Source organism: Panthera leo, chromosome B3, assembly GCF_018350215.1.
Source record: "Panthera leo isolate Ple1 chromosome B3, P.leo_Ple1_pat1.1, whole genome shotgun sequence".
NCBI classification, from domain to species: Eukaryota; Metazoa; Chordata; class Mammalia; order Carnivora; family Felidae; genus Panthera; species Panthera leo.
Genome location: NC_056684.1, coordinates 67,828,492 through 67,940,395, shown reverse-complemented (window position 1 = coordinate 67,940,395; position 111,904 = coordinate 67,828,492). Strand labels below are relative to the sequence as shown.

At 42.8% G+C, this 111,904-nt stretch overlaps 2 protein-coding genes and 1 long non-coding RNA gene across 11 annotated transcripts; 1 reads left to right on the top strand and 2 right to left on the bottom strand.

Annotated features, from left to right (window-relative positions):
- The first annotated feature begins 1,333 nt into the window (after positions 1 to 1,333).
- LOC122222224 lies at positions 1,334 to 55,625 on the top strand. 8 transcript variants are annotated; one of them, XR_006203663.1, is made up of 13 exons: positions 1,334 to 1,411; positions 2,152 to 2,496; positions 14,108 to 14,222; positions 15,912 to 16,079; positions 27,300 to 27,383; positions 28,635 to 28,763; positions 28,860 to 28,946; positions 33,241 to 33,571; positions 34,764 to 34,814; positions 35,123 to 35,275; positions 38,114 to 38,338; positions 42,258 to 42,397; positions 43,235 to 43,303. It is a non-coding gene; the product is annotated as an uncharacterized LOC122222224 (long non-coding RNA). The 8 variants fall into 8 exon arrangements; XR_006203658.1 differs by lacking the exons at positions 28,635 to 28,763; positions 28,860 to 28,946; positions 42,258 to 42,397; positions 43,235 to 43,303 and adding exons at positions 54,533 to 54,691; positions 55,542 to 55,625; XR_006203659.1 differs by lacking the exons at positions 28,635 to 28,763; positions 28,860 to 28,946 and having other exon boundaries at positions 43,290 to 43,436.
- On the bottom strand, positions 7,443 to 19,442 carry GREM1 (gremlin 1, DAN family BMP antagonist). Its single transcript, XM_042942495.1, has 2 exons — positions 19,306 to 19,442; positions 7,443 to 10,941 (listed from the first exon to the last, which is right to left on the bottom strand). Exon 2 carries the CDS (start codon positions 10,938 to 10,940, stop codon positions 10,386 to 10,388), a length of 555 nt encoding a protein of 184 aa, XP_042798429.1. The 5' UTR covers position 10,941; positions 19,306 to 19,442; the 3' UTR covers positions 7,443 to 10,385.
- LOC122222221 (neuroendocrine protein 7B2) lies at positions 44,140 to 109,270 on the bottom strand. Of its 2 annotated transcripts, none has more exons than XM_042942494.1 (6): positions 109,162 to 109,270; positions 107,449 to 107,681; positions 59,971 to 60,120; positions 55,584 to 55,693; positions 48,404 to 48,457; positions 44,140 to 44,717 (listed from the first exon to the last, which is right to left on the bottom strand). In XM_042942494.1, exons 2-6 carry the CDS (start codon positions 107,672 to 107,674, stop codon positions 44,622 to 44,624), a joined length of 636 nt encoding a protein of 211 aa, XP_042798428.1. In that variant the 5' UTR covers positions 107,675 to 107,681; positions 109,162 to 109,270; the 3' UTR covers positions 44,140 to 44,621. The 2 variants fall into 2 exon arrangements, with proteins under 2 accessions (XP_042798428.1, XP_042798427.1); XM_042942493.1 differs by having other exon boundaries at positions 55,584 to 55,696; positions 109,162 to 109,268.
- Between the last annotated feature and the right edge of the window lie 2,634 nt (positions 109,271 to 111,904).

Below are 111,904 nucleotides of genomic sequence, written 5' to 3'. Positions count from 1 at the left end.
CACACACACCTAGAGAGCCAGAGTTAGAGACAGTAAAGAGAATAGGAAGTGGGAAAACTGACAAGAAAAAAAGTTACATCCATGAAACAAAACAACATTATTTTATTTTTTTAAGTAGGCTCTACACCAGATGTGGGGCTCAAACTCATGACCCCAAAATCAAGAGTCATATGCTCTACCAACTGAGCCAACTAGGCACCCCAGAATATTATTTTAAAACAGAGGGAAGGACAACAAGCAGAGACTCTTTAGAAACAACAACAGACATGACTGACCAAATTTAAAATTCATGAAAAGATATATTATTTTACTATGCTGTAAAACAGACTACCATAAACTTAGTGGCTTAAAACAACACATATTTATTATCTCACACTTTCTGTGGATCAGGAGTCTGAGCACAGCTTAGCTGGGTCCCCTGTTCACGGTCTCACAAGGCAATAATCCATGTATCAGCCAGGACTGGGTTCTCACCAGAAGCTAGAGTGGGGAAAGATCCACTTCTAAACTCCTTCAAGTTGTCACAAAATTCATGTCCTTGCAGCTGTAGATTCTTGGCAGCTTGCTTCTACAGAGCTAGCAATGGAGAAAGGGTCCCTAGCAAGATGGGAGCTACACTTTTATGCAATCACATTCACATGATGATCACATGCATCCTAGCCCCTGTGTCACATTCATTTCATTTATTAGAAATTTTTCCAGGTCCCAGCCACACTAAAGAGAAGGGTATCATGCAAAGAATACCAGGAAGTGGTATCCTTGGGAGAATCACTTAACACATCATGGAGACCACTTACAAATCTTCTACAGAAGCGTTGTGATATTGCATTCAAGAAATCATTAAAAAATGAGAATCTATGGAAATATCAATGTGTTGTGAACCTGAACAGACAAATATAACATTGTATGACAATTATGCTTCAGTAATTTTTTAAAGCTATGGAAATAGAAGTGAAAACATAAAAAACTAAGAAGAATGGACTAGGAGGTCTAATATCTGACTAATAAGATCTCTAAAAGGAGAGATTAGAATAAAACTGTGGAGAAAAAAAATTTTGAAAGAAATAATATAAGATGAGGTCCCAGAACTAAAGGGCATGATTCTATAGATTAAAGGGTCCATTGAGTGCCTATCAAACTTAATAAGAAATCCAACATCATTGTGAGTTTTAAGAACACAAGAGATGAAGGTCCTAACGGTTTCCAGAGAGAAAAATTAGAATTCCATTGAACTTCTTAACAGCAATCAGAACATAGAACATAATGGAAGAATACCTTAAAAATTCTGAGTGCTTTACAATTCTATGCTTATCTACTCTATAAGTGAGGAGAACCTAGAGACATTCTAAGATGTATAAGGACTCAAACAGAGAGGTTTCAAATGAAGAACAACCAGTTCATACTGAAGCAGGTAAGTAGAAAGTCCTGAAAGGGAGGTCTTCAGTGAACAAAATGGAAGGGGACTATTTGAACACCTAAAAATCAATATATAGATATATTTTTTAAAAATGGCATATATAAAAATAAGGCTGTGTGTGTGCATATATATATTTGAATATATATATATATACACATATATACATACATATATATGTATATATATTTAAAGCTAAATAAATGGGGAAAAATGTCAAACAGCTGACTCCAGGATCAGTTGAACAAGAAAGGAAACATAAATTCAGCAGTAAATAGTAATTGATGATCATAATAGTGGAAACTCTGATTATGGATGAAAGCTAAATTTGTGGGGCAATTATATTAGTGGTGTAGAGTGAGTGAAATGGAGAAGGAACAAGCTGTCTTCTTTATCATAACACAATGTTGGCAGACAATATGTAAAATTAAAAGTAAGTGGAAAGATGGATGCAATGGCAGAAGAAATAGACATTTTCAACAGTTGACTGAGAAATGAGACTGAAGGGAGTCAAGTAGAAGAGCTGGGATAAGAGACTGATACTCTTCATGATAAGCCTTTGAGTACCGTTTCCTTTCACCCCTGTATTCATGAATTAATTTGATGTGGCATCTTGCCCTCTTGGCACCTGTTCCAGTATCCTTCTGGGTTGTCTCCTATACTATAGAGCACAGAAAGCTAAACCCTTGCTCTTCTCAAACACTCATGAAGTTAATTAATTTTTATAATTTGCCCAGGTTCCAATGAGCAGATATACCACACTGGATCTGCAGGCTTAAGCAACCAACCTTAGCCAGCAACCATTCATAGGAACTCATAACTCCTGTGGAGCATGGAGAGGGTGTCATCTGGTTCTCAGGCAGCTGGGTTGCAGTTTCCTCTGGAATGTGGACAAACTCAGTGACTTGCTTTTGACCAATAGGAAAAGTGAAAGTAAAGGTCTGTGGCTTTGGAGGCTAAGTCATAAAAGGTACCGTGGCTTCTTCCTTGCTCTCTCTTGGATTGCTCACTCTGGAGGAAGTTACCATGTTTTGAAGACAGGTCCACCTTGTGAGGAGCTGAGGACTCCAGCCAACAGCCAGGTGAGTGAACTGTGTTGGAAGTAGGTTCTCTAGCCTGTCAAGTCTTTAGAGGACTGAAACCCCTGTGACATCTTGCCTGCATACTCCTGAGACATTTAGAGCCAGAACCACCCAGTTTCATCATTCCCAGATCCCTATCAGAAAATACGTGAGATAATAAATGTTCTTTTAAGCCACTGAGTTTTGGCATAATTTGTTACAGAGCCATCTTTGACAAATACAAGTTGATTCATAGGTTGGCCTAACTTCCAGCATAGCTCGATTCAGTAAGAAAAATTCTTTCATTAAGATACTTGGTCCATCTTTTGACTCTGCTTTACTGTGTTCAGATGCTTAACTCTTCAAACAGTTTCATCCATATACCCAAGACTGTCAGGCCAATGACTGTCAGGAGATTTTGGTCTACCAGCTTATGATTCCAGAGGAGGGGAAAAAAAATCCTTTCTCCCAGCCTCTGTATTCATATCTGAAGGAAGATTCTTATGGGCTCAGTTTGACTTTCAAGCCCATTTTTAAAACCCACCATGGTGGCCAAATGAAATGAATATTCTGATTTTCCAGTATGGTCTTATGTCACCCCTATGCCTGCAGAGGGAATAGGAATAAAACACACAATGATAAGCCTCAATGGCACCACAAGGAATGAGGGAAGGGTAGCTCCAAACAAAAAATTTTAAGGAGAAAAAATGCAAGAAGTAAAAAATAATAGATATCATCCCAAATTTAACCTCTGCTGTCATTGTGGTGTCATAATAAACTTCTACCTTCCAAGTGTCAGCATTGGCACTTGTGGAATGGATTGTCCTGAAAGGAAGTGAAGCTCATTTCTAATGGACTCTTGATGCATTGTTTAATGAGAAATACACAGGATAGAGAAAGTGGTTTCAGCCATACACATAGAAGACAGTAGGATTGTTTTGTGAGTTTCAGTATCAAAACCTTGTTTTTATTATAATGGGGAACAGGGAAAATGAGAATAGTTACCTCAAATACCTTGAAATATCCAATGATTTTAACCGCCTTCCCAGTGAATTTGTTGGTGCACTAGGAGGAAATGGATACTGGTAATCCTCTACTTGCTGATCACCATCAAGATCATAGGAAGATGGTTAGACCTGCCTTACCTCAGGTCTTTAATCTTTTACCACTTGAACTGTCTGGAACCAGTATAGAGTTAGGGATGTACACTTTGGTGATAAAACTATAGAGATATGCAAAGAATAATTTACTATAAAAGTTGAAGGCGTGATTATTATTGTCATGTGGGAAAGGGTTAAAATTGAGGTGGGACATAAGGAGAGCCTCTGGAGAGGCTGGGAAAGAAATCTATTTCTTAATCTAATGGTAGTTTATAAGGATGTTTGCCTGACAACAGTTCTTTGCTGTAGGTTTTGAAATCAGGATGTGTCAGGCCTGCAACTTTGGTTTTCTTTTCCAAGATGGTTTTGGCTATTTTGGGTCCCTTGCGTTTTCATATAAATTTTAGGATTAGCTCATCCATTTCTGCAAAGAAACCAGTTCGGATTTTGATAGGGATTGTATTCAATTTGCATTAGAATTCTAATCCATGAACACAGGATGTCTTTCCATTTATTTTGGTTTTCTTTAATTGCTTTAAACAATGTCTTATAATTTTCAATGTACAAGTCTTGCACTTCGTTAGTTGAGTTTATTCGTTTGTTAAATTTATTCCTATTTTCCTCTTTTTGATGCTATAGCAAAGGAATTATTTTCTTAATTTCATTTTCAGTTTTTCTCATTACTGGTATATAGAATACAATTAATTTTTTGTATATTGATCCTGTGTCCAGCAATCTTGATAAACTCATTTATTAAGTTCTTGCTGTGGTCTGAATGGTTGTATCCACCCCAAAACTCATATTTTTAAGTCCTACCCCCTAACGTGATGATATTTGGAGGTGGGACCTTTGGGGTGTCCTTAAGTCATGAGGGTGAAATCCTCACGAATAGGATCAGTGTCTTACAAAAGAGGCTTCAGAGAGATCTCTAGCCCTTTCACCATGTAAAGTTATGAAAAGATGTTTGGGACCCAGAAGTATTGACTTTACCTGACAATGCTGGCACTCTGATCTCAGACTTTTGGCCTACAAACTGTGAAAAATAACTGTGTTTTCATAAGCCACCCAGTCGGTGATATTTTGTTACAGTAGCCTGAATGGACTAAGATAGCTCTAATATTTCTTTTGCGGATTCCTTTGGGTTTCTACATATAAGATCTTGTCATCTGAACATACAAGTAGTTTTAAGTAATAATATAATGGGGTAACTCTTCAAATCGGTCTCTCTCCTGCTCCCCAGGATTTGCTGTTGTCAGTGTTTGATGTTTCTTTGTTTAGTGACTTTTATGAATTAATTCAGTAAAGTCTGTATTTTTTGTTGTGTCTTGCCACTGGAGTCTCTGCTTGGTTAGTTTCGTGGTCAGTGAATGGTTGAACAGTGATTTCCTTAAACACTTGGAACCGATAAATCTATCAGTCTTTGCCAATGGGTTCTGTATAAATGTTGGGGCACAGCATCAATATTCAGACAGACAGTAGGCAACTGACTTCCTGCTTATGCAGAGCCTCATGATCATCCTGAGATAAGAGTCTACAGTCTCTTCGCATTCTTCCTGAGCATGTAGAAAGCCCTGGGCTTGTACACAACTCCACACCTGCATTTGGCCTTCTAGACTCCCAGTACTGTGTTGAAGCTTTTCAAAGACCGAAGGAAATCTCATTCCCTCCATTAAGCTTTTTGTTCAGCCTTCTGTTTGCCCCAAGTGCTATCCTCTACCTCAAGCAGCCACAAAAATAATCAATTGCCTCTAATTGTTTTCAACAAAGCCTTTCACACTGGGCAGCTTCCAGTCAGGTCAAATAAAGATAGCCTTGCAAGTGGGGTCTCCAGGACCTGACAGACAAGTCAAATAATGACAGTTCTCTGGGGATTCAGCTTTGAAAGAACTCCAATCCCATTCTACCCCCTCCAGTGTCTGCTCGACTGCTGGTTTTCACAATAATTGCAGACTCTTGGTTTTTAAGTCTTCTATGAAACTGGAGAGGAAGGATGAGAACAGGGCAAATTACAATATCATAGTGTTCACTGCTCTTACAGAGATTCATTCTTCTTTCTCAAATAAATGTCCCCCAGACTGCCGCAGGCCTGAAGTTAATTTTCAAAGTTCTAAAAAGTTGATTCTGGTTATTTTTCCCAGTTTTTCATTGGTTTTATGGAGGAGAGAATTTTCAGAGCTCCTCACTACATTTTTGCTGATATCCTACCATGTACTTTTTTTTAAATCTAGAATGCATTTCTGTATCCAGTCCATTACCCTGTTCAGATGTTGCCTCTTAGAGGTGGGTGTGGCTTTTCTGAGGACACTGTCTCCTTGGTAATTGCTGCCATCTTTCCCCTCCAAGTCCAAGGAGCCCATAACAAAAAGAGAACTGGCAAAGAGCCTTTAAGTGCTTTGGAGCTAGGGGTCCTGATGATGCCAACTGCAACCTCAGGGTAATCATAGTCATTAAATGTGAATAATTAAGAGTTGGATCTATTTGCAGAGTGCTGTGTTCCATCCTTAAAAGAATAAACTGATATAAGTTGAGCATATCACAATTTTGCACAGTGTTTAAGGGCACACGTGTTGCAGTGAAACCCTACGAGTTCACTGCCTCCTAGCAGTGTATGTAATGGTATACGTACAATATATGAAGATTGTGGGGAACAATTCAAAAAGAATTCTTAGCACAGTGTCTGGCCTAAGCACTCCATACGTAGTTTCCGGGGTTTTCATCACCATTGTCAGGGCACCAATACCTAGTAGAAATCCTGTACTGTATGTCCAAGTAGGAAGGGACCTCAGAAATCTACTTCAATTGCATACCCAGGACAAGAACTCACTTTACCTCACATCCCTACTAAGTGACATCTAGCATGTGTTTTCATACTTCCAAGCACAGGGAGTTCACCATCTTAAAGGCAGCTCATTGCATTGATGAATTACTCTCATTATTATCTTCCTTCTAGTGAGCCCCAAATCTTTTTTTCCATTTTTCCCTTGAACACCTCAAAATAAAACCATTATCATTTCTGCATGGCAACTCTTCCATTACTGAAAACAAAGCCCTTTCCAGCTCTTGTTTCTAGCTCTGGGGAAGAGGCTGGTATTTTCCATTGCATACCAACTTTCCCCCCACCTCTAACTGCCATGGCCTGAGGTGTCCTACTGAAATTATAAAAGTCTAGGTGGAAGAACTAAATTTCCTTTGGGATCACAAGAGATCCAATGATCTCCTTTCTACCTTTCTTCCTATGACAAGTGAGCCCCTGTTCACCCTACCCTGTAAACACTACCAGTTAAACACACACACACACACACAGACACACACAGACACACACACACACACACACACACACAGAAGAGTTTCAATTTATTGGTTGCTCTTTGGGAAAGGTTATATAGAACATAATTGGGATCGAAATCAAAATCTAGTTTCAAATTCATAAAACTTTGCTTTAAACCAAATTAGTTTTTATGAGACCATCCAATCCCCTCTCCTCCTCAAACATAGCAAAGTAATTCAGTCATAGTCCATATAATCCTCTGTTGTTTTTAAAAGATTGAAGCACACACTATACATAATGCAGTTGATATTAAATATCTTGAGAATGACAGATCAATAGAACTACCTCCACTCTTAAGCACTGACTGGTCATTTATACATGTTCTGCACATACATTTTTCATTTTAGATCTTCTCCCTTAAAAGGACGTCTGAACTATTCATTATTATCAGCTATTTGCATACACACATCATAAGTCTTCCAAAATAACATTTAAAATCTTTCTTAATATTGCTTTAGAAATGTTAACCTTTAAGGAACATTCAATTAAAAAACAAAAACAAAAACACAAAAGCTCAGGTCCTGACTCTGTTGCACATGTTCAGATGTGTCAAGATTTTATTGTTTCCCTCTGACCTGATAAAAAAACCTCTAACAACATACAACTGACAAACATGTCAGTTTCATCTTTGCTTAACTCAGAGAAAAGTCAAATAAAGGAGAAAAAAAATGCTTGAAATCACAGTGACCAAAGGATTTGAATTAATAATTACATTAAATAACCATAACTTTTTGTTTAAGTATTCACATTCCACACAGTGGAAATTATCTTTTCCTCCAGATTTTTCACTTGCATTTGTAACTTTGAAGAATTACAATAACAAAAAAAAAAAAAACAAAAAACAACTTACAGACTTGCAGGACGTGTGTTTCTCTCTTTTAATGCCAAGCACAAAGCGTACATCATAAAATTCATATTTGGTGTTTGGCATTATTTGAATAGGAAAGATTGAGATCACAAATATCTTGCCATAAAAAAATATTCTACTATAGTAATGAAAAAAACATATTTCTTCATCGGTGACTCCAATACAATATGTAACAGATATGGCACTTTCAATAAATGTTGGAAGACATACCATACTTTGCTAGTCTTAATATAGGCACAGTCAGAAAAGCAGACATCTCCCTCTTTGGCCAGCACTGTTTTTTTTCAGGGTAGTTATGCTGCTGATTATCCCAGTGAAGTTAATTTTGAGGAAATTCTCTTTACTTAAGCCAAATCCGACTTACATGCAAGACCATGGTACAAGCTACTAAAAGAAAATTGCTGCTGCCAACTTAAGTCATCTCTTTTTAACAAAATTGGATGCTTGTGGCAGAGTTAAAACAACCAGAGAAATTCAGTGTCTGCCGATTCTGAATGTCATTTTTCCTCTGTCGTGTGGTTTTTACATGTTCAGCTCCTTCCCCTTTCTTTTCCTCTCCCCCGCCCTCAAAATTCTGGCTTAGTATTTGTGTGCTTAATTAAATCCATTCTGTGCTTTATTGTTGGAGGATGTGGAAGATAGAAGGATTCAGGGCAGGGGCATACAGTGTATACGAAATGCACAGCCCGTGTGTTCGAACAAATTTGCCTGGTGTGGAATCATCAGTAGTGAGTTTAAAAGTTTCAAAATCAGACCCAATATTTTGAGCGTTCAAGATTAACTTCTGCCTCAAAGTATGGTTCCCGCTTAGTTGTCAGATGGGAGAGTGCTGCACCAAAAAAATAAAATAAAATACAAGAAGCCTCTTTAGTGCAATGCTGGAGCTTCGCTGGGCAAATAAAATGCTGGTCAATGGTTCCCAAATTACACATGACTTGGCTAATGGGGATGAGATGGTACAAGGCAAAACAAGTGTTTGGGGGGTGGGGATGGGTTTACATAGAAAACCTCAGGCTTGAAGAGAACAGGTTAGCCAAATCCAAACCGTAGTTAAGGTCTACCCACCCTGTACTTCGGCCATTAGATAATCCCTACCCAGGTTTAATCAGAGGAGGGGTCTACTAGTATGTTCTGAATGGTTCCAATGTTAGACGAATCCCACCACCAGTAGAGACATGGCTAACGCACCACCCAAATGCTCTTTCTTAATTGGGGTTTCGCATTAGACCCCGAGAAAGCAAAGGAAGAAGAGGAGGACACATCCCTTCTATCTCCTCCCCGGCATTAAATTACTCCTTAGCCAGAGGCAGTCTCCTTTATTTCCTTCTTTTCCTCTGCTCTCCAGCTCAATCTCCTACCAATGGCTAAAACATAAAGACCCAAAATCTACCTCTAGCTAAAATGGAGCAGGCCCTAAACTCTCCCCTCTTAGCTTGGTTCTTCACTGCCAGGTACACTTAGCAGAAGCAGAATCTTTAGAATACAGGGTTGTGGCTCTCAGAAGCATTATACAGAAATAATGGACTGGGAAAGAGGTGATTACCACCAAGCAAAAGGAAAGATACTAGGACCTTCTGCTTATGAGGCGTTTGTTTTCTTCCTATCCCTGCACTGGCAGGGGATGGCGGCGGGGGGAGGGGGGGGGCTGGTCTGAGCTCCATCTGCCGTCCACCTGAGAGGGGCGAAGGGGGAGATTTGTCTTGGTTCAGCTCACTCACTTGGTTCTGAAAATAGGAGTGGTCAATATTTATGTTTTAAGTTTGGTGTTGGGTTACAGCCAATTTCAGCAGATCATGGTGATGGCCACAGTCAATGAGGATTTGGCAATTCCATTTCTCCTCCGTTCACTTGGTTTCAGTTAAATAGCAGGGAAAGACTTGCTGAAGCCTGGGGTTGCACTGTGTTCAGGGAGTGGCCTTTCAAGACCCTGCACATCTCCCTGAACTTTACTGTGCCCAACTGGTCCTCCCCCTCAATCCCTCCCTTCTCTCACTCCTATGTCCTTCTTGCCCATGTACACACCAGCCTCTCCGAGTCCGAAGAGTCTTCCCCAAATGAGAAACATTTGCATCTATGGTCAAGTGAGCTCATTTAGAGCCCTTAGCAGATAGGGGATTAGATTGAAACGGTCACTGAGAGCCTAAGAAGGGATGGGCTGTGGCAGGGAAGCATGCACAGGTGGAAACACCTTTGCCGAGTATAATGCAGCACTACAACAGGTCTCTTGCAGTCAGAGTAGCCTCTCCTGTTAACATTCATTCGGGAGGGAGATTCTGGCCCCCAGGGAGGGAGGGCACATGTAATACACAGGCAGAACCAGACCACAGCCCTGCCCCTCTTCATGTGCCTTCCCTGGTGTGGGCTTTCTGGGCCATCCCCATGGAAACGGAAAGGCTTACACACTAGGAAGTGCCCTCCTCTGGTGTCTGCAAACACCCACAGACACCCATGCACACTCACGCACACTAACTACGCACTAGCAGGCTCCTGTCAGAAGGCAGCTGGTGGTTCTTCTTGCCTGTAGGTTTAAAGCCAAGTAAGAATCAGGTGGTTTTAGGTCTCGCTCTGGCCCCGCCTGGGGCTGCATCCCGAGGACAGGCTGGGTGTGCCCAGCTTAATCCAGATCGATGGATATGCATCGACACTGCTTGACTCGAGTGACCCTCTTCTTCTTGGTGGGCGGCTGCAGTTCGGGGCAGTTGAGGGTGACCATCATGGTGGTGAATTTCTTGGGCTTGCAGAAAGAGCAGGACTGAAAGGAGCCCTCCTCCTTCCGGATGTGCCTGGGGATATAGAAGGAGTTGCACTGGCCATAGCAGAAGCGGTTGATGATGGTGCGGCTGTTGCAGCCCTCCTCGTGGATGGTCTGCTTCAGCGGCTGGGTTTTGCACCAGTCCCGCTTCAGGTATTTGCGCTCAGTCACATGCAGGGCCTCCTGGCTGGACTCCAGCACCTCCTCGCCGGGCATGGCGGTGCCTCGCCCTTGGCCGCGCCCCCGGTTCCTGGAGCCGGGCTGCTGGGGAGACTGAGTCTGCTCTGAGTCATTGTGCTGGGCCTTGTCTGGCGGGGGGATGGCACCCTGGGACCCCTTCTTTTTCCCTTCAGCGGTGGGCAGCAGGGTCCCCAACAGGAGAAGCAGGGCTCCCACAGTGTAGGCCGTGCGGCTCATGCTAGAGGAGGGAGGCACAGAGAGGGGAGACACAACAAACAGACAAGTCAGTTAGAAAATTATTAGCAGCTAACATTTTATCAGGCACTGGTTTTGTTTGTTTTTTGTTTTTTGTTTTGTTTTGTTTTGCTTTTGAGAGAGAGAGAGAGAGAAGAGAGCAGGGGAGGGGCAGAGAGAGAGGGAGACACAGAATCCGAAGCAGGCTCCAGGCTCTGAGCTGTTGGCACAGAGCCCGACGCAGGGCTCGAACCCACGAACTGTGAGATGGTGACCCGAGCCAAAGTCGGACACTGAACCGACTGAGCCACCCAGGCGCCCCTTTCAGGCACTTGTTAAACACTTTATGTAAAATACTTCATTTCCTTTTCACAGTATCTCTGTGAATCAGGTACTGTTATTCTCATCACCCACCAGGCCACCAAGCCATGAAGTAGCTTGCCCCAGGTCACCAGTGAATATGCCAAGGTTTGAGCTCAGTCAGGGCCTGCCTCTTCATGGCATGTACTGCCACTGGAATTCCTTCCTGGTTACTGACACCAGTCACATCTGACTTTGTATTATGGTCACTTAATTGTATTCGTTCTTGTACGATACCGAGTGAACTTTGCATCTCTTTGGGCAAACCAATTTTCTATTTTGTTTTATGGCAAGACCAATCAACCTCATTGCCCAGGTTTCCTCTGTCAGGAAAGGCTTCTAGTCTCTTCTCTTGGCCTAGCCTGAGCGCTTCCTGAGTTGCACCTTGTTCAATTGGTTAGATACTTAGGAGATGTTCACTGATACCAGGCATTGCAAGGAGACCCATGAAGGAGACTGGAAAGCACCTGACAGAGAGAGAATAATTAACAGGAAGAACGCTGGATGAAAAGTCAAGACTGAGTTTCAGGTCAAAGTGCTAGGGCAACAACTTGGTGTCTAACCTTGAGAAAAATCACTTTACTTCTCCATAAATGACTTAATTTAAGCACAGGTACAAACACCTCATCTCCCCAGACAGGGTGGCTCACACCAAATTTGATATACAAGTAAAAGCAATTTGAGAACCAACCAAAGATATGGCAGTATTGCAGACAGAACAAATTACCTTATCAGAAAGGTCACATAACTCATAAGACCCCTTGAGCTCTCATTTATTCTCATTTTTAATCTGGCACAGATATTTATTATATCATTCTCTATATCATTATATACACTTTTCTACTTTTAAATGGTGAAATAGGTCATTTATGTGTGTGTTTGTGTAAAATTTAGAATATAGAAAATGGGCACAAGGCAATAGGTCTGTGCAAATATTTACATTAATAAATGCCATACACATGTAGAATAAATGAATGATAGTGAATTTTTTGTGGATGGGCCTTAGACATGGGTCATAAAGGGTAATGAACAATGACAAAAAAAATTAAGTAAGTTGGGGAGGCAGAGGGAAAACAGACCAAAAAAAAAAAAAAAAAAACCACAAAAAACAAAAAACAGGACAGGAAAGCAAGGATGGGGAGAGGAAAAAATGGAATGAGGAATGTAAACCAGAGAAAGGAGGGCTGTTCTAGAGGCAGAGTATTGAGAGCAGGTAGAACGAGGAGGAAGGGGAGGAGCTGAAGCATATTTTTAAAGACAGTGCAAGCATCAGACTATTAAGATTCTCCTGATACGGTGCCTCTCAGAAACCTCAATGTGTAGACACTCATCCAGGGTGCTGTTAAATGCAGATTCTAATTCAGTAAGTCTGCCTTTCTAACAAGCTTTGAGTAGTAAGGCCTATAGCACTCGTAGCTTTGGAACACAGGGTTATTAAAATGTGGAAGGATTTTCTTTTCAAAAAGTACAATTTCAAATTCACAGCCTCTCTCTCAGGTCATCATACCAAATCAGACCTGAATCTTGAGGCTTCCCCTTCCCCCTGCCCCTACGCCCACCATGATTCTGAACCTAAGGGCATAGCTGTGAAGTACCCATCTCCTTGCTCTATTCTGTATACTGGTGTTAACACATAATAACGCTAAGTGCAATTTAATAGTAACCTTACACTCCCCAAGTAACCTTACAGTTACCCTAAGGAACTATACAAGTTGTATGATTAACTAAAGCAATTACCTTTCAAAGACAAAGACAGTGTGGAATCTACATTCTCTAAGCAATAGTCCCAAGACCATGCATCCCCAAGGATAATGTCAAATTAACATAATTAAACATGAAATTTAAAATATCCTTAAATGGCATCATTTTCCTAACATTAACCTAATACTTTTGGGCAAGTTCAAATTTGGAACAGATAATGTGACATTTAGCTCCTGTTCTTCTGACTGTTGACTCCCTGGCTTTTGTCAGTTTATGTTACAACATCCCTGTTCTTTAAACAGAGCCTTTTTTTTTTTTTTTTTTTTTTTTGCCTCAACAACAACAAAAAATTAATTTCCTTGTTTTGTCTTTAAAAAAAATCACTCATGAGAAAAGTCCAGTTATAAAACAGTGTTGATTTTCTCCAGAGACCAGGATAACTTGAGCCATGGCAAATATATTATGAATTTCAGAAGCTTTTACAAGTTTCTGCTATTTATTCAACTGGGGGTCAGGATCTAAACTAAAATTCAGTCTCTGCCCATTTCAAAGAGGAGCACATGAGACAGTCCTCGGCCTACACCCATAGTCTCCCCTCATCCCTACTAAAAATGGCCCCCAGGACAATTCAGCCCTCCTAGGGCAAGACCCTCAGAGCCCAACATCACAGAGGCCAATCCAAACCTGGGAATGTACATTGTCTGCATATGACAGTTCATGTCATAAGGCTACCCCCCGCCCCCTGCCACACACACACACACATCTGTCCAAAAAATGCAATTTTCTTTCTCCAGACCAACATAGCACTCTTTTTATACTCAACTTTTCCTTCCTGGCATTTTCACGTCTGTCATTAAATGAATACTTAGTCCAAGAGTCATGAGGCCTTATTCATCACCTTATTCTCAGTGCCTGGCACAGAGTAGGTGCTCTTTTGTTAAATGAATGCTTGTTATAGACCACACTGACTTACACAGTCTCTGTTCTTTTCATTTTAAAATGCCTTCACATGTGCCAGTGAGCAGCTGAGCCAAATACGACCTTCTTTATTTCTGACTTGCCGTATAGCAAACTCCCTCTAGCCTTAATATTTGTCTTCCTTTTTCTAGGAAAACTCCAGATACCCACTACTTTTTACCTGGTCCCGTGCAGAATGCTGTGGGTTTTATATTCTAACTGAAGCCACTGTACTCGCTATGGCAGAAACTGACAATGAAGTAAGAGGTAAATTCAAAATCAGTCAACTGTGGCTTTCGGTTTTAATTTGGACAGTCTTCCTGTTCCTTTGGGAGCGTGTGAACCCCATAAGCCAAAGTGGTCTAGAGTGGCAGGCCGTTTTTCTTGGTTTGGGGTTTTTTTTAAGAAAAGTAAATTTTTCTTAAAATAAGATTTATTACGTGTGGAAAATGTTATAGAATGGCTTTTCTTTCTTTTTTTAAAATCCTACTTTTTAAAAGATCTTTAGCACTTACTGTGAGGCTTTAGACTCTTTAAATCTGATAACTAGTTATTTGGAGAAAAGTAAAATCCAACTTCAGGAATTTCAATCAACACAGACCTCAGCTTCAGGAACAGCAGTGCCCTGAAGGACTCTGCATATTCCACATGAGTAAGAGTTAGAAGGATGAGAACTCTAATAGTACTAGGACCAGGGTTCTATCAAGTCATTGTGGCCAATCACCCCACGTCCCCCACACACACACCCCAGACTGGTCATGATTATGCAGTGAAGGAAAAGGAACTGCTTTGTCTTGCAATCCCAATCATATTACCACCAAATAATTTGCACTTTGTAAATATCACAGACATGGAGGAAATCAAGAAGATGTAAATTTCTTGAGGACAATTCTTTTCCACATCAATACCTAGCAGAGTGCCCCATTATCAAAAATCAATCCAAATGCTAATCAAGATTCAGTTTCCTAGGATCTACCACTCATGCCCAACTGTGAGCTGCAAACATTTTTGGTAATTTGCATTCACAAAATGACCCACTCACATCATTACAGTAAAGCTGCATCTCGTGGTACACAGTGCATCCCGACACCCACAAAGACCTCCCTTTTTTCTCACTGCAGGCAGCATTCTTCTTTATAACCCTGCCTCCACTTCGCCTTAATGCATTTCTGCTTCTCCAACTAGTATTTTCATGATGAGCTTTCTCCTACAACTGTTCTCCATCAGCAAGACCCACCCACCCTTACCTTTTTTTTTTTCCATTACTACTGTCCTCCCCTCCAATCCATCTGTCCCAGAGCACATGATACTCTCAGAGCAGGTCTTCTCTAGCTGATGCTTTCCTTCAGGTTTCCCTTAGAGATCAAGGGAAAACATCTGCACGCAGGATAAGCCATATCAACCACCTCTGTCCTGTGTAGGTCACGGTGATTTATTCCAATCTTCACAAGGCTCTAAGAACACAATCATCTAACTCTAGGGAATCAGAAATAAAAATGCTCTGTGTGACCTGTTTCCAATGGTCTGTGTCTTTAGGAAAGTTTAGGCCAACTTTTCGGCACTCTCCTTGCTGTGTTTCTCATTTTCACTAACCTACCTGCTTATAATCCATTAAATGGAGTCCTGAGTGGGAATTACACTGAGTTCACAATAGTCAGCAATCCAGATGTCTATGCCTGGACATCCGATCAATTCCTCCTGATGAATTCAGTTTTAGAAAAACATTCAACAGGCATGACATCAAATTATTCTCCCAGTAGGAGAAAATAATGAAAGTGACAGCAAATGCAGGCCAGATTTTAGAATAATGTCTTCCTTCTTCTCAGCACTAAATCTTTGAGAAGGGCAAAGGTTATTTTTAATTTGACCTTTAATTTTTAAAAAGACAGCTTTTAGAAGTTAAGTAGAGAATTTTGTAAGCATGCACTGGGTTGATTTTTTTTTTTTTTTTTTCAGACAAGTGAAACCAAGAAGATAGGAGCTACTTGCTGGCGAATTAGTAGAACATAAAGGCTCATGTTGTATGTGTTGCAAGACCCTAACCACAACCTCTGTATTCAGAAGACCAGCCAAGCTAAGTCAGACTGTGGCCCACATTTCAGGGGACATGAGGGACACCACCAGGTAGTTAAGTATCTCAGGAACTCTCTGCTCATTGGAGGAATTTTTGTTGAAGTGAATGATTATATATAATTTTTGAGGTCAACATGAAACAAGTTAGAAAGTAATCAATGTTCACTGAGGAGCATTACTGAGAGACAGCCGGTTTATAGGTTTTTGATTGTGGTGCAAGATGTGCACTCGTTCCCGTGTGAGTGGGATTTGGGATTTAATTTCAGAACCACCTTGTAATATATCTGGTGCCATATAATGTTACTAACTTCCCCCGATATCATCATTACTAATAAGAGCTATCTATATTTTGAACCCTTAGTACACACGGCCTTGTGCTAAATTCTGACCGTATTTTAGAATTTCTTCTACATAGAAGATGCTCATAGTAGAGCATGAGGTGGATAATATTGTCTTCGTTTCATCAGTTAGGGAATCCAGAAGAGTTAGGAGTCTGTTCAGGGTCACACAGCTACTCAGTTGGAGAGCCAGGGTTTGGCACCAGTCCTACCTAGCCCCCAAACATGTCTTTAACCACTGTTCTATGGGCACTCTGCACAGTATTTAACAAGGGACAGATGGACTTGTTTCTAACACAAGTCAGTTTGAAGAATATTGTAAGTCAAATGATTATCTAGTTTGTATCTGCATGTTCACATGCGAAGGAAAAAACTTCTGTTGTCCCAGGAATTACTGTTGTGCTTTGCATTTCTAAGAGCATATGTTAAAACTGAAGAAAATTCCTTGCAGATGTAAGACATGTCTGGTAACACTTGCCTGATCGGTCCTTTCAGTTGGATGCCATAGCGACTTGCCCTACCCACCCCACCCCCACTTCTCTTTACATAAAAGGGCTGGGTTTTCCTATCTGTCCTTCTACTCTAGGACATGCTGCACAGCTTTGCTGTTGACAAGCATTTCTTGGTAAAGGGTTCTGTGGCGTAAAATTTCTTAGCCTTCTACCACTTGTAATACATAAACATTAAGATGGAGGGCTTCAGTTTAGAAGACAAGCAGGCAGCGCTCATTCAAAGATGTGGGGACATAGTAGGTTCCTATCTTCTCTGTGTAACCATTCAGATAAAGACTGTGTTAGCCAAGTAGGATTTCCTATGGATCGTGGGTTACCAAAACATTTTCGTTCAAAATGGACTTTTAAGAAAATAGGAAACCTGTGAAATTACAAAGGTTACAAAAGACTTTAATTCCTACAATGACCTGAGGGTTAAACACACACACACACACACACACACACACACACACACACACACACACACACACCCCGTAACTACGTTCTAAAGAATGCTTCAATAATTCGTTAATACTAACAATCGAAGGGTGCAATTTATTCAGTGATAGCCATCAAATCACCTACTGTTGCAGACATGGGTGTACCAGGGAGGAGATGAGACTAGTTTCTTAAGATCTTTCCCTAGTTGCTTTGAAATGTTCATCTCTTCAAGTCTCTCAGCGCCCCCCACCCACATCCAAAAAAAAAAAAAAAAAAAAAAAAAAAGAAAGAAAGAAAAAGAAAAAATTAGAGAAGAAAAGGAAGGGGTGTGGGGCTGGAAAGCCCAGGGGTGAAAGAAGACTCCTCACCCTGTGATTGGGGTTATCTTAACCTCTTCTCTGCTATTTATTTAACTTGTGTGTACAGCCAGAAGGAAGCCACTCCTCTGGGGTCCCTGGACAGCTTAAATCCCGTGACCCACTTAACACAATAGATTGTTTTAATCAACTCGTGTCCTGGCACCATCTCGAAGGGGAACATAAACAGACGCGCGCACCGCTCGGATCTGCTTTTTCCAGCAGGAGATCCAATTACCTGCCAGTGGTCGTCTCTCTGCCCTTGTAGCCTTTAAAGAGAGATTTTAACCCCTAACGTCTAAAAGAGCTGGGATTCAAAGTCGACAGAGGAGGAGAAGGCGACAGCCGGATTCTACCCTGGGACCCATTCAGACCAGCTCTGGGAGCGCGGGAAAGGCTTCACTGCAAAAAATTGGTCACCTCCTGTCTGCCCCCTGCCTCGCCCAGGGACCGTGGCCAGGGCCCGCCGCGGGGAAACACCAGGCTGGGGCGCTCCCAAGGTGCAGCCGGGACCCGAAGACAATGCCAAGCCAGAGCGGTGGCGCTTCCCGTTCTCCAAACCTTAAGTCTACAAACAGCACTGGCCGGCGAGGTGACAGTACCTCTGCCCCTCCGCCCCGGGTCTTGCAAGGGAGTCAGCAAGACGGCGACAGGGAACGGGGAGCACCTGGACATCTGAGCCGCCAGTCCCGCATCGTCCGTGGCTAACGAGACGCAGCGGGGCGAGGCGGGGCACTCTAGAACACAAATTAAGGGGAACGGGACCCTGCGGGTTAGCTCTGCCCGGCTCCTGGACATTCGCGGTTCAGCCAAGGGGCGCGCAAGGCGCGGAGAAGCCTAGAAGAGGGCACCGAGCGCCCACGCGTGCGTGGCCAGCAAGTGGATGTGTGTGGTGTGTGCGGTGTGAGCACCGCGGGCTCTCTGTACTCCGCGTCCCGGATCGCGCACGGCACTGAAGCTGACCCGTTACCCAACGCTCGGGTTTCCGCCGCGGCGGAACTTGGCGGAACTCTACCCTTGCCTGAGTCTCCATCTCACCTTGAGGATGCGCCCATGGACGCACGGCTGGATTCTTCGGATCCTCCAGCCCACCGCAGGCTCACTCCCGGCACTCGGACGGGAGCCCCCAAACGTCCCGAGCCCCAGCGCCCGCCTCAGACACAGGGCACCCTCTTAGTGCGGCTCGCCCCTTCGTCTGTGGCCAAGCAGCAGGTCCCCATCGCTCCCCACCACTCCCGCCCACTACCCCTCCGCTCCCGCGATGCGCCCACCCGGACTCCGCGCCTTCGAGGTGCGGGCACGGCTGGCAGGCGCACCAGGAGCGCGTTAGCGGGGCTCGGGGAGGTGGAAATGGGATGCGGGGCCGTAGCTCTCGCTGTTGTCGTCCTCCTTCCCAGCCTCACCCTGAGGACCTTGCAAGGTGAGGTCACGGCAGCCACGACTTTGGCAGGAAGGACCCCAGTTTTTCGGCATTATTCACCCTAGGTACCGGGGCCTCGGTCTGCGCGCACGGAGGGCTACCGCGCGTCTGCACCGAGCTGGACGTGGGAGTCTCTTGCAGGGGACCCCTCTGCACGCCTCCCCCCATACACACACACATCTCACATACACAAACTCACACTCACACCCTGACGGGCACCTTCGCACTCACCTGTCAGTGCGGCGGGTCTTTCGGGCCTGCGCTCTCGACGCGGGGCGCGGTGTGCGGCCGCGGCCCGAGCCGCCCCGGCTTGGCGCGGGGTCAGCCGGACAGAGAGTAGGACTCTCGCTGCACACTTAGTCGCCCGGTCCGCGGAAGGCGCACCGAGTGCGGGGCATCGCGCCGTCTCCCGTTTAAATGCCGGCGGCCGTGCGCGGCGCCCAGGGCCGCGCCTCTCCATTGGCCAGGCGCCGCCGCCACCGCCGGACCCGCTATCCGCCCCCTTTCCCGGTACTGCCCCCGCCCCCCGCACCCCTCCTGCTTCCCCGCGGGGTCCCCTCTCCGCCTGCCTCGCCTCTTTGTCTGCTCCCCCCGCCCGGGCCGGCTGGGAGAGGTCACCCCAGGGAACCGCGCCTGGAATGCACAGCAAATCACATTTTCCGCTCCCGTTGGAGGGGGAAGCGCGGGAGGAAATCCCCCCGGCTCCCGGCCCCTCAGTCCTCCTCCGACCCAGGCCTGGGCTTTTCCTCTCTCCAGTCCCGCTTCGCCTGCATCCGCCCCGCAACGCGCTCGGTCGCAGAGGCTGCCCCGGGAAGAGCAAGATCTCCGTGGGACCTCGACAGATTAGGCGATTCTTTCCCCGTGGCGGGAGCGGGACCGCAGGATGCTCTGGTTGAGCGGTCGCAGCGGCTCCGGCGCGGCTCGGCCCGAGGCCCCCAACTTCGAGGGCGCTGACCCCCGCGCCCCCGTTAACCCCGGCGGGCTCGCCGGCCGCCGGCAGGAGCCTGTGTCTCCAAACGACACCCTCCTCTCCTCACCCGCCGCGGGTTCTTTCAGCTCAGATGCTGCCGGCCTCGGCCGAGAGTGTACAGAAGGGAGTAACGGAGGGGAGAATAAACCGAAAAGGACCCTCAGAAGTCAAGGTTTCCATTTCCAAGCCATCTTTAAAAGGGAGAGAACAATAGCTACGAGAGAGGAGGTTTTCTGTGGCCCGTTCAAGATGAATAAATCAGGAAAATAAAACATCAGACGAGGAAATAAACTTCCCGGAGATTTAAGACAAAAACCTACGTTTGTGAAAAACCGATGTCACATTCTGTATTTATTACTGAGAACCCAAATGGATAGTGGCGAACACACTAAGCGCGTAAATATTTTTCGAAAGATGAGCGAACACTTTCATTTTTTCTTTTAGCTTGAAAATTGGTTCCTCAAAGAAGCCGTAAATTCTGTATGTCGAAGTTGCAGCCCGTGCAAAAATCAACCCGTCTGCAAGTTCTGCAGACCGGCTCCATCAGCCAGGTCAGATGATGACTTTGGGAAAAAAAAAAGAAAATAGTTACAGAAGAAAATTTGAAGGTGCCTGTAGACACTAAAACAAAATAAACAAAACAGTGAAACCCAGCAAAAGGTACTTATGAAACATGTGTGATTTAAGCCCTTGGCTAAGAAAACAAAACAAAACCCTAGAATAGCATGATTTTTATCTCTTTAGGCAGTCCCTTGTGGGGAGGGGGCAAGAAACACTGAACACCTACTAGATACTCTTACGAACTGGAAATTAGTTTTTCCAAGTACATGAAACAAGAAGGTGGTCTGCATTAAATCAATACCTGGAGAATCTTTACAGTCCCAAAGTTTTGTTTGTACAATTGCAGTTTCTACCCACACACTCAGTGCTGCACTTTAAATGTTGCCAATAATTTTTTGTTAAATCATCCCATGAGCCTTAGTTTGTAGCTGCTTGCTGAATGAGAACATTCAGCGGGGCTTGAAGATTTATCCTGGTGGGGTGGGCTGTAGGAGATATAGGTGGTCAGGAATACACAAAATGCTCAGGCAATTAACAGTCTGGCCAAAGGCCACCACCAGTCTGTAGAGGCCAATTGTTCCCTCTGGGTGTAAACTATTCCCCCAAGGAAAAGGGAGCATATTTTACAAATGCATTAGCTCCTTCTAATTTAAAATCAATGTTTCAGTCATTTTTTTTTTTTTCAGTACTCCTATAAACTGCCCCAAATCAAAATACATAGGCAGAACTTACCTTCTGAATTGGAAGTCATTGTTCTGGAGCCCTGACACTGGTTTTATACATCTCAATGTATCTCTGTGACTGTTTCTATCTCTGTCTAGTAAATGCTGTTGATATCACTATGCCCCCTTCTCCAGAGGCTTCTCAGACCACAGTCTCTACAACAGAAACACTGCCGCCCTACCCCACTATTCCACGTTAACTCCTCTCTCCCTGCCACTACAATGGAGGCTTCATGAGAGTGGGGACTTTTGTCTAGAGTGGTCACTCTGATTACACCGAGCTCACAGAACACAAAGTGTCTAAGACAGACTTGGGATTTAACAAATAGTTGTGAGCTGGGGATGTTCAGCGCATGCCCACTAACTAGGATTAGCAACTGAGCAGAATGCTGAGGATATATAACCATCATGAATATAGTAAACATGGGCCTTCACCTCACAGAGTTTATAGTCAAGCGTATTTGTAAATATTTATACAGATATCCAAGCCTTTGGCCTCATATTTGTGTTTCCACAGCTCTCAACCAGTCATTGCAAACCATTATCCAATCAGGGGGCAGGCATAAGAGTAAAAACTCTTCAGACCTCTTTAACCATAATTACATAATTGAAACCTGTTCTTAGTAAGAGGGGGAAAAATTAGAAGGACTCCATTAGTCAAAGTTAAAATTTTAAATCTGAGCTAAAAATAGTGTTCACCAAATGATAAATGTCACTTACAGAAACTGCTTTCAAATTACCGTGAGGCTGTTTTGAGAAGTCTAGATCCTGCTCAGGTACTGGTTTATTAAAGGAGAATCTATTACTCTTGTTTTCTCTTGTTGGATGTATAGCATGTGTTTGTCTCCATCTAACTCCCAAGATGTTAAGAGGGGGTTACTCTTCAGATTTGGGGAAGAACCTCGAAGGCCTTTGTAGGAGAGCTTTTGCTCAAATCTCGATTTTCAACTAATTGCAGACACTGTGTATGGCATCTTGCATTGGATTAAAGAAAACAAAAATCCCTCACCCATTTGGAACTGACCTTGTATGCCCTTCCTACAGAAAAAAAAAAATATGATGATTAACTTGACAATGGTTAAAGAAAAGATGTTTGCAATGGTCACATAACAGCTAGATGATTCATATCCAGAATGGATTTCTCTTATAAGTTAATAAGAAAAAACTCTACAAATAACCCAGTAGGAGTTGGCAAAGCACATGACTGGGCACTTCACAAAAGAAGAAACTTAATGGCCCATAAACATGAAAAAGCACTAGATTATACTAGTAAATTGGGGAAATGCAAACAATAAGATGACCTTGCTTAGCTAGCAGATTGGCAAAGATTTAAGTCTGCCAATAGCCAGTGTTGAAAAAGGTATGGAGGGGTGCTTGGGTGGCTCAGTCCGTTAAGCGCTGCTCAGGTCATGATCTCAGGGTTCCTGGGTTGGAGCCCCGCATGGGGCTCTGTGCTGACAGCTCAGAGCCCAGAGCCTGCTTGGGTTTCTGTATCTCCCTTTCTCGCCGCCCCTCCCCACCCCCTGCTCATACTCTTGTCTCTCTCTCTCAAAAGCAAATAAACATAAAAAAAGAATAAGGTATGGAGAAGCAGCCACTTAAATGCACTGGCAGTGAGAGTATAAATTGGTACAACCATCTCAGAGAGTAATTTGTCAACATGTGGTAAAGTGAAGCATGCCTCTAGCATACCACTCAGCCACTCTGTTTCTAGGTAAACACCTTACAAGAACTTGAATGCATTTATGAGGACTAGAATTGTGTGAGCACTTCTATCGCAGTATCATCTGTAACAATCTTCGCATCCATCAACAGAAGTAGGAGAAGGCATAATAAACTATTTTATTCATATAAAAAAATACTATACAGCCACTTAAAAGAATGGACTAGATTTCTATATTCCAACACAGAGCTCAAAAACATAGTGATGTCTCAGGAGGAGGAAAGCAAGTTTCAAAATGCTATAAGCAGTTTGACACCCTATGTATATTTTATAATAAACACAAGACAATAGTATGAATTGTTCATGAAAACACATGTATTCATGGAACTGAACGAAGAGTGGATTGGAAACCAGACTTTGATGGTGCCTACCAGAGTGGAGTCAGAGAGGAGGTTGAATTGGCGATGGAAGGCACAGGAGATTCCAACTTTAAAATGTTTATAAATTTCATTCTAAAAAATCTTGAAACTAATATAACAAAATGTGTACAGTTTTCATTTCCGGGTGATGAGTACACGGATATTTGTCAGATTACTTTTTTTGCATTTTAGACATTTTTAAAATTTCCCCAAATTAAAAAGAATCCGCCTCTCTATTATGATTTCAAGAGTAATTTTTATCCTTATTTGGACACTGAAGATTTTTCCCTCCTTTGTGTCCTCTGTAACCAGCTCCAATCAAGGGAAGCGTGCTTTCAGAACCCATACAAGCCCTTACTGGTTTTTATATGTCTGCTGATCTGTCTCAGCTCAGGATGGGTCCCAGGTTATTCACCTTGCTCTCTGAACATAAGTGGTAAAACCTTGACCAGTTTCCTGTATCTGAACAATGCACATACATGTGAAAATTCTGAACAGCGCTGCCAAGTATAAGCACATGAAAGAATAAATAAATCATGCAGACCATTTTAATACAATCGAGACCTACTTCCATACAAGTATTTGTTATCCACACTGCATGTGCAGTGCAGTATAAAAAACACAAAAACATAAAAGTATGTTTTGGTCCTTCACATCAATATGGAGGCCGAACAGAAAACTCACTGAACTTGGAAGCAGAAAAATCAGAATGAATTTCCGACTCCTCCTCCTAAGAACTGAGTGCCCCTGGGTTAGATATTTAAACCCTCTGAGCCTAATTAAATTCAATCATCTGTGTTATAGGAATGGTAATACCTAACTCTGGGTGGATGATGGAATTAAGTAAAATAAGATCCATGAAAGTGCCAGACACGTAACAGACGCTTAATAAAAAGGAGTGACTGCGTGGATACTAGAATGTAATTGGGGGCCAAAACAGACAATGAAAATGTAATATCAGCACGGGCCATGCCTTACAGTATCTTTATATTCACGGTGCAATGGATGCCACACAATAGGTGGTTGATAAAGTTACTAAATGAGTATCTGCATAGGGGGAAGGAAGGAAGTAACAAAGGCAGGAGAGGGAGAGGGAGAGAGAGGAAGAAGGACTGTGGGAAAGAAAGGAAAGGAGGGAGGGAGGAAGAAAAGAGAGGGTAGGAGAAAAGAGGAGAGGGAAGGGGAGGAGAGGGAGAGAGGAGGGAAGGGGAGGAGTAAGAGGGGAGGGAGAGGGGAGGGGAGGAGAGGGTGAAGGAGGGGAAAGGCAGGGGAGGGGAGGGGAGGGAAGGAAGGAAGGGAAGGGAAGGAGTGATACCCTTCCAGTAAATGGCAGAACAACTTCTATTTTTGGTAAAACCGGCAAATGATATAAATACCCCAGAGAGGGGTACAGGCAGAACAGCAAGCCCTTCTGGCTCTCTTTTGACTTCATCATGAGAATCACTTTAACCAAAAGCTAGAGTTCTCAGAATGTTTTGACTGCAATGGCAGAACCTCAGAAAGAGACCAGAAGATGCCTGAACGCATAGCAAGAGAGGCTGAAACTCCCTTGCTGAAGGCTACTGCAGAGACTTGGGAATGCAACAAGATATACAGGCAGACAGAAATGGATTTCTCACCAACAATTCACATACCCTGTGCCCAAATATAACGGAAACTGCTGGGAATGAGGTTCCCACCTTCATCTATTTGTTTTGAGCTCTTTGATGCGACTTCACTCTTAGAAAAAAAAAATTGGATGGGACTTTAATCAGTTGTTGATTCTCTGTTTTTCCTTAGTGCTTGTACGCCTGTGGTTCTTCATTTTCTGAATCTTTTTAGGTACACTTTCCAAGAAAAGCCTATTCTGGGGCAATTTTAAAATTTCCCGTGCCTTGGAGAGGATCTGTTGGAAGTGCTTATTGAACTGAGGTTCTTTGGGTCTTACCCCCCACTGTCTTTGGCAGCCCTGCTCCTGCTTTTATTTTGGGGCTGCTTCTACTCATTTCCAGCTTTTAATCCCTTGAGATCTCTGCTGTTTAGTAACAGCTGTGTTGAAGATTTACCTTTTCACTTTTTGTCCTTTTTTAAGGCATGGAAGCTTACGTGTGGTTTTGCTCTTGCCATAACTGTCCTAATAAATCACTTGTCCTGCATTATATCCTTTAAAAGGTGTTATAACATTGTAAATATCTTATTAACTCATCCTAGAAAACTTGGAAAACAAAGAAAATTAAAATCTCCTGTAATCCCACAACCCCTAAATAACCGCTGCTTACCATATACAATATACATGTGTATGGTACATAAATAGATTTTCTTCCAGCTATGTACAGTATGTGTGTGTGTGTGTGTGTGTCTTAAAGTTGGCTTTTATTAACTACTTAAAATGTACTAAACACTAAGCTTTACATACTCTAATTTATTTCTTTCCTTAAATTTTTTTTAATGTTTATTTATTTTTGAGAGAGCGAGAGGGAGAGACATAGTGTAAGCGGGGCAGGGGCAGAGAGAGAGGGAGACACAGAATCCAAAGCAGGCTCCAGGCTCCGAGCTGTCAGCAGAGCAAGATGAGGGGCTTGAACTCATGAACTGTGAGATCATGACCTGAGCCGGAATCTGACACTCAACCCACTGAGCTACCCAGACACCCCATACATACTCTGATTTAATCCTCATACCAGACCTATGAGATTGCTATTACTATTTGCTCTTTTTAAAGGTGAGGAAACTGATGTCCGGAGAAGTTGTGTAGCCGTTTGAAGGGCACACAACAGTACAAGGCAGAAGAGGAATTCATGGCCAGCGGATATCTATGCCGCCTTCACTTACCTTCTACATTGAACATGACGTAGAGTCTTCATTGCACACTGTGTTAGAACTGATATTCAAACACCATGATTACTCCACAAAAAAGCACACAAAATGCCAAGTGTTTTTGAGTAATTCAATAGCTGATGTTGTCAAGATATTTGATCGTGTAAATTACAAACATACATATACAAAATATGAGTTTGGACTCTACATGACTTTATTTGTAAAGAATTCTGAACACGTGGCCATGGGAAACTCAGACATGGCCTGTCTTCTTGGGTTTTTGTACAAACACTTATTTCCATTTTTATTGTTATTAGTGGCACTATAAGTATATTTTTAAAAATTAGGAGCTCGGGGCGCCTGGGTGGCTCAGTCGGTTAAGCGTCCGACTTCGGCTCAGGTCACGATCTCACAGTCTGTGAGTTCGAGCCCCGCGTCGGGCTCTGGGCTGATGGCTCAGAGCCTGGAGCCTGCTTCTGATCCTGTGTCTCCCTCTCTCTCTGCCCCTCCCCCATTCATGCTCTGTCTCTCTCTGTCTCAAAAATAAATAAAAATGTTAAAAAAATTTAAAAAAAAAAATTAGGAGCTCATAAATAAGTTCAGTATTTTGGAGTCTGCTCAGGGCAGAGAAGCAGGAAACTCAAGGTAAAAAGTAAACTCGAGGCCTGTCTTCCCTTCTAAAGATTGACATGAGCTCATATGCCCATTTGCACTTACTTACCTCACAAAGGGTCCAAATGTAAATCTTTTTAAAATCTTGGTTTCTTCCTTACTCCTTCATTTTCTGGCATAAAAAGTTTGGATCATCTGCTATATAATTCCTCATTCCTTTTTTTTTTTCCAGTTTATTTTTTTTCTTTTTTTTTTCAATATATGAAATTTATTGTCAAATTTGTTTCCATACAACACCCAGTACTCATCCCAGTACATCCTCCTCTGTACCCATCACCCACCCTCCCCTCACTCCCACCCCTCCTCATTCCTTTTTAAAAGAAAGACAAAAAATGTAAACCGTGGGCTCTTCACTGCTCACGTCAGAGCAATACAGGAGTGCTTAATATAAACTAACCATTTGTCTATTAATGTTTGTAAAGAACTTCACAGACGTATGGCATTTGGGACACACTCTCTAGAGAAATGTGCCTTTGAAAGAGGAACAGAGAAGGAAGAATCCAATGGTAAGAGAAATTCCCTTATACTCATATCCAGAATGTGAACGGAAATCTCCAGGGTGAGCCCTGAGATGCATTTCCCCCTATGTTGAAGGCCCTTTCCAGAGACTGGGTAGCCTTGTCTGTAATGTTTGTTTCTATACTGTATGTTACTTGCCTATGTGGTAAGAAGGAACAATAAAAAGGACAAACTTTGGACTGGTCAAAAAAGCAGTGTGTCCCCAGATACTGGCTTCCAGATGATCTCCCAGAAGTCACTCACACGCAGTGCGGCGTTCCTGATGAGTGGTCACCCCACCAGTCTGAGTGGTGAGAGGATCTGAGGATCTCTCAGGGGCATACATACATCTTTCTGCCCACAAGCCCACCATGTTGTAAGGAAGTGCAGGGCTGAGCACAGGACAGGCTGTTAAAAACTGTAAAGCATGATGGTTCTTAGTCACAGTGTCAAAGAGCCAAAGAAAAAAATCTGCCTGAAAATAAATCATAACCATTCTTACAGCAGCTACTTGGCTCACCAAAGCAATCCGTGAACGTCTGTGGACGGATTAGGATGTACTTTCCCTAGACAAATCTCTGTGGCCACATCTCAGCACCAGCAACCTCAAAAAGCCCGTCTAGCCAAAATTTCAGGATGTTAGCCTGAGCTCCTTGATATGTCTCCAGTATTCCTTGAAGGGAAGAAAGGGAGGAGAGAAGGAAGGCAGGGGAGGGAAGGAAGAAGGGAAGGGAAGGGAAGGAAGCAAATCCTTTCAAATAAGAAAGACAAATCATTTCAGAAATCAGCAGCTTCTCTCAATAGGTACCTAAGCTTTAGCTCTGTCATCCTAAGCATCTATTTTGATAGCACTTATTACTATGTGAGCTCTGTGCTATCAACCTAGGGGAAAGAATTTTGCCACCAGGGAGAATTTCTTTTTTTTTTTTTTATGAAGAAGAATTTCCGAGTGAGAGTTTGCTTTTGATGTAAATATTTGATACAGGTACAAAGTTGCACAAATACAGCAAAAGATGTCGAAGGAACTGGAGGCTGAGCGATCAGTATCCTCTCAGCCTCACTCTCTGCAAATCCAACACTTGAGCCAAACAGACTATTCCCTGAGCACAGACCCCAGATTCCCACCCCCCACGCCTTTGCTCTGCCTGCTCTCTCCACTTGGGATATCCTGTCCCCTCTCTTCCTGTTGAATCCCTCCTCTTACTTCAAGACCCTTCGGGATTTTCTCTGATTCTTGTCTTATTTTTGCTTTATTTTAGTTACATGTGTAGTTGACATTTCTTCTTCACTGAAGGTGGACTGTGTGAGCTCTGGTACCATTTTTTTCCTCATCCTTGAGCTCACAGTAGGTCTAGTGCAGCGTCCTGCACAGACAAGATGCTCACTTGGTAGGTGTTTGTGAAACTGGAAGCGGGGATTTTAAAGTAAAGGAGGCTGAGTTGAATCATAATGAAAGCGCTCCAAATCTCCTATTTCCCCTTCAGGCTTCTGTTTATCCTATCACCTATGGGAGCTGCCTCCGAAGGACCAAGTGCTAGAGCCCATCCACGACGTGGCTGCTGGTGTTGGCAGTTCAGTTACTTCCGTCTGTCTCCTCCCTTCACTGCTGCCCTCCCAGGCTGGGTCACTGTCATTTATCATCTGGATGGCTGCAGTGGCCTCTTCGCTGCTCTCTTCAGTCCCACTGATGCTGGCACACAGCTGCTGGACTAAACTTTTTTCTTTATTTACTTTGAGAGAGAGAGAGAGAGAGAGAGAGAGAGTGCATGAGCAGGGGTGGGGCAGAGAGAGGGAGAGATAGAGAATCCCAAGCAGGCTCATAGTTCGTGGGGCTCAGACTCAGGAACTGAGAGATCACAACCTGAACCAACACCAAGAGTCGGACCTCTGAGCTGACTGAGCCCCCCAGGCGCCCCTGGTCTAAACTTATTAAATCACTTACGAGATGATGCCCTTCCCTTGCCAAAAACCCTTTCTCCCTAGCTCTTACAAAACTTTGAAATGATTCGGTTTTTTAGTTGGCTTTGTGTTCGTCTGTATACCCCACATGCCTGCGAGTTCTGTGGGGCCAGAGCCATGTCTGTCTGGGGTACTGTCCCCCTGGCCTCTAGCACTGGACTTGGAATATAGCAGATGTTCACAGACATTTGTTGGGTGAATAGATAAACATGCAGAATTGTTATTCTCCTTCATGTTATCAGCCTTGCTCTATCTCCCACTTTCCTTGTCCCTGCTTCTTATGTCCACACTTGGGCTAGAACTCACTCGGAAAATGACCAGGATGGGGCCCTGGATCTGAGTCTTCCAGCAGAACTGCTGTCTTTAGTTCTGTTGTGGAATCAGAGAACACATCCCTGTGCTCTGTGTGTGCCCCACCCAGTAAGGAACAGCCAGCAGTAAGGATATAGACTCGCTCTTGGAAATTCCACCATATCCCTAGCAACTTCTCTTGTAAAACCAATCATGAGACCACATTCTGAAGACCCCAGAGAGGTGAGGAAGCTTCACGGCCAAATAAGATAATATCCACTCTGCTAAAAAACGCCATGGTAACTTTTGGTGAAAATTTGATAATGCACTATTCCCCTTGTGCTTCTGAGAGATCTTAAAGACTTGTGGACAGATATTTTCGCTCAGCATGGTGACGTAGAGCACAAAAGATAAAGGCGATATTGAATGAAAGAAAGAACATTTATGTATGTGGCCAGGATTGATACACATTTGTGCCACTGATTTGATTGCATACTTTTTTTTTTTTTTGAAAAAGTGTCACATAACTAGCCAAGTCCACATTTAGGGCACTCATAGCTCCAAATGCCTCTTTGTTGTTGTTATTATTATTATTATTATTATTATTATTATTATTTATTGATGGAGACCTAAATATCTCATCATAATTCATCTTGGGGGATACACGGTGTGGCAGCGGCATTTTACCATGGTTGTTGTGACTTCTGAAAGCACAGCTTCAAACCACAGGAGTATCTCATGGCCATCTAGGAGGGGGTGGGCTGGTTAGGAAGGCCTGGGGTCTCAGAAATAAATGCAGGTGACACCAAAGCATTTTTTCAGATCTGGGAGGATTTTCAGAGACTTGTTGTGGCTGGTGTAGTTTTGCAGCAGTTTCTTCTGTTCCTCTGTTCCACCCCCTTCTCTCCTGGCCCGTTATCTTCACCCGTTCTCATGCTACCTGCTTGCAGCTGTGGCCATTGTTTCCCGCCAGAGGACCATGTATCTGAACCACTTAAAAAATACTTGATTCTCAGGGCTTGCTCTAGACTACTGAACCAGAATTTCCTGGGCTTGGGCCCAAGAATCTGTATTTTTGCAAAGCCCTTGAGATGATTCTGACAAGTAGCCAGGATTGGGAATCACTGGTGTTGTGGAAAGAATTCTTTTTGCACCTAAACTCAACCACCAATAACTACCTAAGCAGCTTTAGACAAATCAATTGTTGGGCCATCAAGAAAACAGAAGAAATGACACATTATTATTAATAGAGTTGTTTACTCTCTCCCACGTGTATTTAATAGGCTGAGTTAGTTAATACTCTGCTGTTGACCTAGAAGCTTCCCAGAGTCATTTTCTGAAATAGTGTTTAGCTTCCTCTTCTGTGTTTAATTCCTTATGAAACTTGGTTTCTCCCTTTGTCAGTCACCAAGCATAAGGCCATATGTAGACGAATCACGAGACCATCATGCCATGTGTTCTAAGAGCCTTCCAAGTTCACTGCTACAAGAAACACTCAACATTTAATGCATATTGTTTCTTGATATCTCTTTCCAAATTGCCAGTACAGTTTCCATTTCTGGGAAATTACATAGACATGTCTGGATCCAACTCTTTTATCTTTGCATTTCCAACTGCTCTGTTTTCCTTCTTTCTTCCCATCAAATTCTCATATTTTGACAGTTTTAAGACCAGCTCTTCCTTGATCTTTTCCTTCCTATAATATATTGAATTGAAATGAGCCCATTCTCCTTGGTGTGCCTTCTCTCCAAACACAAAATACTCTGAAGTTCAGATTCTCTTTTTGTGAGCGGGTTAACATCACAAAAAGTTTGTGGTTTCATCCATCATAAACAAGAGTGTTTTAAATGAACTCTGCTTCTTTTCTCCAAGCATCACAGAAAGGTTGGGACACAGTGAAATGAATTTTGAGTAAGAAAGAAAAGTTACTTATTAAAAAACAGTGGTGATAAAAGTATGTAAATTGATTCAGTAGAAAGAATTTGTAAAATGCTTTAACTTAAAAGGGAAGTACTCTTGTAGGCATCCACAATGAATCAGAAGGAAAACACTCCAGTCTCTTGAAAAAGCTGTTTACTCTGTCAGTGTTGACAAAATGTATCCAAAAAAGCTCTTTCTGCTAAGAAGTGGAGGAAGAAGGCAAACTGCATGTGAAAGCATTTGATCACATTTCATTTGGGAATGTTACCGTTTCACTTGTGTAACCAGTTGATCTGAGCATATTAACATAGTATTAGCTGCTGACAGTGTTTTGTATTGAGCGCATTCATTTGTAAAAATAGAAGAAATACTATATTTACATTTTCAATCCTTTTCTTTATTAGAAAAAAAAAACCACTGCAATGTGGTTTGAGTTGTGAATCCATTGAAGACATCTTTGATGAATCAATAGTCAAGGCATATGTAAAAAGTGATTTGGAAAAATTTCTTGTGTGTTGTTGGGAGGGGGTGAGGAGGAATAGGCTGTTGGGGCATCTGTCCATTGTCTTTCTGGCTCTTCCACTGGCCCCTTTCACTTTCTAAGTTCATCTGCTGTTACAATAAAAATAACCCCATCTTTCTTATGCAACCTCATTCCGAGTTCTCTAGGATACGATTGACTAGTTGCAAAGTAACATGACCTTACTGAATAACTGGAACCATCTAAATATGATGCATTAGTCCCCATCAAACCCTGGAAAACAGCATCATTCAATCTGAAAGCTTCCAAAAGCTGTACAGGACAAATCAGCTAAAAGTCCAATTCAAAAACCAACAAAAATAGAAAACCAAAGTATAGTGAAAAACTGGAAAAGGAAAAAAAAAACTAAACTAAAAACTGACTCCACCTTCATCTTTTTGTTCATGCCACTGTATGCGAGATGGAAAATGGTCCCATGTCAACACTCTGGACAAAGCTTGAGTTTCATTTACATCCCTGCTATAATTACTCATTTTCTTCAGAACCTACTTTATCACATCAAGTAAGAGGGTTTGTTTCTTTTTTTGAAAAGAGAGTAATCTCTGAAATTTCATCATCTACCATCTTACCACACTTTCTCCTTTGAAGTTGTTATCAAATGGTGCATTAGAGGGACGCCTGGGCTGCTCAGTCAGTTAAGTGTCCGACTTCTGCTCAGGTCATGATCTCGCGGTATGTGAGTTCGAGCCCTGCATCGGGCTCTCTGCTGTCCGTGCAGAGCCCGCTTCGGATCCTGTTTCCCCTTGCTGCCCCTCTCCCGCTCGCGCGCAGGCTCTCTCTCTCTCTCTCAAAAATAAATAAACATTAAAAAATAAAAAACAAAATGCTGCATTGGTGAACTGAGATCAGAACAACTAGGCTAGACCTTTGACAGAGCATTCAATTTACCTGTGCTTCAGTTATGGAAAATCTAATTTCCCTGGTTATATGCTTTAGACAAAGTGGAGAAGGAAAATATGATATGGACTACCTTCACTTCTTAGAATAGTAGTTTATTAATGCTGACTTAGATTTGTGTATCTATCATAATCATAGTTAACATTCAAGCCCTTCTCGTATATTAACATTGTGGTAAGTACTTCAAATCTTGGACATGGTCAGCTGGCACACAATACTTACTTCCATCAATTTCTATGTTCCTTTTTGTGTTACAGGGGCTAGAAAACTAAAAATTACATTGGCTGATTCCCTGGCAACTGGGATTCTGGAAGCACTAAAACACCAAATAAATACACTCCCACACAGTTTTGAAGATGAAAAGAGGAAAACTATTTTTCTGCTAATGTTTCTGCTATGAGAGACAGTAGCTGCAGGCAAATTCAGCATTCCTGTTGGGACAATGGCCTTGAGGGTATCATACATCAGTCCCAGCAGTGTGATCAGCCAATGCACCCTGATCTCTGATGAGTCCCAGCTACGTTGGAGACCAGTTAAGCCCAGCTGTGGGTCCCTGCCTCTTGCTCCTCCCTGTCGTCAAATAATTTTGTAAGTGCCCAATTCCTTGTATTAAATCACTTTTCTCTGGAGTATTCAGAGCAAAGAATTTGTTTCTTGCACTGAAATCTGACTAATCCCAAATTTGGTATCTAAATCAAAGTTTAGTATAGGTGCTGTATTGCAGGGAATTTCTCCTCACATCAGTTTGATGAGGCAGGTATTACCTTTTTCCAGATGTCGAATGAAAGAACTAAAACCCAGTGAGATGAAATAACTTACTCAAGGTCACCCAACTTGTAAGCAGCAGAACTCAACGTCAAATGCAAATCTATTTACAAAGTTTTTGTGCCTAACTACTCTGCTAAACTGTGATGGTACAGGATCAAGTACATAACAATTTGCACATAGATAGCTAAAGATTTATTTGTGTGTTTTGCTACAAACTACATGAGGGAAGAGTCAGTGTCGTGGACATCTTTGTATAAGACACCCAAATCCCAGAGCATGGCTCAGTATTTGGCATCTGGAATAGGTCCTAGGTAAGTTACTAGTGAAAGAATAAACGAATGAATAAATGAACGTCATTGTGATGAATCCTACCCAGGAAAGTGACACTAAAAAATGAAACATTCCTATGATGCCCTGCTTGTGGATAAATCACTATAAATTGCCAAATTGGTTTATTAAGATGTTTCTCGCTCTTCGTGTGTTCAATTGCCTCTGCTAAGAACTATTACAAGCATTTTTATGTTTCCTGTGTATACATTTTTGGTTTCTGTGGGTTTCTGCTTATTGACAAGCTGTACTGCCGTATTAATTTCATTAAACAGTAGAATAGTCAGTCTGTTAGAAGGAGTTTGTAGGTCTATCTCATTCCAATCTGTAGCACCTCTTTTCCTAAAAGAATCTTTCTTTATAACTTCTAAGTCAATGTTTCTAAACCCAAATTCAAGAGCACATTTCCACTAGAATCTTTGTAAACACCCTGTCTTTGCTTACAAGCTTCAGAAGCCAAGATGCGCCATCCACAAATCTCTTGCCAGTTTTTGCCATGGTTTCTTCTGTGCCCATTAGCAATCAAGTTTTCTTTCAATAAATAGTTATGATAATTTTGGCCACCCCCTTCTTGCAGGGCTGGTGGCCACCAAATCTGCTATATCGTACACATTTTCTTTTAATTGCCAAACTGAAGTGTATTTTAGGAGGAAATTTGATCCATATGTTTCTGATTCATCCACAGTGAAGTCACCAGACTGTTTGGAGGGAACAGCCTGACAGCCACAAAGTCTTGGTAAAGTCTCTCTTTTCCTTTAGAAACAGGAAGTTAAGCATACAAAACGCCAGCACCTCAAGTTTTGCTGTGTTTAGGCTGCTAGAAAACCCCGGGCTTCAGGGAATGTTCCTTTTTCAAGAGATATGCCTCTTCAAATGGGTCTGGCTTTTGGGGATCTCGTGAATGTCCTGGGAATTTTGTCGGGGGGAGGGATGGAACTGAATCCCCTCACTGACTCTTCCTTGGGGCTGTCTTCCTGGGCTGTAGGCAAGGTCCCCATTGACTGGCCAACGTTTCCCAAAGTCACTTCGTTCTAATTCCCAAAGCTGTTGCCAGAGCACGTGATACAGTTAAAGGCGGCCTATGCCCTGTGTGCTGCTTACATGCTTCCGGGACGTTCCCATGGTCAGAGGCTCACTGGCAGATGAAAGCCTGTGATGTGACCCAATGCTGAGCCGGCCCACAGATTTGCCCTCAAGGTAAGCAGGACCACTACAGTGGTCTGGTCTAGTTCTCTAATAAATAGGTCATGCACAGCTATCCCTGGAGTGCAGCAAATTGAAGCATTTGGCTAGAATTCTGTGCCCTGACATTTCTTAAGTGCTGCCATTTGGGCAGTGACTCAGGAAAGAGGGGGGAAGTTCTACTGGCTGGTGTTAAAAGGACTTGAGAATCATATGTACAACTTAATGCCAATACGTCAGCTGTACCCAAGTAAGAGGCAATAATACTCCCCTTCCTTCTTTATACATAGTCTGGGTGATCAACCTTTTATGACTTCTTTATTTTTTAATTTTTTAATAATTTATGTATATTTTAATTTACATCCAAGTTAGCGTGTAGTGCAACAATGATTTCAGGAGTAGATTCCTTAATGCCCCTTACCCATTTCGCCCATCCCCCCTCCCACAACCCCTCCAGCAACCCTCTATTCTCTATATTTAAGAGTCTCTTAGGTTTTGTCCCCCTTCCTGTTTGTATATTATTTTTGCTTCCCTTCCCTTACGTTTTTATGACTTCTTTAAAACCTCCCACAAAGTTCATTCATTCAGAAGTTAATGCCTTTGTCAGGCCCTAAGCAAAGTACCAGGATAGAAAGAAAAATGAGGCACAATCCATGGTTTCAAAGAGTTTATAATCCAGTAGAGTGAGGCAGACACATAATAAGCAAATGAGTATCAAGTAGCAGAGTGTATAGAGGGGAAGAGTGTCCAAGAGATCTAACCTCAAGTTCCAACTCTGCCACTTACTAACTGTGGAGTCTTGGTTAAGTCATGTAACCTTTTAGCTTCAATTGCTTCCTGGAAAAAATGTGAGGAAGGAGGATTCAATGAACCACATATATAAAACTTGCTCTGTGTATATAGTAACTCTTATTGTTATGCCCTGCTGCAGAGACTGGAAGTATGTGTGAGGTCTCATATCACAGAGGAGAGAAGAGAGACAGCACTACCTGTTCTGGGGGAAAGAATGACCTCTGACCTCAATGTATATCTAGGTGAAAATTGCTGGGAAGAATGTCTACCCATTACATTGGAGTTCATATTCTCCCAGACTTAAGCCTAAATATTCTGACATAATGAGATCAAGATGGCACACAGAGCCAACACTGAGTCTGCCTAGCTTTACAAATAGCTCTTAAGGCAGGGTGCCTGGGTGGCTCATTCAGCTGAGCCTCCGACTTTGGCTCAGGTCATGATCTCCCGGTCTGTGAGTTTGAGCCCCGCGTCAGGCTCTGTGCTGACAGCTCAGAGCCTGGAGCCTGCTTCGGATTCTGTGTCTCCCTCTCTCTCTGCTCCTCCCCCACTCATGCTCTCTCTCTCCTTCAAAAATAAAAAAAACATTAAAAAATTAAAAACGACAACAACAACAACAAATTGCTTCTCAGGTTCATAAGGCCCGGAATTTCTCTGTGCCCTGAACTTTCATTATTTCTAGTTCCCTTGCTCTCCCCTCTTCTATTCTTTCTTGTCCAGATTATAGACTTGAACATCCTCTGGCCTTGTCTGCACACTGTCCCCAGGGATCTTTGTAAAATATGAGCTTGATAATGTCCCTACCTCTTATAAAATCCTGTTGGGACTCTCCACACCCTTTAGTGTGGCCCATAAGGCTCTCATGGCTCTGCCTCTGTCACCAGGCTTATCTCTTAGCTTTCCTTGGCGTATTACCTTTTATGCTACTTCCAAACTGAACCCTGATGCGTGCTATTGTCTATAGTTTTGCACATTCCTTCACGCTTTTGATTTATTCATTTTTCTTTGCCTGAAGCATTTTGCCTTCCATTCTCCCTCTTGGTTTTGAAAACCTCTTCGAGACACAGCTTCCATTCTCCCTCTTGGTTTTGAAGGCAAAATGCTTCAGGCAAAGAAAACCTCTTTGAGACCTTCTGGCTTCCTTTCCTGATCCACTCATTCTGGGTTAGCTGTCCTTTTGTGGGTCTTCAGAGTATCTGCACAGATTCTGCCATGACTCCCGCTACCCTCTCAGGCTCTCTGCATTGTGGGTTCCTTGGGCTCATAAATCATTTTTGTCTCCCCACCTGGCACAGTCATGACACATGAGGTATTTGTGAATGAATCACAGAACCTCAGAAAGAATCTCAGCTATCTTCCACTTGTATGTGCAGCAATGCTCTCTCTCAAGAGTCAACTGGTTGCCCAATGAAAGGGCTGTTTCAAATGCCAGCTTCTCTAGTATGGCAGAGGCCAGTGTTGTGGGAAAGGGCATAGCTAGACCTAGTCTGGTTTTGAGTGGTCCTTGAAGAGAGAGTGAGGGAAGAGGCTGGTAAGGTGGCACGTATTGGAGCAGTTCTACATGCTCCTGGAACGGGATTGTACTCTAGAAAGCAGCTGTGACGGTGAATTCAGCACGTTTTAACTTCATAGCACGGTTCTGGAGCCCCACGGCAGCCATCCTGGGATGTGAGTCTAGATAAATATCTAAACATTAAGCAAGGTCAAGTTTCACCAGTAATGCTATAGGCAAGAAATACCTGGGGCGCCTGGGTGGCTCTTTCGGCTGAGCATCCGACTTCGGCTCAGGTCAAGATCTCCCGGTTTGTGATTTCGAGCCCCACCTCAGGTTCTGTGCTGACAGCTCAGAGCCTGGAGCCTGTTTCAGATTCTGTGTCTCCCTCTCTCTCTCTCTGCCCCTCCCCCACTCGTGTTCTGTCTCTCTCTGTCTCAAAAATAAACATTAGAAGAAATAAACATTAAAAATTTTTTCTTTAAAAGAAATGCCCGTAGTTACTGACGGTGCTCAAGCAATCCTTGCTCCCCCCACTCCAGACTGATGATGTTTCCTACGGTTCTTAGACAATTGTTTGGAAGAGCCCTATGGAAGGAGATTCTGGACCACCTGCCAGGCATGTACCTGAATGATTATTGAAACCATAAAAGACCACGTATTTATGTTGATTGCACAGAGACGAGGAACCCAACAGCCCACCAGGTGCTCCTTGCCATTTGGATGCTCTCGTGGATACTCCTCAAACTATGTGTCTGCCGACTCCCAGCACCATCACTAGAAAAAGGCTCCAGGTAAGATTTCACTAAACTGGTGCAGTTCTTGGGTACAGAAAAAAAGCAGTGACTATTGTGTTTCATCTTGCTTCAATTTTGTGGTAATAATGAGATCACTGGATCTAGAAATGGAGGCTTTCACAGATGTGAAATTTGCTAGGCTTTGAACAGGAGCTCCTACAACATCCTGCCCAACCCTACCCCAGCTCAGCAACCTTGAACTCCATCGTCTTTGTTTACCACTCCTTGTAACTCGCAACGCCCCCTCCCCCGAAATGTGGACCTTTTCACACAGCCTTGGCTTCATTGGTTTAGCTTTATTGCTGCCACCTTCCCATCTCTTGGTGGTGCTTCTCTCCCTGCACACTTACACCTACATCAGTATTTTCTATAAGTCTTTGAATGAAAAAACCCCCCAGGAACAGTGCTCTCAACGATTTTCAACCCACACCACTTACTATTTTTTCTTTCTTTTCTGTGCATGCCCACTAGCCAAGTAGTAAGTGTAATGGTTAACTACACCCTTCCCTCACCCACCACCCCCTGAGGATTCTGGCGTCCGCTCCATAGTCCTCCCTGGAGGACTAACTTCCTCTAGCAGATAATCTACCTGACATTTGCTATTTAAAAAAAATATTTCTGTTTTCTTGGCTCCCTTGTCCCCCTGGGCCAAGGCAGTGGCACCTTAGTGATCACTATGTGATGCTGTGGCAGATACAGAACTGGAGACTTCTGGTCCCAGACCCCATGCCTTGGGCTATGACTGTTATCTGTGACATTTCTCAGTGAAGCTTGGTATCTCTGAAAGTTTCAAAGGAAGGGGGAGGAGGAAAGAGTGGTTCTGGTGCCTTTTGTATCTAGCTGGGCAAATAGGAAATTTGGTCTACTTTCTCTCTCCTAGCAGCAAGAATGGAGGAAATTCTCTTCTAGAATGTTCCCAATGTAAACGCCTCCAGTGCTAAGGCTGTGTGTCTTCCTCATGCTGTGTAACTGCTCCCCAGGGCCTCCAGCTGGCTGTGCGCACAGCGGGAGTTCTATCAGGTCTAATGGTTGATGATGCTGGCACATTTGCCTTACATTGTGGCCACTGTGCTCAGTATTCTTTTTTCTTCTTTCTTTCATCTTCTTTAGTTCTGTGTGTGTGTGTGTGTGTGTGTGTGTTGTGGATAGGTGGCAGGGAGAAATATAAACAACCTTCCTGTTGTCAAAGATCCTTGGCTGGAGCGTTGCAGATAAACAGACCCCAGAGGTGAGTTAATAACCCTTCCAGCTCCCAGGAAAATTGGTGTGTTTCTTCTGTGGATCCAGCCCAGACTCCCCCAGAAAGAAATGGCCTTTTTGCATCCATCAGTCTTATGAAGGTCCCCCTTCTTTACTGCTTCCAGTCACCTTTCTCTTTCTATGACAATCCCTTCTCCTCCCACGGACTCTGACCCATCACCACCGTTACCACCAGATTGTCTCTTCCGTGGAACCCTCTGCTAGGTCCCTTCACAACACTCCAGGGAAATTCTCTTCATTAATCTTCCTTTTTGCTTCCTCACCTTTTCCATAGCCTTATCCAGTAAAGCGGTATACCTTGTCCGATGTTGTTATTTCTAGGTCAGTGCTTACCATACATAACCTACTCGTAAACCATTAATTGTGTCTGTATTGTAGAAAATTTCAAGTAATCACAAATGTAGAGATAGAAGTACAACGAATCCCCATGTACCTATGAGCCAGCTTCAACAAATATCAATTTAGAGACAATCTTGATTGATCTATACCCCCAATACCCCTCCTACCATCACTACCACTGGATTATTTTAAAGGAACTCCAAGACATTTTACCATTTTATCTATAAATAATTCAGAATTTATCGCTAAGAAATAAGGGCTCTTTTTAGAAAATATAGCCATAATACCACGTAAGCCTTAAATAAACCAAATATCCAGCCAGTCATTAGTCAATTGTCTCATCAATGTTTTTTTTTGTTTTGTTTTGTTTATTTATTTTTGAGAGAGACAGAGACAGAATACGAGTTGGTTAGGAGCAGAGAGAGAGGGAGACACAGAATCTAAAGCAGGCTCCAGGATCCGAGCTGTCAGCACAGAGCCCAATGAGGGCTCAAACTCATGAACCGTGAGATCATGACCTGAGCCAAGTCGGACACTCAACTGAGCCACCCAGTGCCCCACATCAATGTTTTTTTAATTTGATTTGTTTGAGTCAGGATACTAATAAGACTCACACATTGTATTTGGTTTGTTATGTCTCTTAAGTCTTTTAAAATCTATTAACAGTGGGGCACCTGGGTGGCTCAGTTGGTTAAATGTCTAACTCTTGATTTCAGCTCAGATCATGGTCTCACTGTTCATGAGTTTGAGCCCCGAGTTGGGCTCTGCACTGACAGCACAGAGCCTGGTTGGGATTCTGTCTCTCTCCCTCTCTCTCTCTCTCTGCCCCTCCCCTGCTTTCATTTTCTCTCTTTCTCAATATAAATAAATAAGCATTAAACAAAATCTGAACAGTTTCCACCTCCTTGTTTTCAATTCCTAATATTTATTCATTGAAAAATGCTAGGTCACTTGTCCTGTAGTCTCCATTCTAGATTTTGGTGATTGCTTCTCAGCAGTGTGTTTAACATGTTTCTCTCCTCTCTGTGCTTACTGTTGACAGGGAGTTAAATCTAGAGTTTTAGGTTAGATTGTTTTGACAAGAATATTTCCTTGACATTGTTTCTTATTAATCACACCAGGAGGCATATAATAACCATCTCTTTTTGATCTGATTGACCAGTGGGTTCAGGTGCTGCTGGCCTGATCTAACCATCAGGAATTAACTCTTGGTTTTTCACCCACTGGTGACGTCATTGATAGTGGTTGACCACGAAGATCTCTTTTGGAAATCTACACGGGAGAAGTTTTTCTGTCCTCTTCTTTCTTTCTCAAGGACCCCTCATAACGAACATTTATATTCCTTAGTGACTGCCAACATGGCTCACACTGCTACTCTCAACAGCGATTTCTAACCTTTTGAGGGTCACAGATCCCTTTGAGAATCTAGAACTTCGTAACAAGAAATAAAAATGTGTAGGCACATAGCATTCCAGTTAGTGTCAGAATATCCTGGCTCTCAGTTTTACCCTGTACTCTACAAGCTTGTGGTGGAGCTTTGACTTTGTACAGAACTTTGGTACGCTGACCCCCTCTAACGTGAAGACTTTACCTCCCACATTGATGCTTCTGCCTTTTGTTCCCTGACCTCATGGTTTTTCTACTTCTCCCGAGTCCATTGATCTTTAGCTCCACGCTATTCTGACTCCTTTTTGTAGTTGTCCCAACTGAGACATCATTTACCAGCACTTGAAAATTTTCCTTTGTCAAGAATCCAAACTCATCGTCCCCCTAACTGCCAACTCCTTGACTTTATTTTTGGTCCACATCATTTCCTACATTCTCTTGACCTCTCGGATCACTGGTCTTGGCTCAACCCATAACAAAGGCTCAGATCTCAAATGGGACAACTCTGTTTGCTTTCTCTGGTGTTTTAGGATCTTTGACTTCTTGATGTTCCCCCATGAGGCTCACTCCCGTGTCTGTCCTCTCTGCTTTTCTTCCCAAGGTGCTGAGAGTGGCTGGATAAGGTTACCACACAATGCTGACAGGGTCCTTATAGATTCAGACTAAATTAAGTTGGTGTCAGGGCAGTTCCCCCACTTCCATTCAGCTTTTCCTAATCCTCTATTTCTGTGCTACTCAGATGCTGTTCATGGACCAGCAGCATCAGCATCACCTTACAAGAAATGCCAAAATCTGAGGCCTACCCTGGACCTACTGCATCAGAGTGTGCATTTTTAACAATATTCCCCCAAACGCATCATATTTACATTAAAAATCAAGAAGCATCATGCTATCTGTTCCCCACATTGGTTGTTCTACATTTTTCTCCCAGTGCTTAATTCTTGATTCCCCTGATGGATGATTCTATCAGTCAAGGTCCAATAAGGAAAACAGAAAACATTCTAAAGATTTCAAACAGAAGGAATTTAATATAGAAAACTGGTTACACGGGTGATGGAAGAGCCTACTAGGGTAAGTGAAATAACCCAGAGATTAACAATATGGCAGAGGCCATGGCCTCCTGGAGCCGCTGGGACCAGGGGAAGAGGCAAGATGGCTGGAGCCATGCTCACCTAGCGGGAGATGGGCCCTTAAGGGGAAGATGCAGCTACGGAGACAGAAAACAAATTACCTTGTTTTCTGCCATCTCTCACCTTTACTCTCCTCTCCGTGACCTCATATTAAATGCAGGCAGAGGTCAGCTGACCTGGGAGCCTTGGAAACCCAGTCTGTCATTCAGACAACAGGGGAGGGCTAAGAACCCATCTGAGGGCAACTGGGCCAAACACAGGCACAGTGACCTTATCTCCTCCTGCTTTGCCTATGCTTCCTTCCTCGGGGCCTCAAAACATCTTGTAGCCATTTTTCCTTCCTTTTGTCCAACCTCAGAAAAAGAGGTATCCTTTGGTTTTTCTAAGAGAGTTAAAACTGAAATGAAAAGTAACTACATGCCCACAAAACACAAGATTCATAGGGTAAGCCCTCCCAGCTCTGTACGGCTCTAGAACGCGAGGGAACTATCTTTTTGGAATCAGGTGGCGAGGGTGCTGCTGAAATCATGCTATGAGATGTGGCAAAACTGCCTGCTGATGCTCTCTAGAAAAAAATGCCTCTTGCTATGAAAAAACGTGCCAATACCTTTCTTGGTTTTTATAAGTGATAGTAACAGACTCCTGTGTTAACGAAGGCAGTCAAGCTGTTTCTATTAGATAAATCACTGGCATTTAGACTTAATGTGCACTCAGTAAAATTAAAACCAAGAATGATCTTTCTCCTCAGTGCTTTCTCACTGCTGTCTCCCTTTTATAGACCAGGAAATCGAGGCCAATGATAGCAAAGCCTGAAACTGTTGTCTTCTTTACAGTGAAGAGTTGTAAAAGGCATGGAAACAACCTCACCAGTGAACTGCATCCTGCCAGCCTTCCACTGAATTGCCTTTCTGGCTTGGGAGGACTCAGCTGGTTGAAAATTGCACATCTTTTCAGAAATAGGCAGGGGAGCGTGCCTGCATCTGTAGCTCTGAACTTTATTTTTTTTTTTTTATTTTTTATTTTTATTTTTTTTTTTAAATTTTTTTTTTTCAACGTTTTTTATTTATTTTTGGGACAGAGAGAGACAGAGCATGAATGGGGGAGGGGCAGAGAGAGAGGGAGACACAGAATCGGAAACAGGCTCCAGGCTCCGAGCCATCAGCCCAGAGCCTGACGCGGGGCTCGAACTCACGGACCGCGAGATCGTGACCTGGCTGAAGTCGGACGCTTAACCGACTGCGCCACCCAGGCGCCCCTGTAGCTCTGAACTTTAAAAGCGGAGTGTCGCTGACCGACCTATTCTGTGCTCATGGAGAGACGTCTTGAGACCTGGATTACATACTCTGATGCCTGAGGAATGGGTGGGGTCAGTCTGAGCCCCCGAAGCACCCACAGAGCCCAGCTCTGTGCCTGGCATGTGTTAGAAACCCAGTATTTGCTGAATAAGACACAGTAACTCAAAGCCAAAGACCTCAGTCATCATGCACTGCTTGCTCCACTTCCAGATTTTTGTGGAAGCCCAGAGTCTCAGTCCTACCACGTGTAAAATGGGGATAATACTACCAGCCCCACTTACGTCACAGCATTAGTGTTAAGATCAAATGAGATCGTGTTGTGAGTTTGTTCTAGCAAGCACGTAAATTGTTTTTATAATGATCTAAATAAAAAAGCCTCACCCACCAAGGCTTGCATACACATTTATTAAGATGTAGGCAAGTGAAATGTGTCCGCTCCTCCTCTTGAGTACAACTTTCTTTATTGATGTGTAACAATGCCCAAGGGCTGGGTGAACTACATAATCAAAATCAAATGCCAGCTTTCTACAGACTTGGCCAAAACAGCACAGCCCAAAACACCATTTTAAATTGCAAGAAATCTGAGGACATTTCATTCATAGTCTTGCTTTTTACTGTTGTTGATATATACACCTTAATTTCAATGCCCGTTGCAGATCCACATTTAAAAAGAAAAGAGCTCTTATTCTAATTTGGTAGAAAGCAGAGCTATCGGTGTGAAGGACAATGCAATATCAAAATACAGCTGCTTTTCATCCATACTAGTCTAAATTAGAAACATGCTGCCATTCACAGGGGCTCTAATAACACGTGCACGTAAGCAGTACTGAGGCCTACGGGCCGTGTGGGTTTCTACCCAGCATCCTCACCCTACTCTGGGTCCTCATCCTCATCTGAAAAATGGGGGACCGACTTCTTTGCGACAACGTTGTCCAGTCTCTGTCCTCGTAGATATGGATTGATACTCTGGAAAAAAAAAAAAAAAAGTTTGGTATTATACCTGAACATCAGATACAGACATCTCACAAAAGAAAAGACGTGAGTGAGAATTGTGTCGGGACTACTGGGTTAAAAACAAGGTAACAGTGGTACCTACCACCTACCACATGATTATTTCAGTGCATCTTCAAAATCTCAGTGGCCTGAGAAACACTGTTTGACTGACAGATGTCTTTAATTGTGTCTTGCACACAACCGAAGAGTTCTTTGGCACAAAGCTTTGGAGTGAATCAGCTAACAATTTCTCACTACAACTTAGATACCAAGCCCCATATGAAATAAAATTATTGTTCTATGGCCTTATTTAGTGGAAGAGAGAATGTGAAATGCATTAAAGTATATTTTATAAGAATGTTCTAAAGAAGGCAACAGATCAAGTAGGAATTAGTGTCTGTAGACTGGTCATAGGACATCCTGTTGCTGTATTGATTTTTACATGCTACCTAATTCTTCCATTCTACCTAAAGAGGATTCATCAGTGACCCTAGCAATCATTTCCACCTTCAAGTTCAAAAGCTAAAGAAAAGAAGTAAGCTCTGCACAAGGTGCCTTTACTTTGGACTCAAGACTTTGAAATCTCTCATCTGTTGCTATTCTGAATGAGTCAAGGTTTTTCCATTCCTTCTTTAATACATATCCACTTTTTGAGGTTTGGATTTGAACTAGTAATTGGAGCTTTATAACATAGTATTTACCAAGCAGAAAAAATTTCGAAAGTTTTGGAAGGTATTTGTTTATTGAAGTCCCCTTCCAATAACTGGACAAAAATATAAGCAAGAGGCTGTAGTTACAAATGATCATCCATCCCAAGTCCCCATGAATGAATGGAAGCAGTTCACAGGTGGGTCTCTCTAGACAAGGGGACATTGTCTGCCTTGGCTCTTTTGAAGGGTGATCAGATCATTCTCCGAAAGAGATTTTGTAAAAGTCCTTCCACATTCTGACAGCTAAATGCATGAATCATGAAAGGCCCAACTCATCCAGCAAAAATGCATTACAAACTGAGAATTACAAAGTGTGCAACGTCCTCATATCTGAAAAGTGACACGTCACAAAAACATAGTACTTCGCTGGGAAGGCATCTTTAACATGTTTAAAATAACTAAAATGCTTTCTACATCAGAGATTGTCAACGAGAATGGCCTGGCCGACTCCAGAGAGTCATATTAAAATTTCCGGGTAGGTGACGCGAGCGTGCACTGAAGAAGTGTACTCAATATCATAAATATCTTTATTGTTTTTTAGCAACAATATTTACCTGAAAATTCTAAGCCATTAAAAAAGGATATGAGATTTCCATATTTATCAAATATGGGAATAAAAGGTTGATAAGCTCTTTAAGTAAGATAAATAGTAGATCTCAGATATTAACAAGATCCATCTTAATGGTTAAAGTTTGCAAAGGGGAGTTGACTTTCTACTCATGAAGCAAGTGGAATTCAATTAGATTTAAGCAAATACATAAAGTTACATAAAACTACCTGGGGGTCTGTTGTAACTTTGGGGAGAATCCCTCTGGGTAAAGGGACTTTCAAAGGAGCAAGTCCTTCTGCCTAGACCCAGAAAATGGCAAATACTGGGGGGTGGGGGTTGGGGGGGGAGTAAATTAGTGAGGAAGCAAAAGGAGCAATCACTTGAACTTTTTTGATAAATGTTCATCAGTATTGAATCCTATACTTAAAAGGAATAATAATAATAATGATACTTGATTTTAAGTATACTCTGAAGAACTCAAGGCACTTACGTATCTATCTCCTCTCTTGGGTGAGAGGGAATGGCTAGGTTACAGAGAGAACATTTTTTTTCCCATTTCATAACTGGAAGAACCATTGGGAGCCTTGGAAACCCACAGCAGATACTGAGCTTCACTGGAGAAAGCCTTGGTGATGGGTGCACTTGAGCAGGTGATTAAACTCTTCAATCAATGGGAGCATCGCATGAGGCCTGATGGCAGGGGAAGCAAGTTCTGTGTCCCCGAGTCCCCAGGGGGCCAGGATTTATGGCATGACCATGGGTTTTTGTAGATGTCTGAGAACAGGAAGAATTTGATACGACTGGGTCAAAATGACCCTTATTTTCATAAATTCTAGGCCTTTCCTGTGTGGAGGAAGTTGAGACCAAAGTACAATCCTTTATAACATGTGTCCTAGCCAGAATTCTGAGTTTTGGTAATCACTGGTCTCATGGAAAAATGACCTAAATCCTGACCCACAGTCACTAGCCGAATCAGGGTACAAGGAACGGTGAGCCAGGAAGTAGAGACAATTAAAGCTTCATGCTAAGTTTTTCATTTTGGGCCGGTCATTGGTCTTATTTGGAAATGTTCTTGTTGTGCCATGGGGAGATACTCGAGCCATCTTACCGGTAAATTATGTGTATTCTGAGGTCCTGAAATAGAATTTCTTGATGTTCTCTCAAGACCACATTACACCCTTCAGACCCTTCCTGTCACCATTTGCCACTGGAAGCTGTAATCACCCAAGAAAAACCCCTAATAACCCTGCTAACTCTCCAAAGAAGATTGGTTTCCAGACAACTTTGCTTCTCAAAACTGGCCACGTGTCAGGCAGCAGAGGGACTTGGAACTTTCTGTTGCGGGGGCCCGTGAATTAATGCCGTGTCCAGAAGATCTATGCCTTCTCAAGCACTCGGACTGGATTTGGCAGAACTGTGCAGAATGGCCACAACTACCACTGCCCAGATTCCCAAACTTTGCCGAGATCCAGGCACTTGCTGTTTTTAAGAAATAGTGGCCTTGAGTATATGGTTTGGTTTGTACATTTAACTAATGTGGTGACTACATGGCACTTTGCTATATAATAACAGGACTTTAACTTTTTCCTCCACCTGGTCAGAGGAGGAGAGGAGGGGGTTGCCAGGCACTTCTATCCACTAGAGCACCAGTGGGTTGTCAGAATAGTCACTGATCACTTATTCAGTCTCGCTGCCATTCAATACATTGGAAACCCAAAGCAGACTTGACATTCAGCTTTACAAGAGGCAACACCATAGTGGCTCAACGCACAACACCCAGACCAACATCCCACCATGGGCAGCCCTGAGATGGTAAATAAGGAAGCCGGCAGCAAATTCACCAGTCGGCAAACAAATGTAACAGATGAAGAGCGTTTCACATCAATTTGTGCCAAGGCTGGGGAAGGGGGCTGGGCTAGGTGAAGAAAAGCTATGTAGGAGGAATGAGGTTTGTTCATCTCATCCTTTGCCCCTACATTCCTTCAAAATTATTGCCTGGAGCTTGCAGTTCAGCAAGCACGTCCTTGTTCCTGTCTTTTGTGTTTACAGAATCAGTGCAGATGTGTGCACAGCTGCCCCCAGCGACCCAGAGCCCCTCTAAGGAAAGACACCCTCACATGCTCCCCGAATTCCCACACCCACGGGAGGGACGCTACACCCATTTCACAAATGCAGTGGAGGTGGTGGGATCACCACACAACAGCCCTCCACTCAAAACCATGTGCCGAGTCGTGGGGGGCCCACCCCAGAAACCAAGAGCGTGGCCCTCGTTCCACGGGACCCGAGTTCCGCCCTCCCAGGATGGCTCATGAAAGGCCTCTGCTACTTTCCGACAACTGAGGGGGCACACTCAGAAAGCTCCAGGCATCCCACCAGCAGCTCAGCCAGCCACACATTACCCTCCGCTTTCGTGTCTGTCCTCCCTTCATCTTCTCGTAAAGGAGTTTCTTGTTCTAGAATGGGGAGAAAAGAAAACACGAACGCAGAAGTTATGGATCAGATTTGGTGAACGTCTATTTTAGAAGCGATACTTGGTGTGTCCCCCTGGATATTTGCACACACATATTTTGGAAACAAAGTTAGATGAAAGGAATGTCGCGTCAGAAAGACAGACCACAAGAGAAAGACTGGTGGTTGTGTAGCTTTTAATAAAGTTCTCTGCAATGCCCCGAGGCACACCAGTGTCACCAACAATCATATAAACAGGAAAATACGACATTCTAAAACACAAGAGGCACTGGAAACTCAGCTCCTCACTTTGAACAGCCTTTGTTTAAAACAAACAGTTTTATCTCATTTTACTTTTGTATCCAACTCCCTTTTTATGAGCTGTACACATAAACTGTTCTCTAGAGGAGTGTCTGACTATTAATAACAATCCTCTATGTAAATAAATGAGACATCCTGACTTCTGCAACCTTTCCTCCTGTGGCTTAAGTCAGTGCCCCCAGTCAAGACAATCGGAAAACCATTTGGTCTATAACATTTTTAATAGAGTGAACCTTTTAAAAACTGCCAAAAAACTTCTTGGCAGAAGGAAAGCTATGTTGGGGGAAGAAAAAAAAAAAACAGGCTCTGTTACCACAGTTTGTATAAGTGTTTCCACATATTGCTGTATTTCAAGCACACAGTGGATTTAAATGAGCTCTAGACTATCAGACACAAGTTCCACAGGTTTCCCTACTGAGATTATAAAAGACAGAACACTTAATCTGAAGGCAAAATGGGAGAAGGGGTATTGGGGGGACTTATTTGTGTTTTTTTTTTTCATCCAAAGGGAAATAATGCATAAAAGAGATGATTGCATCTTACTCTAAATAAAATATACTGCCATTGATTTTTTTTTTAAAGAGATGACAGAGTTCTGTTAGGGACCAAGTTTATACAACACTTGTATCCTCTGAACTGTTTTGGATATAGAGATTTTTTTTTAATGGTACATTTGGAAATACAAAGGACAGATGCCAAGAATGAGCTTCATCATTTTCATGTTCATTAAAATCTACCCCACCCGCAATTTACAATGTGGATCTCTTGCCCAACCTCAACTATGCAGGGAGGCTGCACCAGGGAGTGAAGGATCTAGAGTACCCAATAGGCCAATACTGGCCACAGCCTCGGTCTCCTGCTCACTTGGGAAACTGGTCAATCTAATATTAGAAGGGAGAAAAGGCAGATGTGCAGATCACAGTCTCAAAGAACGAGCACATCGCCGGGAGGCTCATTCTTGTCCTCTGGAGTTGCATTTCTGTGGACGTAACAACTCCTGTTGTGCAGAGAACATCTGGGAGTTTGCACCAAGGCTGGGGAAGGGCTCTGGGGGCTGGGAGGTCAGGACAGAGGCTCTTCATGTGCACCATCAGGTTCATCTGCCTGTGTGGGCAGGAGCACAGGGGGCCCAGAGCTGGAACGAGGGGGTGGGGCAGCTGGTCAACCGTGGGTGGCAAACTTCCACTGTACCACCCGGGGGGTCAAGGCAGCATCGATTCAGTTCAACTCCTTCAGAAGGCTGTGGGGCATGGGAGTGCACGCTGGTGCAGCCACTCTGGAAAACAGTATGGAGGTTCCTCAAAAAACTAAGAACTACCTACCACCCAGCAATTGCACTACTAGGCATTTATCCACGGGATACAGGTGTGCTGTTTTGAAGGGACACATGCACTCCAGAGTTTATAGCAGCACTATCAACAAGAGCCAAAGTATGTTAAGAGCCCAAATGTCCATCGATGGATGAATGGATAAAGAAGATGTGGTATATATACACAATGGAGTATTACTCAGCAATCAAAAAGAATGAAATCTTGCCATTTGCAACTACGTGGATGGAACTGGAGGGTATTATGCTAAGTGAAATTAGTCAGAGAAAGACAAACATCATATGACTTCACTCATATGAGGACTTTAAGACAAAGAACAGATGAACATAAGGGAAGGGAAACAAAAATAATATAAAAACAGGGAGGGGGACAAAACAGAAGAGACCCTTAAATATGGAGAACAAACAGAGGGTTACTGGAGTGGTTGTGGAAGGGGGGATGGGCTAAATGGGTAAGGGGCACTAAGGAATCTCCTGAAATCATTGTTGCACTATATGCTAACTAATTTGGATGTAAATTTTAAAAAATAAAAAATAAAACAAGTTATATAAAAAAAGAGAAGGTTGTGGGGCAGATTATACCAATAAGAACCTTCATTTGAAAAGAAATGCCAAAGGTTTACCAAGTTGTCCTCCCAGAGACAGTCCCTGGGTTTCCCCCTAAGAGCCAGGGTTAGGATTAGCTGGATGAGAGTTTCCCATCCCTGCATGAAAGTGGCTGGGGCATTCCTGACTAGCCCTGCTATTACTGTATGGATGTGAAGCAAGGGCTGCAGGTACAGTGTGGGGGGAAAGAAGTATACAAAAAGAATGAGAAGAAAACAGCCTCCTCTCCTGATACCCATTCCTTGTAGACAGGGTAGGGATGGGGGAGCGGTGAGCCTGTTTTCCATGTGAGTAGCAGGTTTGAGTTCACAAAAAGGGCTTTCTATTGTGCCATCAAGATTTTGGACAACTGCCCAGATCTTGGTTTCAAATTCCATTCCTAAATGGAACCAGGGAATGGAGAATGTCTGAATCCAGGGCTAGGGCAGGGAAAGTTTAAGGATCAATGGAGTTGAAACATCTAATTGTCCCATAAAGTAAGAACGTGCTCAAGAAGTGATGAGATGTGTCAAAGGGAAAGAGAAGCCAACTTGGAGACTCCTGCTGGCTATATCTAGGACAGAGTGAATGCCAAAATAAATAATTGGAATTAACCAATCCATACTGATAATAAATAAACAGATTTTTAAATAAATGAATGAATAAAAGGGGGGACTGTTGTTTAGAGTCAAATGGCAACCAGTAAATGCAGAATGAGTAATAGAGTTTAAAAATCACTGTTTTACAAGTACCATGGTTATGACTAATTTTAGCGAGTATCATCGATGAAGACTAAGATTGTTGGTTGAAAGTTTAATGGGGACCAAACATTTATACAGTTGCAACGTACCTCCCCACAGATGATTAATTTCAAAGGGGGAAAAAAACAGTAATTTTACACTTGAGAAACCCGGCAGGCATCACTTAGAACAAGTCACCAATTCTGGGACAGAGTGACATCATGTGCCTCCCGATGTGAAACACTAAGAGGAACATATCAGAAAGGCAGAATTCAAACCTAATCACATGGAAACATGAGACGAACCCAAAGTGAAGAGGATTCGACTCTTCAGCTGTGTGAGGTCCTGAAACACAAGGAAAGGCAGAGAAAGTCCTTGCTTCTTGTTCCTCTCATGGAGTCGGCTCTGGCCATGATCAGCTGGTTCCATGGGAGAAAGAGACCCTAATCACCCAGCGGGCTGAGGAAAAGATATGAAAAGCGCTTGGAAAGGAGAAATATTTGCTTTTCAAGAGAACTTTTTCCTAAGCAGCAGTCAGCGATTACTGTGTGAAGGAGGAGGTGACTGACACCCACAATAGCCGCCTTTGGGTATAGACACTCCACACTGGGGGCACACACACCATCCAAAAGATAGCCAGTCCTAGACAGGACTTGATGGGACCACAGTACAGGACACATGATGAGCCATGAGCCATGAAAAGATAAGAAATCTACCAGTTTTTAAAGAACTCCTGGAGCCAGAAGATCTAGTTCAAATCCTAGCTCTGCTGATAATCAGCTCTGTGGTGTTGAGCAGGCTACTCACACCCCCTAAGCCTGTATTTTCTCATCTGTAAAATGGGCGTGTTTGGGATGGGCAGATTGAGTGAGATAATTCATGTATTTAGCACAGTGTCTGGCACACAGTACATGCTTAATAAATATTACTATTTACTATCATATAATAAAATACAATTACTATTATTCTTCATCTCCATTCCCATCACCCAACACAGGGCCTGGAAGGCATGTGATGTGCATTTAAAAAATGTGTCTTGATGCATTAACCCAGAGAAAGTAATGCAGGAAATGAGACAGACGCTGATATTTCTAATATATGAATCATTGCTAAAGACCTAGCTGAGCTCCAGCCAATGTCAAAGACAGGCAAACATTATTAGCATATAAGGAATCATGGTCTTGTGTGCACTGTTCTTGTTTAAGATAATTACTTTGTTAACTTAAAATCTGGTTGAGCTTAGGACAAGCTTGAGACCGTCATTCCATCCCCCTTGGATAAGGGAAGACTACTGTACTTGATTCCCACTACCATGTGAAGTTCAAGCAAATCATGTTCACTGACAGGTGGTACTGAGAAAATAAATGAGAGAAACTTAGGTTTAAATAAACATAATTACTGATGATAAAAGGCATGTAAACATTGTTCCTGGTCATTGATCTGTAATAGTAATCTATCCAGGCTTTCAAGAAGAGGAAAGGAAAGTTGGCAGGAGAGAAGTTTCCATCTCTCCTGCTTCCTCAAAAGGGCTCTCTGCCCTCACTCACACTTTTCCCAGTCTCACTCTTGCTTCCTTTTGCTCATTTCCAACCTACCCGTTCTTCAGGGGCCCTTCTCACCTTAGACTTCAGTGTTGCCTTCAACTTCCTCGCTGGCAATTGTACAATTGGCTGTGCAAGCCCTCCATCTTAGAAATTCCTTATCTGCCCTTATCTTCCCTCTTTGCCAGTAATTCTATCTCCTAGTGATCACAGCATAGCCAGAACATGAAGCTGGACCGTGCTACATTGGGTTCGTTGTGTTTTCACATTTCTTCTCAACCACAAGGTGATAAGTTCATTGAAGACCAGCACCATGTCTCAGAGACTGTTATAGATCAAGCACCTAGCGCAGCATCTGGAACAAAGCAGGCTTAGCATCTTCCACTTGTTCTTTGCTGAAACTGGCCCTTGCTTCTGTGGATTTGCCCGTCTCCTGCGGAGTCCTTCCTAGGGCTCCTCTGTTATCTCCTGCTCTTCCCCACCTTCTCTGCTCCCCTCTTTTCCTCCTACCTCCCTCTCTTCTTTATTCCTTTCTTTAAAAATTTCCATCAGAAGAAAAGTTCATGCCATCCATTTCACATAAACCTGACATAGCTCTTCCATCCTCCTCCTACTATATTTATGCCATATACCAGTTCTAATTGGCTCCCCATCTGCCTTCGAAATGTCTTAGATTCTAATCACGTTGATGAGGTTCACTCAAATTTACTATGTTCATGGCCTTCATAACTGGAATTACTTCCTACACTTTTTTATTTCCTTTAATCTATTCTTGTCTCTTTCATCCTTCCATATGCCACCAGAAATAATTTCTTTTATAGAAGACTTTCATGATTTCAGTCTCCTATTCAAGAACCTATAGATGTCTACCTCTGTAATCTGACATGTTTCAATTCTACTAGTAGGCTTCAGAATGGCTCCACGAACCAACTCTCCCTAACCAAACTGTTTGTGAAAAAGAAGAGAAATAGAATTATTGCATATTGGAGGGGCGCCTGGGTGGCTCAGTCGGTGAAGCATCTCACTTCGGCCCAGGTCATGATCTTGTGGTTTGTAGGTTCAAGCCCCACACCGGGCTCTGTGCTCAGAGCCTGGAGCCTGCTTCGGATTCTGTGTCTCCCATTCTCTTTGCCCCTCTCCCACTCATTCTCTCTCTCTCTCAAAAATAAACATTAAATTTTTTAAAAGAATTATTGCATATTGGAGAAAGCAAAAGTAAAATTGCTTTGTTGTTTTAAGATGGGAAAGTGTATACAGTGAGGGTAGGTGGAAGCAACTGAATGCAATGTTAAAGCAAAATAATGGAGAAATGAAAGTGGTAATTAATGAGGAGAGGCACCTTTCTCTAAAACAGTGTAAAAGGAAGGGAAGGAGGTTACTCCTAAGACTAAGATAGTCCCAGTAATGAAGGAATCAAGGTCAGCTGCCAGCAATGAGCTGAGCAGGGACAAGTAGCTCTACAAGTGCTTAGGCAGGAATATCTGCTCATTCACTCATTCCACAGATGTACTGACCACCTGCTTATCCACGAATTAACACTCCTTAGTATTTTTCCACTTTTCTCAGTATCTGATTACACGGGCCCAACCACAGGAACATAGCTCCATTCCCATTCAACTGTGATCCTGTTTGACCCATTATTCCAGCCTGTTGGGATCTTCTCGAATCTCGACTCTGTCATTCAGTGCTCTACCTTCCAACTTTGTGTCATCATTTGAGAATCTGGTAAGTACCTGTTCAATATTTTTTATTCAAAACATTTTATTACAATTTCATATTTAATATGTGGAATGGGGTAGTACTAAGACATACAGGACACCATGTGGAGTCTCTCTCCCTATGGACATGGATGGACTCTTCAACAAGCTCCCTCCCGGGGATGTTCTCTTGCCAAGGCTGTATCTCTCCACCTCTTTCAACAGGAGATCATGAAAGATCTCATCAAGTACTTTGCCGAAGTCCAAATACACCACGTTCACTTCATTTCCCTCATCAAGCTGGCAAAGTCAATGAATAACGCTGGCAAATAATTCGACAAAACTTGTTTTTAACAAACATATGCCAAATGGTGATGATTTCTCCTTCCAAATGCTTACAATTTTCTTAATGGACAGTTATAGATTCTTGCCTGGTACTGACAGCAAGTTCACTGGTACACGTTTTGGAATTTTCCTTCTCTTTCCATAGAGCAGAATTACATCTGTCTGTGTCTAAGCTTCTGGCATCATGTTTCCTTGGTCCTGCAGAGATCATCTCCCTCAGTCTAGAGATAATTGGCAATTTTTTTTTTTACCAAAAAAACCCACAACCCATATACTTCCTATATGTGCTTTGTGAAACACTGACAAGACTTACACAGGCTGTGGAGGAGACCAGAGTAGAAGCCTTTGGAGACTACAGCTGACGAGCAGGTTAGAGATCACTGACTTGGGATGGGTTGGTATATCGCGTCCTAGACATGCATGTGGTTTGGTAATTAACTAACATGCCTCTCGACCAGAAATTTCTGAAAAAAATCACCTTCTACACATTTTTTCTTCTCTCACCCCACCCTATTGCTCATCTCTGCCATCAGTACCAGAGTGTAACATCTACTAGTCATTAAGATCTGACTTACCCACTTGCCCAAGCCTGGATAGTCATGTTCTGGATCAAAGAGGTGCTGGTGCAGCTGGAATTCTCGACTGAACTCTGCTGTGTCCGGGGTGTTTTCCAGACATCCATCATCTACTGCAAACAGCAAAAGGCTTTTGAGGAATGGCCAAGGTATCTGTTGTGGTTCTAAGAGTTAACTTATTAAAAACAACTAGATATCCACAGGCCAGAATCTATCCACATCAGTCACTCTAAGTCACTTTCCCGCTGGATTTGCTCATCCTGAACTCTCACTCCTCTGCCCACCTGTGGCAGAGACTGGTTGGCAGTTCACCAAACCCACTTTTCTTTCCCCCTCGGCACCCAGCTAATTTCCCAGTCTTGCCCTGCCTGCAGTCAGGTCGAGTCATATGCCCAAGTTTGTGCCAGTGGAATGTGGGCAGAAGTGATGTATTCCACTTCCAGGACTGGCCCATAAAAACCTCCTGGATGCTCCCCTCTCCCTCCCACCCCCCACTCCCATCTGTTGTTCTGCTTGCTACCTGCTGCCGACCAGGGTAACTGTGGGTGTCAAGTGTAAAGATGAAAGATGGCAGTCTGGGTTGCTGAACCATCTACCTCTGCCATACCCTCACCCACCTCTGGCAGGACTTCACACGAGTGAGAAAGAAACTTCTATTGTGTTACCACCATGATTTTCTATCTGTTATGACAGCAAATATTTCCTTAACTAGTATACTTCCATTCCACATGCGTCACTGTGTTTTCTCTTGCGTGAGCTCTTTAGAAACAATTTCGGCTTCTTGGAGAAAGCACATTATATAAGAACAACAACAATCACCAGACAGTATTGGTGTGTGTTATAGTGGTGATGGGGTAAGTCTGGAGTCAGACAGACCAAGAGCTCAGGGTTCCCATCCTGGCTCATAACTGACAGATGGTCTTACTTCCTTGGGAAGGTTACCTTTGTCTCTCTAAGCCCATCTGTTCATCTATAAGAGGGACAGAATCAAGGACTTACTTGACTGGGTAGCTGTGAGGAACAGAGTTGATCACATGTAGAGCGCCTGCTATCGTTTCCTTTCCACCGTCTCTCTTTAAATGACAATTTATACTGTGACTGCTCTTTGAAATAAACATGTCTTTCAATCAAACCCAAGAAAAGTTATTCCACTTCACTGCTGCTTTTACCTAAGCCTTATCATTATGAGACATGATACTCTGAAAACGAGTCCTTTTTTTCCTGTCTCTAATGTGCTTTTAGACAGCAGCTTAAAAGGATGGGGAGGTGGGAGCAGAGGACGGATTGTGAGTTTTGTGCAGGGCTAGGGGGAGGAAAGAGAGTCCCTTTGCATCAAAGTCAGTGCTACAAGGGATCCACTACAACCAGCCAGATAGTCCAGTCTTGTGAGACCCGTCTGAATGAAGCCTTCCAGCAGCTTGAAGCACCCACTGTCTCAGCAGCATGAAGCTCTCGTGTACAAGGCATTAGCATTCGAACAAATCCCTAACGTGGCTCCCTACTTTTCACTGAACTATTTATCTAACTTCTTCATCTGCAGCAATTAACCTGTAGGAAAGGGATAGCCAGTCAAAAGAGTTCAGACAGTCTGCATATGGCAGCTTTACAACCATTTCATAATTGTTTCTTGAGTACTTAGGAGTGGGCCCAGACTGAGATCTAGAGATAAAGCCCTGCTCTGGGAATGGTGGTACCTCGGGGCCTGAAAGTGTGCCCTGGGATTCACATCCTATCCCTGGGGATGGCCTCTTCATGTTCTGCTGCTCTATCCTGGGTGGCTGGGCCATGATTCAGAGGAGAGCATGGCCTGGGAGAGGGAAGCCAATGTTTTTTTTTTTTTTTTAATGTTTATTTATTTTTGAGAGAGAGACAGACAGAGTGTGAGCAGGGGAGGGGTGGAGAGAGAGGGAGACACAGAATCTGAAGCAGGCTCCAGGCTCTGAGCTGTCAGCACAGAGCCCGACGCGGGGCTCAAACCCACGAACCATAAGATCATGACCTGAGTGAAGTCAGATGCTTAAATGACTGAATCACCCAGGCATCCCAGAAGCCAAGGTTTTATTCTTGGATTGCTCAACTGTGTGGTGTCACGATTCTCAGTGAAGCATAACTCAAGCAATTTCTTACAAATAATATCTAAATTTAGCTAGTGATTTCCTTTTTAGAATGAAAATAATGGTAGAACAAAGAATGAGAAACGTTAGCTTAGTGGAAAATAGCAAAGAAAATGGCAGACAGTGTGTAACAAGAAGGGGTCTGGGAGTTGTAATTTGACCCAACTGTACCAGCCCACCTTGACTGCCTCGTCTCAGAGCTCTGGCATGCATAAAACTAGTGCTTGATTACACAGATCTGGACTTTTTCCTTTCTCAGGTTAACCTAGAACAACATTTATGTCCTTGAAGGCACTATGTCTTCATTTTACAGATGAAGAAACTGAGGCACAGGGTAGTGGACTGACATACAACAGTTAGGACTAGACCTCAGATCTCTCGGCTCAAACTCTGTCCAATCTCCTACAACAGTGGTTCTCAAACTTTAGCAGCCACCAGAATCACATGGAAGGCAGCTTAGAATACAGACTTCTGGGTCCTATCCCAGGGGTTTCTGACCCAGTTGGTCTGAGGTAAGGCCTGAAAATTTGCATTTCCAACAAGTTTCCAGGTAATGCTGATGCTGCTGGTCTGGGACCACACTTTAAGAACCACTGTACCATATCATATCTAATCAGTTTAACCAAATCCCCGCGAAGACTATAGCTCTTCAAATTCTGAACTGGTTTTTCCTTCTACCCCTCCCAAACGCTATGAGCATGTAAAACGTGGCTAAAGTGATTGGCTTGGTGCAATGATTCAGATTTTCCTGAGGTCATGGGCCAGTATTTCTACGTTGGCTAGGTTACATCCAGTGACTCTGGTTGTTGCAGAGGCTCTGTACCCCACAGAAATCAGACACCTACCCTAAATGAAAGGAGGAATATCTTTCAGGGAAAACCTCTTTCAGAGAAAGCCTGCATTGTGTTCAAGAAAATCTGAGGGGCCAGTGAGCAAGGCAATATGTCATGGTGGTTGAGCACACGGTCCTGAATCAGCTAGACCTGGGTTTGAGTCTTGGCTCAGCTACTTGCTACATAGATAAGCTTGGACACGCTATGCTCTAAGATTCAGTTTCCATACATGCAAAGCAGGGATAATAAATACCCACTATTACTGTAGGCTTGGAGGAAAAGACTACTCTGGTGCTAGAAGTTAACACAAGCTCAACGAGAGCGTTATTTATTAGTGGCCAAACCAATTATAATCAGGATGCCATTTAACAAATTTTTTACTTTGTGGGAAGTGCTGCGCCGAGTCCTTAACATGGATAATTTCATTTAATTCCCACACCAACCCCCATTTTGCAAATGAGGAAACCGAGGTGCAAAGTGGTTAGTTAACTCGTTTGAGGTCATGTATCTTGACCCTGGTTTTGAATTCAGTGTGTTTTTTTAATGTTTACATATTTATTTTGAAAGAGCACAAAAACAGGGGGAAGGGCATAGAGAGAGGGAGAGAGAATTCTAGGCTCCATGCCATCAGCGCAGAGCTCAACATGGGGCTTGATCTCACGAACCTCAAGATGACGACCTGAGCAGGAAGCAAGAGTTGGATGCTTAACTTACTGAGCCACCCAGGTGCCTCCAGGTAGTCTGAGTTTAGAGCCACCACTCTTAACCACCCAGGTAAGCTGCTTGAAGCCTACCATAAGTGTAGCCCGCTTACATGCATTCTCTTTGGCATTAGGGAGTAGGAAAGTGGGAGGGACACATGAGTAGCAAAGAAAGTTTCAACCTTCTTTGTTAACCAACTTCTTATCATCCTGGGCCCTGTCTCTCATGTCACCTCCTAACTCCAAAGAAATATTTCGGGATAGGTGCTGTTTGTGACATGGTTGAAACGATGATTGTCAAAGGAAGTAAGGAAAACAGACGGACATGGATAATCCACAAACTAGTAAATTAAATTCCAAAGATAGTAAAAATGGGAAGCAACTATAGCATAGAAAAGGCAAAAAGAAGAAAATCTTTCGCCATTGTTATTATAATAGTAGCAAGTGCAGAAAAAAATGGATCGATTCCTAAAGAAGGAGAGAATGCAAAGCTTTGGCAAGAGAGTCTTATGTGGGTGTATCTGACCACCAGAATGCACCAACGGTTTTAGAATAAATTTCTCTTTCCAATCTACTTATGAAGACATAGTGGGTCGTTACAATCTACTTGCAAATACATAGGGGGTCATTAGAATAGAAATACTATTTCTCAGAATATTTGTAGCTGATGTTAGAATTTTTAATTTCCTCCCAAAGACTCTATCTACCATCCATGAGAACCCAAGGGCATGCCTGTTACCTGTTTTTCCAACGGGACAGGGATTTGGAGGGTCCGGGTAACCCTGGTCTTCACTAAAGTCCTTAGGAATGTTGTCACCAGTCAACTCTGCCACAATGTTTGGGATGTTGCCAAAAGGACCCAAGTGCTGAAGACCTTCATGAGCTCCACCTGCCAGGGAATCAGAGTAATTTACTTCAAAGCAATTAAATTCATTTCAACTAATATTTACTCAGGCATACCATACAGGCAGAGCAGTGTGATCCATGCTGTAGAGGGAGAGAACAGGAATCAAATAGTTCCTGCCCTTTAAGGCTTACAGCGTTAGTTGGAGAAACAGACACCTGCTGCATGTGTATCATTTTCATACAAGGCACATTAGATTCTTACCATAAGAGAAGTGTTAATACAGGACTATGGGAGCATAGTTAAGGAAGAGTTTCATTTGGCTGATAGGATGGGGAGGGCTTCTTAAACCAGTTGGAACTTGGGTGACATTTGGTGGCAGGGTAGGAGAAGAGAAAGGGAAAGAGAGGCAATTGCATCCAGGTATGAGAACAGGCTGAAAGACAACACATTTCCAAAAAAATAAAAATGAAATGAAATAAATGAAATGAAATGAAGAAAAAAAGTCACTGTCCTCCTGCCATTGTAGAACCATTTAAAACTTGTTATATTTACTCCAATCCTTTCTCCTCTGCATATCTTTTTATATATAAGTGTGTATTCACTTTTCATTTAATATTAAAGCACTAGCATCATCCCATGTGGCTGCATGGTCTCTAGTCACATAATTGTAAGTGACTATGTTGTTTTTTATGCAGTGGCTCTACCACAACATATTAATCATTCCCCTGTTGTGGGAAATTCAGTATTTCCCAATTTACTCTTAGGAATTTAATTTTTTCCATATTTTGGATTAATTTTTCTCAGGATAGATTCCCAGAAGTCAAATTACTGGGTCAAAGGCTATAAATATTTTTATGGCCCCTTATATCATATTGCCAAGCTGTTTTCCAAAAAGGAGGTACCAATTTATAAAATAACATCAACAAAATATAAGAACACCATTTTTAACATCTCTACCAGCATTGAGTTTTATAAAAATAATTTTTGTTTTTCTTGCTAATTTAAAAGGTGTTAGGAAAACTACTGTCTTATTTTGAATGTCTTTGATTGCCAGCTCAGTCAAATATATTTCCATGTGTTTATTTATGAGCTCTAATTTCTTCATGCAAGTTGTTAGCTCTTGGAATATTAATGTTTCTCTTATCAATTTGCATGAAAACGTTACATAATAAAGGTGACAAGACATTGGCTGTTACATTCCCTGCAGCACTTCCCCATTTTGTCTGACTTTGAATTCTGGTTATTATATATTGCAATATTTTGCAAACATAAGCTTTTAATATTTATGTCATCAGATTTACTGTTGTTATTCTCCTTTGTGATTTCTTCTTGACCTTTTAAATTTACAAAATCGTTGTCCTTTCAGAAGTGCTACCAAAATTTGGATATTTTAGTTTTTCTAGTTTTTACATTAACTCTTTAGTCCTTACGTGTTTCAGTGCTCATGAAATAAGTAACCAATTATCCCACCTGCATTTGTTAAATAATTCTGCCCTTCCTCACTTATTTCATTCTTTCAACAAATATTTAAGTGCCTCCTTCATAGCAAACCTTCTCTGAGCACCAAGGCACAGCAGTAAATAAAAACAACTTACACTGTGTAATTTGCTTTACTTATACATAATGTATGCCAATTTCGAGACTCTTTATCTTCTTGTAGACTTAATATCCTAGAAGGTTCAGGAAGCTTACTTTACCAGCACTAAAGCAGACTTTTCTTGGAATGAATTCCTACTTAATAATTTTATTGGGACATAGCTCTCTTAATGACTTGTACATCCTATACATGAAGAGCCAAAAGGTGCCTTGGTTGGTGTGCATGAATTTAGTACCAAAACCAGGCTACAAGAGCCACACTTGTACCTCCAGAGAGGACAGTCTTGCCAATAGGTTATATTGTTTCAGTCCAGTTGGATGAGGCACCCTTTTCCCCTGGAGAAGCTGTGCCAAGGTTATTGCTTTGACACTTTTGACACTTTTTTTTTTTTTTTTTTTGCTTCTTTGACTGAACCAGCTCCCCTATGGAAAGACACATTTTTTTCTTTGGAAATACTAATATATTCAGTACAATCATGGTTAGATCTTAGTGACTTAGGAATCACACTGTCTTTGAAGTGACTTTGTATTACTCTATCTTAATTTATTACATCTGATTAAAGTTTATCCTTAAAAGGATAATTGTACCTCCTTTAATTTCAAATTCCTCTAGCCCCCAAATATAGATATCATCACGTGGCTGGGTTGTTTCATTTACATTTATATTATAATTCATTATTTTGTAATGAGAATGAGTAGCCTGCAAAATTTCCGCATTAAAAAAAAAGTTTTGTTTTTTTTTTTTGAAAATATCCATGTAAATATTTAAAATGAGATGTATTTTTATATCTATCATAATCTGATGGCTTAACCCATCCTACTCTGATGGTTATGTGTTAAAATCTATTATTACCAATAAATCTCTCAATCTCTTATTGCTGTTTTTGCTTAGCATTTTGATGCTGTGTTAGTTGCCACGTTCGAGAACATAAATTCTTATTTTAATTGTGTTATTAATTGGCTGTTAAGTAAAAAATTAATTCACAAATCATCTTTCTTCTATTATCATTGCCACTCTCATTCTGTTGTTTTGCTTGGTAAATATTTGATCATCCTTTTATTTGTAACTTTATGTATCTTTCTGGTGGTTTTTCCGAGTCTTGTTGTGATGCCTGCCTTCAGAGACATTCTCGGGATTTATATTTATTATCCCACATTAACCCAAGACTTGCAAAAGGTCCAACGGACAGCACAGTACACTTGGTACCGATATATCTGAAGCTTTGTACGGTCTTGGCAATGGAGCCACCCCTGTGCTCGCCATAGGGCATGCTTTCTGCTGTGTGAATACATGTCTCAACTTTTGAAAGCACCCTAGCCTTAAGTGCCAGGAATTATCCAACTTGGCTTAAGGGAGAATACATGTCTTCTTAATGCTCCATTAGTAATTAATGAAGGAAGCAAACACAGTTTCCTTTATGGAAGGCCTGCCAAGGCTCTGTTTACCTCTGTGCACCAGTGCCATTAAAATGAATGCAGCACTTGTTAGGAAGCAGATGTTCAGCACCAAGCAGATACATTATAACACAGGCTCTTTTAAAACTATATTTAATGACATCGAATCAAGAAACACTGAGGTAGGAACTGTGGGAGATACATGTAAGTAACAAATGCTATCCTTTGCTCTCCAGGAGCTTAAATGTTATAGACAAGAAACCACAGATAGGAAATAATTAGAAAAATGATATAGTTGAGTTTGCAACCAAATGCTAGTTATCTGGTTCATTATGTTTAGATTATGTTAATTTATTTTACCTGAAACGAGGTCAATTAACACGTTATGATGCGATGGATGCTATTTCTTCCATCTGTCATAGTTTCAACCAAACACATATATTTTTTTAAGTTTATTTATGGGGGGGGGATGCTATTTCTTCCATCTGTCATAGTTTCAACCAAACACATATATTTTTTTAAGTTTATTTATGGGGGGGGGGCAGAGAGAGAGGGAGAGAGAGAATTCCTCTCTCTGGAGAGGAGAGAGAGAGGTTCCATGCTGTCAGCGCAGAGCCAGATTCAGGGCTCAAACTCAAGAACTGTGAGATCATGACCCGGGCTGAAATCAAGAGTTAGACACTTAATCGACAGAGCCACCCAGGTGCCCCCCCAAACACATATTTTAAAATCATTAATTAGTCAGTTTTAAGAATATGTATTGAGCACACACCACATATCAAGATTTGGACTAAAAGTGCTGGAAGGTCAGTGATGAACCAGGTAAATGTGGGTCCTGCTTTCACAGAGTTTACAGACGACAAAAGATACACAAAGGACACACTTGAAATGCAGGGTTGTAATGCACTCATAATGCAACTGGGATACTACAGCAAGATGTCACGCATATGACAAGAGAAACATCTAACCCACATGTAGGACACGGATGACTTTTTTGCAGGAAGGAACACAACATTGATTACGTTAGGTGCTGTTGAACATGTAAATGTAAAAGACATGGTTCAAGCTCTCTAATTGGTTCTTCATTCTAGGTTCTTCAAGGCTACCACAATAAAACAGTGATATATGATAAGATACATCCCTTGACATAATTCATTATGGTATAAACTTCAAAAGAGGTGAAATTCAGGAAACAGGGAATCTGCCAGGAAAACATCCATGGAAGAGGTGACCCTTGAGTTGATTCATGAAAGACAGGATCCATCCTTGCAGGTGGCAAAGGAAAGACCACAAATGACAACACAGAAATAGGTGTAAGCAAGGAATGTTTGAACATCAGTGATGAGCACTATTGGGGAAGGGAGGAGCTGGATGGGAGGGGAGAAGGCCGATGCCAAGCAGAAAAGTATGAATTAATATAGCAATAAATAGCAACGACACTTTCTAGGCAGGAGAGCGATGTAATAATTGGATGTCACATAGAATGTTAAGTTAGCATCAATTTAAAGCCCTCGTTCCCACCTAAAGGTCATATCAGAATCACATGAGTAATTTTTTAAAAATTCCAATGTCCCCTACTCCAGAGCCACTGTATCCAAGTATCCTTCTGAAGACCACACTATATAAAGGTAGACTGGAAGGAAGTTTAGACGTCCTGCTATAAGGCCATTGCTGAAACTCAGGGGTGAAGCGACGAGGACTAGGGTTAGGGTGGCCACAACATGAGTAGAAAAAAAGAAAGATTTCAAACAGTGCACAAGGGGAAGAGGAGTCAAGAGCACATGAGGTTTCCAAAGTGCAGAGGCCCCCGATTGGAGAAAATAATGCCATCAGTAAAGACACGATCTTTCACTACAGCTTTAAATTTATTTCAGGCAATTAATTAATTCTATCCTGTGATGACACTTAATTTGTCTGTTTCCATCCTAGCACTCCACAAACGTCTCTAGAATAAAGAGAAAATATTTAATTCTTGCCAAATAGGTTTTCGGCTCAGTTTTGTTTATATAAACTTTGCTTCCTTTAATAAAATTGGTACCATGCAGCTGTTTATTCTCAAGCTCTAGGCCATCAGATTTTCTTTGCATTGTTATGGCAGTAAAGTGTCAGTCAGCTGTACCGTTCAGGGGCAATGGAAGCAGGGAGTGGGGAAGAAGGAGAAGACCCAGGTTGGTCTGATTGGGCCAAAGCTGTTAAGTCTCCTTCTTGGACTGTGCTGGAACTCTCCATAAAAATCTGTGGAGGCACTTTTCCACATCTTGGGGGATTTCTCTAACAGCTTTCAGCTCTTTACTGCGTCCCCATCCCCTGCCTTGTGCCTGGTTTCTCCATCCTCTGTACGTCCCTTTTAGACTGGCAATTCTCTTGTTTCATTCAGTTGGCTAATCTGGTCAACCTCATCTCTGCTTTCCCCCCATGGACTTGTGCAATGTCAACATGGCAGCTCTCAGCAAGACTCCCGAGGACCACCAGCTGGGCCCCGCACCTCCAATATTCGTTTATCCAGTAAAGGTACTAGCTTTCTTTCTGGTTAATTTAAAACTGCCCTCCAAACAGTCATGGGCTTTTTTTGTTGCATCAGTTGAGTTGTTGAGTTGTTTAGTTATAGCGTAAATCTCTGGTATCACACCTTACCTTGAGATCATTTGACTTTCCTCAATGTCATGCATTAAAAAAACAAAACAAAACAAAACAAAAACCTGAGTGAAGTTTCCAATTATTGTGACATCTTACATACCTCTTTCCTGGAGAATGTGGTTTTCCATATAGTATCCACATCACTGAAGCATCCCCTTTTTAACATCCAGATTCATTTATTTAACCATTTTAAAGGAAAATGTTCACTATGAATTTTAGGTAAAGACTTTAAACAGTGGCCTTGGAATGTGACTTTCCCTCCTCTTGATAATTTGGGACCATCATTGTCAATATCAATGACTATATTGTGATGCAGCAGAGAGTGTTCTCAGAGTAAGGAAGTGCACACAGTGATATCACCCTACTACACGGTCCCAGCTGCTGTGGCTTTTACAGCTCTTCATCTCCTCCCTCCTTTGTAAGCTGTTAATCCTAGTCATCCCAGATCCTTTTCACAATGAAGTATATACGTATATAAATAAAGAGTGGGCCTAGGTCCTGCAAATTCCCTTTTCTAATTTGCTTTACTGCACACGTAAATCACGTGTGGATCTTATCAAAAAGCAGGCTCTGATTAACAAGGTAGGGTGGGGCCTGAGAGTGTATTTCTAACAAGCTCCCGCGTAATGATGATGTTGTCAGTTCACACATGACACTTTCAGTGATAAGCGGCTAGAAAGTGAGAGAGCCAGACTTATTCGAATTATACATAAAATAAGATTAAATTATCTCTGATAGACAGTCACAGAATTTGTGACATCCAGGGTGGCTGCTGTGAGGCATCTAAAGTCCACTTGAGATTTCAGATAAAAGAGCTGTGGCTACTGTTGACATCCTTTTATTGAAAGTTTTAGGGAGAGGGAAGATGGCGGCGTAGGAGGATGCTGGGCTCACTGCGCATCCTGCTGATCACTTAGATTCCACCTACACCTGCCTAAATAACCCAGAAAACTGCCAGAGGATTAGCAGAACAGAGTCTCCGGAGCCAAGCGCAGATGAGAGGCCCACGGAAGAGGGTAGGAAGGGCAGTGAGGCAGTGCGCACTCCACGGACTGGCGGGAGGGAGCCGGGGCGGAGGGGCGGCCCGCCGGCCAAGCAGAGCCCCCGAGTCTGGGTGGCAAAAGCAGAGGGGCCGGACGGAGTGTGTTCCGACAGCAAGCGCGACTTAGCGTCTGGGAGGTCATAAGTTAACAGCTCTGCTCGGAAAGCGGGAAGGCTGGAGGACAAAGGGAGGGAGAGCTGCTGAGCCCCTGGACGACAGAGCTCAGTTTGGCGGGGAACAAAGGCGCTCGTCAGCGCCACCTCCCCCGCCCATCCCCCAGCCAAAATCCCAAAGGGAACCAGTTCCTGCCAGGGAACTTGCTCGCTCCGTGAAAACACCCAACTCTGTGCTTCTGCGGAGCCAAACCTCCGGCAGCGGATCTGACTCCCTCCTGCTGCCACAGGGCCCCTCCTGAAGTGGATCACCTAAGGAGAAGCGAGCTAAGGCTGCCCCTCCTGCCCCCGTGCACCTTGCCTACCCACCCCAGCTAATACGCCAGATCCCCAGCAACACAAGCCTGGCAGTGTGCAAGTAGCCCAGACGGGCCATGCCACCCCACAGTAAATCCCGCCCCTAGGAGAGGGGAAGAGAAGGCACACACCAGTCTGACTGTGGCCCCAGCGGTGGGCTGGGGGCAGACATCAGGTCTGACTGCGGCCCCGCCCACCAACTCCAGTTATACACCACAGCACAGGGGAAGTGCCCTGCAGGTCCTCACCACTCCAGGGACTATCCAAAATGACCAAACGGAAGAATTCCCCTCAGAGGAATCTCCAGGAAATAACAACAGCTAATGAACTGAGCAAAAAGAATTTAAATAATATAACAGAAAGTGAATTTAGAATAATAGTCATAAAATTAATCGCTGGGCTTGAAAACAGTATAGAGGACAGCAGAGAATCTCTTGCTACAGAGATCAAGGGACTAAGGAACAGCCCTGAGGAGCTGAAAAGCGCTTTAAATGAAATGCAAAACAAAATGGAAACGACGACGGCTCGGATTGAAGAGGCAGAGGAGAGAATAGGTGAACTAGAAGATAAAGTTATGGAAAAAGAGGAAGCTGAGAGAAAGAGAGATAAAAAATCCAGGAGTATGAGGGGAAAATTAGAGAACTAAGTGATACACTAAAAAGAAATAATATATGCATAATTGGTATCCCAGAGGAGGAAGAGAGAGGGAAAGGGGCTGAAGGGGTACTTGAAGAAATTATAGCTGAGAACTTCCCTGAACTGGAGAAGGAAAAAGGCATTGAAATCCAAGAGGCACAGAGAACTCCCTTCAGACGTAACTTGAATCGATCTTCTGCACGACATATCATAGTGAAACTGGCAAAATACAAGGATAAAGAGAAAATTCTGAAAGTAGCAAGGGATAAACGTGCCCTCACATATAAAGGGAGACCTATAAGACTCGTGACTGATCTCTATTTTGAAACTTGGCAGGCCAGAAAGGCTAGGCACGATATCTTCAGTGTGCTAAACAGAAAAAATATGCAGCCGAGAATCCTTTATCCAGCAAGTCTGTCATTTAGAATAGAAGGAGAGATAAAGGTCTTCCCAAACAAACAAAAACTGAAGGAATTTGTCACCACGAAACCAGCCCTACAAGAGATCCTAAGGGGGATCCTGTGAGACAAACTACCAGAGACATCACTACAAGCATAAAACATACAGACATCACAATGACTCTAAACCCGTATCTTTCTATAATAACACTGAATGTAAATGGATTAAATGCGCCAACCAAAAGACATAGGGTATCAGAATGGATAAAAAAACAAGATCCATCTATTTGCTGTCTACAAGAGACTCATTTTAGATCTGAGGACACCTTTAGATTGAGAGTGAGGGGATGGAGAACTATTTATCATGCTACTGGAAGCCAAAAGAAAGCTGGAGTAGCCATACTTATATCAGACAAACTAGACTTTAAATTAAAGGCTGTAACAAGAGATGAAGAAGGGCATTATATAATAATTACAGGGTCTATCCATCAGGAAGAGCTAACAATTATAAATGTCTATGCGCCGAATACCGGAGCCCCCACATATATAAAACAATTACTCATAAACATAAGCAACCTTATTGATAAGAATGTGGTAATTGCAGGGGACTTTAACACCCCACTTACAGAAATGGATAGATCATCTAGACACATGGTCAATAAAGAAACAAGGGCCCTGAATGATACATTGGATCAGATGGACTTGACAGATATATTTAGAACTCTGCATCCCAAAGCAACACAATATACTTTCTTCTCGAGTGCACATGGAACATTCTCAAGATAGATCATATACTGGGTCACAAAACAGCCCTTCATAAGTTTACAAGAATTGAAATTACACCATGCATACTTTCAGACCACAATGCTATGAAGCTTGAAATCAACCACAGGAAAAAGTCTGGAAAACCTCCAAAAACATGGAGGTTAAAGAACACCCTACTAACGAATGAGTGGGTCAACCAGGCAATTAGAGAAGAAATTAAAAAATATATGGAAACAAACGAAAATGAAAATACAACAATCCAAACGCTTTGGGACGCAGCAAAGGCAGTCCTGAGAGGAAAATACATTGCAATCCAGGCCTATCTCAAGAAACAAGAACAATCCCAAATACAAAATCTAACAGCACACCTAAAGGAAATAGAAGCAGAACAGCAAAGGCAGCCTAAACCCAGCAGAAGAAGAGAAATAATAAAGATCAGAGCAGAAATAAACAATATAGAATCTAAAAAAACAGGAGAGCAGATCAATGAAACCAAGAGTTGGTTTTTTGAAAAAATAAACAAAATTGACAAACCTCTAGCCAGGCTTCTCAAAAAGAAAAGGGAGATGACCCAAATAGATAAAATCATGAATGAAAATGGAATTATTACAACCAATCCCTCAGAGATACAAACAATTATCAGGGAATACTATGAAAAATTATATGCCAACAAATTGGACAACCTGGAAGAAATGTACAAATTCCTAAACACCCACACTCTTCCAAAACTCAATCAGGAGGAAACAGAAAGCTTGAACAGACCCATAACCAGCGAAGAAATTGAATCGGTTATCAAAAATCTCCCAACAAATAAGAGTCCAGGACCAGATGGCTTCCCAGGGGAGTTCTACCAGACATTTAAAGCAGAGATAATACCTATCCTTCTCAAGCTATTCCAAGAAATAGAAAGGGAAGGAAAACTTCCAGACTCATTCTATGAAGCCAGTATTACTTTGATTCCTAAACCAGAGACCCAGTAAAAAAAGACAACTACAGGCCAATATCCCTGATGAATATGGATGCAAAAATTCTCAATAAGATACTAGCAAATCGAATTCAACGGCATATAAAAAGAATTATTCACCATGATCAAGTGGGATTCATTCCTGGGATGCAGGGCTGGTTCAACATTTGCAAATCAATCAACGTGATACATCACATTAACAAAAAAAAAGAGAAGAACCATATGATCCTGTCAATCCATGCAGAAAAGGCCTTTGACAAAATCCAGCACCCTTTCTTAATAAAAACCCTTGAGAAAGTCGGGATAGAAGGAACATACTTAAAGATCATAAAAGCCATTTATGAAAAGCCCACAGCTAACATCATCCTCAAGGGGGAAAAACTGAGAGCTTTTTCCCTGAGATCAGGAACACGACAGGGATGCCCACTCTCACCGCTGTTGTTTAACATAGTGTTGGAAGTCCTAGCATCAGCAATCAGACAACAAAAGGAAATCAAAGGCATCAAAATTGGCAAAGATGAAGTCAAGCTTTCGCTTTTTGCAGATGACATGATATTATACATGGAAAATCTGATAGACTCCACCAAAAGTCTGCTAGAACTGATACATGAATTCAGCAAAGTTGCAGGATACAAAATCAATGTACAGAAATCAGTTGCATTCTTATACACTAACAATGAAGCAACAGAAAGACAAATAAAGAAACTGATCCCATTCACAATTGCACCAAGAAGCATAAAATGCCTAGGAATAAATCTAACCAAAGATGTAAAAGATCTGTATGCTGAAAACTATAGAAAGCTTATGAAGGTAATTGAAGAAGATATAAAGAAATGGAAAGACATTCCATGCTCATGGATTGGAAGAATAAATATTGTCAAAATGTCAATACTACCCAAAGCTATCTACACATTCAATGCAATCCCAATCAAAATTGCACCAGCATTCTTCTCGAAACTAGAACAAGCAATCCTAAAATTCATATGGAACCACAAAAGGCCCCGAATAGCCAAAGTGATTTTGAAGAAGACCAAAGCAGGAGGCATCACAATCCCAGACTTTAGCCTCTACTACAAAGCTGTCATCATCAAGACAGCATGGTATTGGCACAAAAACAGACACATAGACCAATGGAATAGAATAGAAACCCCAGAACTAGACCCACAAACGTATGGCCAACTCACCTTTGACAAAGCAGGAAAGAACATCCAATGGAAAAAAGACAGTCTCTTTAACAAATGGTGCTGGGAGAACTGGACAGCAACATGCAGAAGGTTGAAACTAGACCACTTTCTCACACCATTCACAAAAATAAACTCAAAATGGAAAAAGGACCTGAATGTGAGACAGGAAACCATCAAAACCTTAGAGGAGAAAGCAGGAAAAGACCTCTCTGACCTCAGCCGTAGCAATCTCTTACTCGACACATCCCCAAAGGCAAGGGAATTAAAAGCAAAAGTGAATTACTGGGACCTTATGAAGATAAAAAGCTTCTGCACAGCAAAGGAAACAACCAACAAAACTAAAAGGCAACCAACGGAATGGGAAAAGATATTTGCAAATGACATATCGGACAAAGGGCTAGTATCCAAAATCTATAAAGAGCTCACCAAACTCCACACCCGAAAAACAAATAACCCAGTGAAGAAATGGGCAGAAAACATGAATAGACACTTCTCTAAAGAAGACATCCGGATGGCCAACAGGCACATGAAAAGATGCTCAACGTCGCTCCTTATCAGGGAAATACAAATCAAAACCACACTCAGATATCACCTCACGCCAGTCAGAGTGGCCAAAATGAACAAATCAGGAGACTATAGATGTGGAGAGGATGTGGAGAAACGGGAACCCTCTTGCACTGTTGGTGGGAATGCAAATTGGTGCAGCCGCTCTGGAAAGCTGTGTGGAGGTTCCTCAGAAAATTAAAAATAGACCTACCCTATGACCCAGCAATAGCACTGCTAGGAATTTATCCAAGGGATACAGGAGTACTGATGCATAGGGGCACTTGTACCCCAATGTTTACAGCAGCACTCTCAACAATAGCCGAATTATGGAAAGAGCCTAAATGTCCATCAACTGATGAATGGATAAAGAAATTGTGGTTTATATACACAATGGAATACTATGTGGCAATGAAAAAGAATGAAATATGGCCTTTTGTAGCAACGTGGATGGAACTGGAGAGTGTGATGCTAAGTGAAATAAGCCGTACAGAGAAAGACAGATACCATATGGTTTCACTCTTATGTGGATCCTGAGAAACTTAACAGAAACCCATGGGGGAGGGGAAGGAAAAAAAAAAAGAGGTTAGAGTGGGAGAGAGCCAAAGCATAAGAGACTCTTAAAAACTGAGAACAAACTGAGGGTTGATGGGGGGTGGGAGGGAGGGGAGGGTGGGGGATGGGTATTGAGGAGGGCACCTTTTGGGATGAGCACTGGGTGTTGTATGGAAACCAATTTGACAATAAATTTCATATATTAAAAAAAAAAAAAGAAAGTTTTATTCTAATTATAGAGGCATTTGCTCACATTTCGTTAAGGAAAGGATCCCACTGCACCCTTTCTCATTCAACGAATCCTTTGAGAATTAGAAGTCAATACTTTGGTCTTGAAGGTAAGTTCTCACAAGTGATGTCCTTCACAGAGCCTGATGCCCTCACACCAAAATCCAAGAGTCCCTCCTGGCTGGAACTGGTGGGCACAGCTTTGGTAAGTCAAGGTCAGACTTGAAGAAGATAAATGGGGTCCTGCACCACTATTGCTTTTGGGTGCCATTAGAGTTTCAATAGTTTCAAAGTACTTTTATATCGTCATTAAAAATGTTTCAGTGAGGTAAGACAAGAATTACTACTCATAACTGAGAAAGCGAGTCCTAGGAGACCGTTACGTGCCTGAAGCCACTCAGCAAGTTGGTGCTATTTGGAGACTGGGACCCTAGCACTGTTCCCACTCCACCGTGGCACCAGGGGAGCCCCTCCAAGGCCCTATGCAGCCATCCCATACCCTTTACAGGGGATTTTCATCTTCCCAAGATCAGCTCTAGCTCGAGAGAAGTAGTTGGGAGAATGACCTGTCAGAATAACAGGGGCCGCTCTCATGTTTTCTGGCTCCCTCTGGGGCTCCAAAGGGTCAGAGACCAGGTGGGGTCATCTTCCCACCACAGCTGGGCCCCAGCAGAACGACTCCGGGATGGGGAGCCAACCGTGGTCCTCGCTCCTGTGGTTCGGAGGTGTCTGTGCCAGCCTTGTGCCGGGGGTTTAGGGCCTCGAGATGCAGCCCCTGCCCTGCGGACTCTGCCTCACAATTCGGTAACACCATGACAGACTCACAGCCGGCGGTGTCCCCTGCAGCCCCACCCACCCGCAGTGCCACACCAGGGCTGCCCGTGGACCCACACCACCGGGCATCCGTGCTGGGCAATAAAGGAGACTTGTGGCCGGGCAGCCTGGTGCCAAGGAGCCTGTCAGCCACCTCATAAAAAGGCAGCTCCATGAGCTGCGTCTGGCAGGGAGTGGGCACGCTCTCCTCAATACCAGCCATTCAGCTGAAGGGACAGGATCCAGCAGTTTTCACTTAGGTCACCACAAACAGCAGACGCTAAAAATACCCTGCGGTCTGAGCCTTCGTTCCTCCTGCGTGTCCCCATACATCATTTACAAAGCCACCACCAGTTTTTCTCTTGTCAATGGTCTGGGACACAGAAGCATCACATAGGTGATTCCAGTGAAAGCTGCCTGGCTTTGGTTTACCCCCACACTCCTGATTGAGAGCGGGGCTGGAGGAAGGCAGAGTAAAATGGGGCACATGTGGAGTGGAACCTGGCTTCAGAGACCGCAGGGCAGGCATGCAAAGGGAGGACGCGGGACACGGCCGCGTGCAGCACCAAGGTGGCCACGAGGGGACAAAGAGAAGCCCGCATCCTCTGAGATCCTGAGGGCCACCCTGAGGAAGGGCCTGCAAGATTTGTTTCGTCCCCACATTTGAGGCAAATACCTAATTTTTACAGAAAGTACTATCGTTTCTCGAAGATGGGAGGACTAACTTGTCACTTCCCATATAATCCACACCTTGGCTTTCTCCTTAGTACAACATTCAAGTGGCTCTGCTACACCTGATTGCCTGCACGGCAGCAAAGAACACAGAACCATGGAGAAAAGGGCTGCAGAAAGACACACAACTTAGCTCTTATTAATGGGGGCGGGGGGGATACCTGAAAAAACTGGTCACCTTCAGGGTGGGATTTTAAAATGTTAGATGTCTAACATTCACCTTTCTGCTTCCTACCGGCTAAATCATTTAAATGAGCCAAAAAGAACAGATAAAGAGTAATTTCTGTATGTGTGCTTCCTCAAAATGAACTCTGTTATATTAAGGCATTTTTACCTTGGTTCCTGGTAAGAAATGAGAGTGCCCCAAATCAAACATGTTTTTGAAAAGCAGCTAATTTTCATTTAGTGAGGACCCTCAGAAAGGACAGCACCTTTTATACCAAGAACCTTTTTTAGCTTCCTGTTGTTAGGACTCTGGGTTCAAGTCCACATTCTGTCACACATCTGAGACTGACCCAATCTCTCTGGATTTTAAGTCCCTTCTTTTGAACTTGGGGATAGTATGCTTGTGGGGATCAAATAAGAGATTATATGCAAAATGCTTAGCTTGCTGCCTGGTATGTATGTAGTAAGCACTCAATAAATGTTGGCCACTTTTATGATCCAATCAATACTTCCTAACAGCAGAATTAACAGAGCCCAAATTAATAATCCTATGATTTCTTCATTCTGATGATCACAGTTCTGTATCTGAGGCACTGAGCAACAGGGGCTCAAAACAGTTGAACTTTTTGTTAACAGCAATGCCTCCTCATCCACTTAAAACTAAGTGGGTAAATTTTACTTAAAATTTAGTAACTAAGTTACTACCTGGACTCACTCTATTCGTTTTCTTTTCAGAGCAGGCATCCTCCATTCTTTCCCAGGTGGCATAATCCCTTCTCTTAAGAATTGTCATGCAGTGATAGGGGATAAAACACGTCCACACAAAACATATCTGATGTCAGTGCCAGTTTGTGGAGGAGACCATGAGCACTGAGGGGACAGAGTAATACATGTGAGAGAATGAGGCGATGAACACAGACTCGTTTATACCGTTGGAGATGGGTGTTATGGCCTCAACTCTCCTCCTTGTTGGTAACGGAATTTAGTTGAAGCTGTTTAGAATGGTGAGGACTTATGTTGCAAAATCCACATTCTCTAAACCCATGACAAGTGACCCCAAAGCACACAGCATTTGGTAATTCAGAAAAACAAAGGAATGATTCTAGTTCTGCTGAATTGGCTTATTCACTGATTTGCCTCAGGGCAGGGGGCTGGTCCGGGCAGTTTGCTAGAACCATCCTAATGCTCTGAGTGCCAGCCTGGTCCCTCACAGGGACTTCCCCGAGTAGCCCGCATTATCATTGTGGTCGACATCATCATCATCACGATCACACTTGACTGGCACCCTCCTAAAGGTGCAGGAGAGATCCCACCCGAGTTGAAACTGCTGTCAGAGAAGCAAAATAAAATTCCTTATTCAGATATTCTGTCTCATAAGGCATTTGTTTTCATTCCTTTCCTTTCTTCTTCTGCTTCCTCCCTCATACTAGGATCTAAAAAAACTCAGGCTCCTCTGGGACCAAAGGCCACATTATCATCATCTTCTCAGAGACACGCAAACAGTGAAGGCAGCAACTCGGAGTCGAAGCGTACCGCATCTGTGGGTTTCACATCTACATATGCTCCCAATTTAGGATCACAAGCAGAGTTGTTTATTCTAGAAAAGCTTTTTAGTTCACTTTTAAGGTATTTTGCTTAGGCACTGCTGGCTTTTCAAAAGAAGAAAATGTGTATTTTTTTCCAAAGTGGTGTTTGTTTTGGCTGTTTGCTCCTTTGCTAAAGTTCAAATTTTATTCTGTGAATTTAACTAATTCTGCAGCCACCACAAGCCCCACCCCTCCCACCCCCCACACCTTGGCACAAAACCCCAAATTAGAATAAAATACATTAATTTGAAAATGGGGCACTTTGAGGATAGCTGTGAATTTTGTAGGTTTTTGAAAAAGCCACTTTAATAGGTAATTTGCAGTAGCACTTTTAATCCCTTCATATAACTTTATTTGCTGCCCGGAGTGCAGTCTCTCTTTGGCAATTTGTATGGAGGCCAAGTATGTTTTTGTACTGAGGTTCAGACCCATTTGGGATCCTTTAAAACCTTTATTCTATGATTCTTGCTGAAATTATATGACTTAACTGGGAGTCAGAGTGGAGCTTAAATTGAGGTATTAATTACTGTTGAAAAAATAATGTGACATAGAAGAAAAATTGTGGTAGGGGTTGAGATTGGGTCAGGACATGGAGGAAAATGTAAAGAAGTCAAGATACAAACTCAGGCCCTTTAGCACCTGGTCCTATCTAGACTGCTGCTGGCTCCACTTATTTAAAGCTCCCAACTTCATCTTCCTTTCCGAGCTCCCCTTAATGGATGATGCCCTTTGTCCAGAGCCGCGCCCCACATCTCTGTTCTCAAAGACGTGACAAGTCCACGTGTCACTCCTCTAGGGAAGGTTCGCCACTAAAGATAATGAGTACTAACTACCACGTGCTACTTTGCTCCTGTGTGACATGTTTGCACCCCAGAGAATTTCTGGGGTAATCACTGTAACTTAAAGTGGTGACTTCCCTCCCAGGAGTCCCCAGCCCCCTGATGTGCCACCTAAAGAGACAAGCGGGACAGTACAGTTTCTTGGGTGAGGAAAAGGACAGTGGCAGTGCCAGTCCTGGAAGGCAGGCAGAAATCAACTCAAGTAGGACATCAGGGGCCAGACCAGAGCCAAGCAAGTGGCTAGGTTTATAATTAGTGATGGGTAGTAGTTTTTTTTTTTTTAATGTTTTTATTTATTTATTTCTCAGAGGTGGTGGGGGAGAGATTAAGCAGGGGAGGGGCAAGGAGAGGGAGACACAGAATCCAAAGCAGGCTCTAGGTTCTGAGCTGTCAGCACAGAGACTGACGCGGGGCTCAAACCCACAAACTGTGAGACCATGACCTGAGCTAAAGTCAGATGCTCAACTGACTGAGCCACCCAGGCACCCCAGTAGGTGTCTTTTATAAATAGCTAGTGTAAGCATTTGTTTTGGACAAACAGTGATCTCTTTGTAGGACACACTTTACTGTTTCCAATTTTCTAGCAGTTATTACTTTTTTCTTCTTTTTTTAATTATTTTTTTCATTTATTTATTTATTTTGAGAGAGAGAGACAGCGCAAGTGTGGGAAGGACAGAGAGAGGGAGACAGAATCCCAAACAGGATCCGTGCTCTCACCTCAGAGCCTGATGCAGGGTTTGAACCCATGATACCGCAAGATCGTGACCTGAACCGAAACCAAGAATCTGCGGCTTAACCGACTGAGCCACCCAGATGCCCCTCTTCTTTTTTTTTTTTTTTTTTAATATTTATTTTTATTTTTGACAGAGACAGAGACAGAGCATGAGTGGGGGAAGGGCAGAGAGAGAGGGAGACACAGAATCTGAAACAGGCTCCAGGCTCTGAGCTGTCAGCACAGAGCCTGATGCGGGGCTCGAACTCACAGACTGTGAGATCATGATCTGAGCCGAAGTCGGACGCTCAACCAACTGAGCCACCCAGGCGCCCCCTCTTCTTTTTTTAATTCCAGCCCTGGGAAAGGAAAACAGGTGGTGTGTGTGTTGGGGAGGTGGGGGTGGGAAGTTCAATCAGATGGAATCTTCTACAAACCTCTGGTACAGTTTCCCTGGCCTGTAGTTTTCCTACCTCACACAAATACTCCCAACTTCTTCTTTTTGTATCCACATAATCTCTGCCTGGTATTAGTAAGAATAAAACAACATCTTCGGGTGAGCACTGGGTGTCATATGTAAGAGATGAATCACTGGGTTCTACTCGTGAAGCCAAGACTACACTGTATGTAAACTAACTTAAGAAAACAAAACAAAACAAAAAGAAGAAAACAACATCAAAAACAACAAAAACCGCTTAGCTCCTTATTAGAGTGTCAGCTAAGTTCCAGGCACCATGCCTGGGGTGAGGGCCCAATGGCATGTTGAAGGAGACACAAAGGTGTTTGGGTCACAAAGCTGTGTGGAAAGTGGCAGAAAACTCACACTAATGGGGTCTAGAAGAGAGGTATCTGGCAACACATACTCAGGCAGGTGAGGCACCCCATGTGTGGTAGACACTGAAATTATAACTCACATGCTTCTTCTGAACCTTAAAAACGGTAGGGCGCCTGGGTGGCTTAGTTGGTTGAGCATGATTTCAGCTCAGGTCATGATCTCATGGTTCATGGGATCGAGCCCTGCGTTGGGCTCCGTGCTGACGGTGCAGAGCCTGCTTGGGGTTCTCTCTCTCCCTCTTTCTGCCCCTCCCCTGCTTGCACACATGGTGCATGTGGTCTCTCTCTCTCAAAATAAATAAACGTTTTTTTTCAGTGACAATCTTTCTTACCCACAAACGGTAATAGGGATAAAGAAAGCATAATTCAAATTCACAAATAAATCTAGACTCACATTTAACACACACATTTGTAAGACATTTTAAAAAATAGCTTTAAAAAATAATTTAAAAAAATTTTGAAATGGCTTCAGGCTCTCCAGCTATGCCCTCAACTAAAATTTTAACTAGAACATTTGCCAAGAAACAATGTTGGCCTAAGTAAATTTCACAGTCCTTCCTTACTTGGAATAGTAAACTGTAGGACTGTCCTGTAAAAATATAATGGTAACCACACAGGTGGACTTAAGTTGTCTAGTAGCCTCATTTCAAAAAGTACAAAGAAACAAGTCAAGTTAAATTTAGTAATTTGCTTTATTTATCCCAATATATCAAAAATATTGTCATTTCAACATGTAATTAATGTAAAAAATGACGGATGAGATATTTTGCATTCTTTTTTTTTTTTTTGAATGATCTTCAAGATCTGGTGTGTGGTTTATACTTAGGGCACATGACAATTCAAACCAGTCACGCTTTGAGTGATCAGTAGCCCCATGTGGCTGGTGTCCAGTTTGGATAGCTCAGGTTCATAGAGGAGGTTTGGGGGGCAAAAATACAGTCTCTGTGATCCATGTGCTTGAGTTTGAATCTCGGCTCCCTCACACCAGCTGTAAGACCTCAACTGTAAAATGAGGATATAAGTAATGCCTAATCTTAAGGGGCTGGTGAGAGGATAAAATAAAATAAAATACTTTTTATTTATTTAAAAAGCTAAAAGGCTTTTTGCATGGATTCTGGCAAATATGAAGTGGTCATCATTTGACAATGCATGAGCTCTATACTTAGAAACTTATGTGATCCCAGGCAAAAGATCTTACCTATTTGAATATGCATTTTCCTTCTCTGTAAAACAGGGCTGATGATAATACTTCCTTGAGAAGATTAACTGACACAAACACAGCACTTAATAAATGTTCACTTTGATCCCCTTGGTTCTGATGTCAATAAACAGAGATAGCCAAAGGGCCAGCAGAACGGGAACAGAGGTAAATGGGCCTGGATAGGGGCACCTGGGTGGCTCAGTCGGTTGAGCATCCGACTTCGGCTCAGGTCATGATCTCACGGTCCGTGAGTTCGAGCCCCACGTCGGGCTCTGTGCCGACAGCTGGGAGCCTGGAGCCTGTTTCAGATTCTGTGTCTCCCTCTCTCTCTCTGACCCTCCCCCGTTCATGCTCTGTCTCTTTCTGTCTTAAAAAAAAAAATAAATAAACGTTAAAATGGGCCTGGATAATTGGCAAAGTGGATAGTCATGAGGTAACTGTGTTTGAGCAAGCATCCAAATGGTTCTGACCTATCTCAGGCAGTTTGAGAGTACCCACTAGATGTGTTTCTTTGGTAGTCCCTTTACTAGAAGTGCTATAATAGCAAGCAGGTTCACTGATTCACAGGCCAGTGGAGGCTATGTCTGCCTCTTGGGTGATATATCCCTGGGTATGTCTAATTCCATAGACAGCCATTCACTGTTTTAAAATTATAGCCATGACTCGACTCCCTTGATTGTAATGAGAAAAGAATAAGCTATTTGTTTATTATATAATTCAAAATCTCTGATGGTAATGGTTTTGACTGCTTTTCTATCCAGAAGTTTGCTTTTTCATATTTAGTGGCTTATACAAGATTTTGAGAAGAAAAACTTAAAATTTTTAATTAAAACCATATCCTAATTATCTTTCTGCTCTTCTGCATATTTGTTTATTTTTTCCTAGCACTGATTTGTTAAGAATTTTGGAATTACCAGGGAAGAGCTTTTGAGGATGTTTGAAATCCATGATTCAAAGCAGGGAGGGACAAAAGAATGATGGCATTGGTTGTGACATCAGGGATAATTGGCCATTCCTCAACTCGGCTGGGAACCGTCCATGCCTACCGCCCTTCAAGACAATGTTGTTAACCGCCCCAGGCTTTAATGCCCCCTCGTCCTTTAAACTTCCACAAGGTTTGTCTCCAAATGACAGTAAAAGTGGGTGATACTGAGGGCCTCATCCTTTTCCCTCACCAATGGAAAGGGAAATATTGGTAAGACACAAGCAATACTTGGTTTTACCTAAAGGGACTTAGGACTTGGCAGCTCGGCTCTTCATTCCTCCAGAGGAATTCAATAAAAACTAAATGTAACAGTAAAAAATGAAATAAAGGAAACATAACAAAAACACCTTCCATTGAAGTCGTTCCCCTCCTGACCCTGGATTGATTGATTTGTTCATTCATTCATTCATTCATTCACTCATTCGAGAGAGAGTGGGGGTAGGGGATAGGGGCAGAAGGAGAAAGAGAATCTCAAGCAGGCTCTATGGGGCTCAATCCCACGAACCTGGGATCATGGGGCTCAATCCCATGACCCTGAGTTGTAATCAAGAGTCAGACATTCAACCGCCTGAGCCACTCAGGCAGCCCAACCTTAGATTTATTTCTATCTCCATGTCATATCTTTCACAAAGTGGCAGAAACCAGGATTTTTTTTAAGTATAGGAGTTAATGCAAATGTGATCAGTTAAATAAACAGAATTGTGTGAAGATGACTTAACAAAACGGAAATAAATTTCTTGATAATATGCACAGAGATTGTGCAGGGTACTCATGTTATTCTAGTTATTTCAATGGCATTATGTACATTTTGGGGGTAAGTGGCCCTGATGAATAAATGCACTTTTAATTCATTTCAAGGTGGTGATATGATATTTAAGGGACTTGGTGGGGGGCGGGGGGGGGGGGGGGCTGCCCAGCTATAGAAATGACATTTAAACCAGGACAGGTTTTCCATCCAGAAACCCCAAAGGGTTTTCAGTCATGTTGAGGTCCATTCCCCATTTGATAGAGAAGAACATCTGAAGAGGAAGATGCTCTGAGACCAAAACTGGGGACAGAAACAGAGGCTAGGCTTCCTTAGGCACTCCTGGCCCAGACCACAGTCCCACAGCGGGGAAGGAAGACATATCAGCAGTTGCTATGTGCTCAAGACTCATCTCCTCCAGCTTCCTCACCTCCCTCTGTCTCCTTCAGCATTCTTTATGTGGAACAGACCCTCAGTACATATTTGCTGACAGAACAGCCTCAATGCCATGCAACTGGAGGTAAACTAACTGGTTCTCAGCAGGACGCACATTATTAATATAAATGAAAGAATCTGGTAGAACACATATGACCAGGGAATTTGCTATTGCTGTTCTTAGAGGTGGGTTTACAGTGAAACATGAAGTGTAAAATTCAGAATGAAGCCCCTCATTTGCACAGGCGGTTTCCAAAGCCTTGGACCTAATTTTGCATTTGTGACTTTGTATTATTTTTCTTAAAGAGGATTTCTAAATTGCATAAGCTTCAGGCCTCATAAAACTTGGATCTGCTCTGGGCTGTTCTTATAAGCCATCCATGAACGCCATCTTGGATTTTTCATCTGTCATCATTGTAACTCCTACTCATCCAAAGCAAATATAAATCAATTAGCTCTGGAACACTGGACAAATTAGGCCTGGGTTTCCTCACTTCTGAAAATGAAAGGCGGTTGGATACGATTCCTCTGATTCCAAAAGGGAGAGATGTAGTGGAGGAAGGCATAGTGGGAAAAGAGAGGCAGATGATCTGACCCTAGCCCTAGTCCTGACTGTACTAACAGCTGGTGTATGACCTTCAGTGAGGACCTTTCCCTCTCACGGCTCACAGTCTTCTCTACTATGAACTGATCAGGTGGCCAAGATGCCCTCTAAAGTCCCATGCGGACCTGGGACTCACTACCCTGCTTCATGTCATGTGCCACATCTCACACCCTACTCTCACCGGATGTCACAACGGCCCTCGGGGGGCATTCAGTACAACGTTGTGGCAAGCCTCAGACTTCTAATTCGGTGTACCCTTAGCTATACCACATTGCACATATTTGCCAGCTGAACAGTAAATAAGGCTGATGTCATCGGCTTTGCTGGCCTTCAAATATACACTGTTGTCATGCTGAGTCAAAGATGACACTGACATGAACCAGCATTGTAGCATGCAATGTGGCAGACGACGAGAGTACAGCTGCTTTCCCAGGAGATGCACTGCATTTAAAGCTGCAGCTGGTAGATCCAGTCTGCAGGGAAAGGCCATTCTATTCTCGTATCTCTGTTCAAAAGCAGGTTTCCTTTTCTCCATGACCTTACTCCCCATTGCTGACAGCTAGACTATCAGTAGAATCACCTGGAGCACCAAAACAAAACAAAACAAAACAAAACAAAAAACAAAAAATGCTATGTAGCCCAACTTCCCAGAACTACCAAATTTTAATTCCTGGAGATATTGGGGGCCAGGAATTGTTACATCTAAAAGCTTCCCAAGTGATTCTTATTATCAGGTCAGAAAATCACTGTTCTAGGTAGTTTTCTCTGTCCTAAAAGGCCTGTGAATGCTACAGCACTTGAAATAATCAACTAACTACCCTGACGTCTCTTCCCACAAAGTAAACCAGAGTAGTGTGGGCTGGGGCAAATAATAACCATCAGAAAACAGCCCTATCACAGAAGATCGCTTATTGTATGTCCTATATTTCATAGACATTTGTACATTTATATGAAATGCCCAAAGTAGGTAGATTCACTGAGGCAGAAATTGGATTAGTGGCTATCAGTGGGGAGGAGGTGTGGAGGTTGGAGGAATGATGGCTACAGGGAATGGGATATCTTTTGCAAGTGATAAAAATCACCCACACATGCAGGTGCAGAGTGCCAACCCATGATTAGTTACAAACCCTGACTAGAGAATGTCCTATGTGTGTGACTGGCACTTGGCCTCCTTATCACCTCATTCACCTAGTGAATATATGTATCAATACCCCTCCCTAACCCTCCCACACCAGAGAAACTAAGTCGTTCTGAGCCAATGGCACCACCTGGTGGCCATCACAGGAAATCCCCAACCAGGTATTTGTACCATTTCTCAGTCTGGGGACCTCATGCACAAGCCAGTCTCTCCACTTTTCAAGTTCAGGATTCATGAATTCTTGTTAGGTAATCTACAATTTATACACAAACATTCCCTTCCATCTCTTCTCCCAGCTCTTGCTCTGCGTCCCCCTCTATGGCTACTTAAAAAAAGCATAAGGAGTTTCAGCTCTAAGTCTGAACTGTGAAGAAAGTAGCAAATCTTGAAGTTGTGAGACATGTTTAGATTTACTAAACCAGCAATGCATCTCATTAACAAATATTTCAGAGAATAAGGAAAGCACATAGTTATATAATACACAGAAAGATGGCCAGTTTTGTTGGTAATAAAACAAATGCAAATGACAACAATGAGGTGTTATTTTTGCCTGTCAAATGAAAAGATTAAGAAAGGTAATCTTAGTTAACTAACCAGTGAGACAAGATTCCCACGAACAGATAGGAAAAAGCAGCCGGGTTAGCCCAACGTTTTCAGAAAGCAATATGACAGTGTGGAGGAAATGGAGCCTAAAAATAAGAGCTTGACCCAATTTTTATTTTCATAGAAATATATACCCTCAAGAATTTATCAGGAGTCTACAAAAAGATTTATGTGCAAATATGTTCACTGAAGCAATGTTTATGATGGGGACAAAATGGAAAAACTCTAAATGTCCAACATTTGGGAAAAGCTTAACTGAACTGTGGTATAAACATGTAAGAGGATATAATGCAGTTACTGAACATAATTACAGTGATTTTTAAATGATATACAAAAGGTTCTTGATATAATATTAAGTCCAAAAATTCAGATAAAAAAGTGTGAGTTTTCAAAACTACATGCATATGCATAGAAAAAGATACTGGAAGGAAATATACCAAATGTTGAAAGTGGTGAGATTATAAATAATTTATGTTCCAATTCATCCACAATGGACTTTATTATAGTTATAATAAGAAAAATCATTATAAACATAAGTGAACCATAACATCTATAGTCTTTAAGGGTCCCCCAAATTTCTTTCTGAAAGTGTAGTGGTGGGAAAAATAGACAGTAGAGCAATGGGTCTCCACTGTTGACTGGCAGTGGTCAGTATCTGGAGACATTTCTGGCTGTCACAAGTCGGGGAATTCTACTGGCATCCAGTGGGCAGAGGCCAGTGATGCAGCCCCCATAACAGAGAACTCTCTGGCCCAATGTCAAGAGTATTGAGGGTGAGGGGTGCCTGGGTGGCTCAGTCAGTTAAGCATCCAACTTTGGCTCAGGTCATGATCTCACAGCTCGTGACAGCTCGGAGCCTGGAGCCTGCTTCAGATTCTGTCTCCCTCCCTCTCCTACTCACACTTTGACTCTCTCTCTCTCTCTCTCTCTCTCTCAAAAATAAATAGACATTAAAAAATTTAAAAAAAAATGTTGAGAGTGAAAACCTTGTTCTAGAGACCAACTCATGGGATTTGAATCCAGATCCTGTCCCCCTTAGCTGGTCAATCCTGGACCAATTGCCCACATACTGTATACCTCATCTTATAACTTGCCCTTGTAAAAGAGTATCATCACATAGCATTTTGACGATTTTTAAATAACAGTATATAAAGTGTCAGGCCAATAGTAGATAAAAACAGAAATACTAGTTCTCTTCCCCCCTAGAACCACATTTAAAGAACTAACACTATCATTCAACGTTTTGTTTCCTTTTGTTAGGTATTCTAAAAAGAGTTCTTCCAACCTTTTAATATCTACCAATTACCCATTTCAAACATGGTGTGCTCTCCCTGGATTCTAGAGCGTCAATATTCAGGTTGATAGGATGGAAAAAAAATGAATTTTTGGGTCTACAATAGTGATTACCAAAAACTCACGGAGGCAAACCTTCTAAGTAACTGGGGGATAGATAACATAGGTGAAAAGCAGCTCTCTCGTTCCAACACTGCCCACTGGGTCTGTCCTATGATCGAAAGGCTGAGCTTATGAAGCACCTAAGGGCACATGCATAGGTGTCCTGTGTGCATCTCTCATTATCAACCAAAGCCACACGTGAATGATTGGGGCTCATCCATCCACTTGGGTTTCTTGTACTTTTCCCTTGCATGGAATGATGCAGTTCTATTTTTAAGTCTGTTCACAGACACTAAAAATGGTCTAAGGAGAGCAGAACACTAGACCCAAGACCCTCGCTCCTACTACTTCTACATGAGAACAGTGTTGGCACTGTCTGCTGGAGCTGTGGGACATCCCGCCATTGCCTTTGCCCAAACTGGAGCAAGGCTCTAATTCACGCACACTCCTCAAGGCTGTCATGGAAGGGGGAGAGAGGTCCTCTCCGCTGGAGTACGGGTGAACAGACAGAAGCATCACAGCCATGGATCTGGTGAGTTGGGAGCAAGCTGACCACTCCCTGCCTGCAGGCACGTCTTGCTTGTCCACAGCCCAGACCCCTAGGCACCAAAACTCTGCCTGTAAAAAAAGCCAGAGGCACTTACCAGGCTCCAGTGTGCTGTATACAGATCTAGTTAAGTGAGAGCCAACTGCCAAAAATTCTCTTCACTGACCACACATGCGAAAAAAAATCCTTGTGAAATTAGTATAATGCATCACTTGCTGTCAGAACAACAGCTCTTCCCTTTCCCTTTGGAAACATTTTCAGACAATAGCACCTGCGTTGTTGCCATATTTTTGCACACTCCAATGAGCAAGGACTATTCAGAGTCTGCACAAACTCAACAAATGGTCCCTCCCATCATCCACCGAAGGACTGAAAAAAAAAGAAGCCGAAGAAGAAGGAAATAAACTAAGAGACAGGAGAGGAGACCCGCTGGTTCAATTCAGAAGACAGGCGTCTTTGATAGTTTATAGCAAAGACATTCTTCCCAGCAGGCCCATCCATTCCTGCTGCTAGTGAGGAAAACGTTAGTCACTCGCATCTTGTCCAAGCCATGTAGGGCTTGCTGACACAGGCCTGCTGAGCTGTCATACCAGAAAGTGGCATCGGGAAGGTCCCTGGGGCCTCTGCGGGGCAGGCCAGTCGCCTGGACTAAACATCCCCTAAGCCACAATCTCTGTTTTGTGCAAAGCAAAACTTTGACAGGCTACTGGAGGAAACGGCCCATGGAACCATGAGCCTGCCATGAGCTGGACGGGCCTATCAGCACGGCCATTTCAGGCTCTGAGTAAGTATCACTCTGTCTCGGTCAGGCCAAATGCCAGTGGCCACTTCTCTTCCCGCTGCCTGCTGTGCCACCACCCACTGGAGACCGCGTATTACTCTAAAGTGCTGGCCCGAGGTCCGTGTCTGGCCCTCTGGGGCCTTGTAATCAAATGGGTCCAAGTGAAAAACCACATGGAAAAGGTGGAGCTGCTACAGCAAAGGTCCATCTTACAGACTGTTCAGAACATGCTGAGCACTGCAGAAAGCACCTTCCCTTTATTATCTTTCTGACGCCCGTAAATGCTGAGTGACTGAAGAAACACCTGTCTCCATCCCGAAATCCCAAAGGTGTTGGTGCCAAATGTGCATGTATTTATCCAACAGAAAAAGAAATATCTAATCCACACTCGCACCTGATACCACTACTACCAATGCTGCTGGCATTGAGGGCATCTCCAGATTTGGGGCAGCATTTTAATCAGCAAAGAAAGAGGGCTTACAGGACACTCTGAGGGCTGGGAGCTTCCTTGGGGAAGCTTAGGGCTCTGAACAATACCGACCACATACCCCCTGTTGCCCAGGTTCTCTTAAGCAACGAAACTTGGTGACACTCGTAAAAGTGTCCAGCCTTCCTGGCTGCCCCTGCCTCTCCCCATCACCACCCTGCACTCAACACACACTAGCTGCACTCAACACACACTAGCTGAAAAGTCTATTTCTTCCTACTTCTTCCTGCCTGAACATGAGTCCCCATGATCCACCTCCTACAGCCTCCTGTAGGAAGGCCAGCTCAAGTTCAACTGATCTGCAACATCTTTTATGGGGGCCAACACCTTATCTTTCTCCAGAGCTCCCCGCTGTTCACTTACCTACACAAGAGGCTCTTGACTTCTGTCCCAGTGTGCTGTAGATATGAGTTGCAATCTTTAATGTCCTTTTCCCTCATCTAGACTCCGAGTTTCTCAAACAAAGACTGTAAGTCACAGGAACAGACAGTGGGCCCAGCTACTCCTCTTTGCTGCTCCCTGGGTATGTTTTTCCTGACACTCATTTAGCTGGCCCCACCTCACGGGGGTGAGATGGCATGAGAACATGTAGTTCATTATTCCTGATCTTGCGTTCTGTCACTCTGCACCTCTGGACACCTCTAGACTGAAACACCAGTGGGAAATGCAGCCAGGGACTGGAGGAGTAAGGCAAAAAGCAGCCTAATCCTGCGTCATCCCCGATTATCTGTAAAACTACTGGATTACTCCTGACAGAGTTTGACCTTTACTAACAGGTTAAAAGAAGATAATGCCTGGGGCGCCTAGGTGGCTCAGTCAGTTAAGCATACACTGCATCCGACTCTTGATTTCAGCTCAGGTCATGATCTCATGGCTCGTGAGATTGAGCCCCGCATTGGGCTCCATGCTGACAGCATGGATTCTCTCTCTCCCTCTCTCTCTGTCCTTTCGCAGCTTGTGCTCATACTCTCTCTCTCTCAAAATAAATAAATATAAACTTAAAAACAAAGAGAATGCCTGACTCCTACCTATTTTACAAAGATCCTATGTGTTAAATTAGTGTGCTTACTGGTTTTTTTTTAAACCAATATGAAGGCAATAGTTCCTGGCATGTAGTAAGCACTCAATAATTACTTATTGAATAAACAAAACTGGAAATGAGTTAGATGACATTTTGAAAGAATTCATGGTTCAGGGGAAGTACTGATCACTGACTCCTAGACAGGCCAACACGTGGACAGCCTGCTCTCAAGCCACAGAGGGCACGATTTGCAGCTCACCTACATACCTTCCTTATACTGGCATTCTGACATCTACGTGGGCATGCTTCACTCTTGGCTTAGCAGCTGACTAAATGGTCTCCTTGACTTTAAAGATGCTTCTATAACCCATTTCATGGAAAAAGACAATACTTAACCAGTCACAAGGACAAGAAATGGAACAGAGCGTGGCTGGGTATGAAGAAGTTGTGCTTTACCAGGATTTCTGGAAAGCATCCATCCTCACTATAGTCACATGACCCTGACTCCTAAGGTCAATACTGGGGGGGGGGGGGGCAGAGCACTTCCTAAGACCAGAGGGAAGCCCATTCCTCCAAAGATGAACAACTTTTGGTGGCAGTTTTCCCAGGCCAAGCTTAGGAGAAGGACATAAGGAACAGAGAACATAGGATATGACCATAGACATGACCCATCTTCCAAAACTGAAGCCATGTACACCTGGAGACACAGGTGGCAGGATGAAAGAAGCTGCTACCGTGAGAATGATGCCTTGCATTTGTGTAACCCTTTATATCGTCCAAAACACTCTTCTATATATCATTTATCTTGACTGCCGCACCAACCCTGTAAGACGGACAGGATCGCCTATCTCCACGGTCAGACTGGGAAAATCAGCTTTGCAGTTTAAAGGGACTTGCTCAGTGCCACACAGGTCCGAGCCAGGACCCAGCCTGGGTTTCCTGCCTCAGTGCTCTTCCTGCTCTGCTGTACGTGACCACCTTCCCCGTGATCCACACCATGTGCCCTTCTGCTACTGCAACCACGTGGTCAAAAATGCACGCTTACTTTTAACTGCGGTGCCAGACTGGGGTACGCTAAACCCTTCCAGCCTGCTTCAATAGCTTTCTTTATGAACCGTGGTGTCCGAGGTATTTGCACCAGTTTGTTCCAACAGGGCAGTTTGTCAGAAAATCTGCTTCCTGAAGCTTCACGTCCCTGAAGCGCCATCTGCCTAAATCCGCATGTGGTTTACCACGACTCCCGGCATCATTATAGCTTCTCAGCTAAATATCACAGGACTATACAAGTCTACAGGGATAGAAGACAGCTGGTTGGACAGATACACTCAAACCTAACACAGCTGGCCTTGCCAACCAACTCATAAAGCTCAGGCTGTGTGATGATTGTGGGCAACTTGAAACTTTTTTTTCACTGCTATAAAGGTTATATCAAATGAGACAGAGTGTACAGGAAAATATTTTTGCAAACCATAAAATATTAGCTCCCGCCACTCCACTTCCCACATGTGCTTGATCCACTTTGTCAATTATCTCTGGAAAACTGTTCCCTGTGGCTTCCCTGGAGACTCTTGCTGTTTCACGCTTTTTCCAGACGGCATGTCTCAGGTGATGTGACACGAGGTCCTAGCTTGAACCTAGCCTGGGTTTCGGAGAGAACAGTATGTGTAGGGGCACACCTGCCAGAAGCTGATTTGTACGAGGCCCTGACAGACCTGCTGAGGAACAGCTCAGACCGAAGAAAAGAGGAGTCTGGCCTGCCGATGCCAGGACAGGAATAAATCATGCCTTTGTGGTTAATGGGAAGGGAGGGATTCTTAGCCCCCGTGTTGTCTCATGCTTATATTTCTCTCTTGGCCCAAACTCTCATGTGAATCCTATGAAAAGCATAGATCAGGGGGATTTGGGGAGGGTTGTTGGGAACACTGAGGAACAAAATGGAAAGCTGTTTTCTTGAAAACTCTCTAGGATTTAGGGGCATGAGGTACACTGAGGGATCTCCCCCTGCCGTTCCCACCCAACACATTCCAACAGGACTCCCTGAGGCTGCAACGGCTCAGTGGCTGGAGGCTGAAGGACATGGTGGTGCCCAGCTGAAGGAGACAAGAAGAGGAAAAAGGGGGAAATGGGTAACTGCCCCCATGACAGCAGACTGATTGGTTATGTTCATAATCATGCATGGGGTATGCTCTGGGCTCTCAAGAAATATTTAAGCCAGTTTGTGGGGAGCTGGGGTCCTGAGTGAGTAGGTATGAGAAAAGCCAGTGAGTTTGGGATTATTAGGGTGGCTCCAAATGTGCTTACAGGTTGTATTACAGGCTAGATGATCTTGACTGAAATAATACTAGTTTCACTTGCTGGAGTCTCGGAGGTCAATGTTGTTTCAAAGGAGCAAATACAGCAAGATGATTTTAACAAATACTCCGTAGGCATCTATTATGTGCCAGGCCCTGTCTGGACACTGCAGATACAAAAAGCAGACAGCCATGATGTCTTCTCCTGCAGATTTTACAGTCTGCGGAGGAAGGCAAGAAACGCCTCACCGTAAATGCCGATTCACAGTGAGTCTATAAGTAGCAAATTCAGAGAAAGATCCACAGGGAGCCCACAAGCAAGGATCATCCTTAAAGATAAACTAATTTCACAATTTGGTCTAAGATCAACCCTGTCCGCATCTACACCTTCAATCAACTAGCCTCACGAAACGCACACCGTGCTGGACAGAGCGGAACAGAACCCAAGAGTTGAGCTCACGCTGTGAACCCACATGCAATACTAGCAGCATCCCCAGATAAGTCACTTCTCTGAGCTTCTCTTCCCACGTCTATAAAATGTGGCAAGGAATACGTGCCTTCCTTGCCCATCTCAAGGAAGTGATTGTGAGGGGTAAACACAAGACTACACATGAAGGTAACTTGAGATCCTGAATCTAATAGAGGTATCCAAAAGTTAATATTGTTTTTATGTGGATTATAATCATTTTCCTTAGAAAACAGCAGCGTGATGGCAACTGTGTTACTGTGTTACTCTCTACTCTGGTGTGATGGTTAATTTAATGTGTCGGCCTAGCTAGGCTATAGTGCCTAGTTCTGTGTGGTCAAACACCAAGATAGATGATAGATGGATGTTGCTATGAAGGTGTTTCCTAGATATGGTTCACATTGAAATAGGAGACTTTGAGGACAGCAGACCATCTGCCATAATGTGGAGGGACCTCATCCAATCAGTCGAGGCCCTTAAGAGAAAAGACTGAGGTCCCCTGAAGAGGAGTGAATTCTGCCTTCAAATGCCTTCAGACTCGGGAGGAATCAAGATAGTGGAACAGCATGGAAGTTTTTTGTGTGTCTCGCGTCCATGAAATACAGACAGACCAACACTAAACCATCCTGCACACCTAGAAAACTGATTGGAGGATTAACACAACAACATGCACAACTTGAACCACAGAATTCAGCAGGTACATGGCGCGGAGAGGTGAACTTGGGGAGAGAGAAGCCGGCAGCAGGCAGAGAGGAGGGAGACTAGGTGGGGATGGAGAATACGGGAAAAGCACCTCTCACCAAAAGCAGCTGGAGAGAAAGTGGAAAATTGGAAACAGCTGCAGGGACTAAACTAAAAAGGGAGAAAGGAGAAAGGAGAGGGTTTAAATTCCATTAAGACTGTAAACAAGGGGAGCTCAAAGTCTGCAACTCTGCAGCTCGACACCTGGTGGTGCTCTGGTGGGAAGGGCGAATCCCCAGGAACAGAGTGGGGTCCGGGAGGTTCTCAGGCCACACAGGGAAAAGCAGTTCCACTGCTGGAAGGACATTTGGTGGAGACTGTTGAAGCCACCTGGTCCCAGCAGACCCCGGAAAACGGCCACATTCGCTGGTGCTGGAACAAGGTCGTTAAGGGTGAAGCCTGGTGCCAGATGTGTGTTGTGATTTTCCATAATCCCTGAAAAGCTGCTGCTACACCATCTCACGAGCTTTTTCTGGGGCGGGCTGGCACCTGGCCGCAGTCTCGGGGCACCAGCAGCAGCAGGGTCCAGCAAGCATTCCTGGGTGCAGCCGACATTTGGACATTGCTCGGTGAGACCCTCCTGCAGAGGGGCAGAATGGGTCAAAGCTGCAGTCCTTCAGAAGTAAGGGGCCGGAGAAAACAGCCACATCTGAGACAAAACTCGGGAGAGAGATACTGCCTAGGGCCTGGCCATGGACAGTGAAGAAGCGGGGAGTGGACGCAAGCTGAAGACAGAGGACGGGTGTGCAATTGCTGATAGGAGAGAACAGAGTTCCGGTACTAGAGACTGGGTAGCTGGGTGACGCCATTTTCACCACTCCCGCGCATGCGCATATGCACAAACGAGCGCCGAAACAATCCACCCTGGTAGGCTAGCAGCGCCATCTAGTGGAGAACAGAGCCGTTACACTGAGCCCCGCCCAACTGGGCCAACCTTGCTCTTCAAGAACACAGGTCTCACCACCTACTTAGTTTATGGACTTTTATAAAGTGCTTCATAATCTGACTTCTAGGGGAAAACTAAGTAATTTCAGTCCTATTGGAATCTGTTAGCAGATCCATCTATTCAATTTTCTTTCTTTTTTTTCTCTTTTTTGCTTCTTTTCTGTTTCTTGAATACAGAAAAAAAAATTCATTTTTATTGTCAATATTTAAAAAATTTTTTTACTATATTTTTTACTTTTGTGTAAACTTTTTCAAATCCTATCTTACTTCCATCATTTTTTAGTCTATTTATTTCAGTGTGTTCACCTTTTCAAATTTTCAAACAATTTCCTTTTTTTTCTTTTTCTTTTTTCTTTTTAATTTTTCTTTTTCTTGAATGCAGAAAGAGAAACTTCATTTTTACTTTCAATTTCTATTAAAATATTTTTCTTTTTTTTTAAATTTTACTTTTTTTAAAATTTTTTTAATTTTTTTTTAATATATGAAATTTATTGTCAAATTGGTTTCCATACAACACCCAGTGCTCATCCCAAAAGGTGCCCTCCTCAATACCCATCACCCACCCTCCCCTCCCACCCCCCATCAACCCTCAGTTTGTTCTCAGTTTTTAACAGTCTCTTATGCTTTGGCTCTCTCCCACTCTAACCTCTTTTTTTTTTTTTTCCTTCCCCTCCCCCATGGGTTTCTGTTCAGTTTCTCAGGATCCACATAAGAGTGAAACCATATGGTATCTGTCTTTCTCTGTATGGCTTATTTCACTTAGCATCACACTCTCCAGTTCCATCCACGTTGCAAATATTTTTCTTTAATTTTTTTACTATATTTTTTGCAAATTTTTTCAATTCTATTTTACTTCCCTCATTTTATTTTAGACTATGACAGTGTATTCACTTTTCCAAATTTTCAAACGATTTCCCTTTTATTTCTTTTTCTCTTTTTCGTTTCTTTTCTTGTTCTTGAATACAGAAAGAGAAAAAAATTCATTGTTATTTTAAATTTTTATTAAAAATATTTTTCTTTAATTTTTTTCTACTGTATTCTTTACTTTTGTGTAAATTTTTTCAAATTCTATTTTATTCCCATCATCTCATTTTAGTCTACTTCAGTGTATTCATTTTTTCAAATTCTGAAATGATTTCCTTCCCCCCGCCCTTTTTTTTTCCTCTAATCTGTCAAACCACTTTCAACACCCAGACCAAACACACACCTAGGATCTAGCATCATTTATTAGATTTTGTGTGTGTGTTTACTTTTTTAATTTTAATATTTTTAAAATTTTAATATTTTTTTAATTTTAATTTTTCTACCTCACTAATTCCTTTTCTCCTTTCAAAATGACAAAATGAAGGAATTCACCCCAAAAGAAAGAGAACGAAAAAACAACAGCCAGGGATTTAACCAACACAGATACAAGCAAGATGTCTTAACCAGAATTTAGAATCACGATAATAAGAATACTAGCTGGAGCCAAAAATAGATTAGAATCTCTTTCTGCAGAGATAAAAGAAGTAAAAAATAGAATGAAATGAAAAATGCTATAACTGAGCTGCAATCATGGATGGATGCCATGGTGGCAAGGATGGATGGGGCAGAACAGAGAGAATCAGCGATATAGAGGACAAACATACGGAGAATAATGAAGCAGAAAAAAAGAGGGAGATGAAGGCAAAAGAGCACGATTTAAGAATTAGAGAAATCAGTGACTCATTAAAAAGGAACAACATCAGAATCACAGGGGTCCCAGAAGAGGAAGAGAGAGAAATAGGGGTAGAAGGGTTATGTGAGCATATCATAGCAGAAAACATTCCTAACTTGGGGAAAGACACAGACATCAAAATCTAGGGAGCACAGAGGACCCACATTAGATTCAACAAACACCGACCATCAACAAGGCATATCATAGTCAAATTCACAAAATACTCAGGCAAGGAGAGAATCATGAAAGCAGCAAGGGGAAAAAAGTCCCTAACCTACAAGAGAAGACAGATCAGGTTTGCAGCAGACCTATCCACAGAAACTTGGCAGGCCAGAAAGCAGCGGCAGAATATAGTCAATGTGCTGAATCGGAAAAATATGCAGCCAAGAATTCTTTATCCAGCAAGGCTGTCATTCAAAATAGAAGGAGAGATAAAAAGTTTCCCAGACAAACAAAAATTAAAGGAGTTTGTGACCACTAAACCAGCCCTGCAAGAAATTTTAAGGGGGACTCTCTGAGGGGAGAAAAGATGAAAAAAAAACCTATCTATCTATCTAATCTATCTATCTATCCATCTACATATATATAAATACCAAAAGCAACAAAAATTAGAAAGGACCAGAGAACACCACCAGAAACTCCAACTCTACAACATCATAATGGCAATAAATTCCTATCTTTCAGTACTTACTCTAAACGTCAATGGACTCAGTGCTCCAATCAAAAGACACATGGTAACAGATTGGATAAGAAAACAAGATCCATCTATATGCTATTTACAAGACACCCACTTTAGACCTAAAGTCACCTTCAGATTGAAAATAAGGGGATGGAGAATCATCTATCATGCTAATGGTCAACAAAAGAAAGCCGGAGTAGCCATACTTATATCAGATAATCTAGACTTTAAAATAAAGACTGTATCAAGAGATGAAGAAGGGCATTATATCATAATCAAGGGGTCTATCCACCAAGTAGACCTAACAATTATAAACATTTATGCGCCAAATGTGAAAGCACCCAAATATATAAATCAATTAATCACAAACATAAAGAAACTCATCAATAGTAATACCATAATAGTAGGAGACTTCAACACCCCACTCACAGCAATCATTATTAATGATTATAATTGTAATTATAATGTTTTATGTTATATATAATTATATATCATATATTGTATATAATAGTATATTATAATATAATAATAAATTATTAATAATTTAATTATTTGATAATCACTTAATCATTATGATTATTAAATAATTATTAATGGTTATTATTATATTAATTAATTAATTAATATGATAATTATTAATGGTTAATTGTTATTAATAATTATTTAAATCTTATAATTATGATTATATGTTATATAAATATAAACATATTTTATAATTTATTTATAAATACACACACATATGCATACACAGACCATTTGTTCTGATTCTCTGGAAAACCCTGACCAATACTCTGACTTCTCCTGAATTCCATGAAAATATGTGGAGGCTCAGACTCATGCAGGTTCCAACCTGTGTGGAAGTGAGCATTTCATAGCAATTGTCCTGAAGACACGTGGTGCAGAAATTAGCAGTTGTTACACAGTAAACTGAATCTCAGTAACTGTGCTGGTTTTCCACGACCCCCTCTGCCATTATAAGATGGTCACATTTTACTGAAGGGGTGAGCCGAAGATGCCAACATGACTCAAAATTCACATAATTCAACAACAATCCTGACCAAGGATGATGCCTATTTCTGCTTATCTGCTAAAATGCAACAGGCACTGTTTGCAATTACTAAGCCTACTACTTTGAAATTGTGACACTCGACAAACCATTACTTTGGGGGGATTCACATCACTTCCCGTGTTGTGTATGCAGCGAGATCATACTAATTTTTTGTATTGCACTGTTGCAAAGTCATATAAAATGCACACACAACATTCCCCAACATCCCATTAAGATTATTTCTAGTTGTCATCTTGGTTAATGCCTCACTGAAAACATTCATTATATTAATCAAAAAAGAAAGGAGACAAAGATGACAGTCTTTTTCATCTTGAATTATATTTTACAAGTTATATATGGGTTTCATAACATAAATACAAAAATGCTGTAACAGAATTAATAAATAACTAGTAGTTAGATGATATATCCATGCAAGATAACAGAAAATATATCTTGGACTTTGTCCTAGTTCCTGGCAGAGTGCTCCTGAAATCCTTGTAAATTCCTAAGTGATAAGAGTACTAGGAATTCTAGTATTTGGTCTTTGACTCTGGTTTCTGACACAGGGCTCTGGAACCCTTTGTAATTTCCTGGATGACCGGAGTGTATTTTGTTCTAATAAAGTGACTCTGGGTGGGCACCTGGGTAGCTCCCCGATGAGGACTGGTCACTAGAAAGATGAAGCCATGATTAGAAGCTTAAGATTTTCCGCCCCGCCCCCTAGTCTCTTGAGAGGGGTGAGGGCTGAAAACAGACTTAATGATTGATCATGCCTATAGAGTGAAGCCTCCATAAAATCCCAAAAGTAGACGGTTCAGGGAACTTCCAGGTTGGTGAACACATCCACACTGGGAGGGTGTGTACCCCAACTCCATGGAGACAGAAGCTCCTTCACTAGGGACCCTCCCGGACTTTGCCCTATGCACCTCTTCATCTGGCCGTTCATCTATCTCCTCTATAATATCATTTAACAAACCAGTAAATGTCAAGTGTTTCCCTGAGTTCCATGAGCTGCTCTAGCAAATCAATCTAACCTGAGGAGTGGGTGGCAGGAACCTCAGAATTATAGCCAGTAAGTCAGAAGCACAGGTGACTGTCTGGACTTGAAGCTGGCATCTGGAGTGGGGGAGTCTTGTGGGACTGAGCCCTTAAGCTGGGGGAGCTGCCACTCTCTCCAGGGAGGTCATGTCAGAATTGAGTTAAATTATAGGACACCCAACTAGTGTCACAGAATTGCCTGGTGTGGGAAATCCCACCCCCCCCCCCCCACATCTGGGGTCAGAAGTGTTTTGTGTGTGGCAGTCTTGTGACAGTAAAGGGGAAACACAATAGGAAAACTGAGGTTCTTTCTTTCTTTTTTTTAAGTTTATTTATTTTGAGAGAGAGAATGCATGCATGTGTGCATGAGAGCAGAAGGGCAGAGACAGGGAGAAAAAGACTCCCAAGCAGGCTCCACATAGTCAGAGCAGAGCCTGACCTGAGGCTCGAACTTATAAACCATGAGACCATGACCTGGGCTAAAATCAAGAGTCGGACACTAAACGGACTGAGCCACCCAGGGGCCCCAAAATGAGTTTTTCGAGTTCACAAAAAGTTAAAGATATCTGATACTTTAAAATACCAAAAAACATACAGGCAAGGGGTATGAGATACATAAGATGACAAACAGAGATTTGGGAGGCTGACTACACTTCCTTCTTGTGTTCTTATTTTAATTCTGAGCAGGTGGCTCGAAATGGTAGCGTGTCTACAACAAATACTGAGGCCTAAACCTCCAAACTTCACTGCACACCGATGCCCCTCTGCCTCTTCCCTTTCTGCCCATGGAGGAAGGACCAGACCCAGGCCACCTGTGCTCCAGTTCTCATCCCCTCCCACACCCTCAGGAACTTCCACCACTCACATTATCTGCTGTTCATCCCACATCTTCAAGGCTACCTCTCCACTGGTTCTAGCCAATTCGTACTTCAACAAGTTTAGATCTCTCCCATCCAAAACCAAGAACCTAAACAAAAACCTTCTTCAGCTCTCTGGCATCCATCCCCCATGCCTTCCATAAGGCTTACTCAGTCTTCTCCCCCTTACCTGGCCTCCTGGGAAGAGGGTTTTACATGGTGCCTTCCCTGTGTCCTGCCCCGTGGTTTCTGCCCAAGTGCCCCAGTGACTCTGGTGTTGCTCTACCCAGTGAACGCTTTATACCTGATGGCCCTTATTTCATATGACTTCTCTGCAGATTTTTTACCATGGCAATTGCTGCCAGTTCCTGAAACACTTTCTTTCCTTGTTTTCTATACACGTCATCATTCTGATGCCTTGTGGCCAATCTTTCTCTGTTTTCCTTGTAGACTCTTCTACCTGGCCCTCATAGACTGAGTCTTACAGGCCTTTTTCTTAGGTGTTCTGCTCTTCCTCCTTGACACTCACCCAGGGTACCCTCACCTGTTCCTACAGCATCAGCCGCCAATACCATGGGGAGCACTCTGAAATCTCTTCCCTCACCCCAGCATCTCTCCTGTGTCATAGACATCTAAGTGCCTCCTGGACACCTGCACCTGGATGTTTCAGGGCAACTTAAACACAACAGAAAAATAAGTCATTATTTTCATCTCCCTATCCTGCCTCCACCTCCCCCCAAAAAACTCCAAACCTCCTACTACTCCTTTTGAATTTCTTATCATTATCCATGCAATTGACCAAGATGGAAAACTGGAACTCATCCAGGGACTTTTTTTAAGGATTTGAGTTCAGGGTGGGCTGAATGGAACCCCAAAGGACATGGGCCAAACTAGAGGCCCTGGCCTTCTCAAAGATCCAACCCGTTGCTCTCACTGGCTTCCCCAGGATGGGGCCAGCCTAGAAAGATTTTAGTCAGGATTCATGGGTCAAGAGTCAGCCCCATCCTTTCCTCCAACTGCAGAGAGGCTAGCCAGAAATAAGTGAGGCCCCTCTGCCGTTCAGTGTTTAAGTCTCTCTCCCATCCAACCTTCAAATGGGAAGCAACTGCTGCCTCCCTATGGCAAAATGGAGGCACTGCAGTTATTTACAGAGTCCAAAGTCTGGCTAATAATGCTCCTTAGGATGTGCCCCTTCAAATAGGCTTTACCTGACAAAGGACTCTTTCTCCTCTTGATATTTATTAGGAAAACAATCTTGGTTCTCTTTGTTTTGAAATGGAAATATTGAGGTCCAAAAGTCAGTGTTGTAAAAAAGAATTTTGGTATTTTTATGTTTGGTAATATAGCTTTAAAATTATTTGAGGAGTGCCTGGGTGGCTCAGTCGGTTGAGTGTCCCACTCTTGATTTTGGCTCAGGTTATGATCTCACGGTTCGTGGGATTGAGCCCTGCATCAGGAGTGCTCTACTTGGGAAGCTCTCTCTCTCTCTCTGCCCCACCCCACCGTGCATGCACATGCATGTTTGTTCTCTCTAAGCAAATAAATAAACTTTAAAATTATTTGAAACCATTAAATGCCAGTGTTTATACATTTATATCCAGTGGTTTGTTATCTGGTGTTATCACAAAGCTAGGTATTTGGTGGCCTAGAATTGTGGGGGAAAATAAACAGGAGGCACTGAGGAGACCCACTTTTACCAGAGGCTATTAATATTCTAAAAACTAAAGCACATTTTCTGACTGAATTCATCCAAGGCCAACATTACTGTCAGCTGGTAAAGCAGCTCCTGACTTCCAAGAGTCTCTACCCCATGGCAAATGGCTCTCTGAATCACCTTGCTGGCTGGTGGCTTCTCTTGTTTCTGGGGACAATATGACAACAGGAGCCATTCAGGTATGTCACAGGGACCAGTAAACAACTTTGGGCTTGGGGGAAGATGGCCGCTGCTGAAATACAAGGGGGTTTTTCTAACCAGATGAGTAATCAAGAATAATATCAGGGGAAAGCCATTAAAGAATGCAAGTGTGTTGCTAATAATCCAAATGAGAGGAGGCAGGTTGCAATGCAGTTACTAACAGCATCCACTCACTGCAGGTGAGCAAATGGGCTCAAAGCCTTACTTTATAGATGAGAAAACTAAGACTCAGGAAGGTTGCCAAGGTCACATACAGCTTGTGAACAGTATGGCCAAGACTCAGCCTCGGTTCTACTGGCCATCAAAGTGAACATTCTGTCCTCTATAAAACAAGTTGGTCCTTATCTTTACTCTGTGTTTTCATTTTGCTCTGGGCTAAGAATGTACACTTTGAAAGATGCTCCTTACCAAGTCATGTTTAAGGTGCCTCTGGAGAAATAAAACCCCCCAATGCTCTCAGATGTTTTTGGCAAATGCTTCCTCCCTAGTGACCACTTAACAACTGGCAATTTAACCAGGAAGCTGGTAACCAAGTTTCAGGATTCCTCGGATACACTGCAAGTCTAGCTGGCCCCCTGCTGGTTCAGTTCTGGAACTGCAAAAGATCCTTCCAGTTTCTCAACAGACAGGAGAGAAAGGACACCCGACCTTGTACCTGTACTGTGCTTATCAGTCACAAAGTAAACCCGACTTTTTGCTGAGCATGTATCACCAAGCTCTGGGCAAAAACTTCTAGGCAGATTTTCTAAAAACACAGAATATAAATGAAATATCCTCCTTGAACTGAAAGGAGAAAAGTCTCAATAGATCCAGATGTCAAACAGTATATCAAACTTACCTGTTGCCACTAGATATATTTATTTTCGCCTGATATTATATAGTCATTCTTCAAATATTTACTATATGCCTGCTATGTGTCCTGGTATAAAGTAGTAAATAAAACAGTCTCATGAAGCTTACGTTGCAGTGGGGAGACAGATAATACACAAGGAAACAAACATTTAATTATAAATTACAAAAGATGCTATGGAGGTTTGAAAAAACAAAAGAACACTGACGGAGAATGTTAGCTACACAGACAGAGCGGTCAGGGCAGCCCTCTCTGAGTAGGCGACTTTGAAAATGAGATGGAAGAGGAAGGTACACCAGGCAGAGTGGGAAGAACAAGGAGTGGGAAGCTGGAGGTGGGAAATGCACTGGTGTGATCAAGGGATTGAAGGGACGGGGGGCAGAGCAACGTTGGGGAGGAGGGTGTGCAGGAGCTGTAGGTCCTTGCAGGGCATGGCTAGAAGTGTTATTCTATTTTTGTTTCTATTTTTGTTTCTATTTTTGGAGAGAGAGAGAGAGCACAAGCAAAGGAAGGGCTGATAGAGAGAGAGAGGGAGAGAATCCCCCAGCAGGTTCCACACTCAGTGCGGAGCCCAGTGTGGAGCTCAAACCCACAAGCAATGAGATCACGACCTGAACCAAGATCAAGAGTTAGATGCTTAACCAACTGAGCCACCCAGGTGCCTGTAGAAGTGTTAGTTTTAATCAAGGTGCAATGGGAAACCACTGATTGGATTCTAACCATGAAAAGTGATAGTGATGGGATTTAAATTTTATTTAAAAATGTTTTTAATGTTTATTTATTTTTGAGAGAGAGAGAGACACACACACACAGAGCGCGAGCAGGGGAGGGGCAGAGAGAGAGGCAGACACAGAATCCAAAGCACAGAGCCTGACACGGGGCTCGAATCCACAAACCATGAGATCATAACCTGAGCTGAAGTCAGACACTCAACCGACTGAGCCACCCAGGCATCCCTAAACTTTTATTCTTAAAGTTTAACTCTGCCTTTCCTGTGGGGAACAATTTGAAAGAAACGAAAAGTAGAAGGAACGCAGTTACTAACAGACAATTTCATAAATCCATGCCAGACACAATGGTATCCTGAAGCAGCTTGTTGGGAGTAGAGCCAGAGAAAAGAGAGGACAGACAAATTACAGATGTATTTTAGAAACAGAAATGAATAAATTGCTTATAATTTGGGTATGACATGTAATGGAGAATATTGAAGATTACTCCAGGTTTTGGCCTGCCTGTATGGCTGAGTGGTAGCACTATTCATTTAGACAGAAAAGACTGACATAAACACGCTGAGGAAGATGGTGGTAGAGAAATCAGGATTGACATGTGGTAATTTAGCAGTTCACATAAGCCTATACATATACAAGAAACAAGTTCGGGCTGAAAATACAAATGCGTCACCAGCAAAGAAATAGCTTTTGGAGTCAAGAGAACAAATGCAATCATGTAGGCAGAGAATTGAGAAGAATAAAAGAAGTGGACCCAGCACTGAGCCCTGGAGAACTTAATAATTAAAGGTGGCATTAGAGCAGCAGGAGAAACCTGCCAAGGAACCCCGGAAGAAAATGGTTAATGGGAAAGGGGAAGGAGGAAAGCCAAAAGCGTGCCATCTTGCCACAAAAACCAAGAAAATAAAAAGGTTAAGGTCAAACGTGCCGAATGCTGCCAAAGGTGAATAGGACGAAGGCAGAATGTAGGTAAATTTGGCAAGGGTGGTTGGCCTTGACGAGAACCATCCAAGGCATCTCAAAATGAACACATGCAAAACTGAACTTGAACTCTTCTGGAGAAGCTCGGTTTGCTCCTCCTGGAGAAAACCATTCTTTCCAGTTCCTCAGGCCAAAATCTTGGTGTCACCCGTGAGTCCTCTTTCTTTCAGTTCCTGCCTCCAACCCAGCAGCAAATCCTGTTGGCTCTGACTTCAAAATATACCCCCAATCTGACCATGTCTCACCACCTCCCTACCTATCATGCTAACACTTCTCTGCTCCAGGTGATTACAGCAGGCTGTCAACTAATCTCCCCTATTCCAGTCCTCCCTTCCTGCAGAACTATTTTCGTACAGCAGCTGGAGCGATCCTTTTCAAGGATACATACTTAGAGGAAAAGCCAGAGACCCCGTGAAGTGATCTGTCTCCACACACCACGCCTCCCACCTCCCCTTGCTGCCATCGCCAAGCCTCATTCCTACTGTCCTCCTGAGTCTTGGGCTCCAGCCACACTAGCCTCCTTGCTCCCATCTAGCTTTTGCATGTGCAGCTCTTTCCCTGGAACATCTTCCCCCACATATCACACAGTTCACTCTCCAACTCTCAAGAGTTTTGCTTATCTTCCCAGGGAGTAATCCCCTCCCCCTATTTAAGTTATTTCTTCCTCCATCCCCCTCCTCTGCTTTATATTTTTATAGCACTTAGAGCCATTTGACTTATTATGTATTTTACTTATTTCTTTATTCAGGGACTATATCTCTCCTGTCCTACCAATCTTTGAGGTTCATGTTTCTTTCCCTGGTACCTACAACAGTGCCTGGATTTCAAGAAATACTTGTTGACCTGGTAAATAAGTGGCAGGAACAGTGGACTACCATGGACTAGAAGAAATCGGTAAGTGGGGAAGTGCGATCGGTATGTGGTGAACAGTTGCTGGGAAAGGCAGCAAAAAAAAAAAAAAAAAAGTACAATAACTACAAGGGATATGAGATCAAAGGAGGGAAAGTTTTTTAATGGAATATTTGACCACAGTGACCCAATGGTAATTCATAATGATCCTATATCCTGTATCCCATAGAAAAAGGCTAGTTTATAACCCTACTGTTTGAGGACTAATATATATCTTCAGTAATGAGATTAATCTGAGGATCATATGATTAATTAATCAGAGTAGACAAAATAAGAGAACGTCATCTTTGATGTGCCATTCATTAGACAATAAATATCTCTTCTTGCAAGGGATTGAGAGTCCAGTAATTGTCATCTAAAGTGATAATGATGATTCATTGAGAAGTGATTTCATAGTAGTGCAATTATGTGTGCTAACACTTTTTTCTGAACTGGAATATTACCTGCTTGCAGGCGAGTAAATTCAAATCCTACCCCCAAGCTAAATGGAAGCTTAGAGAAGTAATCTGCTCACTGTCATATCACTACTAAATGATGGAGCTGGCATTGAAATTCAGATGTCTTTGCAAATAGCCTACATTAAACATATGTTAAAATTCATACCAGCATACATATATTACGTCTATCCTTTCTATAAAAAACAAAACAAAATACTTTTCTAACTTAGTCCTTCATAATAGAATCCTACAATAAACGTTGGAAGGGATATACAAGATACTACACATATCTGTCAGAAGCCTGGGAATTAGCATGAGTAAATGAGCAGAGACGATTCAAATAAATGGATGAGTTGAAATGATGCTATACTCACATAAACAAGGATTAGACCACCCAACAAATTAAGTGCTAAGGTTTAAGACTGGGAAAAGGCCAGGCTTCTTATTTTGTTTCTTTTTTCCCCCAAAGCCTTTGGACTATTTTCTATTAGCTCTCATCCAAGCTGTAATAGGCAGAATGCTAAAATGACCCCCAAGATTGCCACCCTGGAGTCCTCACCAGGCATAATCCTCTGCTTTGAGTGTGGGTGAGACCTGTGAATATAATGAGATATCACTCCCTTGTTAAATGACAAAGGGGATGGGATGGCCACTCCCATAATTACACTATAATTAGGAGACTAAAGGGATATTCTCCCTCTGGCTTTGAAGAAGCAAGCTGCCATATTGTGCTAGGGCCATGTGGCTTAAAACCTGGGGTGGCCTCTAAGAGCTGAGAGGGACCTTGGCTGACAGCCAGCAAGAAAGGACCTCAGTCCTACAGCAGCAAGAAACTGAACTCTGCTGACAACCTTAATGAGTTTGAAAGAGGACCCCAAGCTCCAGCCAACAAACACCTTGATGAGACTGAGCAGAGGGGCCCAGCAAACCCATGCTAGATTCCTGCCCAAAAGAAATTATGAGATAATGTATGAGCATTATGGCAAGGTGCTAAATTTGAGGTAATTTGTTATAGAGTAATAAAAAACTCAAATGCAAGCCAGTATTCATCCCTAACACAGACACTGTTAGAGGTGACCTAACATGGCCATGACCTCACATCACGGGTAATAACGGAAACAGAATTTTTCATTCTAAATTGTCCTAATCCATGCTCTCTCAAACTTCCATGCCTTTTCACTCAGTGTTCCCTGATGAACTCCTAAAAGACTTCAAAACCCAAATCAAATGTTGCTTCTTTAAAGAAGCATTTTCTTTTTTTCTTTTTTTTAGTGTTTTTTATTTATTTTTGAGAGACACAGAAAGAGAGCAAGCAGAGGAGGGGCAAAGAGAGAGGGAGACAGAATCCGAAGACAGGCTCCAGGCTCTGAGCTGTCAGCACAGAGTCCAACACAGGGCTCGAACCCACAAACCACGAGATCGTGACCTGAGCCCGTCTTTCGCTTAACCGACTGAGCCACCCAGGTGCCCCCAGGAGCATTTTCTTATAGCCACCCCTATCTACTCCCAAGCAGAATAAATTACTCCTATTCTTTGCTTCCATGACAGCAGCTTGTCTGTACATCTACCAAAAAAGTTGCCATGGTGCACTGTAGTAACCTCTCTCCCTCTCCCAGCCCTAGCCTGAGCATCTTTTAGGGCACAGCTACCCCGCCCTGCACAGTGGCTGCCTTGGAGTGGGTGCTAAATAACTGCATACTGAGTGAAGAAGATGAGGCTCTGGATAAACAGAAGCTTTTGATTGCCAGGGAGCTGCTGTTTCTCTTCCACACAGATGATCAGGCCTCAGGTATTAATGGAAACTTGGAGAGCTTTCTCCATGACAACAGCTGGGTGACTAATCAAGCACTTCCTGCACTAGAAGGGCAGATATTTACGGTCTCAAGAAAGCTGGTCTGAAATGGATAGGTGGGCTAGAAACGACAGGTGGCAGGTGGGAAGGGTTTAGATTGATCCCAAAAGGAGTGGCAAGAAGCCCTGATTTGCTCTGATCCAAGCCCTATGCTAAGTTTGCATGCTTGCTAATTCAAATTATTGGTTAATCCGTTCCTGAAATCCAATGCCAACCTAAACAGACAACAATCCCACAGAGTTAGTTTTACTTAGGGGCTGACAACTATGGGTAACAAGACAGAAATGAGAACCATTTCTTTTTTTTAAATTTTTCTTTAATGTTTATTTATTTTTGAGAGAGAGACAGAGTGTGAGCAAGGGAAGGGCAGAGAAAGAGAGAGACACAAAATCTGAAGCAGGCTCCAGGCTCTGAGCTGTCAGCCCAGAGCCCAATGCGGGGCTCGAACTGACGAACCATGAGATCATGACCCTCAACCGACTGCGCCACCCAGGCGCCCCAGGAATCATTTCTCTATCAACCATGAAGTCAACCATATCCATGGCACTTACAGTTTTCCAGGACAGAAAGCATTTTTAGGAAATCACAGACTTAGTCAAAATTATGCATAATCAAGCCATAGAGAATAGCATTTACTGGTTGTGTATTCTGACAAAACTCAGAGTTCACATTTTTCCTTAGGAACCCACGCACATGGGCAAATATTTGGAGTGCTCCCTTGCAGTTAAATTAGCCATGCTACTGCTTTATGACTACACCTCACAGGAGAAAGACAACATTCAGAATCAGAATACAAAGCAAGGCATGAACATAGAGGCACCTGCCTGTCACCAACTCCTAAGAACTAGATTCAGATTCTCTTTATAAATAAAGCATTAAATAACAAAGTACTGTTTTTTAATAAAAGTATTACAGTATTGCCAAAAATTGAAAAAAACATTCTAGGGGGAAGCGGTCTTGCCACACTAAAACAATCTAATTAACATTTGTTGTAATTCACAATATCTCAGGGCACCTGGGTGGCTCAATCAGTTAAGCGTCCGACTCTTGATCTCCACTCTGGTCATGATCTCACAGTTAATGAGATCGAATCCCAAGACAGGCTCTGCACTGACAGCGTGCTCTCTCTCTCTCCCTCAAAATAAATAAACTTAAAAATTTTTTTTTCCAAAAAAATGTTTGACATAAACTCAATGTTAGCACCTCTTTCAGCTCTCTTTGGGTTTATATGACATCATCCCTAAGAATCAAGTCAGATCCTACAGGTCCTGCATTTTAAGGATCTTTTACAAACACTGGTTGGCAATGACTCAAAGAGGCAGCCAGGTGGGGACACAATTTCCTAAAGATCAGTATGGGAGAAGACAGATATGGGATCTGGGTTCTAATCTTTCTTTAGGAATAATGCCAGATGCTCCCTTATTCAGTCAAATGTTAACGTACCAGACTTTGTGCTAAGTGCTAAGGCTACAGCTGTGCACTTAGACAGAAAAGGTCCCTGTTCTCTTGAAACTTATATTCTGATGTGGATGTATGTATGTATATATTGTATAGAATAAGAAGAAATAGAAAACGGAGGCACCTGGGGGTACCTGGGTAGCTCAGTCGGTTGAGTGTCCGACTTTGGCTCAGGTCACGATCTCAGTGTGTGAGTTCAAGCCCCGCGTCAGGCTCTGCGCTGGTGGTGAGGAGCCTGCTTGGAATTCTGTCTCTCCTTCTCTCTGTCTTCCCCTGCCTGTGCTCGCTCTCTCTCTCTCTCTCAAAATAAATAAACTTAAAAAAATTTTTTTAAATAAAAAAGAAGAAATGGAAAACAGAGGGAGGAAGTAAAGGTTCTTCAGCATGTATTAATTATTTTAAATGCTACTGGAAACTTCAAAATGGCAGAATACAGTAAATACCTTCGATGCTCTGTGGGCCCACAAGATTCATGGCCTGGTGAGCTGGATACTCTACCCGTGGCCTGGCAATGCCCAACTGCTCCATAACACCATGGAGCAGCCTCTGGATATCCGTTTCTGAGACCCGGTCAGGGGTCCTTGGGCTATAAGCAGATGTGGGAGTCCATCCAAGTGTCAGCCAAAATAATAGGCCAGATAGCATGGTAGAAACCATCCCAGAAACCATTGTTAACCTGCAAAAAAAAGACCAACATGTATCAAATGGCCACAGTCGGCATCTGTGATGATCAATGAGGCAAGTAAGTGATTCAAGAACCACCCAATTGGGGCTGCAATGAAAAATACTTAGGGGGTTGCTTTGGCCTTAAGTGTCCAGTCTAGGCAGAGCATCTGCTCTGAAACAGTACTGAAGAAACAAAACAATCCAAGATAGCCAGTTCCCTCTGCACGCGCATCCTTGGGAAGACTAGACAGGAATGGCCATTCTCACTCTTTTTTTTATTCTTCTTGCAGTTTCCTGAAAGCCTTCATTACCCCCAACCCCAACACTCTCTCCTCTCTTAGTAAAACCAACCAACCAACAACAAGAACTTCCTTCGATTTTGAGACAGGGAGAGGGAGAGTGACATCTTGAGTCTTCCCAGTCTCGGGGGAAAAAGAGGCTCTGAGAAAGGAGTTAGGAAGATACAAATGGTAAAGAAGCACAGAAAGGTTAGGAGCGGTGGAAGGGAAGAGCTCAGCTCAGCAAACATCTAATACATTTGAGACCCGAGGGGGACGAAAATACACACAACTCAGGCCTGCCCTGCAGTCTGCTAGGGGAGAAGAGGCAAGCTTAGCCACATACCAGCTGAGTGATCCTGGGCGAATGCCTCAGCTTCCTCTGCAAAACGGGCATGAGGAAAGTGTCTGTCTTACAGGATTGTTGGGAGCATCAAAAAAGTGCCAGGCACAGAGCCCCCTATACTGTGACTATAACGTTGGCAATATGGCCTCAGGGCTCTAGAGGTTAGAACTTGAAGTGGTGGTGATGAGAAGGAAGACAGAACAGGTGAAGGGGAGGGAGAAAACTGATCTGGGGAGTCAACCTGTCCTAAATGTTGCCTTCAATGGAAGCAGAAGCCTGCAAACCAAGGGGACAAAGATTCACGCAGCTGCCCTCTGCAGCTGCTGCAGCTGAACCTGTTTAAGACGGACGCTACAAGCAATGGCTGTGCAAACCCTCCTTTTTGACCATTCATCTGGGGGGAAGTTGGAGGATTCATTTGATTCCTTGAAACTGCAATATTTATAACCCCCATTTTCTGTCTCTGTAAAGGAAAGGCTTTTTCCAGCGACCCCTAGATATAAAACCTTGTTTCCCAAAGAGCTGAGACAGCAAAGCCTGCAATTCTGACGTAAAAGGCTGGAGGCAGACACCAACCTCTCCTGCCATCTCCATCTTCCTCTGGCCGGTGCGAATGCAGGATGTCTTTGTTTCATTTAACCCCCGGGCCAACACCGTTCTGATTTCATCAGCTACCCAATTTCCTCTCTCGGTACTCTTCCCCTCCAGTTTATACCCGAACCTCCTAATCCCCACCCAGCCTTTGTCTGCCCTCAGACTCCACCTCAAGGATTTCAGCAGGACGCCCCCTCCCTTGCCAGTCCCGTAAAACCCGCGTGTCTCAGGTGGGCTTCAGGGGGTCGAGCAGGCATCAAACCAGGACTCACCGAGAGGCAGCCGGAGGATTCTGCCGCGGTCTGGGCCTGGGTGAGGGTCGAGCCTGGAGCCTGGTGATGTGGATTGCGCGTGCGTCACCTCCCTCCGCATCTTAGCTCCGCCCCCACCGCTCCTCCGGCAGGTGGAGGCGGCCACGCGCGGTCGCCCTAGATCACCACCCAGACGCTGGTGCCTCCTGCCGTGAGCCACGCAGGGTTCAACCCACGCACTCCACATGCACGTGTCTTGGAGGCTCTTTATCTATCCGACCCTCTGTGGACGTAATTCCCCTCTTCTCAAGCAATTTTCTAAACAGTGTGCCAGATCGCCACTTTTGTCCTTCGCCCCCAATACCACATCTTTAATTTTGCCACTTCCCAGCTTTTTAATTTTTTTTTTTTTTTGTAAGTATTCCAGCTTGAAGACGAAGGGGGCAATACTGGTAAGAGACAAAAGATGAAGAGGTCCTAAGACCTTTTAATGATAGAGTACATCATAAGCGTGCTTTCAGGAGCCCTTTCACGGAACAGAAAACTGTATTTATTAGAAGCTTCTGCTAAAAATGGTACACCAAAACCACATGAAAACCTGGGAATGTTAGTTCTGTTATTTCTAAACTTCCACACCGACTATCAAGATTTCTTAATAAATTGAACTCCCTGCACATTGCAGAAATTTGTCCAGGTAGCCCTGGAATATTTTGTTAAAGACTTGTGGAACAACCTTGAACATGTGAATTCAGTCCAAATTCAAAATTGAGATGTGAGACCATACAATAGAGTATGGCACATTTCGTTGAAAACTGGGGATGAGTAAAGAACCCTGGAGGCCAGAGAATAAGTACCCGGATGAGGGTAGCACCCAGATCTCTAGCTGTATGCAGCAAATCCATTATCATCTACAGACACAAGACCTTGCAGGTTTTAGAGCCAAGCCTCCTTCCTATGATCTTTTCTTTCATGGATGCTTGTTTCCAGCTTTTTGTTTCAGTGCTAAATCAACAGGACAAATATGGTCTATTGGTTTTAGGCTCAAACACAAACGCTGGGGATTACTATTTTTATTTACACATACTGAGGTTTTCAATCCAGAATTTTACTTTAACATTTTTACTGTTATCTTCATTTTATGCTTGGAAAAATGGAGAAGCCATCACAATTTACTGTTTTTTTTGTTGAATGGACGTTTAAGATACACCAAAAGGTTTCATATCAAATTTGTATTTTTTTTATTTTTTTAACATTTATTTATTTTTGAGACAGAGAGAGAGACAGAGCATGAACGGGGGAGGGGCAGAGAGAGAGGGAGACACAGAATCGGAAGCAGGCTCCAGGCTCTGAGCCATCAGCCCAGAGTCCGACGCGGGGCTCGAACTCACGGACCGTGAGATCGTGACCTGAGCCGAAGTGGGACGCTTAACCGACTGAGCCACCCAGGCGCCCCTGAAGTTTGTATTTTATTTAAAATTTTTTTTAATGTTTATTTTTTGAGAGAGACAGAATACCATCGGGGCAGGGGCAGAGAGAGTGAGACACAGAATCTGAAGCAGGCTCCAGGCATTAAGCTGTCAGCACAGAGCCTGATGCAGTGCCTGAACTCACAAACCACGAGATCATGACCTGAGCCAAAGTCGGACGCTTAACCAACTGAGCCACTCAGGTGCCCTTGAAATTTGAGATTTTAAATTATACACATCCTGGACTTGGTGATCAAATGACTATGTTAAATTCTTAGTGATTATAGAATGTTGCCAAGCAGCCTGCTAATTTAAGTACTATGTAATTGTGTAATTGTATTGTTGCTCATGATAAATAAATTCATATTAGATCTTTATTTACACTTGTAAATAACAAAGTGAAAATAATCCTTTAAGTTACTGCCTATGTCCATACTTTTTAAAAAAATTTTGACTGAGCATGTGAGCCGGGGGAGGGGCAGAGAGAAAGACAGAGAATCCCAAGCAAGCTCTGTGATGACAGCTCCAGAGTCCGACTTGGGGCTCAGTTCCACAAACCGTGAATTCGTGACCTGAGCTGATATCAAGAGTTGGACAGTTAACCTATTGAGTCACCCAGGCGCCTATGTCCATAGGGCCTAACCTAACTTTACTAAGTACGTTCACATACCATTTGACCAAATATCTTCATGAGATGAGTAACATCTCCACTTTAGATAAAGTGGAGAGATTAATTCTAAAATTTAACTTTACTGACTGTACAAGTTTCTTACTTTCATAGTCTTCCTAGACTGCTGGCTTTCACCTAACAAAAATGGGAGTAATATTGGATAGTTTTTTAAAAAACAAATATCTTTCTTTATTAATCTCTCAGAAAAGCCACTAATTCAGGTAATTGTACCATTAATCTCCCATGGCTTCTTACTGAATTAGTCTTCTGATTCAACACTTCACCCATACCCATGGATATAAAATGATATTAATACATCTTTAAAAGTTTATCCAGAGGGAAGGTGAAATTTAAAAAATTGCTCTGAATCAGACAATATCTATTTCGAAGTTTATGAATGTTTCCTATCTCGACTTACTATCAGAAATATCATAAACAGCCGAAATGAATATCCGGTTTATATCACAAACCTGTTTTGATGTCAGATAAACATGGTATTCATATCTACAGGCTTTCAGTCTTTATAGAAGTCAAATTCTTACTGGTAGTGAGAAAGGGTTGATTCCTAGGTAATAGACAGGAAATCGCTTTGAAATAAAACAGGTGTACTGCTATCAAGTAGAACGTG

Bases quoted from the DNA above. Each gene is read 5' to 3' on its own strand.
- GREM1 (XM_042942495.1), bottom strand. From the start codon at position 10,940: ATGAGCCGCACGGCCTACACTGTGGGAGCCCTGCTTCTCCTGTTGGGG.
- LOC122222221 (XM_042942493.1), bottom strand. From the start codon at position 107,674: ATGGTTTCTGGGATGGTTTCTACCATGCTATCTGGCCTATTATTTTGG. The intron at 55,697-59,970 runs GTAACAGGCATG...TGCTGTTTGCAG, and splicing joins CTGTCCCGTTGGAAAAACAG to TAGATGATGGATGTCTGGAA. The intron at 48,458-55,583 runs GTAAGTCAGATC...TCCCCATTCTAG, and splicing joins ATCCAGGCTTGGGCAAGTGG to AACAAGAAACTCCTTTACGA.